The 144,179-nt window shown below is 44.5% G+C and overlaps 2 protein-coding genes across 9 annotated transcripts; one reads left to right on the top strand and one right to left on the bottom strand.

Moving 5' to 3' along the window:
- Positions 1-8,301: 8,301 nt before the first annotated feature.
- On the bottom strand, positions 8,302-30,543 carry LOC101788196 (uncharacterized). The gene is made up of 5 exons (XM_063258674.1): positions 30,325-30,543; positions 30,009-30,130; positions 28,020-29,783; positions 16,437-16,681; positions 8,302-14,345 (listed from the first exon to the last, which is right to left on the bottom strand). Exons 1-3 carry the CDS (start codon positions 30,541-30,543, stop codon positions 28,817-28,819), a joined length of 1,308 nt encoding a protein of 435 aa, XP_063114744.1. The 3' UTR covers positions 8,302-14,345; positions 16,437-16,681; positions 28,020-28,816.
- Basp1 (brain abundant membrane attached signal protein 1) lies at positions 28,214-79,745 on the top strand. Of its 8 annotated transcripts, none has more exons than XM_063258001.1 (2): positions 28,214-28,354; positions 78,139-79,745. In XM_063258001.1, the coding sequence occupies exon 2, from the start codon at positions 78,148-78,150 to the stop codon at positions 78,802-78,804; it is 657 nt and encodes a 218-aa protein (XP_063114071.1). In that variant the 5' UTR covers positions 28,214-28,354; positions 78,139-78,147; the 3' UTR covers positions 78,805-79,745. The 8 variants fall into 8 exon arrangements, with proteins under 8 accessions (XP_063114071.1, XP_063114069.1, XP_063114070.1 ...); XM_063257999.1 differs by lacking the exon at positions 28,214-28,354 and adding an exon at positions 29,269-29,440; XM_063258000.1 differs by lacking the exon at positions 28,214-28,354 and adding an exon at positions 29,668-29,817.
- The last annotated feature ends 64,434 nt before the right edge of the window (positions 79,746-144,179 follow it).

Consider the following 144,179-nt stretch of genomic DNA (forward strand, 5'->3'; position numbering starts at 1 on the left):
CCCAACAATAAGACTCTCATCTTTCTCTTTCTGTTGGTGCACCTCTTTTCTGAAAATGTGCTCATGGCAGAGTTGCTCCTCACCTACTCCTGGGGATGAAGCCTGAGTCCAGCTCTGTCCCGTAGAACATTATTCTCCAAGGACAGAAACTCTGCACCCGTGGGGACCGCCAGCCCCCTCAGCTGTGACACCTTTGAAATGAGGCTTATGCCACTGAGCAACTGAATTGAAAATTTTGTGTCACTTTGACTAACTGCTTCATGAGCCTGATAGCAGCCATAGGAGCCCAGAGACCCTAGACTGTGACACTCCTGTTCCCTTTCGCCCAGGATTGGTATGAACATCACCGGTGGCCTATTCCTGACCCGCAGCCTCCAACAGAAAAGGACAAAGATCAGGGAAGAATGTTTTGATCTGCTCACATAAAGAAATACCTAGAAGCTTGCATCATTCTGATCTCTCGCCCCATCTCTTTCTCTAGGCTCCTTCCTACCCTCCTTGTTTGTCATGGGCCATGTGGAAGTGTGTTGCCTTATGACAATGAGCAGATGATGTAAATAAACTAAGATCATCAGAACTAACACTGTCTAGTGCTTGCTGATGTAAGGCTCAGGCTAAGCAGTTCACATGTATTATTTAACTCAGTGCCACCAACAACACAGGGGAGGAGATACTGGTGTTATCTCCATTTTGCAGAGGGGAAAACTGAGGCTCAGAGAGGCTTGGTAAACTACATGAAGTTCCCAAACCAAGAAGCACCGAAGCAGAACTCAGGGTGAGATACAAGAGATGGGTCCCTTGCTGCTCTCTGGAACAGAGAGGATTAGAGAGAAGCCACACAATCCACCTGTGGCTAGACTTCTTGTTATCTGAGATAAATTTGGGCCTTGTGTTTAAAGCCTGATGAGACTGGGTCCCCTGTATCAGTGCCCTCACACACCCTCAGCGACACCAGAGTCTTCCCGTGTGTCTCATTCACTGAGTACCCGATTAAACCCTTCCTTTGTGCGGTGGCTGATTCACAGCACACACGGCCTGGGAGATCATCTCCGTGTCAGCAGATGAAGGGTCCACCTAAGGCTGGGGGTCATGGGTGTTAGCACCAGGAGCAGACACCCTGGGGATTCCACTGGTCCCCACCGAAGTGTGTACTTGCAGCCAGGCTCAGCCTCGCACCATCTGCCTGCCTACTCAGAAAAGGAAAGTCTACCCTAAGGCACCATGGGAAGGAGAAGCTCAAGGGTATATAGATGCTTTAATCATACCTCTCAGAGGCTGCAGTGTCCAGACTGCATGTCTCAGCCCCTGTTACTCACTACGGTCTCACCGCGTAGTCAGCGTCTGAATTTCCCCACTACCCTGAACCCTCTTCTGTGACTAAGACTCCAGGATGATTTGAAGTTGTGTTCCACTGAGAAGCTGGATGTGTGGCTCCCTGGGCTTGCAAAGATTCAGAGCAGATGAATGTCCAGTCCTTTCAGTGACAGGCAGACGCGGGCTTGTGGCTAATGCTGAGACCACTGCTCCACGAAGGTGCGGAGCTGAAGACGGCTGTGGGAAACCCCTCCATCCATGAGGCTGTCCTTCCTCCTCCTCTGTCCTTCCTTCCTGGCCCTACTATTTCCTTGTGATTACATCCAAGGACCAAGTACAGCAATAAGTGGGGCGATCTGAGAGGAAATAAGAGGCAGAGTCCAGTCTCATTCCTTTTGTCTTCAGTTCTCCCTCTGCTCATTTGGCAGGGAATTATTAAGCACCTACTGCATACTAAGTCCTGGAAGCACCATGGCAGAAGCCTTCTTCTTGGAAGAAAATGCAAACTTCTTCAAGTGTCCTCCAGACTCCTAAGTCTTAATCTTATTTCAGGATCTGTTGTCTCCAGACACCCAGCATTCCCTGCATTTCATGGCTCTGAGATGAACCGGCGCTGCTGACCCTTGTTGTCTAGTGCTTTCCCCTGGGATGTGGGTACCTGCACACCCAGGCCTTGAACCCGCATCTGCTGACTCACTTGTTCTCAGACACCTTGAGCCAGCCTGGCCTGGTCAAGGCCAAACAATGCAGGCTGTGTGCCGCACGCAGCAGGCTCTCTGGGATCCTGGCACTGGGAGCCCCCTGTAGCAAGAAAAGGGGGACCCCAGGCAGTTGCCTGCATGATCCTGCTGGCTTGTCTTTGAAGTAAAGAACCCAGAGATCAAAGGAAATATTTGGTTGAACTCAGCTATCTGTCCTTGATCTGCTAGAAACTAATTTAATTAGCAACACAAACATAGCAAAGACCTCACTTTCTCAGCTTGGTTTAACTGATTTCTTTGATTTCTAAATGACTGGGAGTCACATGGGGGAAATGTCTCTAAAATATTCATGTAAGATGTCAACGAGGCAATACTTCTGTCTCACATGAATTTTCTGGGGTAACCAATCCAAATTTTATATTCCGCATGTTTCGGAGAATAATAAGCTATGGTGGGAAATATTTCTGACTAACCTGCCTGGTTGTTTCCAGAGAGGCAAACTTCCCAGATTCCTTGAGGTTTGAAATCACAGCCTTTTTGGAAAGAGAGTGCCAGGATATGCTCCTCAAGTCAGTCCTTGCAAGTATCGTGACATAGGTGTTCTCCTTTCTGGTTCAAAGACAAAGCAAGTGTCATTCCATAGTCACAGAGCTCAGCAGAGCCATGCAGGGAGACTTGAAGCTCTATGGTGTGGTAGCAGCTCACTGCCTGTCTTGGTAGCTGAGACAGTCAGAAATCAGCTACTGTTTCCTGTGCACTCGTGGGGCAGAGACAACATCCACGCTGCTAACTCTCCTAAGAGGGGTCTCTTCCCTGGCAGCTTTGCAGAATGGTCAAGAAATAGAAGTTTGTGCCAGGCAATGCAGACCCCCTGTGGGGTCCTGGTGGAGCCATCATGGTGCGCTGTCTGGCCCACCTTCGAGGCGAGGTGAGGAACAGGTTGCTAACAGGGGCCTGGGTGTTCACACTCAGAGAGAGCTGAGCGTGTATGTGACCGCTGCTTTCCGTGCTCACTTCTGTGACCCTGCGGGTGCCTCTGCCCTGCGCCTCTGCTCTAGGGAGTCTACGTGGAAGTCGAAACGCTCCCGGCCAAGACTGTGGCCCCGACCAACGTCTTGCCAGACCTCTGTTTGCTCTGAGTGAACGTGGGCAGCGTGTGGGGAGGTCTCTTGGGTTCACCAGATTCCGAAATGCAAGGCTGCAAGCGATTCTGCTGATAGATGACAGGTACGCTTGGACCTCGAGCTAAAACTGAAACTCCTGTCTATGGCCCATGATTGCCCTTTTTATCTTTGCCTGCTGATAGAAAACAAAACTTTGACAAAACCGTTATTAGCGACATGAGGGTGAGGGAGGGATGTCACAGGTTACCTGTTGAGAGGCTCAAAACAGATGGTCCAGTGTTTCCTCCCCATTTGAGAACAGAGGTGCCTTCGGTTCCTGCAGAACCCGGCCCCCTGGTGTACCCCAACACCACCCGGTGGTGTCTTTCTCTGGAAGCATCCGAAATACAGAACTCATAACCCGGTGGGCTCTTCTGCTACCCTCCCCACTAGCCCTCCACCACCAGCGTTTCTTTAGCTGGGAAACTTGTAAGCCGCTTACTGGAATTTGTTACACGTGGTTAAAATCCCCAGCAGTGTAAAATATGAGCCTGGCATAAGCGATCAGTGTTGTTTTAGAATCACATCCGAAATAGTGCAAGTGGCAATGAGATGGTTCCTTGTGGGGCATTTCCTAATGATTTCTCTGAAATCTTCATTGAAATTCAGAACCCAGGAGGAGTTGGGCCAAACCAATCCTGTGTAATTTTTACTAGAACTGTTGCAGTGTGCGTTCAGAAGGGGAAGTAACTGTGTGACGTGAGGGGCGACGTGCTCCAGATCTTGTGCAATGCGTTTTAATTTTCTTTTCTTTCTCCTCCCTCTCCCCATCAGGCACTGAACATAGTGACCAGAATGAGCTGTCATCGCCGTGGGGTGCAGCCAGGTGCGGGCAGCTGCAGAATCACTGTTCTTTCCTCCTATGATCTGGTGCACGTTTGAAACTCTGTGTAATAAAAACCAAGAAGGAAGCCGTGGCCGAGGGAAACCATCGCGGCTCTGGTGCTGGGCTGTTCTTAGCTTCCAAGGGCCTCCCGGAACCTGAACAGAAGCTACAGTTGCATTTAGTTCAAGCTCATTTTCCTGGGAGACTTTTTAAAGAAGGGTTTTCCTGGAACCCTAAAAACACCCTCAGAACAGTTTTGACACGATTTGGCCGAGTGAGGACCGGAGCCAGCAGTGCAAGAGGGAGGGGCGGATGCATGCAGGCAGTTAGCAGCCGGGTGAGCCAGCTTCTAAACAGAAGTCTGAGCGAAGAGAGCGTCACCGGATGAGAGAGAGGTGGAAGGCAGTGATGCTGACATGACTCACGTGGCCAACCCCACAGTTTCCGCTGTACCTCGGGGCCCTGCGAGGTTTTGGCTTTTAAACACTCTAGGGGCTTGCTCTTTGGGGAATTCTTGTCTCACCAAACAAGCAGAACATACAGGCACGCTTGGTGCAAACTGTCCTGTTTCAGATTTTCTGGGGAAAGAGGAATGTCTGTCAGCCGATTACTTACCTCTCTGTGTCTGGCCAGGGTAAGCCTCCTAGCCCAGCTAATGCTCCCCGGAGGTCTGCAGCCCGGGCTGTCACAGAGGCCAGCAGCCTCCTTCCTGCTCCACCCCATCGGTGGTCCCAAGGACTTCTCTTCACCCAGGGCCAGGGCTCCAGGGCCCTGGAAGTGCAGAGGACAGGGAAGCCAGGGGACGCTAGAGGGACCCTGACGCTGGTGAGTCCCACACAGGCTGTCCCCCGCGTTCTCCAGCCTGTGTCTGTGGCTCTGGTCCCGGTGACCTCTCTGCTACTCTCTGGCCACCTCTGCTCTGAGGGTCTTTCCTGGAATTCACATCTCTCCTTGGTCCTCATGACTTCCCAGAGGGCTGTCCGGGTCCTGCTCCTTGGTGGAGAAGCCCTCCACGGTCCTCAGACTTCAAAGTTTGCCTACCTTCTTGGCATCCCATTGCCTCTGGACCACCCCCTATCTGCATTTCACTCAAGGGACTGTATCGCTCAGGCTGGGGTATTATTTTTTCTTCTTTGGAATCTGTTTCTGCTCAGTCTAGCCCTTGGTATTTTGTGATTGCCCATTGCGTCCCGTGTCCTTGATGTCTTCTAGGTGATTTTCAGTGCCTGCTCCCTCCCATTCATGTGAGACACGTGTGAGCACGTGTGTGTGTTTGTGTCTGTGTGCAGGTGTGGGGGCGCACACGCACAGTAAGTACTCCTTACTTGGTGGCTGATGGTGGCTGCCATCACCGATGACTTGGGCTATGTCTCTGGCTTCAGCCACATTTCTTAGTGTTTCAGGCTTGTCCCCTCCTTTTTGAATGGTGGGTAGCAGACTGTCCTGTGGCACAGGGTGGCTGTGAGAATCACAGGCAAAGGTCCACGTGGAGCGCTTTGCACCTGCCCTGCCTCACTCTGTTTATATTTGGTCTGCTGGGTTTCTGCTCCCTAAGTCCCCACCACTTGGGGGAAGTCCCACGTTCTTTGGAGCTATGGAGTCACTTCTGGCAGGGGTTCCTGGCCCTTTCCCTCTGGGATGCCATCTCCACTGCCTGCCACCCCTCTTTCCAACAACCCTGCTCGCTCTGGCCCCCACCCCATGTTCCTCTCCTGGCCTGACTGTTTCCTTCTGGCTGTTGTGTTTTGACCTTTTGTCATGCCAGCCTGGAGTCTGTGCCTCCCTGTCGGGTGGTTTGGGTTCACTGAGGCCCTCCGGCCACGTGCCTCACCTGCTTGTGAATATATGCTCATAACCCCCCATATCGTAAGGATTTGCACGGGGCCAAATCACTCTCTGCAGCCCCCACAAGCCAGGAAGTCTGAGGAGACTCGGACCCCATCATCCACATCTCATCTGGAGACCTGGCCAAGGGCTGAAGATGCCCTTGATCCCAGGAGGCAAGTTGCCAGGACACTGGCCTGGTGGGGAGTGTCGATGACACTTTTACATGGAAATGACTCAGCGGTAAACGGAAGAGGCCACAAGGTGTCTCCAGCACTGGAGCTGAGTGCTGCGCCTGGGTAAGGATGGGGACAGGACCTGTGACGTGAGGACAAACTCAGCTTTTTTTTTTTTTTTACTTCCATGATTTCCTTTTAATTTCCTTCAATAGTTGTGGAAATTTTAGTCTGTTCGAGCCCTGCTGAAGCACAGTGAAGGGAACCGGTTCCTTTCCCTCGGCGGTTGGTGTAGGGGATTTTCTCCTGGTTTTGTCCAGATCTCTGCCACAGTGCTGGGGTGTTCACAATGAACGTGGCCCATGGGGGTGGCTCAAGACAGCAAGCCGGTGACCTCCTTGCCTCAGGGACATTAGTACCAGGCCGGGATGCTGGAGGAGACTTAGCTCTTCCTCGGCTGATTGGCTGGTTGTTCCCATAATTCTAAAAGGTGGATCAACTCTTCTCCAGAATGCAATGAGAGGGCGGGAGGCGGGGAGGAAGAGATTCTTGCAGGTGCAGGAGAATCAGTGCTTGGACTCCCGAATCTGAGGTTTTATGAATTCTCAGAATATCAGAGACGTTGCTACCCGAAATGCAGCCAGTGTTGCTCAGGGTCGGGTGTGCCCTGGAGAGAGGCCCTGCAGGGAGGTGAATCGCCCTCCCGCAGCACCGTAGAGCTGCATCCTCCAGGTGGAGGGAACACGCGGACAGGCCAGGCAGATGGCCCAGCCACTTGCTCCTGCTCGGTCAGCCTGAGCACCACCTCCTTGGACTGCATAATGGGAGCTGTGGTAACACTGGGTCTCCGGGTATCCAACCAGAGAAAGCAGTACAGTGTAGACGTGGAGCCTTGGGGACCTTTCAGTTCCACTAAATCTCATGGGGTCACCATCATCTTCGCTTCTGTCGTGAACCAAAGTGTCCATTGGGCTGTGCGTGGCTGGCCCCAGTGTCCCGAAGACAACCACTCACGGGGCATCACTTGGGAGGGTTAACTTCTCTCTTCAGGTGGGTGATTCAGAATAGGATATAGATAGCTGTGTGACACTTAGAGGGGACACAGTCCAGGAAAGCACTTGGGGAATCTGTGTCTCGTGCTCCTGGGCATTTGTGCGATTAGGACTGGATCTGACGCTCTGCTCTGGATTCCCAGAAGCTTGCATGAATGACTTTCTTATCTTTTCCTTTAAACTACCGTGAAGAATAAGAGAACGTCTGCAGGGAATACTTTGAGACCTGGGGTGTAGCTTAGCGGCAGGAGCTCTGGCTTAGCTTGTGTGAGGCTTGGGGTTTGATCCCCAGCGACAATCCCAGACTGGAGGCAGATCAGTGTGTTAAAGACGCGGGGTGGAGATGTGTGGGGGAAGATGACAATGTCTTCAAGACATGCATGCTTAGAAACAAGAATCGTGTTTTATATTAAAAATAGGAATATTAGGATTGGGAAGATTGGGGGTCGAACCTCGCTGTGTTCCATTCCCAGATTTCTGCATTTTCTGAACTGGCTGTTTGTGTCTGCTTCCAGGGCTTAAATCAGCAGAAATTAATTTCCCCAAGCTGGGATGCAGGCAGGGCTGGTTCTTCTGGGGACCTGGTGTCCGCGCGCCCCTCCCGGCTGCTGCTGGCTGGTGCCCGTCCTGGGGTTCCTCGGCATCCACCTCCACGACGGGTGCTGCCCAGGTTTCCTGGGACAGTCCCCTTGGATTAGGGCCCACCCTGATGACCTCCTTCCCGCCATTACTTCTGCCAAGCCTCTCTTTCCACATAAAGTCACACTTAGAGGTGGGGGTGGGGTGGGGTTGTCTTCGACCCAGACCAAGGTTAATCGAGATCTTCACCAGGCTAGATGCCTGGGTGCGGGCACCTTCTCTCCGGCCAGTAACCTGGCAGCTGAAGCACAGGCTGGGCGCAGGAGGTGGGGATCTGGAGCTGGAAGCCGGCGCCCTTACTGTGCCTGGCTGCCTGCCTTCTCCTGGGCTTCCGATGTTCTTCAACTCACAGGCTAAGAAATTCACTTTTCCCTTAATTAGTAAACCAAATGCTTTTTTTGAAAGTTAGTTGCACGGAGCTGGATGGCACAGGCCTCTAATCCCAGCACTGTGGGAGGCTGAGGCAGGAGGACCTCAAGTTGGAGTTCGGCCTGGGAAACACAGAGACTTAGGGAACTCTTTATTCAAAATAAAAAAAGAAGAGCTAGGGATGTAGCTCCTTGCGAAGGGCCTGGAGGCGGGACACACACAAAAAGAACCAATAGCTACTTTTTAAAAATTTAAGTTATTTTTTTTTTGTTTGTTTTTTAGCGGTACTGGGGTTTGAAATCACGAACTCACACGTCACAAACTCACAGGCGTCTCCAGCCCAGAGAACTAGTTGCTTTTCAATAGCATCAGTTTCTTCTTCTTGTCCTGCTATGGGCTTGGTCACACGAGGGGGGAGGGCTGGGGGTAGTGAGGCACTTGACCACTTGACCTCTCCAGCACTGCGGGTCCCTGGTCCCCGCTGAGACCTCCCTCCGCAGGAGTCGCTCTGACATCAGCTGTCCCTGCGGGGGTGGGGGTGGGGATCTCAGCCCTATCGCCTCGGGTGTCTGAGTCAGCTACTTTGCAGCTACTGCCAGAAAAAATCGATTAGCATCAGTTTTATTTTTAGCAAAGACAGCCTCATGCACTGTTCGCCTAATCCGATCCGCCGAAAAACAGCGTGGCTTTCCTTTTGTAATTCGCTTTTGGCTCTTCTCCTAAAAAGACCCTGCTTCAGTCAAATGAGGGGGCGGCCCGCACCCTGTGTGCCTTGGCTGCAGTGCCCCCTAGTGGACATTAGAAGCGACGCTCGGTTCTCATCCTTGATCAATTTTCTCAAAAATGTAAATAATGCATTTTAACAAACTCACTGTTTTTTCCCCGCTGGATTCCATTTATTTATTTTAAACTAAGGCTCACGTCAATGCATGGCCAAGTTGCATAACTGTAAAATCTTCTACCCCAGGAAAATCTTGACCCCAGGAAATTTTCTAACTGGCGGCTTCCTTTTCCTCAATCCGGGGGAGACAGGAGATGCGCTAAAACCGGCCCAAGAGGAAATCTCCGCAAGGGCCTGGACACTGTGGCTGCTAGCATGAGATAACTCCGATGCCGAAAATACCATGACAGCGTAGCTTAAAACTAATATTATTAGGATAAAAAAAATAATATTATTAGGATAAAAGGCACAGAGGACATAAAACCAGCCAGTACTCGCTGAGGAGTGGGCACATGGACTCCCCAGGACGGGTGTGTCTGATATGTGTCATACACATGCTAATTAAAATTTAAACTTAAAGCAAGATAGGGATAGGAATTAGTTCAGTAAAGGCATGACAGGCCTTCTGGGAGAAGAGAGTGACCCGGGAAGGATCACTTCTCCATGCTTTGCACTCTGGCTCCCCCTCTGTCTCAGTGTGCCCAAATGGCTCAGCCCCCCTCTTCCCTGCCTATGCCAGCCGTCACACAAACCGGGGGTGCAGCTAGGTTTGGGGTGCAGGTCCTGGCCCCTCCTTGGTCCTGAAGCTCTGCCCAGCAAGTCTTGGGATCTGAGCAAGCTTTATCTTCCCTGAAAAACAGCTTCACCAGGTTTTCACAGCTCCTTAAAACTCTGCAAAGCCATCAACAGGGCTCCCAGGCCTGGAGAGTTTGCAAAGGAGTGAAAAAGTAAAGACAGCTTCCAGTGGACAACTGAGAAATGCAGTTATTTAAAAACGTTCCCAAGGAATGGTATTGAAGCTAAATTAATAAAAATGACCATTATATATCTCTGTTGGTTTTTAAAAGAAAGAAAAATTGGATGCAAAGGATGGCACACATTTGAGAAGGTAAATTTTTTCAAAGGAAAATTTTTTGGTGTTAAATATATATATATACATGTATATAAACATGATTATAGATGTGTGTATATACAAACACACTGACAAATGAGTATGCCTATTTCATTGGATTTTACCAAAGAATTTGAAAGAATTTGACACAACCCGGGCACTAGTGGATGGGCAACAAGGAAGGGCCTGAGTATTTTGCTTCCAAAATTTTGCTCTCCCTGGCAGAATGTGGGGATGGCATTCACTAAAATATTTCTTTGAAACAAGAACTATGGATCACTGTGTGTACGAGATGATAACCCAGAGACTTGGCTCTCCCTAATCCTAACCCTAATGCTAACCCTGACCCTAACCCTAACCCTAACTTTAACCCTAGCCCTAACCCTGCTGGCCTCATCTGGTGGCCAGAGTCTGTGAGGTTAGGCCTTGGAGACCTGGGGAGCTGCAGGACCTGGAGGGTCAGCTCGGTTAATCTTCCTGTGAATCACCCCAGACTGAGGGTTTGTGTCCTCACGTCCAGGACCTCCAGAAGGCGTCCATGGCTTCCCAGATAGTCATGTTTCGGGGTGCAGGAATGCTGCCTCTCAAGACTCGCTAAATTTCTTCACATGACCGGGCTTTGAATGAGCCTCAGAGAGGCAGAGGCCATTCAGGGATTGGTAATGTTGTATGGACTTCACTTTGTAAGAGCCACATAGCCCAGCCCGTGGCCTTCAACAGTGGCCCGCAGTCCCCTTAGCTCTAGCAATGTGAAAAATGTCACACTCAGCCCCGCCTGCGGTCAGTGCCAATGTCTTAGCCCTGCACCACCGCCTGGGGCTGAGAATCTCACTTCTGCCTTTCTTGAGCGCTGTGCCTGGGGGGCTCGGCCCCCCTTCTTCCTTTCCAGTGCTTACTCAGATCCACACTCGGCAAGACCTTAAGGGCGTTACTTTCCAGCTATTTAATTGATGTTTTTCCAAAGCTAATTCCCTTTTCATATGTGTGTCCCTCACTGGCCACAATATTCTAATATTTACAATAGTTTAATACCCCATCGATGTTGAATGTTTCCAGCATTTCCAGGCTTTTCTTCTGTGCCTTTTTTTTTTTTTTTTTTTTTTTTTTTTGCCTTTTTCGTTTTTATCGGTACCAGGGATCGAACTCACGACTGCCTGCTTGCAAGGCAGGCGCTTATGCCGCTGAGCTAAACCCCCAGCCCCTCTTCTGTGCCTTTTAAAAACCTACCATTGCAGTCTCTTGCGTGTGTACGTATGTGCGTGTGTGTGTTCACGTGTTTGCTGTCTTTCAGTTTTCTCATTTGGCCCCTTTCACTTTTGCATTAGCTGTGTGTTTACGCTACGGTGCTGTTTCCTGGTTGTGGGAATGGCTCTGAAACTGGCTCTCCATGTCATGTCTACGTACTGAGCCTGGGACATCAGGGTGTTGCCTTGTTGCTGTTATAATTAATAAAGGAATGTAAGATGAGGAAATTACTCTGGTCATCATGACGAATGTCCACACAGAAGACAGACAGGGAAGAGACACCCCAAGGAGGCGATGCAGGGGGAGGCTGGGGTGGCAGGAGGTGGCCACAACCACGAAGCAGTTACTAGGGCTGCTGACAGCTACCAGGGCTCCCAAGAGGCGAGGAGGGCTTCTTCCCTAGCCCTCCGCTGACCCCTGGAGTTCTGATTTCCAGGCTCCAGAAGCCGGAGAGAGTAATTTCTGTTGTTCTAAGCCATCAGGTTTGTGATGATTCCTCATGGCGGCTCCAGAAAACTAGCAGTCGCCAGCACTCGGAGCTGTGTCCTGCGCATTTCCCACCGGGGTGAGTCAGTGGGTCATCCGCCTCGGTCACTTTGTGCATTCTATTCACTGTGCTGCAGTCGACGGTTTCTGAGTTGTGTCCAGAACTGGAGACTTGTGTGCCTCCGTCAGGCAACAGAAAACTTGCTGGTTTATTTCCAACTCACATATTTTGGAGCAAAAGTCCAGAAGCTGTATAGATGGAAAGTTTGAAATCACAGAAGGAAATATGCGTGGCGTGAAGGTATTTACAATTACACTGCTCTTCCTTTTCTAGCAGTTAGTGTTTGGCTCGGAGATGGATTGCTGGGTTGGAATCCAGCTTTGCCAGTCGATGGTGGAAAAGTTATGCATCTTCCTGTGACACTGATTTCTGCATCTGTCAAATAGGAACAATATGTGGGCCAACTCACAGGGATTTTCAGTGAGTTTTAAGTGAGATAATATTGGTAACATTCTTAGAATGACCCTGGGATGGAATGAGCACCATAGAAATGTCAGCTGTCAGCTAGGCTGGTGGTGCATGCCTGTAATACCAGCACTCTGGGAGGCTGAGGCAGGAGGATCTCAAGCTTGACTCAAGCTTGACTCAATTCAGCAAGACTCTATCTCAAAACATAAAATTGTTGGAGATGTAGCTTAGTTTGAGGGGTCTGGGTTCAGTCCCCAGTGATTGAGGAGGGGAAGGAAGAAATGCTATCATTTTTGTATTTGTGCCTTAAACATGTAATTAATGTGAACACCCCATAAAAATGGAAAAGCATGGGTTTTGGTATTCTTTTGGGCTAAGAGCATGGAGACAGTGCTCCTAAGTATATGCACTATGATCCTGAAAGTGGAGCGTTCAGTACAATTCTATTTTGAGTCATGTGGGAATGTACAAGGTGTAACAGGCACACAAAGCTGGTCTTAATTACTGTGCAGCTGATGGCTTAGTGAGCTGTCTAATGAGTGACAAATTGTCCTCCCTTATTAAAGCAGCTGCCCCCTCTTATGCCTTGAACATTTGCAGTAATTCTCAAATTTGCTCCATTGTTTTGATTCAAAGGTTAATTGATTAATCTCACGTATCTCATTGGTGCCCCGTGCTAGCACTGTGGTAAATATTCACGGAATTCCTCGTTCCGTAACTAAGTCATTTCCCTCCAGCAGAACCCGCAGCCCAGCATTCTGCAGCCTCCAAAGCTTGTTACATTGGCAAGACCTCCTTTGATTCTACCTATAGTCAGTGAAACAAAAAATTAGAACGCTCTGCAAGGCATGGCCAAAAGCTATTCTGCTAATCAAACACACAACAGAAAGTTGTAACATTTGTTCTCTGAAATGATCATTCCTGCTGTTTTCCAAGTGACTGTAAATTGTGTTTTCCAAGGTGTCATAAAATCCTTTGGTTCAGGTTTTGTTGACAATGTGCTGTAGTTTGGATGTGGAGTATCCCCCAGGGTCCTGTGTGTGAAAGGCTTGCTCAGCAACCGGTAGGACTCTTGGGGAGCGAAGTGTCCAGGGCCACGGGGAAGAGATGCTGTCACAGGGGCGTGTCCTTGAAGGGGACTTTGGGACCCTGCTCCTTTCTCTGTTCTACTCCCATAGGTCAGGTGTGGTCACCACGCCGTGCTTTACGGCAGGCCCGTGGTAACCAGGCCAAGTGACAATGGACTGAAGCCTCAGAAACCGTGAGACAGCATGAATCTTTCCTGGTTCTTGAGTTCATTATCTCAGGCACTTTGTCACAGCAATGGAAACTGACATGCAGGGCGTCCTTCGTCGCATGGGCTGCGTTCTCTCATCTGCAGCTGTCTGGCCTGTGACCTTGATGTTCCACAGGGGCTCCCCATGACCCCTTTAGGTCGGGTTCCATGTCTCCTCTTTTAATCTTGACTCTCATAAAAGACTGCTTAACAAAAGTCTGAAAATGTCTACTCTGTGCTTTTCTCTGATGCATAGGTCAACTGGGTGTGAAACACTAGACTGAGAATAATCTTTCTTCGATAACTGGGAAGCCTGACGTTTGTATTTCTAGTTTTGCTGTGTGGATTCCTGCCCCCATCTGTTCATTTCCTCCTCAGACGTCTGCAGCGTCTTCTCTGTATCTCTGAACTCTGACATTTCTGTGCTTTCTCGTGATGTTTTCATTCACTGTGCTTTTTTAGTTTGGAGACTTACGGTCCGCAGTTCTGGAGAAAATTCTCTACCGTCTCTGATAATTCTTTCCCTTTTATTCTTTCTGGAATTTCAGAACTGTTGAGAACTCTCCTGGTTTGAGAGCCTTTTCGTTTTTCTTCTGTTTTCTATTTTTTGAAATTTTTGTTTCACTTTCTAGGATGTCGTGCGTGTTATGTTCTAATCTTCCACTGAAATCTACAGATTGCTGATACAGTTGAATCCCTAAGAAATCTCTCTTGCTCTGTGCTGCTTGCTTTAGATCTCCTTGGTCTTATCCTATGAGCATATTCTCTTTTCCAGTAGCTCTGAGGATGTTCATTTCATGCTGACATCATTAGTTTCTGCACCATCTCTTTCTCCCAATGTCTTTCTCATCAGTCTCCTCTAGGTCTTGTTGCAAGTTTACTTAAATACCATCGGATGCCTGGTTTGTAAGCATAATTCATTCTGGAAACATGCTTGTAATCCAAAAGCACTTGTGTACCAAAGCAAATTTTCCTGTAAGAAATAATGGAAACTCAGACAATTTGTTCCACAACCCAAAAATATTCACATAAAAATCATTACAGTACTGTAATATAGTACAAAGTCATAATAAAAATATAAAATATAATGAAAAATAAACAGATTAATCTGTATTTTTTTTTTGTCTTTTTCCTTTTTATCGGTACCGGGGATCGAACTCAGGACTGCCTGCTTACAAGGCAGGCACCTATGCCGCTGAGCTAAATCCCCAGCCCCTGTACTTACTTTTGAAAACTTGCATGGATGGTAAGAGGGAGCCAAGAGAGAGGAGGGCTGTTGTGTGGGCTGAATTTCATCACCACTAATGGAATCACTGCTATCTATTGGATCCTTGCACTCTATTTCTTTTTGTGCAAATCTGACAAGGAACCTGTCCAGTGACACTTGTTTTTGCCTCCTTTTGAGGATTTCATGGAAATGGGACATCACCTTGTCATTAAGCAGAATAATCAGCTATGTCACTATAGCCTTATTCAGGTGGCACTTTTCTATAACATTTTACATATATTGCAACATTTTCTATAACACTTTGCAAGGGATTTCTCCACATTTTCTCCTCCTCCTCTGCAGACAAGATCCCCTCCATAACCTCTTGCTGTTGGGGGTTGATGGATGGCCCACAATCCTGAACTGAGAGAAAAGCACCGTTGGTTCAGTGGTGCTTGGGTGACATTTGTCATCATCTGCGACCTATATTGGGAGACCCTGCTCATTTTCTTTTTTCTTTTTTTTTTTTAAATTTTTATTTAAGGAGAAAAGAAAAGAAAGAAAAAAAAAAACAGTGAAGGGTTACCAGTTATACAGATTTACAGAATAAAAAAATGCGCAGTAGGAAATCACTAGTTAATGGATTACATATTGCCATCTTAGAAATAATTGTTCAAGTCACAAAATTAAAGCTTGTAGAGTGGACATTCCAACAATGATACTGCAAACAGTTCTGTTCAATGATCCAATAAAACTCTGTGATATCATTTTCTATCTTATACATTTAAATATACATGCAGTTATATAGTTTAGAGCACTTTCTTTTCCTCTCAACCCTGCTCATTTTCAAGGTAACGTGTACTAGAAATGCTTGCTTGCCTTGTGGAACACTAGCAGAACAAGTTCCTCTCAACCTAAGGTTTCACCATACCTGAGAATTCGTGGCTGTTCTTTTGTAATGAAGACTAAGATACTTACAAGCGACCTGCAAGCTTTATGAGCTTGTGGACAGAGCTGTGAAGAAATGGCTTTCACAGCAGGTGCCAAACAGATTCTGTCCAGTGGGCTATCCGGCCTTTCCTTAAGGAATCAAGTCTCCAGAGAAGCTCTAGAGTTCTGCTGGGGTAATCTGGTTGCAGTCTTGTGGAGTCATGTTGTGGGAGACAGAATAAACATTCTTCTCTACCAACTAATTTCGGGTAGTTCCTCTGTTTCTACTTCTGTGCCTTGCCTTCTCTCCGCCGTGCTGGGCACTAATGATCAGACTGTCTTATGTAGGGGTCACTCCTCTGGACATGCTTCCCATCGAGGGTCAGAGCCAGGGAGTGAGGGCGGGAACCTCTATGGCATGATTCTGGGGAATGCCTGCGACTTTTGGGTCCTATCTGCTTCCGTGTCCTGGGCCTTAGAAGGTCCTGTAGGCGAATGGGCTCTCATATCCTCCTGTGAAAGGATGACAGTGTGGAACCATTTTGTTTTCTCTTTAAAGGGGCCAGTTGGAAATATTACAATGAATGGCTCGACTGGGTGGAAAAACTGGGTTGAGGGAATGAGCAGGAGCTGTAGGTGAGAGCATGCATCTGATGTGAGGTTCCTTGGTAACAGCAAACACTCAGAACTATACCAAAAACACTAAGTCGGCATCACAGTGAATTTGCGTTATTGGGATATTCTTGCACAGATGTCAGGGAGCTTTAAAAGATAATGCTAATTTGGTATCTGATAAGCCTGGCTTTGTTATTCTGCCCTGGTGTGGGGAGTACAGTGTGCATTTTCTTCGGTTAGATGCTGAGAACTCACTGTCATTAGTGGAGGAAGAAAATCATCAGTGGAATTAAATTAAGTGAATTAGGATACCTTGGGTTAAGTAATTGCTTGTGGGCTATATTTGGCAGTCAGTATTTCCTGAATAATGGAGGCCACAGAGGCACCATGGTGGCATCAGGACATTAGCACTAATTGTCCAATAAATATTCCTAAGCAAGTGCATCCTGTGGCTGGCACTGCATCTTCCGCAGTTTCCATTGCTGACTGCAAAGCGGGTGTCTGAGCTTCTTTGTTGCATCTTAGTCTCATTGTCCGCCTCTGAGTGATGCCCGCACCTGGGAGAGGAAGTCACACATTACCTAAAGGTGCTTTTGTCATGAGCGTGGCGAGGAGGAGAATGAATTAGTGGATGAATAATGACGAAGGACATTAACAGCTTTGCATGTCTGTATTGCCTGAGATGCAACACAGGTGGGGCTGAGTATTTTATAGCGATTACCTGTCTCATTCTCACAGCTCCTGTGGGAGACAGTGCATCGGTGGTCATCTTAGACTACAAGTGATGCTACAGTAAAAAGTAGTGCCCGATCTCAGACAGCAATTTATGTTTATTTCTCACCCATACCACAGGCCGTTGTGAGGCCACAGCACTGGGGACCCCGGAGGGGCCCAGTGGATGCTGGTGGTGAGCAGGGTTTTAAAGTACTCACAAGTGACACAGGTGATGCTTCTCTAGGAGTCAATGGCAAAAGCTAGTCACACCGTCACGCCTGACCTCCATGAGGACAGGGAGGATTTATCTGCTGACATGAGCAGCATCTCAAGTCCCAAGGCCATGTCTGCTCTCAGGATGTGGGCTGGCTCCAAGGCAGGGTGGTACATAGCAGAAGGGCAACCATTCATGGTGGCAGCAGCCAGCCAAAGCAGCAGGAGGACACAGAGAGACACGAGCCTCCTTCTGTCCCTTACACTGCCTGCCTCCAGGCTGCCCTGCCCTGGGGTGGGGGTGACACTTGGCCCTTCACCCCAGTGTCCCACACTCCAGATTCAGCTACTTTGGAAAAGCCCTACAAGCACACTTCCCGTTCCAAAATCTGGGTTTTAGGCAACTTAGCTTCAGAGAGGGCCCCGTTTCACCTGGGGAATTCATAGTGCCTTTACATTCATCATGCGACTTTGAAATTTGCCAAATCCGAGACATAGCTTAGAGGCAGGAAGCATTGTTATTTAAAGAAGAATTAATTCTTAAGAGGAAATGATTCCATAGTTCTTGGGTACCTAGTCAATTTTTGTATATTTCCTTTTCACAGCTTCAAAAAGCCTCTGAAAAAACAACTGGGTGCATGCACATTCTAATACTATAATTTGCTTTCCAGTTTATTAGAATTCTCATGAAAAAGGCAACACTTTGCTGGTCTTGGCGTTTATCACGATGCAGAAATCAGCAGGTCAGGTTGACGCTGATTTCTTGCAAGCGTCTGCCACCTTGTGGCTATTTGGAAAACCAGACTGGCAAAATTTCAGGTCAATGCACTTCCTCCAATAAATACCTAATGCAGTGGTGGCGGATCTTTTAGCTTTTCGTGTTAACAGCCATATTTCCACCACCACTGACCCACTGTGTGCCAGAGTGCTTGTAGGATTGCCCTTACAAGTAGCGAGGGAAATGGACAAATTTACGCATGCAATTTAACAGCTAGAAATATGGCCCACTTCATCAGCTGTTAGCTACCGTTTTGCGTGTGTCTGTCTCCCTTAAAGGTCTTCCTGCTGCAGGGAGGTGAAATGTCCCAGCAGAGCCTCTCCTGCCTTGATGACTGTGGAATTCTCAGCACTCAGCAGCAGCTCCTGGCTTTCAGCAGTTGCTTCACACAGAGCTTGGCCACGCCCCCCACCCTGGTCCCTGAGTATCCAGTGCTTGAAACAGAGAAATAAAAAGGGCACAGATAGGAGACGTGTGCTTAGCCCTTGGGAAGATTCTGCAACCCAAATGTGACTTAAAGCCCTCATTTGTAAACTGAGAGAATTGAGACAATGCAGAGATGACAATTACCTCTCAGCTTTGGGGAGACTGAATTGGTGTCTCTGAGGTACAGCGCTCCAAATTTTGGCTGCAGAAAGAATAATGTGATTGGCTGTCTGACTGACTGATATGGAGCGATTATCAGTGCCCACCTTGAATGTAACTCCACTTTCCTGGACAGCATGGCTCCTTCTAGATCTTTAAAATATTGCTGTTTTGCTGGAGTTTTAGATTTGAAATGTGACTGAAAGCTTTGAAGCATTCTTACCATTTATTGAGAGACAAAGAACTAAACCCAGACTCAAAGTTATAAATTACCCCTTCCAGGAATTAACCCAAGTTAAATCATCTGTTTATTGAACCAGTATTCATCTGATAGCCTGTAACATGAGAGAAAATTATTCTGTTGCATAACATTTAAAAGTGCCAAGTTCCCTGCAGTGTCTGGTATTTATTAGGCTTCATGTCTTATTTCCCTAAAGATGTTCTGTCTCTCTGCCTCTTCTAATTGAAGGACTCGAACGGCTTCCTTTCTTTCCATTCTGATGCTCCTCAAGGAGATAATTCCAGCCTAGATGAGCAGATGCTTTCCGCTGTATTTTGGTTACTGGGTAATATGAATTCATGAAATTAGAAGAAAATAAACCTCAGAGGGGGACTGCAAGCCCAATTCTAATGGATATTTGATTAAGTTAAAAATGTTATCACCTTATGTGTCACGGTTATGAGTCAAAAAATGTGGTTAAAAAATTGAATGGACTTGACAGCGTGAAAGAATGTGTTTCTATTAGTAAAAAGAAAATGATTTGAGGATATAGAAATAGTCCCAGAAATTCTGTATGGAACATGAGAAAAAGATGAGAGAACTCTTTGTTTTCATTTATTTGAAATAATTTCTTTTTTCTTTTTTGGAGGGGAGGTATCAAGGGTAAAACTCACAACCTTGCACTTGCCAAGCAGGCACATGTTACTGTTATTATTTTTCTACTGTTATTTTTAAGAATTCAGCATCATTTCAATCCTTTTTTCTCTTTTGCCTTTGTGTGTGTGTGTGTGTGTGTGTGTGTTTTTCATTTTTATCAGTACCGGGGATCGAACTCACGACTGCCTGCTTGCAAGGCAGGCGCTTATGCCGCTGAGCTAAGTCCCCAGCCCCCATCTTTTGCCTTTTTTAAAAAAATAAACAAACAAGAAGTTTGAGGTTTTGAAAGGAAGCCCAAACTCACTCTGTTATATGGCTGATTATGACAGCTTAGGGGCGATTCCACCTGTCTGTCTGTCTGCCTATCTGTCTGTCTGTCTGTCTGTCCATCTATGACATGGGGTCTCCCTGTGTGGCTCACGCTCACCTCAGCCTCTCGGTCCTCCTGCCTAAGCCACTGAGTGCTGGGGTTGCAGGCGTGTGCTACCCAGCCTGCTTTAGGGTGACTTTTGCAGGAGGAAATTATGAATGATCTAGAGCAGGATTGGGGAAATTCAGCCTCGTCTCAGATTGGCCTGTTTTGTAAATAAAAACACAGCAAGTCCATCTGTGTACACATCATCTCAGCTACTTTCCTTCTGTGGTTGCAGAACTGGGTAGTGCGGCAGGAGTTTCACGGCCTTCGAAGCCTAAGGCATTCGCTCTTTTGAGCTTTATGAAAAATTCTGCTGCCTTTTGTTCTAGATCATAAGCTTCCCCATTAAGTTGTGTATTTCTGAATCCAGGGAGTCTACACTTAAAAGTTAGTTTTTAATTGCTCTTTTGAGATTATTGGTTAACAGCGGTTTGATGAAGTAAGTGTCCAACACAAGGTTACTCAGCGTAAAGCTTTATGCCACTCATGACATGTGTCCTTCAGGGCTACACTATTTTTCGCAGCCCTCAGGGGAATGTCTGTGTCCTTTGCTCCCCTCCCAGACTGGGCTCTGCAGTGTTCCTTCCCGAGAAGGGAGCTCTGCATGGCATGGAGCTTGCCATCTTGTGGCCTTGATCTCCTCTTCAGGTTGAGTTTGTCTAGCTCAAACATCTTTTTGGCCCAACTTGCCTCTCTATGCTGAATGCTTCTGGCCTCTGGGGCATCTGCTCCGCAGCTGGCAGGCTTTTGTGCACATTTTAAATGCTTACAAACCAAGATGTGGGATGTTCATTGCTAGACTTCCATGATGTTCTTACATGCAGAAATGGGAGAGAGATCCTCTTCTATGGCACCAAAATATAAGCTGTGATCAAAGAAGGACAGGAGAAGAAGAAATAAGAGGAGGAGGAGAAGGAGGAGGAGAAGGAGGAAGAGGAGGAGAAGGAGAGGGAGAACGAGAAAAGGAATGCAACCCTTAAAATATAAATATTTCTTATTGGGTTTCTGCCAACACAATACTTAAGTCAATTTTGCTCTCCGGTGTTTGTTTAGAGTTCATGCCAAATGTCTGGCATTTAATAAGAAGAATCTGTGGGAGAGGTTAGCCAAGAACTCTGTGATATCCAGCTCCATCTGCATGAGTCTGGGGTCCCAGCTGCAGAGCTCTGCTGTACAGAGGAGAGCCAGCACCAAGAGGATGTACATTTCACAAAGACCAAAGGCCTTGCTCCTCCACGGGGATTCCAACAACATCCCAGGTGCAGCTCTTCCTTTTCCATGGAGAATTTCACATAAATCCTAGCACATGGAAAAACTGGCTCTCTATCATCATGCACTAAGCTAAAGTCAAAATGGATCAAAGATCTAAATATTAAAACAGAAACGCTACATTTGCTGGAAGAGAAAATAGGTAGAAACCTTGAAGACGTAGCTGTAGGCGAAGACTTCATGAACAAAATCCAGCCTGCACGAGAAATACTTCAAAGAATCAGCAACTGGAGTCTCGATTTATTCAAAAGCTCTTGCTCAGCAGGGAAATTACCAACAGAGTGAAAAGACAATCCACAGAGTGGAAAAAAATCTTAGGCAGTTGTTCCTCAGAGGACTTCTATCTAGAACACATAAAAACTGAAAAAAATCAGAACACCCAAATTCAAAGACCTAGTAAAAAAAATGAGCATCGGAGATGAATGCACAGTTCCCAGATGAAAAACACAAATGGCAAATAAATATATGAAACAATGTTCACCATCACTGGTCATTCGAGCAACACAAATTAAGACAACACTGAGATTCCATCTCACTTCAGAAAGAATGGCTGTCATCAAGAAATCATCAAATAACAAATGCTGGCAGGGCTGCAGGGAAAAAGGAACACTGCTCCACTGTTGGTGGGAGTGTAGACTGGTGCAACCACTGTGGAAATCAATGTGGAGATTCCTCAAAAAACCGGGATTAGAGGTCCCATTTGACCCAGCTATTCTCCTTCTGGGTATCTTCCTAGAAGAATTAAAAACATCATACCACAGCGATATATGTGCACCCATGTTTATAGCAGCACAATTTATAGTAGCTAAATCTTGGAAACAATTCAAATGCCCATCAACTGAGGATTGGATAAAGAAGATGTGGTCTTTTTAAACAATGGAGTACTACTCAGCTATAAAGAAGGATAAACTTGAGACTTTTATCAGTGAATGGATGCAGCTAGATACTATAGTCATAAGTGAAATAAACAGATTCACACATGCAAACATTTTGTCTCCCTGGTGTGAGAAACTGAAAGAGTAAATAACGTATAAAATGTGCAATATATATTGTGAAATGGGAAGAAATTGTACAAAAGGAAAAAAGGAACTGGATCAGGTGAAGGAGGAAAGGACAGTAAGAAAAAGGGGAAATATGGGGGTCAGTTATGCTATCAGTGTCTCTTTGTTCATTAAAAAGGAAGGTTTGCGCTAATATCAATTAGAGAAATTTTTATTCCCATATTTTATACCATGAGTAACTACTTTAAAGTTACCAGCATGCAATGTATTAACTCTTGTTCTTCTCCTATTATTTGGTCATGAAATTTTGTTTGTTTTCCATGAAAAAAAAAACCAGCACAGAGCTTTCTGACTGGGTAATATTTTTACCTTTTCAGAAAAATGGTTTTGCAGAATTATAAAATGATGACTTCTGCAGTTTGGAGGTTAATAAAATAAATGGCTTCAGGAGAAAACGTGTCCATCTCAGGTGAAACTCTTTTTTTTTTTTTAACTTTTTATCGGTACCAGGGACCGAACTCACGACCGCCTGCTTGCAAGGCAGGTGCTTATGCCGCTGAGCTAAATCCCCAGCCCCTCAGGTGAAACTCTTGATTAAAAATTATCCTTCATAAAATTCATTATCCCTTCGTAAAGGGACGCGTGACAACAGAGGTGATTGATGTCTCCCATCTGACACTGGGGACATTTTCTTCTGTTGAACAGTCCATCAGGTTTTGTCATTTTGGTTGCCAGGAAGATGAGATCTACATTTCTGTGCATACATAGTGTCACAATCACCGTCCACCTACGCCTTCCGTGTTCCCCAGCGCAGGCCTAGGTTTTGTTATATTCTTTCCCATAGTGTTGCTACAAAGTGAATTTCTCCAGGACACATTTTCTGAGTGTGTTTTATGAATTGTCTAAAGGCTTAAAATACATTTTTTAAAATATAAGGCTCAGAACACCACCAGGAAGTTAGTAATGTTCTTATTCTCCAGAAAAAAGCTGGAGGTTGAGAGTCATGAATGAGTTTGTTCAAACGTCTAAACTGGGGATGGAAAGGGAGGACTTTAACCTGTGAGTATCTAACAGCCAGGCCTGTCTGTCCAATCACAGTGATGTCTGATCATCTTTCCTCTCAAGTTCTGATGGAGTACAGTAGGTGACAGAGCAAAGGCCTCAACAACTGAATCAATTTTCCCATTAAAAATGATGTAAAGTTTGGGCAGTCAGAAACCTTTACCATAGAATTGGTTGTCAGCCTTGGCATGCGACACTTACACTGTGAAACACATGAAACCCATACGGCAACCCAACACTGGAAAAATAAAGCCTGATTTTATTGGTAATTAAATGCATGCATTTTAAAATCATTTCGTGCCTATGAAATGTTGTAAAATGCATTGGCGTCCAAGCTCTGGAAAACAAGTTTCCTTAGATTCTTTTGATCTCATTGAATGTGTTTAATCTTACTGAAGGACAAAAGCCATAAAAACCAGCATAACATTGATTTAGGGATGCTCTATCTAGAAACTTAAACAGAAATATTTCAAAAGGTGAAGAACACTTTCATGTGTTTAAAGCTTTCCCAGCAGTTATTAGGAACAGAAAAAAGGAAAGATAATGGATCTTGACTAGAATGTGAAATCCCTAACTGCTTTGATTTAGCAGCAATGCTGTATCATTCAGTTAGACTGAGAGAGACACAGAAAACAGGCTTATGTAGAAAGCAGAGCTCCGTGTGGAGCACGCGTGTGCGTGTATTGTGTGTCTGTGTTATGGGTGCGTCAATCTGAGAAGTAAGTTTATATGTGGATGGAAGGGCCAGCTATAGCTTAAAGCCTGCATGTTCCTGTACCCACTATTCATTGGCCAATCACCTCAAAATCAAGAAAGTGGGAGGGGGGAGCCTTTTGCTCTGGATGTGAGCTGGAGTGTGAATATTTATTCACCAGAGGACTTTGTAACATGGCATTAAAAAGTTGAGCCACCTTCCACCTGACCTCTGAAATGACTTCTTCTGGGAGACCCATTCTGGGGTCAAATGCCATAGAATTTACCCCATGTGTTTATCACCTAAATGGCACAATACCATTGCACTATGTGTCTGGGAAAGTGTTCTTGACAGCTTTTCTTGTGTTTGATTTAAATAAAACTAGTACCTTAATCACAATGAACCTGAGTTTCTTTTTTCACCCAAGACTTCCGGGAGTCCTGATCTTTCAGCAGGGCTACTGGGACTTTTGGCTGGTCAAGTACCCTGGCAGTCCCCCGGGAGCCCACCCTTCTCATTGGCTCCCGTGGTACTGTCTCCCCCCCCCCCACTTCCGGCAGGTTGGGTGGTTGGTTGTCTCACTAGCCTCCAGTGTCTGTGCCAGCTTAAGCCTCAATCATCCTCAGTCTGGCTCTCTTAGTTCTTAGCACGTTGCTTTTTTTGTTTGGGGAGAAGTCATTCTTCCTGACACCGAATTAAGCTGAGCTGGGCAGGAGATTATGCACTGGAGAAGTAAAAGTTACAGCCCCTGCTTGAGGACCCTCGGGGGTCTATCAGGAGAGCACAGTTTGGTAGATGCTGGAAATCAATATTTCCACTTGGAGATGCAAGCAAAGTAGTATTCTTTTACTTATTTATAACAAAATGTGCAATTTTTTGCATTTTGTTCATCAGTTTATTTTCACGCTTGCCAATTTATTTGGGGCGCCATTTCTTACAGGAGTTACAGTAAAACTATTTACATTATCACAACCGTGGTAGTGGCTGATCAGAGGGCAGAAGCAGGTGGTACTCAGGAGAAGGAGCCGGACTTAACTCTCCATATTTACCATGGGAACTTTGCTGGATCATTTGTTCAGGGCTGGAGCTATGTGAAGAATTGTTCTACAATATTCTCTCTGCCAGGGTAAATGAATGATTCTCTGAAGTCTTAAGAGGTGTTAGATAGGGGGTGGTAGTCACACGATGAAGGATTATCCCAAACCTGAGGCCCCTGAACTCACATCCCTTGCCTAGTGTGGGTGGGAACAAGTAGGTCCTGTCTAAAAAGACCCCGGTCTGGTTAGTGAGGCAACGGTTTCACCACGGTCTTATGTCTTTTCTCAACAGAAATGCTGGTGAACAGAGGCTGAAGGGAGGGAGAAGGGAGCTGAGAATGAGGCTTGTCCAGGTAGACTGTAAGACTGTCTTTATCCGCCTTTTATCTCGGGCAAATTCTCAAGTGCAAGCCAAGCCTGGCTGGTCCCTTCTGCTTCAAGACCAGGGCTTTGAAGTAAACAAGTGTGCACTCAGGTTTCCCAGCTACCTTTTTTTTTTTTTTTTTTTTTTTTACAGCACAGAAAGAGGAAGGGCAAATGGGGAACCAAGGTTAAGCCGTTTTCTTTCAGTTACTCAGCGTGTAGTGACAGGGATGGAATTCAGGACTCCCCAATGTTAATCTCTGGCCTTGCTCTAGGAGCAAGAGGCTGTCACTCTTCTCTGTGTTATGGTGGAGGGAGGGGCTGGGGAGGGCGCAGCAGGTCCCGTTAGCAGGGAAACCCCCAGAAACGCTGCAACTTCAGGTCCTCTGCTGCCCTGCTGAAGACACTGCATCACAGCAAGGAGCAGCTCCCCCTGCACTGAGTTTTCCCAGAGGAACAGACAGTGTGCAGGTTCTCTAGAGAGCAGAAAAAGTCCCTGTGGGAGACACTGGTTTGAACAAAGGAAGCCCTTGAAGGGAGAGTTTAATAAGGAAGTAGAGTCTGGGGTGAGAAGGGAGAAATTGGGGTAAATATACAGATTTAGTATTTTCCTGTGATAAAAACCATTACCATGCCTAAAGGGGGAAACGCAGCATGTTCTCACATGTAGTACTGACCGTCTAGACTCCTGCTTACTATTTGTAGATAAGATTTGGTAACCGAATTGTAGCCAAGTGATCCTCTGTCCCAAGCTCAGCAGCACAGCTGAATTCTCTACATGGTCTTAGAGGGTTTGGGCTAATTTAGTGACTCTGAATGGGAATAATCCATCAGGATGCTAAGCAAAGGTGGCTGGAGTATTTATTGTCATCATGTTTTTCTAAACTCATTTTGTTCTACATATTTTATTTGAAATCTTAACCTTCTTACTATGTAGGAGGAAAGGATGGGAGACAAAGATGCTAGACTTTGGTGGGGACCAAAGTTAGGGATGGAGTCACACTGAGGTTCAGAGCTGAAATAAGATCTACGGAAATAATCTACTTTGTGACTCAGTTGACACCACAGATGTGATTTGAAAAGCTGAATGCCTGCTGAAGTTTTTGTAACTCACTAATTTAGGTGACAATGAGTCCATTATATTGCAAGCAATTCTTTGGGAAATCCTTTAGTAAAAAGCAGTAATCATGGAATAATTACTTTGTATAAATATGTTCAGTGACGTGTGCCATGTGATACTGCAGCAAGTTATGTAGGGGATTAGAAATGGCAGCGAGATTCCGTTTGTAACCCAGGAAGGCTAACTCTGTTTATTGAAAACAGTCATTATGTTCCTGTTGTATTGTATGATAAGCCTGCACCCGGGTATTACCTTCTTTTGATATTCTTTGTTTGCAATCTTTCAAACAAAAAATAAGATACAAATTAATGTTCAGTACCAGCATTGCTTGGAGAGTAAAGCTGTTTTTTTTTTTCATGAATGTAATGGTAAAAGTTAATTCAAGTTGACCATAAATTATACCCTTAACATGTGCTCCGAGATTCATTAGTTTATAATCTACACAGCTATGTGATGTCCACAACTGGTAGGTAATGCTAACAGCTTTTTAAAACCAAGCACAAATGCTTATTCATTCATCCCCTAAACTGGAGCGTTAAAGAAATGTTCAAGAGAGCACACCCTAAAATGTAACATGTTAGAGGAACAATTAAAAATGAGGCCTCAAATATCATCAAGTTGGAGTGCATGCAGTAACAGAATTGCACTTAAGTATAACATTTTGGCTACCATTTGCTGCAGATCTACAAATTCTCCAAAATTTTCTATTCTTAAAATTAAGAGCACTATTGGTCAGTTGCATCTCTCTTTCATTGAATAAGTCATCTCATTTTTTAAAAAAAGGCTTTTAAGAGGACAACTAAATCTAGTGGAAGATAAGACTGAAGAGACCCACAGTTCTCCTCACTGGTGTAGGCTTTTGGCTCTGGTTTCCATGGTAACCTGAGATCTGTATTCCAATCACACCTTTGAAAGGCTTGTTTTTTTCTCTCCATCATGAAATTTAGCCAGAAGCACTGCTGGTACTGAACATTAATTTTTATCTTGTCTTACTTTTTGCTTGAAAAATTGGAAACAGAACATTGAAAGAATATAATACCCACGTTTATCATGCAAATACAATAGCAACATATATTTACTAATTTTAAAATGATCATCCAGACTAAAAAAAAAAAAAAAAAAACCACCCGAATGCTCACTCAATAGCCTTTCTAACAAACTCAATAAGTATCTTGAATATAAAAGAGTAGATTTGATTCTAACTCAATTAGGTTTGCTCATAAATGTTTAAAATTTTACAGTTAATGGTTTTCAACTTGGAGTGATTTTTCCCTCTTGAGGACGTGTGATGTAGCAACATCTGGAGACATTTTCGGTTGTCACAACCGATGGTGGTGTCAGAATTATCCTGCCCCACATAGAAGGCTGAGAGAGCCTACACGGATGATGCATTGGCATAAGAGACCTATGCGAAGGTTCAAATGAATGAATAACATGTTTTGGAGACAATCTTATTATTCGCTTCCTTGTTCCTGTATGGTGCTTCTTTCTTATTGAATTTAAATAGCAAAAGGAGAGCGAGAGGAGACAACAAAACATCCTGTCTTTTTCCTTACCGTCTCTTGGTGACGGTGTATTTCCAGCCTGCACGCATTGATCTAATTTGGTTTGACCTCATATGCTGTACATACGCGTTCGGTCAAGTATTTCCACTGTAACACTGCCGCTCCCCTGTTGGGTTTACCCATCAGCCAAGTTGTGAAATGGTTATTTTCCTGCGAGGGAGAATGTACTTACCTTTCTCCCATGGGATCGGGTTACACTTACCTCGGGCATCTGTCCGCCTAAGCATTGTTACATTGTGTCGCCCTGATGCTGGATGCCAAGCCTGTCTGGAATTCACTCTCAGGTCAGGAGGGCAGCTTCCACCTTAGCTAGATTTTTCCTCGCGGGGATGGAACAGGCGAGAAGGACTAGTCAGCAATCCAAACGCAGCCAGAGGGCGCCAGCATGCCGCAAATAAAAGTTCCAAAGATTCAGCAGGGCTTTGCGGGAAGGAAAAATTGGCTTTTGTCTCGTGAAAGAGCTATCTTTAAACGATGTGACGCTGTTATTATTATTTTTTATTAAATTTTTTTTTTGCATTTCCCTCTTGCCAACAGGTAAGCAGGGCGAACACGTCTCCCAGCCCTGGTGGCGGTTTTCTGTCCCGGTGGGACGGACACACAGAGCCTCCGCGGGACGCCCGGGCCATGCGCGCCTGGCCCCGGTTTTGGCTCCGCGGCGGCCCGGTCTTCCGAGATCCGCCGGCCTTCAGGAAAGCTCGGACAGCCGAGGTCGACGGCCCCTCTCCGCGGGCGCTTCTCCTCCTCCGTCCTCTCCCGAGTCCCGCGAGCATCCCCGGGGGCGACGCCGTGCGCCCCGTCGGCCGGAGCCGCCTGTCGCCGGGGCGCCCTCAACCCTCCGGGTCTGTCCGGTGGGCAGAGGGGAGCCTCTGGGTCACCCCAACCTCACTCCCGCCACGGCCGTCCGAGCCGGCGGGACCGGGGTGCGGAGCAGGGAGGCTGCGGCGGGGGCGCCGTTCAGCAGCAGCCCCCGAGGTCTGAGGCACAGCCGAGTGCTTCTCACCCAACCATCGCAAATAGACGGGAGAGCGGGAGAGAGGGAGGAAAAGAGGGCGAGGCGGGAGGGGTGTGGGAAACGTAGATGGGGCTGGAGGGGAGGGGAGGGACCAGAATGGGGGGCAGCGGGTGGGGAGCTGCGCACCGAGCGAGATCGGAGCGAGCTGGGGAAGCGGGAATAGCGGGGAGCTGTGGGGGAGGGGACCCCGATGGGGGGCGCGGAGAGCTGGGGAGGTGCGGGGGAGGGTGGAGGAGGGGAGGGGAGGGGGGAGGCGGGCGCAGTGGAGGAGAGGGGAGGGAGCGCAGGGCAGGGCAGGGGAGGGGAGGGGAGAGCGCCGGGCGGGCGGGGTCCGCGCCGGGCGGGGCGGGCGCTCGCGCCGGGGGAGGGCGCTGGGCAGGAAGGGGAGGGGGAGCGCGCGAGAAATGCAGAGGCTGCAGCGGCGGCGGCAGTAGCGACAGCGGCGACGGCGGCGGCGGCAGCGCTCCAACTCGCTCCTCGCTGCGGGCTCCGCCGTCGAGCCGAGAGCGCCTCCGCCCGCGCCCAGGTACCCGGCCGGACGACGCCAGCGACCCGGGCCCCTCGGCGACACCGCGCTTACGCAGGGGCGGCACAGGCACCCGGAGCCGGTAAGGAGGCGCGCCCGGGCCCTGCTGCGGCCGCCGGGCCTCGGGGGCCTGGGGGTCCCCGCCCCGCCCGGAGCCCCGGGTCCCCCGGAGCCGCGCGCTGGAGGAGTCGGAGGCGGGCGTGGGTCTCTGGGGGTGTGGGGCTCCGCGCACCGCGGGATGCGGGGTGCCGGGGCTTCGCCCGCCTCGGAGGGGGCGGCTTCGGCCGCGTGCGGGGTGGGCGGGGCGAGGCGGCGAGGTGCTGCGGGAGGTTTGGGCGGGAGGGGCACGTATCGAACGCAAAACCCTATTTTCAGTGCACTGAGCCCCAAGGCAGGGCTCTGCGTGCTGACCCGGGCGTTTCTGTCTTCGGCACCGTTAGCAGGAGGAAGAAAGTGTCTGTGCGGTTCGAGGGGCGCTGGAGCCGCGATGGGGGTGGGGTGGGGTGGGGTGGGGTGGGGCGGGCGTCGCGAGGAGATGAGGAGGGACCCGGGCAGGGCCGGGGGCGTGGGGGGAGGGACGTGGGTGTGCGGATGGGTTTTCCTGGCGCGTGGGACTCGGAGTCCAGGTTCGGGGTGGCCCCGGGACACGCGGTCCGCGCTCCGGGATGCTGGAGAAGCGCGTTCCGAGCAGACGCGAGCCCAGCGTGGACGTGGCCGCGTCCCTCCCGTGGGTGTCCTGGGGCGCTGCGTTTTGCAAGCCCTCCCCAGCGGGCTGGGGGTGGGAGCCGAATCTGACAGCGGGTTCGGCTCCGCTTCCAGCCGGATTCCGGGTTCTCCTGCCCGGCCCCCACCCCCACCCCCAGCCTGGAGTCGGGTTCCCGCTCCCTTCAGCAGTAAAATTAAAAAAAAAAAAAATTGCAGAAGAAACCTCTGATCGGATCGCGCACACAATGCGTGACCGCCAACCGCATTCTTTTCATGAATATTCATCGAGCGCTTGGCCGGGTTCCTCATCTGCTGCCCCAGCGGCGCTTCCGCCTGGAGAGGAGCTCGGCCGGCTGCCTGTGCCGGGGCGCGGCGCGGCGCGCGTGGATGCGCGCTGAGCACCAAGCCGGTCAGTGGCACACCTCTGTCCCCGTGGAGGCCACGGCACTGGCGTGGCGGGTTGGAAACGGACACTGGCATCCAGGTGGTCTTTTCCTCTAGGGGTGTGGATCAGCCCCCCCCCCCTTCCCCGGGGATTACGGCCAGGGCTAGCAGACCTCCGGTACTGCGGGCAAAATGATGAATCGGGACTGTAATTACCTATTCCTTTGTCTTGGCCTCGCGCATGCGCCGCAGAGCAGGGTGTGGAGAGCCCGGCAGCCGATCTGATCTACCCATCATCCACCCACCTACTCCCCTCCGAAGCCGAGGAACAAAGGCGTTTGCCCTAAATGTTTCGGGAAGCCCACTACTCCCGGGATGATGGCTCTCTGAATTGGCATCAGTTAACCATTGAGCTGACAGGTTTTTGTGGCTGGCCACTTGACCAAGGGACATGGGTGGAAAACCAGCTGCGGGTGTTGCCCCGAGTGACCCCACCCAGAAAGATTTTTTTAAGACGTCTCGGGATGCCGAGGAACAAGATGGCTCACAAAACCAGAGCGAGAAAATGGTTACCTCGCCAGGCTCCTGCCTTATTGCTTCATTGAGAATCCCCAAAAGGGAAGGCCCAGAAGAGGTGGAAGAAGCCAGGGAGGGTGCTGGGGTTAAGTTCTCTAGGTCCAAGATGCCACCCCACCTTTCCTACCGTAGCTGGCAGAAGCCATGATAGACCTCTGATGGCTGATTGTCTTTTAAATGATGTATTTTCCTGGACGATGGTCCTGTAGATTTCTTTAGGGGCTAGTTTGTTTATCGCAACCCAAAGAAGGACTCTTATTATAGCACATTGGAGCTTAGTATTATATTTCTGCAATTTTAGGTTATATTTAGAAAGATTTTGTGGTGAGGTGTTCTCAGTACATCTTGGTAGAATAACACGTGGCAGCAAAGGGAAACCATTTCTTTTGTCTCTTGATAAGAACTTGGTACTAATCATGTTAATAAGCAGAGCCTGCGTTTGCGAGGATGGCTACCTGGTTGTCTTCCAGTTAGCAGGGCATCCACCCTCTCTGCTCCGTAGTGTTGATTGGTTTAGTACGGTTTAGAGAGCTACCGTACAGGGTCTTTCTCCCTTTCTTTAAGGTAGTGTCTTTTTTGGGTGGGAGTGCATTGGAAAATAGACTAAATTGAGTAGATAATACCAGTATGCTCTGAATTCAGTAAGCTTCAGATACTTAAACAAGATCATTGCAAAATCGAATTTTAAAATTTATCCTTTATCTTATTCCTTTACCCAAGCTTTAGCAGGAGGAGAAAGGGCCCTAGTTGAGTGCAGTCGAGTTCAGTAGAATGACTGCATGGATGGGAGCATTTCTATTCTTTACCCTGTGCCCGGAGTGTCCTTGTAGGTTGTGGAGAGCAGGGAGGGGGCGCTTTTTCCCACCAGGCCTCATGGCCTAACTGAAATATTCAGTGCAGAGGCCTTAGGCACAGACGCTCCCCATCCTTGGAGTCTGCTGTACCCTGCCTGGAATAAGTGGAACAAACCATATGGTGCTTTAAGATGTGATAAGTTGGTATCTTTAGATTCTTTTCTTTTATTTTTTTAATTTCACATTAAGAACCATTGCAAGTCATTTTGATTCTGTGTTTAAAATAGGTGGAACATGATACCAGAGGAAAACTTAACATTTGTAGATTTGATCACTGTAAAATAGATGTCTGTGCTGTTCATGGTAGTTTTATATAAAATTGCAGAACCATCCAAAATCTTTTTAAAGAGCAATTAAAGTGTCATGTAGATACAATAGATACACATTTCTGTATATATAAATGCCATAAAATCTTAATAAGATACACTACTAAATTGATATGGAATGTTATTTTATAGTGGTTTCATACTTGTCTTTGGAAAATAATCAGTTTCTGTCTTTCTAAATATGTTCAAAAGGGGTAAATGGAAAGACCACTGATACATTCATTTGCAGTTTCTCCTAGTGGATTCCTAAAATAGATGGATTGGACTGAGCATTATAAGCTGAGATGCTTATTTAGAAGCTTTGAAACTCAATCTTAAGCCTTACTGAACTTTTAAAAGCTGAAATGAACAGTGCCTATTAAAGGACATACCCGTTTTCCTGCGTTATTTTTGTAATTTTTGTTCTCCCAAAACGTCAAAAAAAACCCCAAACCCTGTGGATTAATCAAAAGCATGGACCTCTGGTGTCTGATTCTTTTGGAGGAAGCACCTTGGTTTGCACAGGTCTTTATTCCTCTGAAGCGTGTCCCTTGCTGGAGATTGAACCCAGGGCCTGACACATCCTAGGCAAGTGCTCCATCACTGAGCTACACCCCCCCTTAAGCAGTTTTGTTTTTTCTTTTTACCCCTTTCCTGTCCTGCGTTAAGTAGTTTTTTATCTGCTCGATTCAAACCTGCTTTATCTTCCCAATGATCAGATAACTTAGCTGGATAATTAAAATCCTCAGGTGCAGAAGCTTTGCCCTTTGTCAGGTTTTCTCAACCCCATCATTTCTGGTTTGCCTCTTAAAATGTTACACAAACACAAGCTGTATTCTCTGAAATAACCATGGATGAAGTTGCAAACAGAAGTGTTCAAAAGATGCCTTAGAAATATACATGGAGAAGGTGCTTCCAGAGAACAGTGGAAAGAACATGGCTTGGAGAATCTCTAAATATTAGGAAGTCTACATGCAGCAGACTACATCAAACCTTGCTGAATTTTTCCTCGGTTGTAAAATTCATTCTTATTTTGGGTCTTTACAAAGGACATACCTGTCTATGAAGGAAGAAGCAGAATGGCTGGGTTTCAGAGGCTCAGCCCATTCGGGACCTGACATCATTAGCTTCTGTGCACCAGGCTGATGCAAGAAGACTTGAGGATTTCTGGGGTATCTGATTGGCAGTAGGAGCTGCCAGCTCCAGAGGTGCCCAGATGTGGTGATTCCTCACTTCCGCCTGCAAGGCGCCATGTGATTGGTCTGGGAGTGGGTCACGTGGTGTCAGGATGGCTGCACTCTGATTTTTCTCAGGGCTGCTTATGTAGTGCAAAGAGCTGGCCTTTGAGAGAATGGAGCAGCAGTCCTCACACCGCCGCATTCCCCAGCCTGCGCTCGAGGGCTGTGGTACATGCTGTTCCTCCACAACTAGGAAGGCAGACCTCTGGGTAACCATTATAGGAGAAGAAGGTGTGGGGACCTTCTCTTGAGGAAAGGCCATCATACAGAAACTTTCACCATTTCACGGTTAAATTTTAATTCTGGTTAGTACAGCATTCTCCTCTTCCCTCTGGGCCTTGGAAAGGGGATAAAATGGGAGCGAGGAACGGGGAAAAGCTTATACCTCCATTTTTCTGCACCCTAAGGATGTAAATGCAAATCCTTGGAATCTGGGAAGTAGAGACATTTGACCAGCAAGGATCTTGGTGCAGAAAGCTACACTCAGCAGACTGGGGAGTGCATTCCTGAAAGCTGCAGAGATTTAGAAATAAAAACCATCTGTAGGTACCACAGGCCCTGGCATGACACATACTTCAAGCTGATGTGGGGAATGGTGTTCATGGGAGAGGAAAAGTTGTGCACAGGATTCTCCCCTTATTACGTATACATTTTAGCCTTTCCATGTTCAGCAATTCACTTTGGATAGGGAAGGCTGGGCTTCATTGGCTTGCTCTTTAAACTCGTCTGTGAAATGCACATTTCAGCTGTGGTCTGCGCATGTGTGAGAGTATGGCCTTTAGAAACTGTAAAATGCTTAGTGTGGGGTACGGCCACAGATGGACTTCGGAACCAGACTGACCAGGCTGGTGTCTTGTCCCAGCTGTTTCTTGCCGTGTGACCTTTCTCAGGTGACTTAGCTTTTCTGTGCTCCAGTTTCTCATCTTTAAAATGAGAATGAAAATGTAAGGGTTAAGTGAAATTTTCAGGCACGTGGGAAAACGCTTCATCCGTATTCTGTGCATCTTTTAACCCAAGGGGAATACCATTCACCCCCTGTGTCTGCAATTGTTCACCCGCTTGTGTGAAAGCGATCATTCTCATGAGACAGGCTGATGTTGGTCCCTGGATGGCAGTAGCTAGCTGATGTAGTTTACAGACCCCTCCAGCCTGCCTCTGAGAGCCTGAGCACAGCAGTGGGACACCTGTACTAGTTTGAAGAGTCCACACCTGTGCAAGGCTGATGTAATCCCAGCCTCCATATTGAATTGGTATTTTTTAACAATGGAAAATTAGAAAAATGAAAGTTTCCGAAATTTCCAAGACCTTTGGAGGAAGGCTGTTTCGTTATTTTGACACCTGAACTCAACCAGATTAGCAGGATGATCTTGATCCCTAAAATACTTCTCTTTGTTGTGTCCTGAATCGAGACTCATTAATTAGCATGCATGAAGTCTCTTAATCATCTGTACTAAGATCGATAAGCCACCTTCAATGCTTACACGTCTGTGTTACGTGTTACCCGCTGACGGTCCGCTTAGCTCTGGCCCCACCCACTCCGACACAGTCAGTCACATGGCGCCTCAGTTTCAGGCCATCGACCCTTGCAGTTTTGCAGTAAAACTGAAGCTGGTTACTCAGGAAGGTAAAGACGTCACCTGTGGAAGGAGTTATGCCCATGGGGACCTTAGGCACAGGGTTTCTTAAAAACCAAATGGAAGTTCTTTGGAATTTCTAGCATATGGAGATGGATCAATCTGGGACTTGGTTTTAACATTTCAGGCATTTAATGCAAGAGTGTGCCTAGATGGTTTGTTTCTATCCTTCTGGACGCTTGTGTTTGCTCTAGAGCAAAGGTAAAATCATTCTCACTTTAGGGAAGTTACTTTTCAATAGTTTCTCTAGGGAGATTTTTGAGAGCTGTGGCTGCAGGAGAGATTATATTTGCCTTATGTATCATGTTTACTATAAGGAAAGAGGCTTTAGACATAGGAATTGTACTATATCCTTATAAAAGCTTTCTTTGATCAAAAATATTTTTAATTTGGGGAATTAAGAGATGAGAATGGATGTTTGTTGACCAATTACTGCATGATGACAATGCAGTAGCTCAAATCTAATCTCCAGCGACAAGTTGTAAGCAGCATTTTACCTGTGAATATTTAGAAAGTAATGTACCTGGGTTCCTAAAACTAATAGAAATGTAGGCGTTTGATGCTGTCTGACAGCCTTCAGCCCAGATCCATTCACACATGCTACATCATATCCCATAATCCTTGACCATTTTATCATATGTACTAGGGGCTCTTGGGGATAAAATAAGCAATGCTTTAAGGTACTAACCCTGACACCTTCATTTATTTAAAGACACTGGTGCTAGCTTCTTTAATGAAAAAATGACTTACCATGGAAAAGGATCTGCTGTACAATATAAAATATTCAAGTGTTAAATTCATTATATACATAGGCATTAGAGATACTTTCTGTCAAAGTGAACATGGACTAGGATCCTTAATTCAGATTTTTTTCTATGGTGATAATGGTGGTGGTGATGATGGTTGTTAACTGCAAGTGAATGTGTGTGTGATTGTTTCTTTCTCTCAACCACGTTATGCTTTGAAAAGTACAAATAAATTCCTTCTGTGCGTTTCTGCTTTTGAAATGTGATTCGATTCAGATACTAGTATACCTGTTTCAGCCACATAATTGGGGTTGCCTGGTTAGAAATAAGCCGAGTCCTAATTTTTTAAAACCCATTTCCTTCTGCATCTGTGCAGGATTCCTGTACAGAAAGTTGCTGGCTGCTTTAACTGCCATTTTAATCTCAGCATTGTACATTTTCATGCATCGGAACCAGAGGTTTAAAAGCTCAGGAGTAAAATACTGGCTCTCAAATGCGAAAGGATCTTAGCGAAGTCTGGCTGGCCCAAGGTCCCTGAGCTGGTTAATGGCCAAGGGGAAACTCAGGTCATTTTCCCAGTAAACCCCCATCCTTGCCGTGTCCCAGCCGTGGCCTGGTGAGCAGAGAGACAGGCACAGAATAGCTAAGTGAGTCACACTGGAATTCACTGCCTGAAGCTTCAGAAATAAAGTTCTACCACTGTTTCACCTTGTTGCTATTTTTTTTTCTTTTTCCTTTTTATCGGTACTGGGTATCGAACTCACGACTGCCTGCTTGCAAGGCAGGCGCTTATGCCGCTGAGCTAAATCCCCAGCCCCTTTCAATTTTTTTTTTAATCTAGTCTTGATCTTATACCTTTCTCCATGTCTTCTATTTATTTGTTTATTTATTTGTTGTCCTGGGGGTTGAACCCTGTGAGCTGTATCACAGTCTTTTTTTCTGTTTAAAAAATTATATTAGTGTATGTTTGTGGTACATCCTGATTTTTTTTTAAAATTTTGAGACAGGGTCACCCAAACTCTATCACATTGCCCAGAGGAGGCTGGAACTTGCCTCAGCCTTCCAGAGTGCTGGGAATACAGACCTGTGCCACGTCGCCCAGCTTCTCTGACTTGTCCCTCGGGTACCTTTCCGGTTGCTGCCTGATACTGCTTGGCCCAGGAGTCCTCAGTCTCTTTCACTTTGCCCATCCTTGCTTTTTACCGTAAGTGCAGGTGATTTCCTTCTTATCCCACAGAATATTTACATGCATTAAAAGAACTTCACAAAACTAAACTTCAGTGTTTTGCTTTGTTTTCTTTCTAAAGTGAATGGTGGGGGCTGCGGATGGAGGGCACACATCTGAAAAGAAAACATACCACTTCTAGATGGATTTGGGGATTGTAGAGCGAGTGGACAGGCTGGCCTCCTGCTGCAGAAACTCTCCAAAACCTCGTGCAGTCCAGTGTGCGTGGCTGGGGACAGGTGGCGTGTCAGTGCCACTTACCAGTGTTATCTGGCTTATTGTCTCGGGAGCTGCAGAAACAGGAGGTTTAATCTTTTTTCTCTGTAAAATTACCACACTATTTGGTCTGGTTTAAAAGAGGCCTAAGCTTTTGAAGTAGTCCTTAAAATATAGAACTTAAGTACTTAAGTTGCCACAGGTTTATAGAGCTTAGTATTGAAGTGATGAAAACATATTAGCAAGATAAACCTTGCATGTGTATTGGCACTTAGATAGACTGTGATGCATTTAGTTTTGAATGAGACACTTTTAATGCTGCGTTTAAAATGGTCTATTTAGTTTCAGTAAGTGGAATTTTGAGGGACTTACTCTTTTCCAGAAAAACCTGCAATTAATAAGTGGCTTCAAAATTTTTAATCATATTGCTTAAAATCTTTACTGTAAAGACTCTGAAATGGATATTTCCTAACATAAGCACAAAATAAAGTTTCACCTGGTGCAACTTTGTTAATGGCAAGTTTCCTGGATTGCTTGGCAAAGTGATTTTGAGATTTACATCATTTTTCTGTTGACACTTTATTCAAACAGCATTACCACACAGACTAATAGAGCCAAGTTAAATAGTGACAATATGTAATAGGGGAAATAGTATATCTAAAAGGAAAACAACAGTAACCATTGCCCAAGGGTGCAAAGGTTTCTCTTTCTGTGTATCTTTTGTGGTGCTGAGGATCAAAACTAGACTATGCTGGGCTGCCCAGGCAGGAGTCAAATTGTGAGCCTCCTGCTTCAGCCTCCCAAGTGCCAGGGTTATAGGCATCCTCTGTTGTTTCCAGCTTTCCTATTTGTCTAGGACAGAGAGGAGGAAGTTCTGGAGTTGTTTTGCTATCTTACCTCTCTGCCTTGCTTCAGAGGCTGCAAGGGTTTAGGGAATATTTGTCATTTTTAGCTTTTACAAGTATTCTTCATTGTTTCAATGGGGAAACAGTTTCTGTTTGCTTTAGGCTCATCAGAGGTGCTTAGAGCAAAAGAAGATATAGAGAAATCGGTGATTGACAGGTGGGCGGGCCTGAGATGGTACCCTTCTTTTTGGGGCAGTTCGTGGAAACAGTGGAGTGAAGTGAGGTGATCACTTGGGTGTTTATGAAACACATTAATGTGATCCAATCAGGTGTCCTGGAGTCCTCTCTTAATGAGTCATCTTCCTGTGGAAAAAAGAAGGCATCTCAACGAGCACCTCTCCCGTGGCTTTTCATAGGGCCCAGTCTCAGGTGAATAGGGTGGACTCCGCCCTCTGGACAGGCTGGGTATTGTGGCAGTGGGCTTTCCGCAGTAGCCCCGGTGATCTTTTGTTAGAGATCTCAAGTTCTGATTTCTCAGGACTCAGCCAGCTGGCCTTCAGAAACCTATTTGAGAGTTGTGAGTGTTTGGTTTTCGTACACATAGTGACAAGAGTTTGTGCCAGTCTTCACCAGGAGGTTGCTAAGATGAGATTGGTTATGTTTTCCCAGGTATGTGTGTCTTTTTCTGACTCACAAGTGTTTGTTAACTATTTTATTTCTTCCAGTGCAGTGGTTGATGCATGACAGGCCCATGGAGGGTTTGGTTTTGCTTTCATTGGTGGAAGCCATAGCAGACAGGTATGTCTTGCCCCCATCTGCCTTCTATTCTAACTGGTTTTGTTTCTGCCATCAGGCAGCTTAGCTTTGATTTCATGTGTACTGAAGTCCTGAGTGGATAGGGACGGGGTCCATTGTAGGAGAACTCAACTGACCACTATGCAGAGAAAAGTACCTGCCTCCTGGAAGGCTAACAAATGATCCCAGGAAGGTAAGAGTTTCAGTTTTAAATGGAATGAACTCAATGGGAAAAGAGTTCTATTAATTTCTCTAAGATGTATTGACTGACTGTAACTCTGAAAGCAGAGAGGATAACAAACAGATAATTGAACAGAGAAGTGAACATAAATGTCAAGAACTTTCACCTCTTCCCAGCTTACTCCAAAACCATGTTAATTACCCTAGCTTTAAAAGAGTCACCTCTTGTGCTTTAAATTTTAATGCTGTGTTTAATGCAATGCAGTCTTGAACCATAGCCTGTGCATTCCCATGTTCCCTGAATGAAATGGTGGGTGGAACGGGGGTCAGCTGGCAGAAGAGGACACATGTACTCACGCTACCCCTTTAATTTGTGCTTTCTGGAGCTGTGACTTGGTGGGTCTCACTTCTGTATTGATCCCATTGGAGAGGCACGCTACAGAAGGAGGAGCCTTTATCATTTATGTAGTGGAGACGCCAGGAATTTCAGTTAAAGGGCAGCGAAGTTTACCATGATGCAACATGAAAAGAAAAGTGAACACTGTTGCTGAGGCAGGTGAAGTAAACCAAAGCCAACTTTGAGTTGAGTGTGATTCCTGCTAGACAAGGAATAGGAGAGGTATTTTTTTTTTTTTTTAAGACAAAGCAAAAACCTTTGGGGCATTAAGACAGTTGTTATTATTGACAGTTGTTATTATTAGCAGCACACATGTGGCAAACCAGCAAGCCCTGACATGTTAGCAGCTGTTTGCATAATTTATCTGGTAGAGGGACGGTCCAACAGAGAGCAAATTCTTTAGGATACAAATGTGCGCAGCCGTCAGCGTGAGGCTTCCTTGCCTGGCACGCATTTCCACAAAATCCGATTTGGATAACGCACTGGACCAGTCCTTCCCGAGCTGCAAGTTCTAGTCTTGAGAAAGGAAGAGCGGCTGTGAGCAGTAGTGTGTCTTGTTAAATGCTGATGTTGGTAAAACAGAAAGGAGGAAATGGCTACAGGAGAGGGAAGTTCGAGCTGGGTAATTTTGCGCCGTGTTCCTGGATGGGCAGAGGGGAAAAGCCCTTTCTTTCCACTCGTAGGAGCGGCTGGATTCCCCGCATGAGGACAGGGTTGCTGGTAAGTACAGTGTAGGCAACACAGTGCTCAGGGTGGTGGCAGGCTGGCTTCTCACAGGTCTCTCTCCTTGGTTGCAGGTGGCCGCCTTCCCGCTGGGTCCTCCTGGGCCTTCCTTGGTATCTTTGTGTGTCCCAAGCTCTTCCCTTCTTATAAGGACCCCAGTCAGATTGGTTTAGGGCCATCTTACCCATCCTAACTTAATCACCTCATTAAAGGCTTTATCACCAAATACATTCTGGGGTACTGGAGCTTGGGGTTTGACATATGAATGTGAGGGGGACACACATGAGCCTCTGGGGATCATGGTTCACGCTAGGGAAGAGGGTTTGCAGGGGTAGCGGAAGCTTTCACCTCATGAAGAAGGGCGTGAAGGTGAGGGTGAGCATCTGTGGGTTCAGTTTACCCCTCAGGACCCCAGGTGAGGAAAGCGTAGGGGCTCCCCTCTGACACGGGGTTGCAGAGGAGTTAATTCCCCAAAGATCACCTCACCTCTGGTTTGGGATTCGGAGTCAGGCTTCTGTGTCTCCACTGTCTCAGGGACAGCTCAGGGTGTGCACGGGTCTTATTCCCTGTGCTGGACTCTGGAGAAAGAGGGGTACATGAATGCGTGGAAGGCACCTCAGAATCCCAGGCAGCCTCCACCTATCACTGAGCATGGACCCAGGGTGGAACCTGGTTTTCCTTCTAAAAGAGTATTATGTTGATTTCCTTCTACTTGAGAAAATATCATGAGAGCCTGAAGAAAAGAGAATCGTTTAGTGCATGAGATGGAAAGATGCAGCCATCCTCTGTTTTGTAGAATTGTTTGGGTTGGTTCCTTTCTAATTTAGGGGACAGTCCTTTTCAAACCTTTAACAACAGAGGCAAAGACGCGGGTCCTTCATTTTTTAGACAGAGCTGATCAGCTGTACTGGCTAGCTTAAAACCTTCCTCCAGGGCCAGCGCTTTTTGGAATACATTCCCTAGAGTGAATTGTAGCATGGAATGAGTTTTATTAGATAGAGACTTGGAGATGAAGACATTCTCAGATAGGGAGGGCCTTTAACACGCAGGTGTGTGGGTGGAGTGGTTAGCATTGGTTGGATGGAAGATTTACAGTACAGTGGGGAAAATCAGTGTAGGAATCTTGTGAAATCTATGATGACTACAAAAGTCATACTGAATTTTAGGGCCTTTCCAGGCAAAAAAACAAATAGTGATACTCAACAGGGTTCTTTTGAGGGAGATTCTTGACAGATGCAGAAGTGGGCGTGTCCACTCCTGACACTTTCAAGGGGTTCTTTTTTTTATTATGGTTTTGGGGGCTGTCCTCTTAAGTAGTTCAATAGCTGCTTCCTTTGCAAAGTTCAGGTCGTGTCATGTGCTGTTCACTGTGGTGATGCAAGGGTGACCACCCTCATCCACAGTGACATGGGATATGATGATTTAATTTTACCATGTCACATAAAGAAACTCCTGGCCCTAACATAATTGGGAGTTGAAGTTCTTTTGAAAACACCTCTCATAAGAATTCCCACTGGTAAATTGTCTTCTGCGTGAAACCTGTGATGTGAGTTGTTTTAGATGTTTTAAAGTTCTTAGGCTGCTCCTTGAGATGTCTGTTCTTAAGCCCTTGTCTGTGGTCATCTGTCCATGCCACTTCCCTGCCTCTACCATCTGCCATTCAGGCCAGAAAGGTGGTGTTTGTGTGATGTCCTCCAAGCCCCAGTTGGGAACCCGAGCTTCGTCATCACTCACATGTTGCACCGTTGCCTTTACCCTGAACCCGCTTGGAGCGTGTCACCTTCTCTAGGGCACCACCTTCTTAGGGGTCTCCTTTTAAATCCCTGTATGGCTCTCCTCCACTTAAGACTTCTTGTCAGAGGCCACTGTTACAAAATTCAAAATCCATACCTGGCCTATAAGGTCCTAAATATTCATCTTCTGTTTCTTCTTTGGCTACTTTTTTTTTTAAATGCCCCCACATGGCTGGGCATCTGTCCCCGGGCATTTCTGTCCCTGCCCTCGCAAAAACTGATGTGATTATTTAATGTCCACCCCACCAAATTAAAGCACTCAAAGTCAGGGAGATGTCAGTGTGTCTGATCCCTAACAGCGCCCTGTCAGACCCTCCGATACAGATACATTCCAAGCACTCCGAATTTACCTATTCAGTGCACCTTGTATTTGGGTGGGGCGCCCATGTCCTCTGAGAGTCGCCTTTGGCAGCTGAGATGACTTCCATTCAGGGACACTAAATTTCACCTCATCAGTGTGCTTACATGAAGATGAATAGCTGATGAACTCCAATTAGTGTAATTATTCTGTTTCCAGGCAGTAACCTCAGTAGTAATTGTCCTAAAGCCCTGAGACATTACAAGTAATTAGTGCTGATGGCTCATGCATCGGAGCTTTCTCCCAAGGTAGAGTCTCAAATGAGGAATAGAATTGTGTATGTGTGGGAAACAAATAATATTACATGTGGGAACTTTTCAAAAACACAACACAGTGAGCGAAATCTGGGACAGACTATGTTCACCGTTCCTTGTTTGTTCTTCCATATCGTTGAATGTCATTGGTGTGCTTTGGATCAATCATTATCGAGCAACTTAACCAATGCATATTAATAGCAGCTTTTGTGGAGTTGGCCATGGAGGGTGCCTCGATGAGCGTGTGATTTTCGATCTTCACAATGAGTTGGTTGTAAACTTAGAAGCGCTGTGATGGATGGACTGAGCCTGGGTTCTGTGCTCTGAGGAAGTCTTCAGTCTCCGAGTTCCTCAAGGCCGTGACCTTGCTTCATTCACCTGTGGATGTCAGTTTCTAGCCCTGGATCTGTAGTCCAGTGATGGGCCAGGGGTACTTTTCATGGCTCTGTGATCTTGTTATATCTATGCGGCCAGTTTCTGACTGGTCTCCTTGACTTTGCTTTCATATCCAGGAATGAGGTTGTAATGACCCTCTAAGAAACTCCAGTGGCTTTTTATTTGCATTTTTGGAGGGGGAGAAGCATAGTTTGGACAACCTTTGGCTCACACTCTTCCTGAGTGTCATTGGCCTTGGTTTTAAGTAAGATTTTTTTTTAGAGGTGAATACTTTCGTGTCCATCGTGAGATCTTTTATTAAATCAATGTCTAGTTTGGTTAAGCTGATTCTTACTGATGGAATGCTAATTAAATAAAAGCAGAGCTTTTAATAAAAATGATAGGTCATTGATTTTTAAAGTAACTTGTAGTTGAGAGATAATAATTTAAGAAATAATAATTTAAGAAATAATAATTCAGTAAGCATGTGAACTCCTGCAGTGTAATTTTCTCATCCCAAAACATTTTTATCTTTTGATACTTTATTTGCAGAACTCCTATTTTGATAAGCACTTCTTTGTATTGAAAGTAATCGTAGTGACGCTGACTGTGGGGTCCTAGTGCCTGCCCATAAGAGGGGAGGTGGGAGACCAAGTCAGTCTCATACTGGCTACGTAATCTTTATACCATCAATACTGCTGCTGTCACCGTGAAGTCAACGCTTTGTCTTAAAAGTTGTCTCATTTTAAATGACTCCGATTCATGAATTACCCCCACGCTGTCCCCTTTGGAAGAAAATGTTCTATCTCCTCCTACCTCGGGCACAGTAGATAGATCTGAGGAGCCGGCCACAGGGCAAGGGAGTGCCCAGCCTGGTCATCCAGCCCACAGGGTCAGGTCACTGTGACTGAAACTGAACAGTAGAATAAACATAGAATTAGCAGTAATAGAACAGGTAGGTTTTTTGTTTAAATTCATTTCTTATCCTAAGCACTGTTCAGAGCCCCTAAATTACCCTTCTGCCTCTCACTTCTCACGTATCACACTTCATGTGTTGCTTAAGCCTTGGCTCAGGTCACAGAGTCCGTACCTGGAACATGTAATTAGCTGGAATGATGTGGTATCGTCTGACACAAAGGTGTGTCTTGGTGACCAATACGTTTTTTGGTGTTTTATTTGTAAGAAAATGATGTTATCTTTTCTTTACCCTTATTTATTTGTTTATTCCTCGTGTAACTTACTAACGATGGTAGTGATGCCATTTGGGCTTTAAAATTGGGGAATGCAGGCTGAAAAGCTGTGGCAGCTGCAGTAATGAAGCCCAGAACATGACCGGTGTGGATGTGTAAATGTCCCTGTCCCCCTCCTCCAGGAGACATTTGGAATGGGTCTTGGTCTTCTGCTCTCTTGCCTGTATTCATCCTGCTTCTTTGACTGTGATTATTCTGTTTCTGCTCTTTAATTACATTATGGGGTTGGATTGACATGGTGTACACTTAAGCATTTAGAGACAGAAGTACAATACATATATGATATAGATTTTTAAAACTAATTAAAAGTTGCAAGTATTGCTTTTATGATGAATTCAGTCTCTGTTGAAAGACAAGTGGCATTTGTAAGGATATTTTTTAGACTAAGCTTTTAAAAATTGTTTCAGATGGTTCTAGAATTGTTTAAGTGTGCATTGAAAATGTGTTTTCCTGCATATGAAAGCGCAACTAACAGGAGCTTTTTGTGCCCTCTTGAAAGTAACCTGGGAAAAATATAACCCACATTAAAATACTGCAGAATTAATATTTATTTATTGGTGTAAGTGGGAGACCAAAGGACCTATTATCTTCCTTTAAGGAGCTTAAAGTTGGTGGAAGGCAAAATAGTAAAAGCAGTAATTACAGTGAGCTAAGTATTGGTTTGTTGCTACATGGGAGAGAGACACTAACCTGCAGATTGTCATTAAATGGACTTCTCGGATCAATCATTGCTTCTGTTTCCCCCCTTTCTACTCTTTAGACCTCTTTCACTTGAGTAAGCCATGTGAGATACCCCAAATTCAACCCACTATTATTTAAAGAGTTTTATGTAAACATCACCTTAAAGAATATGGGAGAATTCAGGATTGATTGCATTGAGTTCAAAAGTCCTAATTACTAGATAGGAAAGATAAATTTAAGTTTGTGTCCAACCCCAAATACTTCGGGATTAGAATGTGAACAAAACAATCAGTCCATACCCAGTAAGAATATGCTTTTTATGTGCACAGTGTCCTCTTTGACCTCCTGGGAAAGTGTACTCGGTGGCCCCCTTGGCCTCCACTTGATGAGATGGGTACTTGGCTGGAGAAACAGAATTGCATGGTTTCTGAATCCACCTCCCAAGAGAAGCTCACAGTAGTTGGCCAGAAGTTTCAGATCGTTACTGTAGGGAAATTATTCCTTGGATCCAAAGAATGAATGGTATTTGTCCATTGCTCTAGAGAAAGATAGAATCTCCAGGAAGACAGGATGGGTGCTCACCGAAATGACTGAGTTGTATGTAATGCGCGATGAAGATGTTTCTGTGCAGAGAAAGCAAACCTGCCTTGAGATGTCAGTTCTGGGGCTTCTTTGTGGGCTAGATGTACTTGCAGTGTTGAGACTGACAGATTATTTTTCCATAGAATTACCTTTTTCTACACAGCTTGACACATGTCGGTATCATTTTTGCCCTACAGTGCTGGTTTCTCTTGACTTCTAAATTAAACATAGCTTATGCAAGAAGACCATGTTCTTCTTTCTTTTGAAGTCAACAAATGTAGGATGAAGTTACTAACCAGTCTCTTACTGCTGTGCCAGCTTCACTGTCCAGCTTGATTTCCGGTTCCTGATTTGTGTCATGGATGGTTGATTTTCAGCCTCCTGGAGAAATGGCTTGAGTCTTGAATCCTACCTGCCCAATTTTTTTTTTTTTTTTGCTAGAACATCAGACAGTGCTGGGTCCAGAGTTAAACTGCTCAATGTGAATAATGTGTTAATCTTTGAAACTCTACTTCCAGGAGAAAAAAAGCAGAAATTATTTTATTTTTACATGCATATAAAATTGTGTGTGTCTGTATATATGTGTGTGTGTGTGTGTGTGTGTGTGTGTGTGTGTGTGTATTTTTTAACACTTGATGATAGCTTGGGTTGGGGCTGGGGATTTAGCTCAGCGGCATAAGCACCTGCCTTGCAAGCAGGCAGTCGTGAGTTCCATCCCTGGTACCGATAAAAAGGAAAAAAAAAAAAAAAAGATAGCTTGGGTTAATCATCCAAAGCCAATTGGTTGATAAATGGCCATGCATGTGTCCATTCTCTGCTTTTTAACTAGCTGTATTTAAATGGCTACTGAGTGCTTTCTGAGAGCATGTTCTGAAAGCTGAATTTTCATGTCAATGGCTAAAAAACACGACATATCTTAATAATAGGAATGCAAGATTTATCTCAAGACCCTGATGTCTGAGAGTTGAGTGGTTCAATCTTTAAAATATTCCTAATGAGTTATTTTCATGCGAACAAACCACTATTATGTTACTAGATTTGGGGTCCTGTGAACTCTTCAGGGATTCTTTCCTGTGTGAGGATGTCTTGAAAAAAGAGTTGGGCAAGATGTGGAAAACAGTTAGCAAAGATCTATTTTTATTGAGGTGGGAAAAGGTCATGCTATACAGTGACACGAGGCCTGTGAGCAGATAGATTCACAGCGACCCTGAGGTTACTGGAAGGGTCTTTTTCTCTCTTTTTCCTAGACTGCTTTTCTTCCATTGGTGAACAGAGCATTTGGGGTGTCCTATCAGAAGTTCACTTGGGCTGATGTCATGTCTAAAATGTCTTATCAAAGGCCTGCTTAGTTTTGTGCTAGGTGTAAATGAATTGAAGATGGCACTTTCTGATTGGTCACTGGTGCAAAATTTTGGCTGTGTGTTCTGTATGTGTGTCCTGGGTCTCCGTGATCGACCTGCCCAGCCTCTCCACTGTGTGTATCAGAAAATCTGCTGATGCCTGTGTCATTCCCTGGAGCCTCCCAAAGTGGAGGTGCTCTGTGTGCCTGAGAGCTTGCCCCTGGTGCCTCCTGGTCCACTGAGCAGTAAGCAACCAAGAATTCTTTGTAGAGGTGTCCTGAGGAAAGCTGACAAGGCTGCCCAGGAGGGGCCCCCAAAGGAATCTCTGGGCCCATCTGGAATGTGTTCTAAATTAGGGCACAGACTGAGGGATGATTCCTAACCTTAGGGACCTGGGTGATTTTCCTTTTGAAGGAAGGCGGCCTGACTCTGATGAGCTTGTCAAAATGTGGCTGTGGGCGGTGGAAATGAGGTGCTTCGAGCCAGGTGCAGTGACCTGGCCCAACCTCAGTGGCAGCCCTGGACGGGGCTCCCCATGTCCCCAAACCCATAGGGGACAGCACGTGAGAAAAGGCTGTTTCCGTACAGAGGAGCTCATTTGGGGGGACACGGGGTAGGGTTCCTGACCTCCCCTGACCTGGGTTACATTCTCTGGATGGAGCTAAGCAGTTGCTGCTGCTCCTGGTTCTTGATATATTGTGTAACTAAAATTATTTTTTAATACGTATTGTCTGGGCGCCTTTCGTTTTTTCTCTATAATAGCTGCTCCCCCTTTTTAGGACAGTTTGGCACTTTTTCTCAAATATCTCTCAAGTTCTCTTAGATTCTCCCCTTCACCTTCTTCTCTAGGATAAGTAGTCACTGTTTTCCACCAACTCGATCTGTGTAGCTGGTGATCACAGCCTTTTATTTAGCCAAAATAAAACTTCAAACAAAAAGAAGAAGCTTGAACCTCCCTCTTCTTCCTTTCAACTAACACCTACCGATGTTTATCTTGGATGTAATTTGATGTTTATTTGGTGGAACGTGTAGTTAAGTGTTAATGGAGACGCACGCCAAGCTCACAGGCGGTGTGGACAAAGAAGAGGTGGTCGGAGGTGAGCATGAACTCCGGTGTGTTCCCAGTGGAGCCCCAAGAGCCTGTCTTGCCCCAGGTCCATGGCCAGGTCCAGTCTGAACCTGGCCTGTCTTTTCCTCTTCATCTCCTGCCACTTCTTTTTTGACTGTGTCGTCTGTTTTTCCGGCCCCGTGAACTGTTCGTAATTTCCGATACATATCTAATGGGTGGCCCAAATTATATAACTATTTACATATGACTCATTATGAATTGCTTTTAGATACTGATACGACTTCATGAGTGCTCTACAGATACGTGGAAATTTCTTTTTGAGTGTCTGTGGCCCAACACCTGTTTTCTCTTCAACTTTGCTTGTTCTTAGTCCTGGGTACTACTTTTCCCACTCAAGTGAGGACTGCTGAGCTCTCCCATGAATAGGTAGAAAGGGGAAGGGGCTTAGAGCTCCCTCGTCTTAGCTACTTCAGCTTAGTTCATCCACTGTGTGAATGAGATGGAGAAATACTCACTCACAACTTTTGCCCTGACCTCAATAATCAGTCAATTCGTGGCTATTGCATCCTGGGTTTAGCCCTTTGTGGGAGAAGGTGTGAAAAGTCCCCCATTCACTAGGGCAAATTATTTTTGAGGTCACCACACTCAGTGTTCAGATAAAGTAGATCACTGTTAATACACACAAAAGAAGGCCATGTATTTGGTGATAGTCATGGGCCTCTTACAGGGGCTGGGTGACAGTGTCCTGAAGGATGGATGGGTTCAGATGACCTAGGTCATTGACCTTGTGACCCAACTTTGGTTCATTGTCTCCTGGAGCTCTGCAGAGGGATCCTACTCAGGACCCAGTTAGGAATTTTATGTGGGGCATGTTTGCATGTGAGGGTGGTCTTTCATACGCAGAAACACAAGCTTAAATTAGGAAAGTGAAGCTTTTCTAGTCTGGATGCCCCTCCAAATCTGTTAATCTGTGCTCCTTGAGACCCTCTTTCATGTAAGGGTAATGACCACAGGGGAAATTCATCTCAGTAGTGTGTGGCATTTGCTTTTTCTTCGTTAATTAATACTTCTGTGCTGGGGACTGTTTATGGAGACATCCAGCAAAAGGCCCCTGCACTGTGGTTGAGATGTGCCCCTCTGAGGTTCATGTGCTGGACCCTAATACCCAATGTGACAGTGCCCAAAGGTGGGGCCTTTTGGGAGGTGACCAAGAGGTGAGCATTCTGCCTCCATTAATAAGGCGACGGTTCTTAGAAGTTGCTGGAGCATCCCAGTTTCCTTTCATCTTTGATCTTGGGCTTCTATCCTCTATAAGGGTGAGATGTAAATTATTGATATAACAATAATAAAAGTATTACCCAAAGCATGCATAAAATCTAAAGTATCTTGTTATAGTGGGAGGAATAGACTTAAGATAACCTACTGAACAAAAAGACTAGATGGTCATGATTTGAATTCTAAGGTGATAACATAAGCCCATCATTACAGGGAAGGTGAAACTAGGCAGAGATTTATTTTCTAAATTAACCAAAACACTTTATAATCCCTTTGGGTGAAAACATTGCCACATAAAATTTTTAGTCTATCGGAAACAGGCTTGCTTAGTTAGTATTTACTCGGCAGAAAGCAAGGAGTGATTGACCTAAGCTGCGTGAAGACTGGCACTCCAGAATACACCTGGACACAGCAATTTACTGGCCACCCATTGTACCAATGAGGAAGTGGTGGTGCAGGGAAATAGTAACAGGTCAGTGTGACCCAGGACGTCTTAGTGCACATCTGCGTTTCTCACTTGGAAACTTAATTGTCTTCACCAGTTTGGAGCAACCTTTTTTGACCTTTTAAAAGTATGTGGCAGGGTGGCTGTATTGCTGGACATGAAGGGACCCTTGTGCAGGGATGGAATGGGACCTGTGTGCCCAGCCTCGGACTGCGCTGGGCCAGAGTCCGGCCTGAGGACTGAGTCACAGAAGTACACCAGCGTCTCCTATCAGCAGCTGGAGAGTTTGAGAACCAGGCTGCAAAACTAGAACGTGAGCTGAGCAGGAGGACCTGGAGTTTGAGGCCAGCCTGTAGTGAGCAATTTTCTCAAAAAACCAAAAGTCCCAAGTCCTCAAAAAGCAAGCAAACAGACAAACAAACAAACACAAACAAAAACTAGTATATGAAACTCACATGAACTCAAGATAACTGGCATGGCACTGTGCCCCAAGTCTGAAATACCCCTGGGCCTGAGGCAGGAAGACTGAAAGTTAAGCCCTACCTGGGCAACTTAGCAATTTAGAGACCCTGGCTTAAAGTAAAAACTGAAAACACCCGCAGAGGATGTAGCTCAGATGAAAGGCCCTGGGTTCTATCTCTAGTACCATAAAAAATAAAACACAAAGCTTTAGGTTTTGTGAGACTTAAGCTTTTCCAAAAAATTAAATCAAGAGAGACTCTGAAAGGAGATATTGAACCATCCTGTGTCTCCCAAATGCCAGGTGTGGTGCATTTTAAGTGTCAGTGGCTGTCTCTAAAAGAAAACACTTGTTTCGCTCACCCCAATTCTGCAGAGTTTTTGGTTGACCAAGGAAGGAATAAAATTTCATTACGCCACACCTTACACCAAGGAGGAGTTCTTTGCTGCACCCTTCGTAGCTCTGGTGATTTCTGTGAACCATGTCAATTGCGTAACACCTTTCATCAGCGACTCAGTTGTTAATAAAAAGGCGAGGAGTGGTAGACAGTTCTGAATCTACTCATCGGCTGTGGTGAGAATGGTCCCGTGGTTTTTGTGTTTCTCTTTGGAGACTTTAGTTTTTAGATCAGTTTTATGTTCACAGGAAAATGGTTCTGAAGGTAAAGCGATTTCCTCGAGGCTGTGTCCTCCCTCCCCACTGACTGTTCTGTGCCCGCATCAGCCTGCCCTGCCCCACGGTGCGTTGGTTATGAACGCTGAGCCGGAGTCCACCCAGCATGATCACCCAGAGCCTGTGGTTTATCATAGTTCACTATTGCTGCTGTGTGTTCCATGGATGTGAACACATTTCTGGTGATGTGTGTCTGTACCCACTATTAGAATATCACAACTTTGTCATAAATGTTCAAGCCAGAAGTTCTTACTTCGTTTATAAGAGGTTAAATGACTGTAAGTGCAACCACAAAAATGGCTAATGTTACATCTAAAAGTCTAACCTGGTTAATCATAGCTTTCTGGAGTGGGAGATAAGTCTATAAAAATAATCAGCTCGGTTTTGTAAAGTAAGCGTTATTTTTTTCCCTTCTGACATGGTTTTCTGGGAGAAGAGGGGCATATCTTTTAATGGTAACCACGTCCTTGAAATGTTTGGTATAAGCCCTCCTAATCTTGTAAATCAGTACCTTTCTTAAAAGCTGTCTATCAAAGTGGTTTGTGTGTGTAAAGTGAAAGGAATGTTCTGGAATGTTCATAGGCTCTGGCCTCCACCAGGCTCAAGTGACAGGCGATGAAAGCACATCATGATAAACCCACCTGGATTTAAATCCTTGTTTCATCCTTTATTTACATCTTATCTTGGCTTGGGCTGGTTCCTCCCACCTCCTTGGCTTAATTACCTGCATCTACTTGGTAGAGCTGCCGTGTCTACCTCCTGCTCTTGTAAAGATAAGCCAGGCTTCCAGTGACTCCTCCCAAGAGGCAGCTGCTTCTGCCATTCCTCTCCCTTCTCTAGTGTAATCCTGGTTTCTTTTAAAGCACTTGCAATGCATTGCAGTTACTTGTTTTTGAATAGCCCTTATGTGTTGGTGCACCATGCGTGACCATAGGGTGCTGTGGTTGGTCACTCTGTCTTTGTGTGTGACCCCAGCTATCTCCCTCATCAGTCTGCAGTGTGCGCCTTGTGTCTCAGGGTGCCTGTGCCTCCAATTTCCTGCATCTTGGTCCTCTGTGAGCACTCATCCGCTGCCACCAGGACATGGTATACTGTCACTCTTGCCAAAATCTCTTTGGGCCCAATTTTTCAAATGCAATAAGTTCTAGAACTGTATGGAATGTGGTCAAGTTAGTTCTTTGCAAATATATCCTGATGCTCTTGACCTAACATTTTAGGTTGTCAAATATCGGAAGATAACTTTCAAGTTGGTGGGAATCCTGTACGTCAAACTTTCCTGATACACATTTTCTTGGTGATATATACATTATGTATTCCCAGAGTCTGGAGCATAGAAGAATTAGGTGAAAGATTGGTCTGATCTTTTGTATTATTTTTGGATAAATAAGTAGTACCATGCCAGTATAAATAAATGTGTTCTTGTGAGTGATCTATGTTAGTTTTGGATTGGGTTTTGGATAGTGTCACTTAGTTTGATTTTTCTCGTGTGTACAGGTAAGAACTATATTGAGCTTGAACCATGAATACAACATGTGTATAAGCCAGTTCACTATAGTGAATGTATTTATCTTGTACTGTAGACGTACTAATAAAAATAATAGTAGTAAGACATAACAATGTTATTTCATACCAAAGAGACACATGCTGGCTTAAAAATCCATGGTTTCTAGGTAGTAACTCTGGATTTGGGGTCTGATGTTGGACATTGGGTCTGGAGAAATCTAGGGAGTCATCTCGGATAAATGAATTCATGACAGAAAGCCCTCTGAGTTATCCACAAACATACATTAGTATTAGATACACTAGCAGGATGTCAACCCACACTGTAACATAACCAAGACTTGACAGAAGTAGACATTAGACACATATTTGAGTTATATATATATATATTGAATATTCTAATCCTCATAGATTTTTAAAAGTTACCTAACTATCTGCTTTCAAGTAAGACTCCATCAAATATGTAATACTAAAAATTATTTTTGCTTGCTACTATTTTGAAGATCCAGTTTATGTTGTCATTACCTATATTATCTCAGTAAAGCTGAGTTCACTACCACTGTTTAGTTCAATACTATTTTCTTATTGTTAATAGACATTTTCTAAATGCTAAATCTGAAATGCCAAAGCTATGATAATATTTGCATTCAGGAGACCGAATCTATAAATACCTCTGTTTCCAGAATTAATTGTATTTTTATCAACATCGCTTCAATAACTTAATTTATGAGATTCTGAGATTAATGTGTTTCATAATTTTATAGAGTTTTAGAAATTAAGAAATTCTGCACAGGGTGTTACATGTTTTCCCCTCCAGGCAGAGAATATTCTTGGTCTTTACTACTGGCCCCCCTTTTTCAAAAGACAAAAGAATGCAGATAAAAATTGGTGGGGAGAGGAAGATAAAATAAGAAAGGGATAAGGTAGGGGAGTAGAAAAAGCTGAGATGGAAGAGACTGAGGCCAGAGTAACCAAGGTGTTACATCCAAGCAGCAGGATTTGGAACTGTATCTGTAGGAGCCTGAGATGCTTGTCAGCTTTCATGGGGCGTCAGCTTTCATGGGGTCAGAAGGTGAAACTGGGGGACAGTTGTGAATTACTAATAAGTTGACTAATATCAATGAAATGTATGGGTAGAAAAAAAATCAAGGACAATGAAACAAGAGGGTATGTTCTAGAATTTTCTAGAAGAATTGGGAAATGTTTCTTGGTAGAGTCCCATCATACACAGAGGTATTTGGAGGAGATCTTATTACTGGGAACAACAGCCACAGTGTGTCCACCACTTTTAGGGGTGACTTGCTTCTTTGGAGGACGATTGACATGGTCTGGGAAGAACGGATACTTCTTGTAAAAGACCTTTGGAAGGGTGGAGATGCTGGATCACAGTTCTGAGCCCCCTGGAAACTGAGGCTGAAAGATGCCTGTGGGAAGCCCGGGTGGGGTATGAGTGCCCAGGAGCAGTAGAGCCGAGGTCCTCGAGGTCAGCTCCATCCAGGTCCTGTCCTTATTAGTAGAAGGAGAAGAAGGGTAGAAACTGACCTGTGTAAATGCTAGTGGACGTGAGAAGGGGAATTTTAGATTTAATGGGTTCCTCATTATTATTTAAATCCCTAAATTTGAATTTATGTGAATTCAACTTGTTATCAGAGACATTCTGCCCTGCTTCTGGGCAGCTAGCATCTCTGTGACTAGATACAGTCTTAGAAGGTTGCACATAATTTTGAAAAGTCTGGAGTGTCCTTATTTTCTCATTGCTGGTTCCCCAGTTAGCTTTTCAAACCTTTCTATAAGAGATCTTTTTAAAAAGCACTGTCCATTGGTTTCCTTTTAGGCTCAGAGGACCTGGACTCTTTGGCTATGGCCATCGGGACTCATCTTTGATCAGTTATCTTTTATCACTTTATAAAAGTGTTTGGATTTCTGCGTGTTGGAGTTTTAGTTAAAGTACTGAACACACAGTTACCAGAAAGTGAAAAAGAGACCTACAGGCTTTAGAGGGATCCTGACTTCCTGTGCGTTGACAATCATGTTGTTACTTTGTTGTTGTTTGGCTCAGAGGATTAAAAGCTATAAATACTATTGAGTCTTCATTCAACTACAGAGGCATAGGCTGAGTATTGGTCCACCTAATGAATGTATTTTCTGTGTACATTCAGGCCTTGGGACTGTTCAGAGTTGTAACGCTCACCACAAATGCCCCTTCTTCAAAAGATTATGCTGATGAGGAAACAACTTTGATGTGGCCTGTGAAGTTCCAGGCGGGCTCACAAGCTTGCTTTTCATGGCGCAACTCCTCAGTGAGGTTTACAAAACTACGTCTCAGCTTGAGACAGTGGTGGCCGTTGAGTGAGGCTGATTGGTGCCCTTAGTGCTTCGTGTCTAAGTTCATCTCCCACACTTAACTAAAAAACATGAGTAGACTTCCCGGTATGCAAATTGAGGGTAGATATATTCCAGAGAATTTGGGGAATACCCCATGTGTGCGATGTCCGTCCAGCAGTGCTCCCTCTCTTGGTGAGGGCATCCGAGATACCATGAATCTTTACACCCCACATGGCCTTGAAGTTGTCCTAGGTCTCTTGGCCCAGGTCATCCACTTCTCTATATTGTTCTTGATTTGTCTGTTACTTGTCTCTTGCTGCTGAGACAAAATACCTGACTCTCAAGTAAAAGGAGGAAAGGTTATTTAGCTCACAATTTGTAGAGGTTTCAGTCCATAGTCAGGTGGCTCCAAAGCACAGTGGCAGAGGGGCAACAGTTCATGGTGGTGGAAGACAGCAGAAGCAACGAGAGAGAGAGAGAGAGAGAGAGAGAGAGAGAGAGACAGAAGAGGCAAACCACTTTCTGTCCCTTATATTGTATGTAGGCTACCTGCCATAGGACAGGTGTAGCACTCATAACCATAATCCCAGCATTGGACTGTGAATCAATCAGGAGCTCTAAAGATTCAGCCACCTATGAAAAACCTGCTCTCATGACTGTATGAGGCTTTGGGGGAACATCTGGACACAAACCACAACATTGTTTCTTATGGTCATTGTAGTTAAACCACTTGACTATTCCAGACCTAAGTTAGTGGCCAGGTAACTTCACACGAGCCAATATTCCAGTAAGTGAATCGATGCTCGTCTGTGGTCCTATTGTCAGAATTCCTCTATCTGCGGGTGATGCCATAATCCTTTTGGCTCACACTTACATTTATCCCTGTGCCTGTAAACTGTTGCAACTAAAGGACCCAGCTCATATCCAGTGTCTTATCTGAAGCATCTTTTTCATGAGCTCAGTCTGATCATTTGATGTGAAAACATAATGTCATAGTTGCTTTGAAAAGAGATTTTCCCACCATCCTATGGTACATGCACTGCTTAATGCTTTTGTAAATTAAAGTTCCTTGATTGTTCCTACATACATGATGCTAGCTCCATAGAGGACTATAATTCTGCTCTATATAGTTCTGCTCTTCTGCACCAGTTGAAGGCTGCTGTAGCAAAGCCATTAAAAAACCCCTTTCAGCTTGAGTTGGACACTACTCTGAGGTGTTTAATAAACATTCCCATAAGATACTGTAATCCAGTGTCTGATCTGTGATTAATGTATTCATTACATTTGCTTGAGTAGTAATAAAACCAGGTTCAGATCTGGCAGCATTCTTTTGAGCTCAGAACAGCAGCTAGGGTGTCCCTCTGCAGAACGTGACCTGTTGCCATCCTGCAGTGCACCACCGTGCCCTAAACCAGCAGGTGTCTGTGTGCATGTGTGAAAGAAGATGGCACAGAGTGGCCCTTTACTCTGTAACCGCTTGAGAAAACCACATACCACATTGCAGCTGTGCTATTCGATAGCTCAAAGCACATCGACCTGCAAATGCGACTGTCATAGGGCTCCTCGCTTTCCTTTCTCCCTGCTGTGCCACTGTCCCAAGGGCTCCAGCATCTCTCAATAATAGACTGTGCTCCATATTAAAATTAGCACATACTCACATCCCAAATTAAGTGCAATTTGCTTAATTATGAGTGTGTCCAGTTGCAGGAGCTAATTGGCACAACTCCTACCGTCAGCAAATGCCGATTAATTAAGATCTGGAGGTCCTCTTGGTGTGTTGGCGGCACTATATTTTTTGAAGTGTCAGAATTGTACACATCGGAGGGCCCCTGTGGGCTCAGACGCTTCAGCCTGTGCCCGCAGGGTCCGTGCAGAGCCGGGCCTGTCATACGGATTCCTCTCTTGGCAGGTCTGACTATGTAGGGGGCAGTGAATGTCCATCTGCCTGCACCCTCACTTTTTCTGCTACTTTTGCACAGGACGAAATGCAGTGAGAGGTGAGAGGCCACTGCCCTTCTTCGCGTGCCTGGAGCTCCTCTTCGAGTGTCAGGGCTCCTCTTCACTTGGGCTGCGGCACTCGGGACCTGTGGTGCGACACTGCCTTTTGGGCTGTGGGCCAGAAGAGCCCGGGTGGAGGAGTTAGCTAATGAGGAACTGGAAGAGACCAGTGTGCTTCTTACTTCAGAGACACCTTTTGTGTTACATTCAATCTGAATAAAGTCTAAACAGAATTTTTAAAAAATTGGGGGTGGTGCTTAGGGTTCAACCTAGGACTTCACACGTGCTAGACAAATGCTCTGCCACTGAGAGCACCCTCCACTCTTAAAATTTTTTGAGCCAGTCTCACTGTGTACCCCAGGCTGACAATCCTCTTGCCTCAGCCCCTCAAGTGGCTGGGATGACAGCTATGTACTACCTCACCCAGCTTCAATGCAAAGGGCTTATGTGTAGGTAGTAATATTAAGTGGGATTAAAAGAAAGTATGGCAGCATGCCAGTGTACTTTTCTATTTTCTCACACGCTGCAGCTGCATTCTAAACAGATTTCAAGTAACAAAAATTACATAAGCAGTAGCGGACAGTGGCCCACCTGGTGCAAGCTGGCCCAGCATCGGCCCCAGGCTCTGGCTGGGTCGGGGTGGGTGGTGGTTGTAGCCTAGCCTCCAGGATTCGAATCCTGGAAATCAGGAGGTTGTGTAGGTGAGGAGTATCGAGGCACTGCCTTGGAGCAATGTAGCCTTTGAGGCTCCTGAGCTGAGTGGGTTTAGAGTGGGCAGCCCAGGGAAGACTGAGGGGCCTGGAGAGTGGCGATCAAGGGCGCTCGGCCTCCTGGAGGACTCTGGAAACTGCGGTGGAAGGGTCTGAAGGACAGCAAGAGGTTTGAATGGGTGTGGGGCTCGGAGGAGCCTTGGAGGAGACCATGACAGAGGCCAGGAGGCCGGCCTGGGTTGCAGAGAGGCCTCAGGTCTCGGGGAGCTGCAGGGAGACGCTGATGGGAGTGGGGTGAACACATGGTAAAAAGCAGCTGGCTATGATTTTGCTTCACCACTGGAAAGGGGACCAAAGATGGGGGGGGGATAAAAAAGGACAAAGGCACTTTGTGTACCTGTCCCAGCCTCCCAGGGAATGTGATTGCTGTGCCCTGCACACAGGTAATAAACAGCAACTTCCTAAGGGCCAGACTCAGTGTGATTGGAAGGGCAGCTCAAGACCCCGCTCAGAAGGACCCCAGAGCCTTTAGTTTTTAGAAATCCTCCCTCTGTACCGGTGTTCACATCCCTCTTTTCTGCTTGTGAGAAGTCAGGCTCACAGGGTAGGGGATTCCCTCTGTGGGAAAGGGAAGCAGAAAGGGAAGGACTCTCCCTGGGAAGTCTGCCTGGTTTCTGACTTAGGGTCTTCTTGGACTTGTGTTGTAGCGCAGTGGCTTCTGGGGAATCTATGTGACCTGTCCTTTTTGATCTGTTGAGGTCTGTTTCTGTTTTCATTTTGTTTGTTGAGGTAGAGCCTCACTGTGTAATCCAGGCTGACCTCTGATTTGCTATGATCCCCTGCCTCAGCCTGGAGGTACCACGCCCAGTTTAGAGCTGGGTTTCTGTTGTAACGGAATCCTCGATGGGCTTAATCACAGCATCGCAATAAATGAGTAGAGATTTTTTTTTGAAGTCTTTTGTTTTCCAGTCTTATTACATTCCCACGTGACTTTCTTTTTCACTGCATACTAATGGTTGCAAGCTAGAATACGCAGAATGAATCTCGGCTGCATCCTCCAGACCTCTCATCTGACAGCAGGAAACCGGCCCCTGGGCTGAGATGTTCATCCAGGACCCGGGTGCAGTGCAGGGAGCCTGTTCTCCCTGGGCCAGAGCGAGGATTTCACGCTTTGCCAGCCCGGCAGCTCCTGACTTAACTCTGCTCTCGGAGGGCGCAACAGGTACAAAACATATAACTGCAAAGCTCAGTAAGACTTTAAGTTTTTTCATTTTCTTCATGTACTAAAATTTAATATTTTAAATAATACACATTTCTGGACATTATTTTATTTTTGTATTTTAAAACAAAAAAATGAAAATGATACAGAATTTCAAAACTGAATAATAGGAGATGAACAGTGGTTAATACATTGCATATTGTTGCCTTAACTTTTCCCTTCTTTCTTCTCTCCTTTTCACATCCTAGTTATTCTTTCCTTTTGAGCAGTTTCTTCCCGTTTCATTTTCAAAATATCTGTTGTACATTTTAAATCTTATTTATTCTTTCAGTTTTTTATACTAGGGAGACAAAATGTTTGAACATGTGAGTCTGATTTATTTGACTTATTGAGTATGGTCTCAAGTTGATCCATTTACCTATAAAAACCTTGAGTTTGTCCTTCTTTGTAGCTGAGTAGTACTCCGTAACATAAAAATGCCACCTTTTTTTATCCATTCTGCAGTTAATGAGAATTTGAGTCGTTGCCAAGATCTGGCTATTTACAAATTGTGCTATAAACATGGGTGCACATATGTCCCTGTGATACGATGTGTTTGATTCTTCTGGAAGGATACCCAGAAGCGGAATAGCTGGATTGAAGGGACCTGCAATCCTAGTTTTTTGAGGAATCTTCAGACTGATTTATTGAGTGCAGAGTAAGACTTTAAAGACAAACAGGCTGCCCAATCTGCTGACCCCTGCCTCGAAGGAAGGATTAAATTCTAGACTTTCCAGTTATAGCCCAGCAAGTAAAATCATCAGACAAAACTGAAAACAATCAGTTGTCATTCTTTTTCATTTCCAGTATTCAAATACTTATTTTTTTAAAAAAGAAAAACATGTCTATAGTGATCGCTCTTAAGTGTAATGATGGTTTTAGAACAGATGTGGAGTGTGAGACTTGATTCCCTGTATTTTATTTTTTATGTGTAACTTTGATGAAATTCTGAGCAATCAAGGTCCTCTTGGTCTCACCATAATCCCTGTCTTTCAAAACTACCCCCTAAGTCACTGAGACCTTAATCACATTGAGAAGTTGAGTCCTTTGGGTCCCCTCTGTGCCCATCTGGATTCTGTGGGTGTGGCCTGGCATCAGGGGTTAAGGAAAGGCTTGGATCCACAAATTAGTCACAGATTTACATACATTTTGTTCACCACTCATGAGAAGGCCATTAACACAAGCAGCAGGCTTCATGCGACATACAAATCCCTCAACATTATTTACTCTATCTGGTGTTTATTCAGAAGTTGAGTGTGGCTATTTTAGAAAGTATTGTGAGATTTTCATGTCAGTGATTTAAGATAATGTGTTCTAATTGCAAACCCTCATTTGGATTTTATTTTAGAGTTTTTAGCAATTTGAACTAGACTGCATCTTGAAGAGAAAATAGATTTTTTTCTCATAAAAGACAACACTAGGAGGATTTTAACATCTTGTATGCAAATGAGAGCTGATTATAATAAATGAGAGAAATTAGTTTTTAAAAGAATTGCAAGCAAGTCATCTATTCTTTCTAGCAGTTAACGTGCATTTATTTGTAACTACAAAGGCTTATTTCTGCCAAAATAATCATAATGCATCATTCGTGTTGATTTGCAGAGTGCGTTTCCTTCCCAGGCAAGCTGTGTGGAGAGAGGGCTGTGGTCCAGCGGCATGGGGCTGCCCAGGACTGTTCATGTGTTTGGTCTTTGAATTTCTTCCTGGCTGCAGGAAGCAAAATATTGCTCTTGCTTCTGATTTCCCGATGTTAGAGTGATGTGAGAGCTGGGAAGACTTCACTAGGGAATCCCCAGAATCTGTAATAATCAACCATGACTGTCAAGTTTCATTAATTCCAAGTAAAGAGAGAGAATTTTATCTGAGAGAATGGTTCAGATTTTTGTAGACTCTTTGGAAGCACAGTTAACATGCAGTGCATCCTCAGTGTGTGAGGAAGTACTCCCTAGACTGCATTTATTTCTCAGGTTTCTTTGGACCGAGGTGCAAGTTGCATGTTTCAGACCCACAAAGTGTGAATCGCATGATCTAGAACGCTGGAAAGTTTCCGTGTAATGTGCTTTGTCCTGATCCTAAGACATTTTAGGTTTAAATGCGGAAAAGGTTTCCCCTCTCCAATATAAAAATGGAAAGGGGAGACCTTAAAATGCCCTGTGGGTTGGGTATCTCTACTTGGGATGTTACCCATGGGATGGGATGGCCTGTTGCAGTGGGCACCGGAGGAAGTAGCAGTGTTGTGATTACCGAGCCTTATCTCTGTGGGTGTTTGCTCTTTTCTGTGTGGCCTTAGGTAACGGCCACTCATCTTCTGTTCCTTCTTTGGCTTCATTTCTTCCCCCCACGTCTTGTGGCAGTTTGTTGTAACCAGCCATGTTTCATTTATTGTTTTGAGACTCATTGTTCAAGCGTGTTTTGACTCTGCGATTTTTTTGTATTGGTGTTGACTCTATTGCGTTTCCACGCAGGCAGTTTTAGAGATGAAGTTAAGGGAGAAGTTCTGTGCATAGAGACAGAAGGATGGATGGGTTCAGATCACAGGAGTCGGGGGGGTGTGTTCTCACAAATTCTTTTCTCTTTGGTTCAGTTTCATCTATTTTAGGTCCTTCTGTCTCGTGTTAATGACATAGTACAATAATCTACCCACTTAATACTATAATAAGTGCAGTGGGGTTTCCCCGTTAAAAGAGACTCGTGAGTCACAGCTTACTATTACCCTCCGTGCTTTTTTAACGTCTGAGAGTTGTACGGAGCCTGGAGCACTGGTACCAGTCTGAGGCTGTTCTGTGTTTCAAGATCTTTTACCGTCTTTGGATGGCCAGTGTCAGCCAGGAAATCCTGCAGGTTGTAAGCCGGTCCTCCTGATCGTGTTACAGGCAAGGAGGCCACAGGGGCAGGGCTGGACTCTCAAAATCTTCACTGAGCTGAGTTTTGCTAGATAACCTGGGTACATATTTGCTTGTTAAACATACCCTGAACATTTCACTATGCATTTTAACTTGATGAAAGGTTTGCCTTTGACTTTCTTATTAATACAAATGACTGTCTTCAGATGCATTTGTTGCAACTTCAGGATTTCTCAAGTCTCATGTGGTCACTGGGACATTCTGTTTAGCAACGTCCTACACAGCAGAGTAGGTTTGGAGAAGCGAGGAAGCCGGTGTTTTAGACGGCCATGTGTAGGGTGAGACCTATTGTCTCCCCAGCAAGGGACTTTGTGCCTGGTTGAATGCATCTGGAGGTGTCCTGTTAACTGGATCTGAGGTTTCACTTGTGCCTTGCCTGTTACCTGTCTTCTTCTTACCCTTCCTCCTGCACGCTGCTTCTTAACAGCACCCGCCTCTGTCTGTCTGTCAGGGCACCAGCACTTTGAAGAGCGCCCAGAAAGCATCCCTGAGCAAGATCTGGGCCCTGGCCTACATCTTTTCTGTTCCACATCTAGCGAAATGAGCCTTCTATTGTGGCTGACTTGGTAGAATTGATTAAGCGGCACTGCCAGATTTCGCTCTGCAAGGAAGCATTTGTTCTGTTACCTTGGACTCTTCTTAGGGGCATAGATTTTCTATGCTCAGGGAAGCAAAGCTCTGTGGGAGGTCAGCGTTGACCTTGTTTCCCATTGAGGGCCCCACACCTAGCACAGTGTGTATGGATTTCTGAAATAAATAGCTTTGAGGGCTTCGTAGAATTGAATTAAATATATACAGCGTGCACACTGATGTAAAGATTAATCTTTAAATAAAATTCTAGTCCTTTGTATTGCCAGTGAAATAGTCAGCCCTGGGGAATTCAGGGTGGCCGTTTGACATAAGCAGTTTGGTGGTGGTGGTGAGACTCAGGCCCAAGTAAAGCAGATATTGTTTAAAGATTCAGGTTCAGAAAATCATGTGTAGTGAACAGTGTTAGGTGCTTTTCTGTGGAAAGAGACTTAAATCTTGGCGGAACTCACTGCAGAGTTAACCTGGGCCTGACTGCAAGTTCCACACGAAGGGTGGTACCATGCATAATCTCGACATGGCAATGCATAGTAAGTCCCCAGGACTGAGAGCAGTCCTGAATTCAGGCAGCTCCTTTTCGTGATGTGTCTTCTCCAAGCCTGTAGGGATGAGGGCAGTGATGGCAAACTTCTGAACCGACTTTTAGGCTAAGGTTGAGGAAGATGTATCTGTTCATGAGTTCCTTTGAGTTAGAACATACGATTTTACTGTGTGGGTGAAACATCAAATATTCCTACAGAAAACATTTACTGATTGGTGAACTGTGCAAAAGAGAACTGGAACGCGGCCTTTTGCTATCACCTCTCAGTCTACCGTAAAGGAAGTAAGATGGGAATAGTATTTCGAAAAAGACTGTCTCCTGAAGGTTGCCCCAGATGGAGTCCTTCTTGGGGTGGGAAACACAGGTAAGAAGGAGTCTGCTTTCTGAATGCTCCCTGGTAGCGTTTTTCTGGGTGTGCTGGATGTGGTCACTTGGAAGGCGTGGTTTGCACTGCTGTCTTCCCCCACACGAGCATTTGTCATCCTGCAAGTTAGAAGTGTGCACATGGGCTTAGGATCCTAGAACCCTAGATTAAAGCCAGGGAGTCTCAGGGAAGATTTTTATTATAATTGAGTCAGTACACATTCGTCTCCAGTTGTACGTACAGTAATCCGTTCCACCTCTCTTTGCCTAGTTTGAAAAGCAGAGTTCTGCTCTTTCTGTTACACATGGACAGAGCTGAGAAATGGTTTTAGGTGAAAGAAGGTAAATGAAGATTGACTGAAGGCCTACTGTGTGGGTGTCACAGCTGCCCTGTGCCCTTGACTGTGAGTATTTCGTGTAATGCAGCTGACAGCTTTCTGTCTCACTTTTCTTTTGCAGGTTAGGCTGGGGGTCCTGAGCCGACTTACCTGTCCTAGGTCATGTAGCTGAATGTGATCTGCTCACCCCGAACCCCATGCACCTTATTTCACAAAGCCTACTTCCTGGCATCGCACCAAAATTTCATTTGAACAGAGAAGGTGAAACCTGTTTTCTGAAATGCGAACCCTAATTATATAAAAGGGGTGCTTCTGAAAACAGCATTGTCTCACACATGGGCCCCAGACCCATGACAGCAGGGGGAGCTTCACGTTAGGTGAGAAGGGGCGCACAGAGACAAAGCACTATGTCTGCCTCACTGTGACACAGTTGATGCTTGGCAGGGATAGCCAGGGCCTGGCATAGGCAGGCGCTTCTCTTCTGCTTTCTGAGCTGTGTCTTGGTTCTGAAATTTTGCTCTCCAGCATGCATCTCTGTGTCCCATCCCCTCTGCCCACACCATGTCCCACCCCTTCGGGCTACACCATGGCACTGACGAGAGGGTTGGCAAGAACGTGGCGGAGAGTGGGCAGGCGAGGTGGGGCAGTGCGGGGGAGAATAAGCTCCCATCGTTCTAATCTGCCTGGCACTCTGGTAGCAAAGAGAACTCGTGTGCTGTTGACACAGTAGTCACCGTGGTCTTTGGCATTTTCATATTCTGGGTTTTATAGATGATGCAAAAGTCACCAAGAACAACATTTTTTGAGTTTTTAGTGTGTGCTAGATCTGAGGCCGAGGAAGACAGTCTTCCCTAGGATCTGTGTTGGGAAGAAATAGCCACATTGTGTTTTTAAATCTCACATTGCTCACATCCTGGGTGTTTATCCACAGCTCACTGCCTCCCGGAGGGCTTAGTGGCTCGAATTTGAAGAAGGCTAAAGTGTGGAGGAGAAGGGTGGGGTTCTGGTTGGGACCCCGGGGAGCCCTATTTGAATGTTGAGGGGGAGCCAGGTGACTGTGGACATTACACGCTACAGTGTCACCCAGCGCATCTTTGTCTCAGCGGAGGACAGAGCACATACTGTTTGCTTGTGCATTTAAGACACCCTTATGAATTCAAAGAAACGTCTGAAAAGCAAGCAGTAGCTGTAAGACTGGGGAGCCTACATTGACTGATGATGCCAGGGAAAATCTATTAAAATATCAATATATGACAAGCATAGATGGTCATAAAAAGTGCAAATCAGCTCTTTATAATTGGCTCTAGAAATTGCTGGAAAGAAGTTGCAGCTATTTGTCCCCCCAACCCTCATCTCCTTAAGCACCCACCTGGCTTTGTTGAGTGGGTACAGTTGATCGAGATTGTCATGGCTCCAAGCCCGTCTACTTCTGTCTGGTCCATTAACAAGCTGCCAAAATATCCCAGTGGCTATAAGTTTTTTCCTCATACTTTTGAATTGTTTTGAGAGTCCTAAATTAGTTGCGGTGATAAGACATGTTAGTTTCCTGGTTCTTTAGAGGAGAAAAATGGCTCAGAAATGATCTCAACAGCTTGCATTTCCTGACTCACTTTATTGAGTGAAACGAGCAGGTAATTCATATCGAGTCAGACCTTAGGATGCTGGACCAGAGCTTTTGAAAGGACCACCCGCTAAGTGCAAATAAATAACCATGTGAATACCCAGTAGACGCTAAAAGCATAGTAAGCTATTGATGGGGGTGAATAATACATGATTTCTGGTAGTGCTTGCTGCATGTGGCAGGATATATTAAAAGGGGAAAAAACCTCTGAATAAAGGCCACATTTAGTCGGCCTTTGCATTTGAAGCAAGCCTGTCCTCTTGCCACTTTGAAAGCATCATCCTCATCCTCAGTTCGGGATTTAATGGTTCAAACTTGTAGAATCAATTAGAAGGTACATTTTGAATAGTTCATCTTTATAGTGTGCACATTGTAATTTAAAAATATTGCACAATATTGTCACAGCAGTGTTCTAAATTCTAGCCTTTAGTTATGTGACAGGTCACGGTAGCAGTATTTGCTACCACAGATGTTGTTGGACTTCATCATGTCTCGTTTAATAGAACGAAAGTTTCAGTTATTATTTAGCATGTTTGTGTTTTTTTTAACCATTAAGTGTAAGATGAGTTCACATAGCTCAGTTTAGAGGTGGCGTGCTATTGATTCTTTTGTCGATTAAGTTTATCACTTGAAAATTGGATGTTTCTGCGTGAAGTGAGTTTATAATATTTATCAAGTTTCCATTGCACATTAACAACAATAAAGCAAAATCTTTGTCCCGAAGCTATCAGATTTGTCTGACTAAATATTGAAGAAAAGCTGTAAGTTAGTAGTCAAATAAGATTCGGTCTATTTTACTGCCAAAACGTGCAACCGTGTAACAGACGACAGATCGTGATGATACAGAGAAATGAACCAAGATGAATGTTTTTGTATGAAGACCAAGACCACTGTGCTTGATAAAGGAGAATAAGAATTCTTAAGAATTAAGGCCTTTTTCTGTATTTACACTGAAAGTGTGTCTGGATGCCGAGTGGGGGTTCTGATCATCCATCTGCAGAGCCCATAAAGCCTGTTCTAACGCAGTCAGATTATTTACTGTTTCAGCCCTCTAGGTGTTGCACAATGGGGCCTCCAGGTTTAGTGGTCACTGGGCCAGGCCTGTGGCCTTCTAGTTGGTGAAATGGCTGTCTCTTTGCTCCCAGGACTTAAGAAATCCTAAGTGTTGTAATACCAAAGAACCAAGATAAATGACTGAACAAATAAAGATAAAATGCTGGAAAATACATGAATTTTTCTAAGACTTACAAGGTTTCATCTTTTACCATCAGGCCTCTTACTAAGTAATCTTCCTTTCTTTTCACTTTGTCTCTTCCCTATCTGAACTGCAAGTGTCCCTCCAAAACGAACCTCATTTTGCCCTGCATTTCTGAGAGTTCCAGAGGGAAACGAAGAAGTCTTCCTGTACTGCAGATTCATACTGACCATTCCCTCCCTGGCCCCCTCCTAAGAGGCAGAGAGCTTCGTGTCTTCACATTCCTAGCTGAGTCACCACAGGAGGAACAGGTGACAGCTCACCACCAGCTCACACTGACCATCTCATTGTCATCTTTGTTAACTTTTCCCCAGCAGCGAATGACTTCTCAATGCTTCTTTCTGAAATTACTTCTTCTTGGTGTCTGAGCTATCATCCCCCCTCCCCAACTTTGAGGAACTGCTTTTCTGCATTCTGCCATCTAAATCTAGATACTTTCCTTATTAGGCAATTTTACAAATTTCTGTTCCATCATCCTTCACGCACCTACCTCCTAAATAGGAAAGGGATTTCTGGTGACCTTGACCTGACACTTCCTGTTGCTGCCTCTGACGTAGACACTTTGTGTACTTCCTCATCTTCTTTTTGAAATCTTATCTGTCCCCACGGCAGCTTGTCACAGTGGTCAGGAGACCTCACTGCAGGGCTACAGTGCCACGGTCCACGTCGCCTCTCAGTTAGAAGCTGGGTGAGTTACTCACATTTTAGGGTTCTGTGGGAGATGGTGATGATTCCTTCCTTGTGGTACAGTCAGTGGGTTGACATATGTGGAGATTAAATATTAAGGCAATCTTGGGCAGCATGAGTTCTACATGTACAAGTATGTTTGATATTTTTATTTCTCAACAAACCTTTCTTCATCTCTTCTGGTGAAACTTTTCACCCTCTTGACATTTCTTTCATTTGTATTTCTATGTCTCTTGTATATTATTCCTTCTGCTCATCCAGAGTAGAATTGTTCCCTTACCTGTGTCCCCTGACTTTCCTTGTAGTTAGTAAATATTTCAAGAAAAGATCTTCACCGTGAGGAGCCTCAGGCAAGAGGATCACAAGTTAGAGTCCCTTCTGGACAACTTTGTGAAGTCTTGTTTCAAAATTTTTAAAAAAGTGTGAATAATTTTAAAAAGGGCTAGGGATGCAGCTCAGGGTGAAGATCTTGAGTGCAATTGCAGTAAAAACAAACTCCCCTAGTAAGATTAAGTCTTGTTTTTCTTGAATAAGTTTTGATAATCTGAAGCTCTTATGACTCTGCATGTTGGGTTGCTGTTAGAGATTCAAAAAGATACTGTGAAGGTGCTTCTGTTGGACTTGTGGGGGAAGAAGAATAGAAAGATCTCTTGTAGTTAATCTTCTTTTGTGTTGTCTTTGTGGATGTAAGTCATCCTAATCACCTCTGGGAAAATTGGGTTGTTTTAGAAGCTTTAGCTCATAGGCACATCAGTGTGTGTGTGTGTGTGTGTGTGTGTGTGCATGCTTTTTTATAAAAATACTGTAGTACATTTTTACAATGCTAAACATTTTTGTTGTGACAAGGGAATGAATTGTCCAGAAATGTTTTCTCTCATTATACTTACTCATTATAATTTTCACTCATTATATTTAAAAGATTTGCGAACTCTGTCCCCAGGTACTGAAGAAACCTGGCAGCAGCTCAGTGTGACGGAGTCTGTGCTGGTGGGGATACCAGAAATACACTTACTGAATTGCCTTTGTTTCACTTTCCTCTTTTAGACTAAAAGGTGATCATTTAAGAGAAAAGAGCCAGTCATTTGTCAAAGTAGAAGCTGTTGGATATGATCACATATCTTAGATTTCTCTCCTGTATTTATTCTTACTTAAATCATATTTTGCTTATGTTGTGCTTTGTTTTGTTCTTTATCAGTTCTTTCCTTAAAGTAAAAGCAAAACAAAACAAACCAGTTTCCCCCTGTGTCTCATCCCAGCCTGTTTCAACTAGATTTGACCAAAAACCTGAGTTCTTTTAGCCAGTTTAATTATAAAGCCACCTGATCTGGTGTGAAATTTGTCTGTGGATGCAAATCATGAGCCAACTGTAAGTTTATGCTACAGTAAAAAAGAATCAGTAATAGATTGATGGCCTGTTCAACTTTTTCTTTTTTATTAGTTCCTGTTTGCAAAACATATGATTATGTTCCTTGTGAAAGTTTAGTTCTTGCACAGAATATATCTTAATTCTTTCATTCCTTTTTCTCGCCTTCTCTGTATCTTGCTTCTCTTCCCTTCTTTTGCAGAGGATCTATCTTATGCTTCTCTTCTAGGGAAACTCAAAACACAAATGAAGAGAAAGGTGAGGTTGTTCAGCTTTTGCAGGCTTAAGTTAAAATAATGATTTCTTGTCCAAGGACACATGGATAGTATGTTGTAGGCACGTAAGAAAATTTACAAAGAAAGGTTGGTTTATTCCCAGATTTCTTCTAAGGAAGAAATATTGTAACGTGGACACAGAGCTGGACAGAGCTGAATTTTTGTCCTGATTGCACAATGAAGCTGCAGTTAAACCAGAAATAATGCCCCAATCTGAGACACACGATTGTGTATTCGTGTCGAGTTTTGCTGTAGACTTGGAGTCATCATCTTCATTATAATCTGTTTGCAATCATCCTTAGAGCGCTGCTCTGCTGATTCTAAATGAAATGGCTCATCAATCCAAATTCGCATTTTCAAAAGCAAACTCAACAGTGGATGGGACCTTTGTGTCTGAGACATGCTTAGAAGTTATTAGTATAGACAAAGAAGACGTAAATAGTGACAGCCTGTAAAGCTGTAAATATAGAACTTTGGATCCTGTGAATAAATTTGATATCTTTTTTTGATTTATGTAGCAGTTCATATATGCCAGAGATACTCATTAAGCGTTGTTCATGAATGGAGCAGTATTAATACAAAATATGCCACTGTGAAATGGAATGGTTAGTAATTGTGGGAAAAATATAGTGCATGTAATCCTCATAGTTTTGGTTTTTAGTTAATGTCTTGGAACTGAGTCGTTATGCATTTTCTGAGGCGGGGCAGTGCTGTAATTGGGGTTCCTTTTCTTCACCCAAATACTTGGTTAATGCTCCATAATGGATGCAACCAACCTCTTGCTGAAATGCAAAGCCTTCATTTACAAATACTGATGATCTGTAGACCAAACATGTATAGTGCAGTGCATGGGCTGAGACAAACATTCACATTTAATGTTGTGATTCTGTTGCTACCAAAATGAAGAAGGGTTCCTGAGAGCTTCAAACAGGACCTGGTGTCTAGAGCGCTCTTCCAGGAGGCCGGGGGAATGTCATCCTTCAGACCTGCCTCCAAGAATGGTGATCTGAAAGGCGGGGTGATGATCCTTTGTTTCTCTTACTCAGGGACTCTGGAGCCAGTATTCTCCTTCACCTACATCCAGTCAGACCATTTAATGCATGTTTTATTTATTTAAAGGATGAAAGAAGGGAAACAGTAACCGATAGCTCCTAACCCTCAGATTTCACTGGGAAGCTGTCAGCATGTCCTCCATGTGGCTCAGAGGTTGGCTAGACGCTCTCCTGTTCTGTTGTGCTACAGTTTGTCACATTTTATAACACTGCTGTTGTCTTGATCCAAACCAAAGGGGTATCCAGTTGGTGGGGTTGATCTGTGTGTTTTCCCTTGGTAAAGTCTGTAGGATCTGATGAACCCCAATCACTGCGTGCAGAAGTGTGCTCTGTTAAGGACCCAGTTAGTGAATTCCTTTACTGCTGAGAACTGGGTCAGATCACTGGCTCCTGTCACCACTGCCGCTGTCCAAAGTGGGCTCTCTGATAGCACCGAGAACAAGGGAGATTTTTTTTGGGAGGGGGGCCTCTCGATTCTTGATGCCATTGCCAGTGCTTTGGTGCAGAATGGGGTGAAGGTTGACATCCTGTACTGCTGGGTGCTCTATTCTGTGCGCCTCTGAAGATGCTCAGCTGGAGAACCTTCAGGCAAGGAATATGTGAGTCTGGTTTGCATAAGTTAGAACAGTGCAGGCGAAGTGGAGATGGTTTTTCAAAGGCAGTCTGAGGAGTGGACTGTGAAATGCAGCATGAGAAGCATTCCCCTGCCCTCTCTTGAGCTCAGTCTCTTCTACTCCACCTCAGGGCAGTGAGCCTGTGGTCTTTGTGTGTCCTGTTGCTATCCCCAGAGCAAGGCCGTTGGTATGAGAAGCTTGCAACTGACCTGAGATTCTCCAAATTTTAAAAATTCCAAACGAAATTTCAGACAGAGGCTGAGGCTGGAAGATTGTAAGTCTGAGCCCTATGAGGGCAATTAGGCAAGGCTGTGTTTGAAAAAAAGTGTGTGTGGGTGTGGGTGTGTGTGGTGGTGGGGGCACTGGTGATAAACCAAGATTCAATTCCCAGTACCACGGGAAAAAACTGCACTGTAGAAATGGTCATAGGTCCTGGTTTTGTGTAGCTTTTTTATTTCAATAAATGGAAAAAATGAGTTATCCTTTCATTTAGGAAAACAAAGCAATAAATAAAAATTTAATCATATTAGAACATGTTAGGGAAGCCACGAAAAGGTGTGGAATTTATTCATAAACAAATTAAAATCTTCTTCCTTAGAGTAAGTGCTCCAAATTCATGGGCTTAATTAAAAACAAAACAGAAACCTGGTTCCCCCCAGAGGAAGTGATGTCATTGATGGGTGAGAACCGAGCTTATGTGACCCTTGAGATTTGAGGAAGGAGGAAAGAGAGAGTGAATCAACAGCCGACACGGTCAATTTTGGCAAAATTTAGCTACTTTGCAGCACTGTGCTCTCTTTACCTCCATTTTGTCTGAGGAATTTAATCCACTTTCTTCATCAAATTGGATACTTTTTCCCCTGAGAAGTTCAACTCTTTTTTGGTTTTGTTTTACAAGCTCTTGGGAATAAAGAAGTGTGTGGCTAGGGACTTGAGAATCTAAGCTTTATTGAGGAAGAGAAAGACTGTCATCTGTAACTTAGATGCAATCACTGGCCTGTATCTAGTCCAGGAGAACAAGTTCTGGGCAGGCAGTGTGTCCACGCATGGCTAGGCTTCCAGTACGTGTCCTCGGACACAGCTCACTCTTACTGTAAGAACAGAGAAGCTCAGCATTTACACCGAATGCATGCTCCTGAAAGATTTGCAGCCGCCGTCTACAGTTACCAACTAATCCGAAAAAGAGGTCCTGGAGACAGTGTGGGTAGAAAAACTATTCCTACATTTGCACAGGTTTACTTATGTTTTACAAGTGGATGTTATATTCAGGAAGTAGATTACTTAATTTGTCTTAGATTACTGCAAACAGGATTTGTATATTTAAATGATTCTTGTATGCTACAGAGCTAGGAAGGAGCTTGGGCTTAGCTTTCCAGGCTTGGTAATTCCTTTATCGTGCTTTGTTTCTATTTTAAGTTAGAAGCCACTGCTTTTTTCCTGTTTAAAAGAATGTTAGATGTGTGTGTTGTTCTAGAAATGTGGACAAACGACTCTTACCGCTTACTTTTTTTCAGTGTTTCATTGTTTGAGGAAGCATCTGCACTCAGAGATCTTGGGCGGGGGCAAATCCACAGAAGGTTGGTAGATGGCACCAAAAGTAGGCAAAGGGACAGCAACTCAGGTTACTGCCAGGTAGCTGTGTTTGGCACTGGGAAGCAAATGGAATTTGGTTTTGACAGTTACGACTTCCTCCGAGATGTCTTCATGGTGTGGCATCCATCCTGACTCACTGATTACTCTGGCTGACGCAGCCATTGGAAGGCATCTTCTAAATGTAATCAGCAATGCAAATTACCTTCTTCAGAAAATATTTGGTGTTATCCTACACAATTTCACCTCTCATTTTTTTGAAGTTATTTTCATTTTAGTTTTTTGAGGAAAGGCCTGGCTTTGTAATCCAGGTTGACCTAGAAGTCTCCCATCCCCTGAGACCACCATCACGCCAAGTTTCCAATAGGTTAAAGTTGGTACAGACACACACAGTGGTAAACCAGCTGGCTGCCAGTTTACTCTTCAGTGTATTCAATGGGGTTTTTATAAACGTGTGGAATTTAATGATAATACTGCATTATTTAAGTTTTTCCGAGGTCTCATCTTCTCATCTGTCCTTGTAGCTTAATTTTCTCATATTGAAAGACTGCATTTTAATTTGGTCAGCTGGACTGACAGATTGGTTTGATTTAAGGAAGGGAATCATCAGAGCGTCTGCTGGGAATGTTCTGGATGGGTCGATCAGGCCAGCAGCTAAATCACGCTGTAGTAGGAGAACGGTGGTCACTTTATGCAATTCCATGATCACTAAAGCGATTAGTGGCCGGGTGTGTCCTGTGGATTTTATATACAAAATAAATGCAATGTAGCCGATGTGATGCGCCACAGGTTTCCTAGAGAGAGGAATACTTAGATCATTTTGATTAAAGAGCATATTGATATTGATTCCAATGTTACATTTCAAATGATTTCTTACCTTTAGTTCCCAAAGGTTATATAAATTCTAAAATAGAAACAGTCATACAAACACAAGTATTTAGATTTTACATAACTACAGAATTGTTACATTGAAGCTCTCAATAGTAAGAAACATTTTAAAGGAGGTTTTCTGTAATGTCAATGTGTTAAGACCACATTTTTTCCCTCTTTAACATTGAACATTAGATTATAAATAAGATTTTTATCTCTAAGAAAAGATTTAAAAGATATGCCTGTCAGCTTCATGACCCAAGAATCCTTCTAGGGCTGGCTTTGGAGAAAGAACTAGAACCTAATTTTTAGGCTGCTGCTTACTTTCTGCAGTTGTTCTGAGCTCACCTTGCCTGGTCTAGTGACCTAGGAAGATGCTTTTTGGGTGTGTGTCTTCCTCTGCGTGAGGAAATTAGAGAAGCCTGCCTTGTATGTTCCACAGATGTTCATAAAAATGCACACAAGTTTATTATAGAAAGCAACTGATTGCCAATAAGTAAGGAAATGTTTGTGTCCACAGTGAGGGTTTAATCTGCGCTGATGACAGTCCTGTGTGTTGGGGGTGTGGACAGTAGGTGGGTGTTACGTGGTTGCAGACTGAGTTCCCTGAGAGGTGCAGGCAAACAAGGGAATGGAGTGATGGACAGTGACCACTGTGGGCTCCCCGGCCCTTCCAAGCCCCCTTCTCATTTTGTTTTCATGATGTTGCCTACCAGGGTGCGCTGAGGAGCCAACACCTGGTGGAATAGCATTTGCTTCTCTGTTCACCGAAGTGCACTTGAATATGTTTCTTCTGGAGCTCTCTTCGATAGCCAAGTGGGGTTAATAGAAGACAGGCTGGGTTTTTTACCTTTCACTTAGCAAATTTGAGGCACTCAATGAGTCTTAACTAATAATTAAAATTCTTCTTGCATTCTGGTGACCAGACGGAGTTTCTTATTTCCTTGACTTCAGGTCATGAAAGCAGGTGGGGGTCTTGTGGGAGCTGGGGTGATATTTCTTCTCTGATCACGCCAGGGTTGGTTCACACTGGGAAGAAGGGCTTGGAGGTAATTCCTTGGTAAGATGGACTGCTTATTGGTTAAAAGGATTCACAACCTCTGGAGCGTCTGAAATGTCAGAAGTGTTCAGATCGAAGATTTTGATGTTATTGTGCTGAAGCATTTGCTTGGTGAACACAGACCAAGCCTCTTTATGGCAAGGTTTTATGAAGCACTTGTTTCTGGAAGCTTCTTTGAATCACAGTGCTTCTCATGGCTGACTGTTCTAGAACCTGTATGTGTAGAACCTGTGTCCTGCCAGGACCGACATTGCTCGCAGTTGTGTGAAATGGGAAAGTCACCCTGACGCCTCACTTCACGTTCTTGTGACATTGGCCTTTGTTATGTTTATAGGAAATGGTGGGGAGCAGATTCAAGGCAGGCGCTGAGGTGGGATTCATGTTACTATCTCCGGAGTCCGCCATGACCTGGGTCCAAAGTCCCTGGTACATAATGCTTGTCCAACATTTACCAGATGTAACCCAGTGAAATTATTCTGTTATTTGTTTTTCTTTTCTAGCAGAAAATGCACCCCTGCCCCACTGGTATGCTTCAGTTGGTCAGTTGCCCAGGTGATAGTCCCTGTCCTGTTCCAGTTCCTGTTGCTCCTGTCTCTTAGAAACGGCTGGCCACTGTGACACATAGCTGGTCGCCGTGATGCACATTGTATAAACCAGTCCCCACTGACAAACCATTCTATCTCTGGACTTCCTGCTTGCTTATCCCATATAAGCCCTAGACCACCAGAGATCAGGGCCTGATATTCTAGAAAGATTCTGCCCATTGAAATAAATAAATCTGCCTCCAGATGCTGGGTATTGTTTTTGTGTTTCTGCTTGCTGTTGCAGTTTGAGATGTCAGTTTGAAATCATAAGTCTATAGTTTTGGGCATCGTAATACTGTGTGTGTGCGCATACATTTTTAGAGACACCTGAATTGGCTTTTCTTGGAGCTATCTTATCTACTCCAGAGTGTTTGTATGTGAGGTCATAGAACCCAGGTCCAGCATTTGGCCTCTGGCCTTTCTCTGCCCTGCTCTGCCCTACAAATGCAAAGGCTATCTCGCCCTTTTGGGTAGTCAGAGTCGTCAGTCATTTCTAGCATGCATTACTTACTGAGTCACTGAGATAGATATCTTTTTCAAAAAATTTAGAAGGTTCAACTTTGTAGACCAAATGTTCTCTTTCAAAAGCAGAGTAGAAATGAGTGGAATCTTTATAAACTCTATGCTTTTTGGTGTCTCATTTCTTAAGGCGCTGATAGGAAGCTACTCAGGCTAATAGGAAGATGAAAAATTTAGGGGCAGAGATTACCTGAAATACTAGATTTTTTTCCTTATCCTCTCAACATCTTGAGTTCCGAGCTACTCCAGGCAGTCAGCACCTTGTGATCCAGGGCACGTAACTTTCTGGGCTGACGGTTTTTTAGTGGAGCTCCTTTTGACTGCCTAGATGGGGTCTTCTTGGTAGAACAGGTTTTGTGAGACTTGACCTGTTGCTTGCTTTGCAGCTGTGTGAATTCAGCTCGGTAGAATTTCCTGATGGCTGAAAGAAGGCTGTGAGTGGCTTACCCTGCATGGTGCCGCCAAGGTTAAGTAATTTATGGAATATGTTTAGAATTAGGGTTGGGCTTGACCCCTGGGAGATATTATGGTTTAACCTATAACTTTAAGAATTTTATTGTACTGGTTTGCAGTACCTCATGATTGCAGTCACCACGGGGAGCCGGTACGTGCACATAACACACCTTGGTCTGATTTGCCCCTGGGTGTAGGCAGGTTCTACACCTACAACCAGAGGGTCTGCTTTCCTGGGGTGCCAGTGCATCCTGCCAGCTCCCTCGATCCTGCACCAGAGCTCACACAGTTAGCTAAAAGCAGGAGGCGGTGTTTGCTCTGTGTATGAGAAACAAACCGGGTTGAGACCCATTCCTGACTTACTCCTTGACTGTGTATGTTCACTTCCTACCCAGAAAAGAATCACAGCTGGGTTTAAAACAAAGAATAGAATGTGGCTGTCACTGAGTTTCAGAAAACCAATTTTAGTAACTCAGATTTCAGGTTTGTAAACCAGCGGGTCTTGAAATCTCTGGGGATTGCTATATCGAATTTCACACTGTGGGTGTCAGGCGGTGGCACCCCTCTGCCAAGCTCACTGTGTGTGCTGCCTTCACGCTCTGCCTTCCGGGCTGAAATTTCCTGGCTTGGGGCATGGGTTTCTCTACAGAACTGGGAGAAGATCCTGACTACAGGTCTATCAGGTTCCCTATTTCTTTACTCAGCCTAATGCACCAAAATGTACCTTAAACTCTCAGAGCTGACATTACATTTCATAGAAACAGTTTGTGCATACTGGCTGATTAAAAACTCAGCAGCTGATTCATCACTAATGTGTAAATTATCAATGGCTGTTTATTTATTGCTTTTTTATTTTAAAGAGGCTAAAACAGAATAAAGCCAATTAAAACAAACCAGTGCGAAAGATACAGGACTTCAGAACATTATAAAATCAACAATAGTTACCATAATGCCTTTTGATGTCTTCAGAATAGCTGCAGATAACAATAAAAATCAAACAGAACAGAACAGAATAGAAACAATAAAAACAAAACAATGAATGCAATAAAGACTTCAAAACAAGCCAATAATAGTAAATCCAAAATTGCTACCATAATATATCTTGCTGTCTTTGAAAGAGCTGCTCATACCATTGGATTTGACGTAATCAAAACAAAAGAGAATAAAACCCAACCCAACCAAACAATGGGAATGATACAGGCCCTCAAAGCAAGACCATAGGGAATCAACAATGGCTACAACCCTCAAAAGGAGATCCCCCGCCGCCCAGCTGCCGCAAGCCACACTGTGTACCACTGTCTTCGGAACTCATGATTAGGTCATTGGTCCTAGGCCTGCAGGGTTAGTGAAACACCAAACACCACAGGCATCCAATTGCATCTCACCTCCCTAGCTGTCATCACAGCCTGTGCTTCTCTGGTCGCTTACAGCGGAGGGTGGTGGTGGTGGTTGGTTGATATTCCTTGGGGCTCGGTTCTGGCTGTTCCAGTCCAGCAGCCTGCTTTTGTTGAAAGCATTTTGCTATACATAATTTGCCACTACTTCTGAGGGGAGAAATCAAGTTGAATAGGCCCGCTGTCTAAAGTGGAGTATGACCAAAAGACAGTTGTGTTTTTGAAGACTTGTAAGGGAAATCTTTCTCGGGTAACTTTAAGACCTTCCTTGAAAACAGGAACAGTGCTTTCAGTTGTCTTTCAGTGTATTGTTTTTTTAATTCTTCCAGCTGCTAAAGCTATGCCGTTTGGGAAATTAACTCAGAGTGGCGAGATACAATGCTTTCTACCCAACACTTAATTTTTAAATAAGATTTGTTTATTTTTAAATAAATGTGGGCTGTTTCACTCTCAGGGATCATGATCCTAAGGAGGGTAATTAATCAACAGCATATTTTCTGTCCAAAATGGTTGATTTTTGGAGGGAACAAAAAAGAGCTGATTGACGAGGGCTCTACGGTTCCACCAGGAAGTGGCCTGATTTGGGCCGGAACCAGCTGGCTCTCCTGGACTTTGCATCCTCCACTGGGGACCAGCAAGGCACTGTCCCTCTGCTGAGCTTTTCTTACTTGAGGGGACCCACTGGGATTGTGGAGGATGACTTTGACTGTGCTTTGTCGATGAAAAGCCACCGAGTTTGGCTTTACAATGGGGCCTTGTGTGAGCCGGAGATACTTGCAAAGTAGTCAGTCCCCATCAGCCGTGCTGGCCCGCTAGATACCGAGCAGTCAGAGCTGCTCGTGGCCGGTAATGAGATGGAGCAAACCCGAGTCGGTGCACCTGTGGTCCCAGCCATGATAAATGTGCTTTGCACAGGGTCAGAGCTTGAGAGTGTGGTGTGCAAACTTGTGATTTGTGCTCTGTGGTTTCTCCAGAATGAAGTTCTAAAATTGCGAAGCTTTTCCCTAGCTGCCCTGTAAGAGGAGGGTGGCTGTCACTGCAGGGTGTGCAGAAGTGTCCAGTACTTGGTGTTCCCATCGGACCTGGGGAGGTGGGGAAGAAACAGGTGCTGGACCACCTTTGTGCCCTGGGCCCGCGGCTCTAAATCGTGATCTTGGCTTCTTAGTCCCTCAGTGTGCTGCCCCGGGAAGTTTTACGGCTGAGTTATTTTTATTTATCGTTTTATGTTTTTCTTTCTTCTTTTTTCCTGTGTATTGGGGATTGAGCCCAGGGTCTTGCGTTGAACCACACTAACCCCCTCTTTTGAAATTAATTAAATTTTGAGACAGGGTCTCCCCAAGTTGCCCAGGCAAGCCTCAGATATGCCCTCCACCTGCCTGGGCCTTCCGAGGGACTGGGATTTCAGGCCTGGGCACGCTGCCTAGCTCCTGGTTGGGTGTCTGGTGGTGGCAGAGTGGCTGCACACGCGTGTGCCCGCGGCTCTGCCCCTGCCTGCGGTGACCTGCAGTAACCCGCCTGGTCTTGTCTTGTGCTCACTTGCAGAACGCCACGATGGGAGGCAAGCTTAGCAAGAAGAAGAAGGGCTACAATGTGAACGACGACAAAGCCAAGGACAAGGACAAGAAGGCCGAGGGCGCGGGCGCCGAGGAGGAGGGGACCCCGAAGGAGAGCGCGCCCCCCGCGGCGGCAGCCGATGGCACAGAGTCCCAGGAGCCCGAGAAGCCCGACAAGGACAAGGATAAGGACGCCGAGAAGGACGCCGAGGGCAAGGCCGAGGCCAAGGAGGGCGACCAGGCAGCAGCTGCGCCCAAGGAGGAGGCGCCTAAGGCGGAGCCCGAGAAGAGCAGCGAGGGCGCAGCCGAGGGGCAAGCGGAGCCTGGGGCCGCGGCGGCCGAGCAGGAGCCCGCGGAGCCCGGGCCCGCTGCGGGCGGCGAGGCCCCCAAGGCGGCCGAGGCAGGCGCCTCCGAGAGCCAAGAGGAAGGGGAACCCAAAAAGACTGAGGCTCCCGCCGCCGCCCAGGAGACGAAAAGTGACGGGGCCCCGGCTTCAGACTCAAAACCCAGCAACGCCGAGGCCGCCCCCTCCTCCAAGGAGCCCCCCGCAGCCACGGAAGCGCCCAGTTCCACAGCCAAGGCCCCCGCGGAGGAGCCCAAGGCCGCCGAGGTCCCCGCAGCCAAGCCCGACCAAACCGTAGCGGCCAAGGAGTAGCTGGACAGCCTGGGGACGCACCACCGAGAAACAATCTCTCTCTCTCTCTCTCTCTCTCTCTCTCTCTCTCCCCCCTTCCCCCCTCCTCTCTCTCTCTCTCTCTCTCTCTCTCTCTCTCTCTCTCTCTCTCTCTCTCTCTCTCCTATACTAACTGGTTTCCAATTGGAAGTAAGGATGTGTATTGCCCAAGGGGGAATAAAAAAGGATGCTAACCCATCTAGGGAGGGAGGGAGGGGGTGGGGAGAATCCAAATAGTATTTTTGTGGGGAAATATCTAATATACCTTCAGTCACCTTGACCACCACGTCCCGGATTGGAAAGATCAGTGTCCACGCACCGAGTCCGCTCTGCTCCGCTGCACCCCAGGCCCGGCCGGCCGTGCCCCCTTTCCTGGCCCAGGAAGGGAGGCAGGGAGGCGGGAGGGAGGGATGGGTTCTACCCGCAGGGCTTGTGCTGAGGCCGTCGAGAAGCTTCACGAAAGCAGTATTTTCTGTGTCCTCCTTTTTAATTTACAGCCTTTCTTATTTTGATATTTTTTTAATGTCGTGGATGAATGCCAACTTTCAGAGGAGCCCACTTAGCCTGTCCACATGTATTCGATGCCAGCCCCCCGCCATTGTTCCTCTCCAGATATTTTTGGGAGTAAACAAGCATTCTCTCATCGTACTTAGCCTACCTAGATTTCTCATGACGAGTTAATGCATGTCTGTGGTTGGGTGCACCTGTAGTTCTGTTTATTGGTCAGTGGAAATGAAAAAAAAATAAGTCTGCGTTCACTGCAGTTCACTTTCTCTTCATTCTGTGTCATAGACACCAACTCACCACTCATTGGAAAATGAAAAAAATAAAAATACAAAAAAAATGTACAATGGATGCATTGAAATTATATGTAATTGTATAAATGGTGCAACAGTAATAAAGTTAAAACAATTAAAAAGAAAGAGGACGCTGGGTTTTCTTTTCTAGTGCCCTTTGTCACCCATCCCTAACCTTAGAGACCAGAGCGCTGAATGGCTCTTTGTCTTTCCTAATCTGTTTGGAGGCGGGTACCAGGCAGGAGCCTCAAATTTGCGAAGCGATGCCTTTCTGCCAGGATTCTCTGAGCAGCCTACAGTCCGAGATGCTGCCCGCAGGAAACAACTGGAGAGGGAGAAATGGTGAACCCGGGTATTAGGCAAGTAGACCTTTGGGGTTCGCTTCATGTTCCTGGTCACTTTTTGGTAGGGCTCTTGTTTCTATAGTGAAATAAATTTGGACTTTGAATGCTTGAAAGCACAGCACACAAGAACTATAAACACATTAGCCACCAAGCAACCGATTTAGGTAAGAAAAATAGCAAGGGAATGTCCACTTGCTCACCAGCGTGTCCAAAAATATGTACAAGCGCTTGGAGGAGGGGCTCAGGTGGCGGAGAGGAAGAGTCAATAAACCGTGGAGGACTTTTGTATAGTGCTAAGTCTTGTTCCTGAAATTTAAATATTTAAATTTAAAAATTGAAATTTATTTTAACTGACAATTACTACTTTTCATTGCTACGCTTCTTTTTTTGCAGAAAAATGTGCTTAGCAGAAGTGATACCGTAACTCCACCATCTTTTTAGTTAAAAAATAAAATGTTCATTAGGTTCATTGGGGATTAGAACATAAAAATCAGCCCCCTAGGTTAGCGCTTATTACTATAAATCGCCAACTAGGAACAAAGTAAGGGGTTTTTTATCACTATACATAGAGTTACGGGGTAAGCTGCCGGTGATTGTTCAGCCAATCAAAGAGTATCAGAAAGGAGGTGGCCACAGTACTTAAACTGGAGCCCTAACTAAAGCCGCTGATCCTCCCTCTGAGGAAGAAGGTTGGGGAGGCAGTGGGACCCGCGTCCTGAGCAGGACGTGCTGCAGGCCTGTGGGCCTGGGCTACCAGGCACCGTGTTAATTTTGGATTAACCTAGACTGTTTCGCTTCCTGGATGGTTTAAAATGAGGGAGGGCACCGCAGGGGCTGTGCAAGCAGGCAGGTGAGCAGTGTCTGGAAACTTGTACCTACTGGCTCCCTAACTCAGCACGGCTGCTCTGAAAAGAATGAAGATTCCCAGGTCTGACATGCTGGGGATGGGTATGTGTATGTGCTTGCGCATACGTGCATGTGCGCGTGTGTGCATGTGTGCGTGTGCATGCACTGCCAGAAAGAAACAAAGAGGCATTGAAATGGATGTGTCCACGATTACCAGTTTCATCCCTCCACTTAGAAGGTCCTGTCCTTTAGCTGACACTGCCTTTGCTTGGAGATGAGCCCACTGGCCTGAGAACTGGGCTATGCCATGCATACTGGGGTGGCCTCGACTCTCAAGAAGGCCACCCATCCTCAACCCCTCTGGGCCATGGAGGCCGAAGCCAAATAGGTACAAGGCAAGAACGCTGTTCCCTGTTCCTACAGCGCCTCTGCCTTCTCAGTGGGACAAAAACCAAGTCTAGTGGACAGTAAGGACCCGGTTGTCCACTGTTGGCAGCTGCTACAGTTGGGTGAGTTGTTAGGTGCAGGCAAAGCCCAGAACTGCGGTGCTACACAGGGTTCTGCATGCATAAAGCACCCTGAAATTGAATTCTCACCAAATGAAACTTTATGGCACAGTGCAACAGGATTGTTACTGACACATAGACGCTAACAGGGTTTATTGTCCTTGCTGCCTCTTGAGACACCGATCTTACATTGTCCTTTTACAAAAAGAAAACTTGGACATGCACTGAATTTCAGCCCTTTCATTCATGGAAGAAAAACATCTAGAATGCTTGTATTCTGGTGTTGGCCGACCTCTTATGCTTGAGTAGTGCTAGGCTCCATGCTTCTGATTTCTGTTCTGCAGAGGAATTATTCTGAGCTGTCTTTTCAGTAATTTGCACTATTTAAAACCCAGATGCTCCAGGGGTGATCTTAAAAATAAACCAAACAGCGTCTCGCCCAGTAGCTGGGGGATTTATGATGATACGAGCTTTTACATGCATCTTTATGAAAGAAGGCAAGATTTGCTTGAGTTGTAGCTGACACTGTTTTATTCTGGCCGGCAGTTTATATTTCACACGTTTAACTCTTGGATAGCTCTGGCTAGGATGTCAGAGTATTTTTTTTTATTTATTTTTTACGCCACCCACTAATGGAAAAGTAAGAATAAAAAGGCAACGTAAGGTGATTTTCTCCGAAGGTATTCCAGGTTTTTGCTTTTTAAAATAAGCTCTTCTTTACCATAAAACTATGTCTTTCGCTTTTTAATGACAGAGATTTTTCTAGTATGTAAACTCTCAAAGTCCGGGAGCTGCAATGTTTTAATCTGTTTGTCCCAAGGTTTTTTTCAGTCTTCATTTTATAAACAAGGAATTTTTATTCTGAAGTTGAAGGCTGCTCTTCACACACCTATTCTTGGGGCTGGTGATTTAGCTCAGTGGCATAAGCACCTGCCTGGCAAGCGTGTGGTCATGAGTTCAATCCCTGGTACTGATTAAAAAAAAAAAGAATGTATTAGCACATACATGTTCTTAGTGGAATGTCTATTTGAAAATAATTGTGTTCTTCAAAGAAAAATCCTAGTAAAGTTGCACACATTAATTAACAGAAAAAAGTCAAATTAAAAAGTGTATGTTTTTATCTCCAAACCTGTGGCCTTCCTCTTTTCCTATTGTGTGAATATCACATTTGTTGCCTATTTTGTTTTCTTTGAAGGTAATCTTAGATTGCCAAAAAAATTCACTTTTAATATTCTTATAGGAAAATGTCAAATGACAAAAAAGGTGACAAGCACGGATTTGGAATCACTTAGACAACGTTCGTATTTGCTTTTTTTTTTTTTTTACATGATTTTTGCTTATATTGCCCAGGATTAAGAGACTAAGAGAAAGTAGTTCTCAATGAACATTCCTTTTTGGGAGGATTCCCATCGAGTGTGTGTGTGTGTGTGTGTGTGTGTGTACCAGGGATCAAACTGACAACCTCATGCTTACCAGGTAGGTACTTGTGCCGCTGAGCTAAATCCCTGGTCCTGGAGAATTCCCATTTTAAGTATCATTTTTATACATATTTCCCTCATCTTTAAGCAGAGTTTCAGATGATGACATTGTTAATCCAAAGCCTTCCCTGGACTCCTGGGGATAGAAATGTATATTAAAGCTTAAAAGAAAATTATTTTCTAAAATTTATATAGATATTTAAAAAAATCTGAAAGACCAAGTTTTGAAGGCTAGAAGGAAATGATCATGATTGGCATTTTCGCTGCCTTTTGGCTTTTCAAGCAGAAAATATGTGTGCAGAGGTACCAAAGCATGTTGACGGGCAGTACCGCTAAATCCTCGGTGTCAATGGAATTACAGTCTTGAAGAACCCAACAAGCAGAAAGGCAGGCACAGCACTCAAGCTCAAAGAAGAAAAGCATCTGTTTTACCTTGGGGAAAATACAGAGTTCACTGATAACACACTTTGATTAACAAAAAGGACCTTCAACAAAAGAAAAGGAAAAAATAAATCCTTCAACCTTTCCTCTAAAAAGAAAGCAACCCTTTTAATGCAAAAAAAGACTACATTTCAGGACTTTGCTGACAGAAATGGTTTTAGTTTTGCCAAGAAAAGGGGATGACACGTCCATGACACTGGCCTCTGGCACAGGTCTGAGGCCCCAGACCTGACAGGTGAGCCCCATGAATGAAGGACCCCACGGTCCGTCCGTGGTGGAGGTGAATGATTTCTGTCCTGTTCTGCTGCACAGCCAGCCAAGAATAGCGCTCACGCTGGGGCGGAACCACCCACCGAGGGCCCAAGTCTGACTAGTATGCAAATTACCCAGCGGGGAGTTTGCTTTTGCTTTAAATTTAATTTTTTTAAAACTGTGAATAATAGAGACTATATTTTTCTTGCTATTTGGTGCCTTCACTTTCAGATAGAAAATCTCAGGAGCTGAAACTGGCTTGCTGTTCAGAGCAAATGCTACCATTTTGAAGCAACACACACACACACACACACACACACTCACATTCACACACCCAACTCAGAAATGACATAAAAGTCGAACTGTACAGTAAATATCAAAAAAAAGTTGCTTATGTTTCTGATGCCAGTCAGCGCTTTATGATCTGCTTTTTGTCTTTTATTTCTTTCTTTTCTCACAGGGCTCCCCTCACATTTTATCTTTCCCATCAAGGCCCCTACTTCTGCATTTTGTTTTCGCTCTGCTGATTATTTTCCATTCTTTCTGCCTCCTGCCTTCCCCCAACTCCAGCCTGAGGCAGATGCTCACATTGGGCCAGAAGCACCTTCAATGAATAGTTCTTAATACTTCTGAAGTGTCCTGTTCCTTTTGACTTTGCATGAAAAGAGTGCAAGCTCAGATCTAAGATAATGTGCGGTAGTCTTTGACACAGTGCGTCTGTTCAAAGAGAGTCTAGAAGGTTCTATGGGAGCTCTATTTCAGAAGGCCGGGTCATGATTTCTCAGATAATCTGGCTACATAAGAATTTTCTTGGATGTTGAGATAAAGAGTTCCAGCTCCCAGGCTGTGGTCCTAATTTGGTAATGCTTCTGGAAGGTGGGGGCAGAGGGTGTCTGAAGCCCCTTTGGGAATCAGTCAGCGTGTGTAAATCTCCCGAGTTGGTAACTGAAGAGGCTTGGATTAGAATCTGGATTTGGTTGACTGTTCTATGATTTTAAGTAAATTACTTGATGTTTCTGAGGCTCTGTTACTTGATTAGGCAAAAACCTGGGATTGTAACAGCAGACTTGTTGGGGGTATTTCCCATGAGACCCGGAAGTAACTGGCTCATGGGTTCCACACCTGTAGATTCAATCAGCCTTGGACTGAAAATATTAAAAAAAAATTTCACTTGTACTGAACAGGTACAGACTTTTCTCATCACTAGTGACTAAACAAAGTAATATGACAACCATTTACATAGCTATTACATTCTATTACATTTTGTAAGTAATGCAAAGATGACTTAAAGTATAGTATACATAGGTTATGTGTGAATACTAGGCTATTTCACATGAGGCTTCAGTCACCATGGATTTTGGCATTTCATGGGGGTTTTGGCATCATAAAACAGTGCACCCAATGATTCATAGCTATTCCAAAGCAGCCGTCAGTTCCTTAAAAAAGCTCTGGTCCTGTTCCTTCAACTGTGAATGAAAATGTAATGAAAAACATTTCTAATGTCTTCTTGAAAATACAGTGATAAAGACCATGCAATCGAAATCTGAACTGCCTTTTGGGGTGCAGCCTTATTTGTAGGGAAAAATATATACGCAATATATAGAAAATGTTCTTTTGTAGGAGAAGCCAAAGGCCAAGATGGCTTTCCTGAGGGTATTCCAATTAGGTTATAGAGATGCCTAAGATGTGAACCAATAACTTATTGTAGTACAGAATTAGAGGACTTGGAATCTTGTTTTTATTAGGTAGTTAGCTTGGTGACCTGGGGGAAGGCTGTGATTTCTCAGTGTATTTATCTGAGAACCGACTGATTGGAGGATAGGACATTGTGTTTATCACACTGTTTAGTACTTTAGTGTTCACTATGTGGACACACCACTTTGACACGCATTTCCTGCTGGAAAAAATAGTCAAGGCTGAGGTAATTTTATCTTTTGCCTTAATGTCATTTTTTCGAGCGATTTCTCTTAAAAGCAAAACCCCAGCTCTCTAGGTTAACTCGAGCATGGTCTTTATTCATCCTGTATGTATGACGTTTTTGTGTATGTCAGGCCTCCGAGTACATTCATTCACTCATTCATTCGTTAAATATTTATTAAGCAGCTACTCCCTGCCAGTCTTTATATAGCCACAATGGTAGGAATACAATGAGCATAAAAACAGAACCTGAACCTGAACCCAAGCCTAACCCTGCCCCTTACCTCAGGACTCCAAAACACACCTTGCCTCTTGTCTCCACTGAGATGGCTCAAAGTCACCTCCAAGCTGACATGTCCAGAGGTGAGCTTCTGACCCCCAAAACCTGCTCCTTCAGCCTTCTCTTTAAATAATGGCGACCACATCCCCTAGATACTCAAACCAAGCGGTGATTCCACTGCTCCCTGTTCTGTGCTGCATGGCTCAGCTCCCAGGAAACCCCGTTTACTTTATATATCCATGAAACACAGGATACAAACATGCTTGCACCTGACTGTGGCCACCAGGAGTCTCTCATCTTGATTACCCAGGAGTCTGCTTCCCAGCTTCCCTGCTCCCACCCCGCCCCTGACACTCTTCTCAAAAGAGCCGCCTCAGTGACCTTGTGGTGTAGTCAGGGTGTGCAAGGAAAATGATTACACACAGCACAACAATTTATAGTATTATTTATAGGGTCACCCAAGGAGTCCCATGAAGGAAGTGCAGGAAACCTGTCCACATACTAAAGACCTAGTGAATTGAGCTGAGGTCCTGGATCCCACAGCAGTGTCCTGTATGAGTCCAGGTGAAGACTCAGAGCCCAAGACAATGCTCCCCTCTGAGTCCAACTGGATGCCTGGAGCCCACAACAGTGACTCACGCAAGTCTATTTCATGGATCTCTTCCGGGAAGGCCCAAAGGTTGGCAGTAGAAACTAGAAAGTTTGTGCCAGTGGTGTGAGGAATCTGCACTAGAGCCAGGAAGTGATGCTCAGAATAAGAACCAGGGCTCCCCTGAAAAGTACCCCAGCCATCCTCAGGACCAGTGAGGTCCCGAGCTCCTCTGGTGATGAGAACAGCCGAGTTCATATCAGGGGAGCCAGCAGGACAAACTCCTCTAGGAGAACCAACGGCTCCAAACAATGACATTTAGGAGAACCCACAATGTTAAACTCTTCCTCTCCAGTTCTCCGTTTTATTGGCAACAGTATTAAGGTGGGTCATCCACACTCAGTACCGTGCTGATTGGGATTACAAGTTGACTACCAGTTATCAATCTACCACGCTTTGTTTAAACCTAACGGAGATCACATTGCTGCTCTGCTGAAAAGCTTCAGCCGGCTCCCTGCATCCCTCAGGAAGACCTCGGGTCTTCACTAGATCAGACCTGGCAGAGGGAGCCTTGGTGTCCAGGGCTGGCCATGAAGTTTGCAAGGACATCGTAGAACACTTCTGTGAATTTCATAACCCGTGGGCTCTTCAGAGTGTGGGGTTGGGTGTGACCGTCTCAGTCACCTGTCCAGGAAGCTGGTCCTGCTCATGCCTTCTCTACGGGGCCCCCCTCCCCCCCAGCTAGCCATTCCTTGGACATGAAGTCTGCAGATTCCTGTTGCCTTTAGGTCTTCACAGCTCCAGTTTTTCTGCCTGGAGCATTTTCAGATTCCTCCATCTCCTTCATGACTTGGCTCCAACGCTACATTGATATGAGGTCTGCATTCCTGACTGCCCTTGGCATTTGAGATGAACACACATTCCTCAGATGAAGATATACAAATAAATAAATTTATTGGCAAATAAATACATAAAGAAATGTTCACCATCACTGGTCATTTGAGAAATGCAAAACAGCATTGAGATTTCATCTCACTCTGAAAGAATAGCTGCCATCAAGAAGTCAACGGATAACAAGTGTGGGGGAGACTGTGGGAAAAGGAACACTCCCACTGTTGGTGGGAGTGCAGACTGGTGCAACCACTGTGGAAATCAATATGGAGTATTCTCAGAAGACTAGGATTGGAAGTTCCATTCAATTCAGCTATTCCCCTCCTGGGTATTTTCCCAGAAGAACTTAAAAGGTCATATCACAGTGATATATATGCACCCATGTTCATAAGCAGCACAATTTGTAATAGCTAAATCTTTGAAACAACCAAAATGCCCATCAACCACAGAGTGGATGAAAAAGATGTGGTATGTTTATACAATGGAATACTTCTCAGCTATAAAAAAAGGATGATCTTGAGGCCTTCACAGGCAAATGGAGACAACTTGAGGCTATCCTCATTAGTGAAATAAATAAGAATCATATTTATAAATATAACATTGTGACTCTAGTGTAAAAAGTATTAAGAAATGTAGAAGTAATAAAACCCAAAATGTGTGATTGCTGTTGTAAAAACAAGAGGGAAATAAAGTGCGCTAAAGGATATACCTGCATGTATGTTGGAGTGTGTAGGATTGACAACCATATTACTAAGTTTTTTTTGATAGTTGAACAGAACTGTTTGCAGTCTCGCTGTTTTAATGTCCACTTTGTATGTTTTACTTTTGTAACTTGAACAACTATTTCGAGGAGGACAATATGTAACTTATCAACTAGTGATTTCTTACTGTTTATTTTTTTCTAAATTATGCATTTTTTCTAACCTGTTTTGTTTTTTCTTTAAATAAAAAATTAAACACTCACTGTATTTTGTGAATACAGTGAATATACACCTTGCTTTTCTTCTTCATGTTCCTTCCCTGATTATTTCCCCCATACTCATAATCATCAAGTTATGGTTTCTTTTCTTAATTATTTTGTTTATTCTACGTTTTAATAAATTCTATGAGATGAAAGTTTTTGTGTTCAATCCTAAGTGTAAGTACCCAGGACAGTGCAGCCAATCAATCATCATTGCAAGAATGAATAAATCAATGGTGGGGGCTGGGGGTTTAGCTCAGCGGCATAAGCGCCTGCCTTGCAAGCAGGCAGTTGTGAATTTAATTCCCGGTACCGATAAAAAGGAAAAAGACAAAAATAAATAAATAAATAAAAAATAAATAAATGGTGGAAGATACAAAAATTAAACAATCAGCTGACAGTGTCTATAACTAAATCTGAATTACGTCTTTGAAGGAAAGTAATCCAGTTCTAAAAGACTGTGATTTTGACCCAAACTAGGTTGAGGGGAAGGAAAAGTGTTCACGCAGAGGAACAGAAGCAACAAGGGGCCTGTGTGCTGAGGCAACCAGGAGAGGGAAGAAGGGTGTGGGAGTAGAAATTCACAGAGAACACATGAAGCAGGAGAAAGCAGGGGTGAACACACTGCCTGAGTTTGTCCCAGCAGCCTTTGCAGCCTGCTACACTCGCTGGTCTTCATCCTGAGGATGCTTTGAAACCACTGGAGGGGAATAAACTGAGGGCTCCTGGAAAGGGGAGAAAAGATCATCCCAGGTGCAGAGCAGAGCACATCTGGGTGGGGGTGAGTTGTGACAAAGACGTTCTTTGCAGTCGAAGGCTGGTGGTTGAAGGCTGCTTGAAGACCCCGGAGAAAGCTCGGCTAATGAAGGTGCATTTGCACGATAAAACCACAGCATTGATTATTAAAGGTTTTTAGTGACCACCAGGATCCAGAGCCCAGGGAGAGGATGGCGTTGGGTACCACAGGAAGGCCGTGGGCAAGGAGCTGACGTGGGGGGCAGTGTGGTTCGGAGGGCCCTGGCCCTCCTGTGTGCAGGGTAAGGCAGAACCCCTCTCCATCACAGCCAGCTGCCGAGCTGGTGTCTGGAGAGAAATGGAGGAGAAAAGGATCTGAATGGTGACGCCAGGCTACGGTAAGGTGTGGTGAGATGGTAACACTCTTGGGCCCTTTGGGGGAGCCATGAGCAGGGCGATACCAACCTGTCGATGTCGCTCCTGGCCGGCAGGAAGGACACACGACAAAGTCTGGCAGTGGACAACCTTTTCTTTTATTTTCCTTCTCCGTACAGCCTGCCCTGGGATCGCTCCCAGCCGAAGCCTCCTTTGGTCCGCTCCCCGCGGCTCCTTTTGGGCTTCTACTTTCGGGCTTCTTCTTCCCCCCCAGGGGTGGCACCAGTATATATACGGATACAGTGTCCAATCATGTTAAAGTGAGCAAGGCAAGCTGATTGGCTAACATCATCAGTTGCCAGGCAGACTATATTGTTGAGCGGGTTGCTTACGCGGTAAGCAGGAAACTAACGTGCTCGATGGGAGGGGTAATCTACCTCAGGCTTTACTCTTTACTACAGGCCGCACGTCCGCCAAGTGAGGCGACCGGGCTCGGGGCTGCGGCTCCCAACATCTCCCCCTTTTTTATTTTTTTTTATAAATGTGCGCATCGTAGCCCTTCCTGGACTGGGTGCAGAGGCTTATGCCCTATGCGTAGGCCCACCGTAGGTCCTTGGCTTAGACCCTGGTCGGCCGTCCCATGGTCTGCCAAGGCCCTGAGGCCCTCGTCCTTTTTCTAGGGCCAGGCACAAACTGGACGGAACCTGGATGCACACAAGCTTGCACTCATTTCCTCTCCGTAAAGAAATCCCCTCGGAGAGAAATTTAGACCTGGGCAGCATCTAACAGTCCAGCGGCTTACGTGCAGGATGGGGTAGGGCCTGGCTTAGGTTGAGTCGCACCGGGGGAGTACGCTCTTACCCGTCATTGACTCTCCTACCCAGCTATGTCATAATTTTTTAGAGGAGGAGTGTGGGAAGCTCACCACCCCTAGACTCGGTCGTAGGCTAGGCGAGCGAGTCATGCATATGCCTGAGGATCTTCTTGTCCATTTCGGGCTACCGCTATTTTTATTCATCTTGTTGGTTGGTCTGTGATGGATCTCCGGTAGGGCAGGTCTGATCTTCAGTCGAGGGCTTTGTCGCCCGTGTCAGTCTCTCCGGTACCCACAGTGGTTCTCGTCCCGATTCCTGTGGGAAAACACAAACCGCGCCTCGGTTCCAGCTGATCACTGGATCCGGGCCCATCCATTGTCCTGTCAGGACATCTTTCCACTTCACCCACCCTTTATGGTTGGGGGAAGGGTTGCAGTGCTCCACAGCTGGGGAGCAATTATCATTATTTAAATTTAAAAAATTGTGTGTGAATAGTGCCATGGATAATCGTGCCTTTGGGGCCAGGCCTTGGCCTACTCCCCCTTTTTGTTTTTGTAAAATTTCTTTGAGGCTTCTATGAGCCCTCTCAATGATTCCTTGACCTTGGGGATTGTATGGGATACCATGTTTTAATTGAACCTCCATCATTTTGCAGAACTCATTGAAGGCTTTGCCTATATAGGCTGGTCCATTATCAGTTTTTAATATTTTTGGTTTGCCCCATGCGGCCCAAGCCGCCAGGCAATGATTGATCACATTAGACACTTTTTCACCTGTTTCTGCTGTTGCGAATATGACGTGAGAACAGGTGTCTGTGGAAACATGAACATATTTAAGAGTCCCAAACTCCTGTATATGTGTGATGTCCATCTGCCAAACATCACCAGGGATCAATCCTCGAGGGTTTACTCCCATCGGTATGGCAGGTTTGTATGTGGCACAGGAGCCACATAGTCGCACGATATCTCGTGCATCTGCTCTGGAAACATGGAAATGGTTTGCTAGTGTCCTGGCATTGACATGAAACTTATCATGGAAGGCACGGGCTCGCTCGATTGGTGTTAGTAAGGTAAAAATCCATAACGGGCGAGTGGCAGTATCAGCAGCCGCATTCCCCTGTGCCATGGGACCCGGCAGGGATGTATGTGCTCTTATGTGGGTGGTGAAGACCTTATGGTGTCTGTTCTGAAGCAATGTCTGGATAGACAGGAACAGCCCAGCCACTGTGGAAGTGGATCTAATTAAACCGGCAGTCTCAAGCACTTGCATAGCATTGACCACATACCTAGAATCGGAGACAATATTGGGCCTTTTATCAAGTATTATATGGAGTCCCTCGAAGACTTCCCCTGAGGAACCGAAACCTTGACTTTCTCTAATTTTCTGCTTTGAGGGGAATCTCTTGTGGAGACTGGGGAACAGCAAGAGCTGTGCTATCTTGTCTCCTTTATTGATTACCATAGTACCCACAAGAGATTGAACCATAATTTTAATGTGTCCTGTGTAGTCTGAGTCTATGACCCCCGGGACTACTATGAGACCCCGAAGGGCCGTGGAGGATCTCCCGATCACCAGACCCACGGAATTTTCGGGTAACGGTCCCTTAAAGGTGGTTTTAACCACTTGAACACCCATATCAGGCACTAATATAAGTCTGGAGGCGACACTGAGGTCCACACCTGCTGACCCAGGGGTGGCCCTTGTTGAAGGCTGCCATCCTGAGCTGTCCTGTCTCTGGGGCGGGGGCCCGCCTGTGAAGGGGGCCCCCTCTGGCCATTTTTTGGCCCTCTAGCATCTCGTCCACAAATACGGTTGCCCTGAGCATCAAAGACCGACCTACACTCCTCAGCTTTGTGTGATCCCCTCTTGCATCGCCCACAAACATATGGTTCTTCATTCCTAGGGCGAGGCCTAGCATCTGTATTGTTTGGGCAATGACGTTTAATGTGTCCTGGCTCCCCGCAGGCAAAACACCCTTTAGCCTTATATTCCCCTTCTAACCCGCGAGGTCCCCTCTGCTGTACAGCCGCGGCCAGGAGAGCAGCCACTCCCGAGTTGGAGAGCGGCCCCCCTATCTCTCTACATATCCTAATCCAGGCGTTGAGGTCCTTGTTCTTATGAGGAGCTATCGCTGCCTTGCACTCCTTTGTACATTGCTCAAAAATCAGCTGCCTTACCAGCGGTCGAGCCACTCCCGGATCAGAAAATATCTTATCGGCAGCATCTTGCATTCGGGCCACAAAGTCAACAAATGGCTCTGTGGTACCCTGAATTATTTTTGAAAGACACAAGGAGGCTGTTCCGGCACCACTTACCTGCTTCCAGGCGCGGAGCCCTATGGCATTGATTTGTTCATAGACAGCGCCGGGGAACTGAGTCTGATCATCAGCGTGCCGACCTTCTCCCATAAGCATTTCCTTGTTCCACCCCCGGTTTCCCCGACTGGCGTTTCTCTCAGCCTGCTCTGCAGAGAACTCTGCGTACCAGGCTCGCCAATCCAGGTAACTACCCGAGGGCAGACACGCCTTTGCCAGCTGAATCCAGTCCGCGGGGGTGAGGGGCCCAGAAGACAGGTTCTCCAGCATGGCAATGGTGTAAGGCGCAGTCGGCCCAAAGGTTGTAACTGCATTTTTAAGTTCTCTAATCTGCTTTATCTCAAAAGGCTCCCATGCATTACGTCCCTGGCCCATAGCTACTTGTACAGGAAATATCCCGTAGGGGCCACTATCTATCCCAGGTGGTGGATGTACCTCATGAGACAAACATCCCCCCTGCCAAAGCCGCCTGTAAAAATACCGACCCGCTGGCGGCGGAGCATAAGACGGCGGCCGTGATTGGGCGGAAAATGGGGGCCCGTGCATCACTTCCTGTTCTGGCGAAGAGGAAGGGAGCTCCCGGGCGGCCGCCTCGTGGCGAGGGATCCCTTCCGGGAACAGCCCCCAAGGTGGGGCGGAAGGCTTCGCCTCCCTCTCGCGCCGGGGAGCGCTCAGGAGCTCTCTACTCCTCCGCAGACCAAGTTGAGCGGAGCGCAATTCACGGCGCAACGCTGGGAAAGAACCCTGCGACTCCTTATCGAGCGACTTAGGCTCCTGACAGCTGGTCTCTTTGGCCTCCTTGCCATTCAACTTTCCCTCGTCCTCGGAGTCAGACGACTCCGAGGCTAGAGCCCCGTCCTTCTCCTTAGCATCTTTGTTCCCCTTGACGGGCCCCTCTCGGGAGCTCCCCGACTGGGCCTGCTCAAATACCCTGCGTACTTTTGTAAGCTCTTGAGAGCTTTCTCCACAACCACCCTCGCTCTTAGTGTTGCTACCTAGCATGTTTCCCATCTTTTAATATGTTACTCACCGCGTGAGGCCCAAGGAATCCGCCACTTACTCGTGAGCCTGAGGGGAGTCTAAAAGCCCTGTAGGTGCGCGCCACCCAGAGCCCAGGCTTATCCCCAACTCACCTGTCTCGCAGCTCTGTACTGGAGCGTTGTCCGCTGTCACGTCTCGGGGGTGATCAGTCCCCGTGCGGGCCACCAAATGTCGATGTCGCTCCTGGCCGGCAGGAAGGACACACGACAAAGTCTGGCAGTGGACAACCTTTTCTTTTATTTTCCTTCTCCGTACAGCCTGCCCTGGGATCGCTCCCAGCCGAAGCCTCCTTTGGTCCGCTCCCCGCGGCTCCTTTTGGGCTTCTACTTTCGGGCTTCTTCTTCCCCCCCAGGGGTGGCACCAGTATATATACGGATACAGTGTCCAATCATGTTAAAGTGAGCAAGGCAAGCTGATTGGCTAACATCATCAGTTGCCAGGCAGACTATATTGTTGAGCGGGTTGCTTATGCGGTAAGCAGGAAACTAACGTGCTCGATGGGAGGGGTAATCTACCTCAGGCTTTACTCTTTACTACAGGCCTCACGTCCGCCAAGTGAGGCGACCGGGCTCGGGGCTGCGGCTCCCAACACCAACCGTCCCTTCCCCTGCTACAGCATCCTTCATCATTTGAGTGAAGACAGATAAAAGCAGGATAAGAAGGCTTCTGGGATGGGCTCTCTCTCTCTCTCTCTCTCTCTCTCTCTCTCTCTCTGTCTGTAACTCAGAAGGGCAAGCAAATTTAGGGAACTAGGAGTGTCATGCGGTGCCGTATGTGTGCTGCTGCATGCGACCATGGACTGGTGAGAGGATAAAGAAAGAAATGGAGGATGATGAGACCTGGCTTGGGAGAAGGGGAGGAGATGGAAGGATGAAGGGTCCTGGTGAGCTGGGCTGGGACCACGGCAGTAGGAGCTGAGTAAAACACGCTGGTGAAACAGAGCAGGACACAGAATTGGAAGCTTTGGGAGTGGGAAAGGTTTGGATGGTGACAGTTTCTCTGATGATCGAGGAAAATGGTGGCCGAGGTGGGTATAAGTGAGAAACAAAAAAATCAAGATAATGAGGCCAGGACGTGGGAAGAACTGTCCAGGTGGAAGGCAGTGCCACCCCAACGCTGGTGAGCAAGACTGGAAGGAAGAAGGATGTGACCAGGGGCGCGTGATGCTAAGCAAAGGGTGACGGTCTGACCAAAACACAGAAACCTCACTCCAGCCTCCGTAACGGGGCTGCTAGGAAAGTGACATCATTTTCATACCTTAGACTGTGATTTTATTCGGTTCCTTGAGTCAGTCTTCAGTTTATGCAAGAGTGAGACAGAGTCTTGTGTGGTTTTTGAGGGCTTAGAAGGTCAGGATTCTAGAGAGGACACACAGTATCTGAGAACAAGCTGTCAAATGCAGAAGTCGTAGGTAGCCCACTGAGCGCCCCGCCTGCTGTAGACGGGGTCAGAGGGCAGAGATCTCTGTGACTTAGCAGGCAGGGTGCCCCCTTCTGCGTGCGCTGAACTAGGATGCTCAAAGCTGCCAACTTCCGCCCAGCATAGACTCCGCCTTGAGAGGCTCCTTCCTCCCCCAGGGCTTTTCCTGGGCACGAATCAGCCCTCCTGCTGCTCACATGTCTCAGTCCAGCTATGTTACTCACAACAGGTTTGCTGGACAAGGGACATTTTCATCTCTCTGAGGTGGCAGAGGCAGACAAAGGAGCTAGGGACTCTGTGCTTCAACCAATTAGTATCTGAATTGAGAGGTAAGCTGCAGTAACTATGATAGAGTGTCTTTGGCGTCAGAACTGAATGGAATTTTCCAAAGACTCTTACCATTATTAAGTACCCTGAAAAGGGAAGTGGACGGGTATATAGCTCGGAGTATTCCTCAAACTTAAAATACATGTCGGTCAGCTGGAGCTCTTGTTAACTTGTGGATTCTTACTCAGTAGGTCTAGATGGAGAGGTTCCGTATTTCTAAAAACTTTTCAAATAGGAAAAATTAAAACCACTGATTTTCACAATTACACCTGAAATCAAGCGAAGCTCAGTAAATGGACAGACAGAGTGTGACCGAGAGAGTCAGATTTGGCTGGGCTGCGACTCACAGTGCAGACTTCGAATCTTTAAAGCCTGCTGTCTATGAGGACTCTGCCGATCAGGCTTGGTTGAGTCCCAGAACCTATAAGGCAACTTGTGATCCAAATGCCTGACTTGCTGTCTCGTTCTGCACAGAACCGCCTCATCCTGATGTAGGCTTGCATGGCTGAACCATGCAGACCTTCGAGGGGTCTCCACCTATTAGTGCAGGATCAGGACAGGGAGCAGAGAGCAAAATCCTGCATTAAAATACAAAAAGAAGTGGTTGTACAGGGAAGGTATAATTAATCACCTTCCTAAAACTGAAATATCAAAAACTGGCTTAAGAGAGTTGTTCTGGAAAATACATCAACTTACACACAGCTTACAGGAGGCAAAAACTAAGAATTAGACACATGAAAGAACTTTTTCAGATGCATCTTATTATGATGCAACTTTCAGATCAAATCATATTTCTGTCTTGCTTCAGCAACTGCTCATCCGCTCTGGTGCTCTGGTCACCTGTGCTCCACCACGAAGCTCATGGTTGTGCCATCAAAGAAGGATGGGATCACGAGGCATGGCCCTGAAATAGGAGGGATTGAGACACTGGAGAGACGGTAGCTGCACTTAGAATTACACTGTTAGCCTGAAAAGGTGTGAGTATGTTTTTCTCTTCAGAATCAAACCTTTGTCATGAGTGCGTAGTTTTATCTTCAACGATTTCCTTTGGTTGTGGCTCCCCTCTCTCAGGACCTCTGGGGAATGGAGTGCACCCCCTGGGGAGAGTTGGGTGTGGGCCGGTTCAGGGTGGCCCATCCTGACCTGCGACACCCCAGCAGCAGTGACCTAGAATGGCCCCTTTCCAGGCAGCCCTGTGGATGTGAGCTGTCGGAGCCCGGGTGTGTGTTGGACCTGGGGATGCCCTGCTTGTCACCCTCCTGACGGCTGTCGGAGAGAGTGTTCCCTTGCATCCTGGAGAGTGGTTGAACAGACGTATGTTTAACCTGTTGTGATCAATAATTTTGTCACTATATATTCAGCCAACATTGTCAAAATATTCTTTATTGCTTTCAAAAGGAGTAGCCTTTTAAAATTTGAACATTTTTCTAAGATTTGTTCATGGAATCTCTCTGTTTAAAGCATTGAAATAATTTGTGACAAGCATTGTTTTGATTTTAGTGATCGTCCATGCTTAGTTTCCGCTTAAAATTTCTCCTCGAAGCCATTAAAAAAAACCCCAAAACAACAACAACAACAACAACAACAACAAAAACTTTTTCAAGAAGTGTTCCTATTGCTGGCTCTTGCTCCCCCCATGAATAACAAGGTCTTAGGGGACCTCAGATAATTAGGGTTATTCTATACAAGTGTATGTTACTTATTTCTGAATATGCATATTATAGGTATGTGCCTAATTTCTTCCAGAGTGGCCTTTGAAAATTATCTTAGGCTTTGTATTTTTTTGTGTGTGCATGCATTTGGATGACAACTAGGCTTAAATGACACCGTGTGCTTATTGCTTGGACTAAAAAATTAACTTCCAGCTTTTGTACCTTCCAAGACTTGTAGAGTTACTGTTGTCTCGATCCCAAGGGATGGCTCAGTCCCCTTTCCCCCATTCACATAGGCCTGAAACGGAAATCAGCTTAAAGCAAGCCTGCATAAATTTGACCAGCACCTGAGGGAGAACCTCTGGAACGGTGGGGTGTGCATAAGTCTTCCTCCCTGAGAGATCTTCTCGAAGAGGAGAGATTCTAGTACAATCCCTGCCCTCAAAGTAGAAGCAGACTCAAAGCATAACCACTGATTTTGAAAGTTGGACTCCTGCACCTCAGAGGGTCATTCTATAAAGGAATGAGAAGATGGCATTCTCTTCTCTGACATGATCCGACACTGCCATGTTCGCATCCCATGAATCCTACCCTCTCTCCTCTGGGAAGACTTCATTCCCACAGGAAGAGTCATCTAAGTCTTCAAAGTGGTCCATTCTAATCCCAGAGTTTGACCTTATGAGTGACATGCTGTCATTGGTTCTGAGATCTAGTTCATCCTTCCACCCAAATTTAGGACAAGAGGGTTGTAAGTATAGCCCAGAATTTATAGCCCCCTAAATTGGGCTCCTCCAGTCCGTGTGTAGATCTGAGTTTTCACCAGATTGGAATCCTGCTCCCGAGCCCATTGCCAGCAGCCAGCTCAGGGTCCCCAGGCTCTCTGCAGAAGCCGCCGCAGAATCTGAGTCTTACCTGCTCCTGCATACCTTCCCATCCGCACGGATGATCCTGCCATTGCATTCCATCTTACATAGCTTAACGCTGGGACTGCTTGCCTAGACTGGTCAAAATTTGTCAAGTGCTTTGAATGTTACCTTTGCTGCCAGATTTGGTTCTATCCCTGATCTGGAAGAGGTCAGGGCGTTGAAGATTCCCTTCTCGGGGCTGGCCTATCTTGGGGCCCACCTCTTCTTTATTCCCTTGAATAACTGCCAGGGGAAAAGGAGAATACTGGGCATGAACATTCTTGGTGCAGGCAGCAGGCACAGTGGATAAGGTGGTAAGCCCGCTTCCTGATTTAATCACCCCCTGGATTTTCCCATTTAATGTCCAACTTATTTCTGCACACATATTTGTGCTCACGGTGGCTGGCCTTTCCAAGTCCGAATTCCAGCATAAGAAATATGATACCAAGTTACTATCTTGAGGAATTAGTCTTTCAGTCTTCATAAATTATATTCACTGTTCTAAATGGTAAAAAATCATGATTTAAAACAAAGGGCTATTATGCATGTTACAGATATGGCTGGAGTTCCCTGCCCTGTTTGTTCAGCTAATCATCTTTGAAAGGGCAGCATTCCTAGAGAAGTACTAATATGGTTTGGGAGGAGTCTGTATTTACAGATCATGAGCTAACAAACGTAAGGGTGTGGTCATATTTATTTGAGATAGAAACGGAAAAGAGAAGAAGAAATGGGACAGCGATGCTGCAAATTCAGACATGGATTTTAAAATATTTAAAATATTTTTAAATCCACATGTGGAAAAACAAGTAACAATTAATCAATTATCTGTAGATGTGTGATTGCATGTGGATGGATGTGCTCCTAAGTTAGAAGATACTGAACTCACTGGAGGAGTGGAAAATTAACACGAAACTCAGCCACGACCTCCAAGTGTTGACTGACATCAGTGCAATACAGGAAAGAGCCATGTCTCGTCTGTCACTCTGACTTGACCTGTGCAGCAAGTGGTGTCAGAGAAGTGTTATTTCTACCTTAACGGTAATTTGTGGAAGAATCAGTTTATATTTTTCTAGAAAATCAGAGGGAACTTAGAACGAAAGTTCTAAGTATTCTTCGTATTCTTTTTTTCCAGCCTTTCAGGAATATATTGTTTATGTTAACTACATAAATAAATATTTAATATATTTGTTATCTGGGATGACTTATAAATTGGGAATGTATCCTTTGTAAGTAGATATTCAGAGTTAAAATAAAAACAGTTATGAAGTGAAGCATTTCGGTAGCCAGTTTGGTTTTTGTTTTAAAGAAATTTATCCTTATGTCACCTGTGAAGTATAGTAACTGTGTTTTGTAAAGATCAAATAGTACTCATTGTGGGCACATTAAAATAGTGATATCCCTGTTATCTGGGGGCTGGAGGTAGGGATAGGGATCAGGCTTAGAAACTCCTAAAATATGACTCATAAGTAAGCCAAAGAAAATAGAAGAAATTTAAGACAACTCTTGTCATAGAGATTAGGCAATGCTCTTTAAGAATTCTGTTTTTTGTGTAGACAGTTGTCTGTAAATAGCTGATTATGTGGTACAGTAGTCTGTTCTCATCCATGGGGAACAATTCCAGACCCCTACTGGGAACCTGAAACCACACACCCTGTATATGTTTATGTTTTCACACACACACACACACACTCCACCATGAGAAAGTTTAATTTATAAATCAGGTACTGTAAAAGCTATAAGAATAACTAATAACTAATAGTGGAATGAGACATTTATGACAGCATACTGTAAGAAAATAGCTAGCATTACACTTTGGTGCCACAAAGTCATTATAAAGTAAAAGAATAGTTACTTGAATACAAGTACTGAACTATCACAGCAGTTGAGCTAATAATCAAAATGGCTATAAGTAACTAACGGGTAGATAGTGTATGCAGGATGGATACACTAGACAAAGAGATGATCCTTCCTATATGGGCAAGTGTTCTCTAAAGGAACAGAGTACACACACACACACACACACACACACACACACACGTATATAAAATTATGCAAGGAATTATTAGCTAGGCTTACACCATCAGAGGCAAGATGGTCCACAATGGCTGTCTGCATGTTAGTAAGCCAGGGATACACTAGTGGTGTAGTCCAAAAGCTGGAAGCTGCAGAAAAAGAGAGATCAAAGACGCACCACTGGTTGAGACTGCAGGCCTGGAAACTCCTTGGAGAGCTGCTGTTCTGAACCTGCACTGATGCCTGTAGAAGCCACAGTCTGAGATCCAGAGGGGACAGCAGCCTCCAAAACCTGCGCTCACTCAAGCAGACCAGGCTTTCCTTTTAAAACATTTTTTGTATTAAAATTTTTTTTACTAGTACATGTTTGCAACACATAATGATTACGTTCCTTGTGAGGATTCGGTGCACGTACACAACACATTATAATTCTTCTCTCATTCTTTTCTCTTTCCTCTCCGTCTCTTCCCTTTTATAAAAGATCTGTCTCCTGTTTCCCATCATGTTTTATTTTACTCTATAATTTATGGTGTGGGTTTGTCATGTAAAGGAAATCACGTGGTATATGAGCAGAGTGAAGTCTTTCCAGTTTTTCTCCTTCTTTGCCTCTCAGCTCCTCCAAGCCCATGCGGCAATGCCAGTCATGACCATCAGGCTGGCTCCTCCCTCAGTCTGCTGGCCCACCTGGCCATCATCTCTGGAAACACCCAGGAGGGCGCTTCTCTAAGACGGGAGGTATTCCTTAATCCAATTGCACTGGCACATCACGATTAGGGGCACACCATCCCTGACAGGAGGGAGCAGGAGGGTGGGAGATTCTGTCATTCCACCCAGAACAACATACAAGTGAGAGCTGACCAGTGATTTGCGTCTAGAAGTTTCTATTGCACATTTTCAGATTGCATTCAGATAACTTAAACCACAGAAAGCAAAACTTAGGGCAGGGGGGACCACTGTCATGGTTGTCTGTGGAAAGAGGAGAGGGGCTGCAAGCGCGGCCACATGTCATGGGATCTCCTGAAAGATGCTGGCTTTGCGGTGCACGGTCAGCGTCTGAGATGCGGGAAGGCGGCTGAGCCTGAAAGGACAACTTGTCCACGCTCTGTCACCCATGGGTCAGTTTCCTGTCCCTTCACCCTCCTGACCCTCATGGCTCCTGTTGGCTATGCTAAGCAGCAAGGCCTTCCCTCCTCCTTTGGTCTTTATGTCCTCAGGTCTACGGCACAGCCCTGGGCAGTTCTGACACTAAGCAGGACATTGTGGTGTCATGCAGAGTCCTCCCTGCTCCTCCATACCTGTGCTTTCCACAGGGACTGCACGCAGAATTGTCACCTGTGCTTTGGCACCTGTGGTCACTTGCCCTCCCTCCATCTCTCACCTTTCTGGGCTGCCCCACTGCTGCAGCCTGTAGCCCAGGGGTTGCAACCCAGGAGACCACCAGAGCCCAGTAGGTGGCACGGTGTGCTGGTGAACTGCTACTCTGTCTACCAGTGGTGGCTGTCAGGGAACACAGCCTAGAGTTGCCAGGCATTTTTCTCACCTGGTTTGGATTTTTATGTAAAACTCCCGAGTCCTTTTTTATCAGTTAATATAATACTTAAAATATATGGGTCCAACATAACACTTGGTGGGGCAAGCCTGGATCACAGACCTATACCTGTCACCTCAGCCTTATCTATCTTCAAAAAATTTGCTCTGCCTCTGTGTCTCCTGTTGCTGTTGTTGGTCAGTGACCAATCAAGTACGTCTAAGGGACAAAGATGTGTACTAAGACAGAGCTTGAAGCTGGATTGTGATATTAGTTTTGTGTCACAGCAAATGTGATATGCAAGTAATAGTATGTTATAGTAATTTAGCTCTGGAAAGCAATATATTTCTCAAAAGGAGGTTATATATTCCTTAGTTATAAATAGAAGATTAAGGGGAAGAAAGCTCATACACAATTTATTCCTAAATACTCAAGTGTGTAACAACATAAAATAAAGCTAGTTAATAGTCTATAGGGGTTATAAATCTCTAGGTTATTACGATGTAGCCTGAAGTCAATTTGGAATGGTAGGGATCGAGTGCTGATTGGGTAAAATGCAAATATACAGCACAGCGAGCATGGATCTTAACCAAATCATTGAAATAAGGAAGCCAGCATGGATTTTATGGATCACAAAAAATGTGTTTTTGTTCTATCAACAGCTTCTTTTAAAAACTCTTAGATTTATTTTTACTCTTAGTAGTTCATATTTGCAGTACATAATATTTACATTCCTTTGCAGAGTTCAGCCGTGTAGATAACACAACTTCCTTCCTTGTTCATCCTATTTCCTTGCCCCCTCCCTTTCTCTCCCTCTCCAGATCGCCTTCTCATTCGAGAAGATCTATCTCCCAACTTCCTGTCATCTATCTTTTGTTTTTCTCTTTATTTATACTTTGAGCTTGTCATGTAAGAGAAGGCGTGCAATATAGTGCTTGTGTGTCTGATTTATTTTACTTAACATTGTTTATGTGTGTTGCGTGTGACATGCATGATGTGGTGTATCAAAAGTTTCCATTAGTAAACATAAGTTTTTCGTTCTTTCTTGAGTGCCTTGGCTTCAGTGAGAGAGTTCTTGGCTTTAATAAACACTGGAAGAGTCATATAGTCTTTTTTGCCACTAAAATTCCTTTTATCCCTGATGTATGTCTTGAGAATCCCAAATTTAGCTTTGAGTAATAAGATTCTCAGGCTAGTATCGTTTTGGGATCTCTTACCAGGTTTTAGCTGGTTTTGTGGCCAGTCTAGGTAAACTATGCATTCCGGGAGAGGGTGGGGGAGATTCAAACGTTTCATTCCCTAGATGTCAACCCCTGGGACCCGATGTTGTCACCACTTCTGTGACCCTGAGGCTTCTCTCCTCCTCCTCCTCTATGAACCGCACTTCCTGGCACCTAGCCAGCGTCATTCCCAGCGAGCCCTTGCTCACACTGACCGACTGCCATGACTTCTCCTTGGCCCCTTCTCAGCCTTGGATCTTCTGTTCCTCTGCAGCCTTGCAGCTCTGGGTGTTTCAAAGGGCTTGTCGTGGTTCTCAGGCAGATTTGCAGCTGAGAAGTGGGTGGGCAGCCTGAGCCACTGCCACCAGCTCACTCTTGGAGTGGCCACTCTGTGAGGCGGACTGAGCCCATGCTCTGGCTCCTGCCTTGTGGCTTCTGCTGAAGCCCGTGGTCTTCTGGCTGCTCTCAGCTTGGTCTTACAGCCCTCAACTGTTTGCAGCTCGAATCTCTGACTGAAAAGTCCTCTGCGGTTGATGTTAGGTACCTCCCTGGAGTGAGCTGCTCCTGGAGGATCACACTCTCTTGGGGGTCCTCCCATGTGAAAGTTATGAATACAGGGCCTCTTATTCTGGAGATGGCTCAGCTGCTTGCAAAGAACTGCCTTACGAACAATGCTGAGTGATTTTCACAGCCCAAAGGCCTTGCTGGGCTGGAGGGTGGGCAGAAGAGCTGCAAGGGTTGTCTCTTTTCCCTTAGCAGTGGCCTTCTCTCTTGGCTCCCCGGGGTAGACACTCGGCAAGTTATTCACCATCATGCTGGTTGCACTGTATCAGGGTGTATCAAACCATCTCGTGCTGTTAGGAGCTACACGGCATAATCGATTCAACCAGTCTTTCTTTGAAGAGCTTCCAAATGGCTCATCATTAATGCTGTTATAGTGACTAGCCCTGTATACGTATAGCTTCGTCTGATGCCAGTCAGTCTTTCTCAGAGACTTTAAATGGGAACAAGTCCCGAAAATAAATCAACAACAATGCTGAGGTATCTGTGGTTGAAAGACTACAAGATCAGGAATCAGGAGACCTGGGTTCAAATCTTGGCTCTACTTTTTGGTGAGATTTGAACTCAACAACTTTCTGATGCTCAGTTTCCTCATTAGTCACATGGAAACCTGCCTTGCCTTATTAGTTAGGGTTCTATAAGTCATAGATATCATGATCCATGAAGATCACTTCTTTCTTCCCTCCTGTCCTTCCTGCCCTCTCTTTCTTCCTGCCTTTCTCTTCTCCTCCCCCTCCAGTGTTTCCTTACATACTGTGCTTTGGGAAAATTTAGTCCCTCACTTTCCGGAAACATACAGAGAAGCCCTCCTGCCGCTTCCCTTCCTGGACCTCTGCTACGCGATGGGTCTGTGTTCTTTCTCCCTGTCTCTTCCCCATTCTCAGTAGCTTCAGAGGGACCAGGCTGACTTGAGATTCATCCAATACCCTAATCTTGAGGATGGTTGAAGGATGAGTTGGTTTTTGGAAGCATTTTTGTAGACAACAACCTTAGCCTGAGAATTCTTAACCTGAGAATAATAAATTCCTCTGAGAGCCTCTTGTGCCCATGAAGACAATGTGATTATTTTTATATCAAGGGAATGAGTTGGATTTCCATTGAGAAAGCGTAGTTCCATTGAAAAACCACTAGGAGGTAATGACTCAGTATTTGCATATTGTCGCCATAGGCCTTGAGAAGGGCTTGTGGTCTTTCTAAACCACAGCGGCCAACATCTATCTGACCTTCACCATCCCGCTTACCCTCAGCAAAAGGCCCGCAGCCTCGGTTCCTCCTGCAAAAGCGTCTCATCCTGGAGGTAAGGACATGTTGGGATGGCATCTCACTCCTTTCTTTCATGATAAATCTCTAGGAGATGACCCAATTTAGAGCAGTTCTAGAAGTTCTTGTAGGGGTAGGGACTGTGCTAGCTGGTGCAATTAGGGTAAACTAGATTCTAGGGTAAACTAGAGTCGCTTCTTCCTCGTAGCAATTTATTGCTCAGTGGAAAAAGAAAGAGAGTGTATATGACTTCAAACAAGTGAAAATAACTCCTTCTTAAAAATGGTTCTTTTTTTGGAGCAGTCTATTTAGTATTTGCAAATTAGGAATTAATTTACTGTTACTCTTGGCCATACTGAAAACTCTTTGTGCCTTGAATTTTCATGTTCTAGGAAGTGGAATTTGTTGACCCTGTTTGCTCAGCGACTAACAGGAGTTGAGCACCTGCCCCTTGCCCTATTTACTCAGCATCACTGCATTAAAGACCAGGAACCAGAGATGCAAATCTCCATCCTTAAAGACCCGGAGAATTACAATATGACAGACGGTGCATTGCAAACTCTATGTTTTTCAACGTGGTGTGGCTGAGTTAGGTCAGCAAGACCAACAAATGTGGGAAATCTTGTTCTTTTAGAAAAATATTGCAAAAAATGGTATTTGTTTTGCTTGGAGTGTAACCTCAGCTAGGAAGATAACTCAGTTGAGTCATTAAACTCTGAGGCATTGAAAGCTAATTGTTTCTGTGCCACTTTTTTGTTTTAACATTTAAGGAGAGACTTTTCTGGAAGATTCCATCTTTCTGTAAAATGATCAGTTAGAAAGGCAAATCCCTACAGGGACCAGGAGTGGAGCTTGAGTTACTTTCTGCAAGTGAAGGAGTCTAAGGACAAATCCATTACCAAGGATCTGGTTTATTATCATGAAAGAAAATGTTTTGCTTGTTTGAGGAAAGGAACAAATCTTTCTTAGAGCTGTCACTTCGGTGAGGAGATTGAAATAGCATTTGTAGGAATGACAAATTGCAGTTATTCTAGTTATGATTCTCTTACCAATAGAAAATATTTATTATGACAAATGATAATAAGTGGAGTAATAAATGAAGGAGCCCTTAGTGGAAACTTTTAAAAGGGACATAATTGATGTGACAAATCTAAATATGGTCGCAATTAAGCAGTGACTTGTACAACTCATAACTATTTTGTCTGAAGTGATAAAGATTAGATAAGCATAAGTTCAGGATCAGTCTTGCAGGGAAAAAAAACCTCCTTATATCTGGAAAATAGAATATCATTAGAAGTACTCTCTGGGAGGCCACAAAAGCATGGCAACATTAAGCCTATCTCAAAGTCTCCTAATTGTGAGTTCCTCCCAAATCTGAGTCTTTCAAATGATCCCCAAGTAACTCTAGGAGCAGTATGTGGCTCTAGATAAAAATGGAGTTTTTATTGTCACAATTCCTTTAAAGAGTGTTGACTTTGGGTGGCACACAAGCTGGATCAGAGCTGCCCTGCCTGGTATGCTTTGGGCAATGATGTCAGCAGTAGTGTGTTCAATAAATAAATTAGAGATTCCTTTAATGCCAAGTTACACAATCAGAAACACAGCAATCTTCTTTTCATTTGCGTTTTACAACAGGGTTTGTGTCATTTCAGGGCAAACCCAGAGCAAGTCCACAGTAATCTGGGACCCAACGATTGCTTTTTTGTGGGGCAAGACAAATGTTGCTAACACTAAAGGAAACTTCTGCCAATTTCCCAACCACTGGCAAGTGTATACATTAGTGTATTCTGGAAGCCCATGAAACCTTGATTCTCCACAAAGCTGCCATTCCCACTTATTACTGTGTTCCAAAGCAGAACAATAGTCTCTGAACTTTGCTATTTAGCCATAAATTAGTTGCTATTACTGATAATAACAACTAGCACTTATTGAAGCCTGCTTATGTATCCAGCATTCATTTAGGGGCTTAAGTGTATTTGTTATCTCTGCAGAGTCATTTTAAATACTTTTCAGGATTTTGAATATAACTTATAAACACGAATGGATTAAGAAAGGTTATTAGAAAGAATAAACTTGAAAAGGAATACTCAAACCAATACTTGCACACAAAATTTCACGGGAAGCATGGCAAAGTAGGAACATGTCAGTGTTCATTAGTGGATGAATTGTGGCAAAATGTAGGAGACTATACCATGGACCGTGTGTCACTCAGCCATCAAGGGGATGAAATCCTGACACCTGCTCCAATGTGGATGAACTTTGAAGATGTTAAGTTAAAAAAGCCCAACACGAAAAGCCTCATTTTGTACAATTCCATTTATGTAAAATTAATTCGAGACAAACCATTACACAGGGGCAAAGCAGATGGTTGCCAAAGCTGTAGGACGGAGAGATGGAGAGTGACCCTGACTGGGCATGGGGTTTTCTTCCAGGGAGATCAAAATGGTCAGAGCTAAGATCACACAATTGTGAATGTACCAAGCACCAGACTTGTATATTTTGAAGTGCTTATTTCTATGGGATGTGGATTTCACTGCAATAATCACAAAGAAAACCCGAGAATAAAATCACAGTAGCCTAACTGTCCCTACCCCTGACACCTACACCTTTTGATTAACAAATTGAAGCACACTTCAGCGGTTCAGTGTAAATGTAAGTCTCACTTCTGGCCTGGTTCGAAGATTCTTCCCACTCATCCACAGTGCTTTGTCCTCAATTTTCATCCCCTTAACCTAAACCAATTTTCTTGATACCATTTTTCACAGACTGAGCCATCTATCATCCGTCTACTGTCCACCTGTTTTTCTGTTTCTGCTCTAAATTGAGTATAATTTCTTTGAGAACAGAAGTTTGTTGTTTTTCACTGTTGTCCTTCAAATAGTGCATCACACAAGCAGGTGCTCAGTACCCACTTGGGAATGAATATATGGATGAATATCAGTGTTGAGTCCTGATTTGCTTCCGTGTTAGGCATCCAGGGTACTCTACTAGAGTTCTCCTGAGAAATAGAATAAAAAAATCAGTAATAAATAAGTAAATTTATGCTTTGTACATTTCTGGCTCACACAGCCATGAAGTTAGAGAACAGCCACCTTCTGCTCTGTGTGCTGGAGTCTCAGAGAGCTGGGGTGGAGGTCGAAGGTGAGAACCAGGAGCACCAGTGAAATCATTGCCCACGTTTTAGCTTGGGTCTAGATGTCCCCCCAAGCCCATGCAGTCACAAGTGGGGCTTTTCAGAGGTGGCTGGATCTAAGGATGTGATGCTGGGATTGATATCTGGTGCAATGCTAGAATTAAGAGTGTGAGTGCTACCTGTCCTAAGGATGGACACTGGATAAAATATGAGACAGAAAGAGGGCTTTTGTTCTGACCTTGCTCCCTTCTGCTTGCCATGAACTGTTTCTCCTCTGTGTTGCCCCTCTGCCATGCTGCCCTGCCCTGGAGCCAACCAACTATGGACTGATACCTCTACACACTGTGAGCTAAATAAACCTTTTCCTCTTTAACTTTGTGTGTTGGGTATTTTTATCTCAGCAACAAGAAAACTAAGACACCCCAACTCAAGCCGATGGGACAACAAGGAATTCAGTCCTCCGTCAGGTGTTATTCTGCTCAGTCCTCAGAGTGTTGGCTGGTCTCTCTCTAGTTTGGGAAGATAGTTTGGAAAGATCCGTTTGCAAAGGTCCATATGGTTTTTCTTCCTGGCAATTTAAATGATCATTTCTTTTGGAAACATCTTTACAGTTGTACCTAGAAGGTATGCTTTCTAGGTGTCTGATGGTCCAGTCAAGTTGACATACAAAACAAACCATCACAGGAACTATAAAAGGAGACATCTTCTAGAGAACAAGATACATTTTATGTATCTTTCATTTCAAAAATCTAAACTGAAGTCCAGAATGCTGTTCTTCAGATATGTCTAGATCTAAACCAAAGAAAGTTGATTTGGCTTGATGATGCAAGTAAACAAAAAGTTAAATGATAATGTGGGGGTAAAATTCAGTGTTACAGCAGAAGAAAGGAACACCTGAAAGTCATTAGATTTTACCTCGAGTTCTGGCTTTTGTCATCTTCTGGGTCTCAGTATTCTTATCTGTGAATGTGGATGAGGTCAGGTGGCCTCTGAACCATTCTGAACTTCAGTCTTTGTGCACGTGTGTGTGGTAAAGGCAACAACGGTGTGCTTTCAAGCACAGGGGAAATGCCCCAAGGTCGGGCCCTACTCCTCCCCAGTCCTGACATGTGGCGGGCCAGAAGAATAAGGAAACTGAAAAAAAATCTCTTCTAAATACCAAACTTTGCTGCTTTAGTATCGCTTTGTGAACTGTGGTTAACAATATGTTCTAGAATATATTCTAAACCTTTTGAGACTGCAAACCTTTTTTTTTGTTTGTTTGGTATTGGGGATCGAACTCAGGATGGTGCTTTGCCAGCAAACTTTTTTTTTTTTTTTAGAAAGATTGAGTTCATGAAGATTTATTTATTGATACAAACTTCTCAAGAAATCTAACATTATGTTAAAAAATTCTAAAGGCCAGTTAAGAGATTAAATGGCTCATTTGACCTACTTTGGAGAAAGGTCCATTTGCAGTGACTTCACTGCTGGAGTTCTAGAGATCTCTACAGATTTCTCTTATGAAGTCGTCACTAATAGTTTTCTGAATTTTGGCAGTATCTGTTAAAATCAAAATGGATGAAATATGTAAGTGTTAAAATACACATAATCTACTGTAAGATAAAATACATAAATACTTCAAGACACAGGTGTAGACAAGGACTTTCTGGACAGAACCCTAGTGGTACAATAGATAATACTGAGAATCAACAAATGGGGTCTTGTGGCAATTTAAAGACTGAACAGCAAAACTAGCAACAACAGAGAGAAGAGACACCTACTGGATGGGAAAATGTTTTTGGCAGCTATGCCATGGACAGAGACCAACATCTAGAATACATAAAGAATTATGAAAAACAAGAACCCCAAAATAAAAGGCTCAGTTAAAAAGTGGGGAACTGAAATGACTGGACACATCCCCAAAAGTGCAAGTAGCTAAAAATATAAGAAAAATTTCACACCATTAGAAAGATGCTAATTAAAACTACAATGAAATATCATCTTACCGCAGAAAGAATGGTTATAATAAAAGATCTAATAATAACAAACCTTATTTAGAAAGGGAGTTTTTGATGATGTTAGGAAAAAGAACTCTGTGCATTGTTGGTAGGATTGTAAACTAGTGTGACCAGTGTGGAAAACAGTGTGGAGATCCCTCAAAAAGCTAAAACTAGAGGTTCATTTCACTCAGCTATCTTCTTGGTATCTTCCAAACAGTTAAAATCATCATATTTCAGGGATACATGCATGTGAATTTTTATGCAGCACAATTTATAGTAGTAGCTAGATCTGGAAAATGGTATACATAACCACCAACAGACGAATGGCCAAGGACAATGTGGTAGTATTTATAGACAGTGGAGTGTACTACACTGCCATGAAGGTAAGCCTGAGGACCCATCGGTAAATGGATGCAACTTGAGAACATAATGTTAATTGAAATAAGGCAGACATACAAGCTCAGATACTGCACGGCGTCTTTTATATAAGAGAAACCATGTATGTTTCATATACACAGGATGTGGGGAGAAGTTAAAATACTTTCCAAACTACAAGTTTCAATATTTAAGAAAAATTTCAATATATATGCTAATTGTTTCATTTATACTGCTAGTTTACCTTAGTTCATTGAAAACAGTTTTATGGGGGGCTGGGGATTTAGCTCAGTGGCATAAGTACCTGCCTTGCAAGCAGGCAGTCGTGAGTTCGATCCCCGGTACCGATAAAAAGGAAAAAAAAAAAAAAAAAGACAAAAAAACCAAAACAAAACCGTTTTATGTTTCTCTTCCTTCCTTCCTTCCTTCTTTCCTTCCTTCCTTCCTTCCTTCCTTCCTTCCTTCCTTCCTTCCTTCCTCTCTCTCTCTTCTTTCTTGTGGATACTGGGGATAGAACTTATGACTTGCAAGGCAGGTGCTTGTGCCCCTGATCTAAACCCTGGCCCCTGTTTATTTCTTTTTTGTAAGAATCATTTTGCTTTATGCCCTGTACCCTGAGCCACTACTTTGAAAATAATGATACACAGTGTCATAGCTCTTGCTATTCTGTTATGATTTGATTACAAAATTTTGTTTTATTTTTTTCCTGAAACAAAAAAACTATCCTGTGTCTAATGATGTGCAAAGCATTTGCAGGCACTAAATAAATCTTCAGATGGAACAGAAGTCCCAGTGAGAATTCTGCTCTTTCCTGCGTTGGCTGGTTGGACCAGAACAACAACAGTAGCAGCATCCTCACAAAGATCAAGGCCCAGCGGGCTCCTTGAAGAAGCTGGTGGGTTTGGAGACCCTTGATCTATTTGCTCAAGTCTTTGAACTTGTCAGCGGGGGCGTGGCTGCTCTCCCTTGCTGCTGTATTAGTCCAGGACCAGAGAAGGATGCTGCAGCAGACAGAGCAAAACACAGTAATCCTGCAAAGGGAAAATGAACGGGCACAGCTCTCTGAGGACATTTGTGAAGTGTAGGAGAAAATTCACTTGATGACTTCCCCCCTCCTAGATTATGAGAGAGAAACAATCTTGCCAAACCAAAACAATTTAAATGCAATTCAGTAAACATTCATTGAGTACATTCTTTGGGACACATTGTATTTTTGAGTTAAAACAAAAATTGGGTTGAATTTCCAAAATGTGTAAAAGGTCATTGGGTAAATGTGACAGGGAAATGAACAATATTCCCCTCTTAGTTCATTTTCTCCTTTGGGAACATTATCTGCCTGATTTGTATATAAAATATGATTTTCTTTACTCTCTGTATTCTTTTGAAATGCACGATTATTTGTCACCATTTTTCTTAAGTGTTGTTTCACACTATTTTGAATTATACTAGCTCTGTATATACAATACTATTTATAATCTTATGTAAAAATAGCATTTCCTCCTTTTTCCTTCTCTTTTCAAGGCTAGAATTTATTTGCCATCCCTCTCTTCACCAATCTTTATGGACTCTCTGGCTAAATATTTTGTTGGGTTCTTCACTTTGATCAAATAAACAGCACGAAAGCCAAAACTAGGCTATAATCCTTGCAACTATTGTTCCATTGTGCAAATCAGTTCAATTCTCAGGGCATCAATTTCCTTTTTTATAAAATTTGTGGGCAACACACTGTGGAAAAATTACTTGGATTCATTGCCAGAACTGTTGCTTGAGTTGCAATTTCAAAAAAGCATTATGACAGGATGGCAGAGATGGCTGATAAGCCTATTTTAACTAGCATGAGCTGAATATTTATTCTGTTCCTTAGACATGCAGTAATAGCTGAAAGACTGTAGAAAGGATCTTGGATTAATGATAAGCTGAGATAGACAAACGTAAAACATGTAACTGGGAAATATTTTTATAGATTATCAAGTAATAAAGGCTTTAGCGATGCTGGCTTTCTGGGTTGAATGTTCCCTAATGATAGGTTGATAAATTAAATAATATGGAAAATTTTAGGTCATCTGTTGGGAGATTATCAGAGGAAGCCTGCCGTGGAAGACAGATCAATTTACTTTTGTAAGGAAAGGCTTGGTGTTCAGTGTATCATCATCTATGTGACAACTGAAATGAAGCCCAAACCCTGCAACAGTATCCTGAGGCAATAGATAGTGTCACCTAAAACACACCAATCAAATGTGCAGTTTCAGAATGCAAGAAAAAAGATGAATGAAAAAAATTTAACACCCTGAAACAAAAAACCACCAAACATCACCTTCCCTGAAGCCATGTTTGTTCTGACCCTGTTTGTTTGAGATGCTGCTAAGGGGACAGGCAAACCTTTCCTCTGGTGTCCACCGCAGCCGAGTGGAGAGGAAAGATTAAGAGCCATGTGGTGACAGGAGACCCTGGGAGCTGACACTGCCTTGTGAGAGCAGAACACAGATGGTGAAGAGCAATCAGAACTGGGGCCAGCACCTTCAGAAAGTGTCACATTACCTCTGTGTGAAACCAGTTTCCAGAGAACTTTAAGTCAGCTCACGTGGAAAACCTGGTCACTTACCCAGTCTGTACCCACAGTGTTTGCACCAATCTCCTGGAAGAGATGAATTATTTTCAGCTCCTAGTAGATGAAATATTTAAACTCTAAATTCTACAATTCCATGGGCTAACTGACCTGACTTGGAGGAAAATGAGTGACTTCAAACCATTATTTCCCTAAACACCTAGTTGGAAGGGAAGTTAATTTACCTGAACTGGAATTTTAGTATTCTGAGATTGACACTGGGTGCCCCATCCTGTGATAAGATTGACAAATTGCCCATGCGTGTCTTGCAAAATGAACCTTGAATAAGTGTTTTTCATGCTTCTGTGTCAAAGTGGATCAACTCTTCAAGAAGAGTTATTTATTTATGTTTATACAAGGCAAGCTATTTTTAATGAAATCTGTCCTGGGGATAAAGGCATAGCTCTATCTGGCCCAAGCGATATGAGATAGTCAACATTGCAAAGTTGATTTTCTTAATGTTCAAGAATTTCGATACATGACTACTGCTGTATAGAAGACAGCAGACTGCTAGAAATTGCCATAATATACCTTGGCATTTTGGGTTTAATGGTATTTTAGAACACTGAGCTGTTTTTGCTTTTCTAAAAGCTCCCATTTTCTACGGGAGCTGATCGGGTAATAACCATGTAAATGAAACTCCCTTATCAGTTTATAAAACATCTCCACTAGGAAACAGAATGAACAGGAAACCAAGGGAAGAAAAGGCCAAAAAATGATAGCTTGTTAAACCATTTTGTAGCCAATTCTTCCTTGCAATGAATTTATAATTTCATTGTCACCAGGGATGAGAACATTTTTTATAAAAAATTAAATATGGATATATATTATGTGAGTCAAAGACAAGTAATATACTTTTAGGAAAAGTTAATGGTGTAGTTTGGTTTAGTTTTACATGCAATAGCGTGGTGTAAAACAACTTATTTTATTAGTTTTATTTTTTCATTCGTACACTTGCAGTGCATGGGGACCTGCTCCTCATGGGAGTTGGTGCACACATGGGGCACAGCTCTGCTCAATTTTCCATCCTTCTTTTCTCCCTCCTCTCTCTCCTGGTTAGGCACTCACCACGGCACTGTGACCACCAGGCACCAGCCGTGGTCAAAACCAGGGAGCAAGAAAGAGTGGGGATCTGGAGCATGAGTTTGATCCTTGGCTGGGCTTCTTCTGTGCCTTGATTTTGTTATGTGAGAAACAGGGATTGGAAGACCTGCCTCAGTTGAAGCGAAGGTCTCTGGAATTTAAACAGTGATGCGGGTGGAGAAATGAGGACTTCAGGCAGGAGGAAGACATTGAAGAGTGGTCGGATGGTGCAGTGTAAATCTCACTGCTGTTAATAATTAGATTTTAGGGTTTAGAAGGAGAAGGGTGGAAAGGCAAAAGGTAGCTGCCGTGGGCTGTATGGTTTGCACCCCCAAAAGTCAAAGGTTGAAGTTGTGTCCTCCAATCTGAAGATAATGCCTGGAGAGGTAATTAGATGAGGTTGTGAGACTAGGGTCTTCACTACAGGATCAGGGCTCAGAGGAAGAGACAGCAGAGAGCTTGATTCTCACCAACACCTAGGAAAGGTCATGAGAGTCCCCAGGAAGGAGGTAAAAACCTGAGTTAGGAAATGGCCTTCACCAGATGGACCATGCTGGCCTTCTGACCTCAGATTTGTAACCTCTAGAACTGTGAGGAATTAAATTTCTGTTGTGTAAGTCATCCCACTTACGATAATTAATTAATTAATTTAGTATTGGGAATCGAACTCAGGACCTTGCACTTGCCAGGTAGGTGCCGTGCTGCTGAGCTGTATCCCCAGCCACACTTAAGGTACTTTATAAGGCAACCTGAGCAGACTAAAAGAAGGAAGGTTATGGGCTTAGGATTTTGGGATGGGCTGGAGTTATGAACTTCTCTAACAAAAAAAGACTGGATGCTAGTGTTCCCAAGCTCTTTTTTTAATGCTAGATTATGGTACTCAGGACCACATTTGCAGTTCAGATTATAGTTTACAGAGGATTGTTCCCTCAAGTTTCTTTTTGTAGTCTCTGAGGTGCACAATGAATAAGAAAAAAACCATCTGTGTTCTTGGAAGGCTTTGTCTTTATATTGCTTCTTATTTCAACCCATTCGTGTTATTATATATGCATCTATTCATTCAAGACTACTTAAGTACTTTCACAGCCACAAGTAACCTAGAAGGGCAAGTCTACCAGAGTATTTGCAGATTCTTAGCACAAACCTTAAAATCCAATAGAGCTTGGAGTGAAGTTTTACAAGACCTCTCACTGAAAAAATTATCAACCCAGATTTCACAGCCAGCAAAATTAAACTTCAGAACTGGCAAAAGAAGATCTTCCACAACAAAGGAGTGTGCAACCACGAAACCATCATCGCAGGAAGTACTTAAGGGAATCCCAGCCAGCACTAAAGAGCACAAAAAAGTATACATATATCTGAGAGAGTATTTAAATGAAAGGAAAAAAAAATAAAGGAATCTATACTGGAAAAATGCAATGGCAGGATTCAATAATAGCTCTCAATGTCAGGGGATTCAACTCCCCAATCAAAAGACACAGACTGGAAGATTGGATCAAAACCCAAAATGAAACCGTGTATTGCCTACAGGAGACAGGCCTGTAGCAAGTGCAGAGATTGAACATGAAAGGCAGGAAACAATAATGCATTCAGCCAGAGTCCCCAAACAAGCCAGTCTCTCTTACTTCCAGATACAGCAGACTTCAAAACAAAACTGATCCACACAGACAAAGAGTGCCTCTACATTCTAGTAAGAGGTAACCACTGTAAATACCTATGCACTGAACCTAAGTGCACCCAACTCCATGGAACAAGAACTATGGATATGAAAGGACAGGCAACATCAATACCATCACAGTGGCAGATTTTAGTACCCCACTTTACAGTTAGAGAGGCTAAGCAAACACAAAATTCAAGAAACGCCAGGGCCGGACCAAGCTATTGAGCAAAAAGACTTAGCAGGCATCCACAGAGACTTTCATCCAACAGCAGAATACATATTTGTCTCAGCAGCACCTGAAGGTTTTTCAAAAATAGACTGTAAGCCATATGGCACGCTTGAATAAATATGAAAAATAGAAATAACCCCGTGCATACTATTGGATCACAGTGAAACGAAGCTAGAAATCAACAGTGAAAGAAGTCACAGAAGCTATGCAAAAAAATGAGGGATAAATAGTACGTGCCTGAATAATCAGTGAATCACAGAAGACATCGGGGAAGAAATGCAAAAATTCTTAGAATCAAGTGACAACAGAAGTGCGACAGAACAAAACCTATGGCACACTAGAAAAGCAGCTCTACACTTGATCTTGGCTAAAGGGCTGAAAAGCAACTGGTTCCCTTTAGAGTCATAGCTGTGCATGTATACAGAAAAAGAATAAAGCAGTCCTGAATAAATAACCCCACGATGCCTCTCAAGGGCCGAGAGAAACAAGGACAATCCAAATCTGAAATGAACAGCCGGAAGGAAGGAGAGGTTAGAGCCGTTACTAATGGAGGCAAAGGATCCAGGAATCAAGCAGTTGGTTCTTTGAGAGGGTGGGAAGGAGATCTGAGGACTGGGAAATAAGAAAGATCAAGAGGGAGCAGGCATAGGCACCAGCTCCCATTCAGTGAATGTATTTACTCCACTTTGCAAATGCACACTAGGAAGAAAAACTGTGTGCAGGGAGCCGGGGGCAGAAAATACTTCTCCACTCTCTTTTAAATACAAAGAGCGGCACTTCCGGTGTTCAGCACTTGGGATACAGACAAACTCCCCCGTTTTCATTGCCCTAATGGGGTTTACAGTCCAACAAGATAGGTGTGATGGTGGTGGCAAAGATAATTAATAATGAACATAATAACAGGTTTATTATATAACGTGCCAGAGGTGATAATTGCTGAGCAATAAATGCGGAGAACTGGGGGTAGACGTGGGCGGTGAGCATGCATTCCAGGGTTAATAGTGTTTGGGGTAATGGGCCTCATGGAGAAGAATCATTTGAGCAAAGATTTGAAGGAGGTGAAGCCAGCCAGTCTGCTGATACCTGTGGCTAGAACTTCCCAGCAGAGGCAGGTGTAAATGTATTGATTACTGAAACCCTATTATGTTCATTTCATTATTGTCTGTGTCTTAATTTCTTTGCAAAATTTGTATAGGCTTTACCCAAGTGACATAAAGATGACCACTGCTGTCCTGTCCTCTCTAACACGGGATCTTTTTTTAAAAAATCTCATCTCCTTTTTGTCATTTTTTCACTATAGCATGGTTGCCTATGTGTGGTCTTGACAGCAACAATATCCCTGGAAGCTGTGAGAAATACAGACAGGTAAACTCAGCCCAGTTCTGCAGGGTCAGAGACTCTGACCCCAGCATTCTGGTGCGTGCCCAGGTTTGAGAACCAGTGCTCTAAATCACTAGTTTGCTACCCTGACCCACTGACCAGGTTTGGCTTGTCTGATACTGACCAGTTAATGAGCAAGGAGTGCTTTTTTCGTATTTAAAAATTTTTCTTAAGAAGGCGAGTACTATTTTGTGAGATGCGGAGATCATCAAACATTTCAGTTTCAGAGTCTGCCTGTACATACAGCTCTGCTGGAACACAGTCATGCCTACACCTGTACACCCAGACATGCAGTTTAGGGCAGCTTTCACCCCTGCGTAGAGCGGAAGCCACAGACCCATCATCTAAACATTCACTCCCAGCGCCTAAACTATTTGCTATCTGTTTCTTTACACAGTGTAGTGACCCTGCTCTAAATCTTGTATTCAGCCAGCTTCCTCCTTGATCTCTGCCCTACTCCTGTCTGTCTTATGTCATTCTGTGCCGCAGAGAGTGTCCTAACTGCTGAGGGAACTCAGTGTCACAGAGGTCAGTAGCCCTTGCTTTAGCATAATTTTGTGCAGGGAAGCAAAAACAACCTGCATTTCCATATACGACACAGATTTACATGTATCTGCTCAGACAGAACGTTCCCCCTGCTTAGTTTGCATGCAAATTTTAGTATCAGAGTTTGAGCCATGTATTTCCTTAGCATTTGATTATAGATCTGTTTTTTGACGAAAAGGCTGTGGGGTAGAAAATGGGCTGGTTGCTTTTACTTCTGTCCGGAATGCCTTGGTATTCACATGGGAGATTATTGTGAATTATTGAAATGAATATTTGTGGTTTAGAACCTTGGCAGTTGGCATTTCTAGATGAGATTCTGTGTCTGCCACGGTCAAGCTCTCACTTCCTGAAAACGATCCTGTCCTAAGATTGCGTGGGTTAGAGACACAGACATGCACTGCAAACTGAAGCCAGGGAAACGAATGCACTTGTACTGCCTCTGATGAAACAAAATGCTTCTATTCTTTTCCTCTGCCCTGCAACTCTCAGCTGCTTTCTGAGGCAGAATGCTCATTTGCCTAATGCTAGCGTAATAACCACTGGACCCCTGATCTGTGTTCAAAACACTCTTTGAAATCATTTAATAGTGTGCCTCAGAGGCAGCTGACGATTCATAGACCACTTAAGGGAACCACTTTTAAGACGGAGAGGAATATTTCATTTTGGTTTTAATTTCACATTAATGTATTTATGTGAGAATGACACAGTTTTATCTTACCTTAGCCTGGTGAGATGTCACTGAATTCTGAATTCCTCCCAAGAAACCAGCCTTGGAGTGTTGGTGTGATCTGCTGTCTGTGTCACTGGGTTGTCTGATGCCAACAGAGCCTGCTGGGCTTTGAGTGTGTGTGTGTGTGCATGCACACATATACGTCTTCCTTGTGAAAGCCTGGCTTGAATTCTAGAGTCAGCAATAAACTGTGTGAGAGGAAAAACATTGTGACAATTTCCAATGGCCACAAGCACAAAAGAAAACTTGCCTTTCTGTAGAACTGGTTGATTGTTACTAAGAGTTTCACGTCCAACACTCAGGGCCCCAGGAGAGGAGGGTTCCGGAAGTGACCCTGGGGAAGGGAGCAAACTGCATTTTCCTAGCAGCAGCCTGGGAAGGGAAGGAGGCGGGCAGAGAGAAGACATGAGAGGGTGATCCTCAGGACAGGGAAGGCGGTCTTCGCTCTTTTTTCTTTTTTCTTTTTTGTAAAACATTTCAAAGATAAAGAAAAATGTAAAGACAAGTTCTGTGAGCTGTACATTCTGTTAGCCTACCCAGCTAGATTTAACAAATTGTCAACTCCCAAGCTCTGCCTCTTCCTGGCTATCTCTTCATCCATCTCATCCCATCCATCCATCCATTCATCGTCCCGGTTTTCTCCTTTTTGAGTCTTTGGAGGATCAGTTTCAGGGCCTGGGGATTTAGCTCAGTGGCATAAGTGCCTGTCTTATAAGTGTGTGGTCGTGAGTTCGGGCCCCGGTACTAAAAGAAAAAGACAAAAAAAAAAAAAAAAAAAAAAGGAAAATCAGTTTTAAACATTGAGCCTTGATTCATAAATACTTTAGCATTATGTCTCTTCAAAATAAAGATGTTTCTACTCCATATGATTATTTTGCACAAAATAATTAGTGATAATTTCTGAATGTTATCAAATATTTGTGTTTATTCAATTTTAGTTTTAGTATTATACATTTCACTTTGTTTTCTTTTTAAAATTTACCTCTTTCCTACTCATTTTTAAAAAGCTTCTGTTGAAGAAGTCCTTCAAAAACTGTTAAACACCGTCGTTACGTTACACAGCCGTCTGGTAATTGCAGGATCTATAGTCTCATGTCTCTTGTAGCTATGTATTTGGCTGGCTGATTGTCATGGAAGTGCATGTTTTTTTGTGCGTTTCCTGAAATCCGAATGAGAGCTGCTCATTTTCTTTGAACGTTTATTAGTGTGAGTTATTTGAGGTTGGGTCTGAACTTGATATTCTCCAGAGAGGACTTGCTCTTGTTTCTGATCGCAACAAAACGGAGAAGAGTTTAACCCAGAGCTTTCCTGGGGTGTTTTAGGTAACACAGGCAGGGTAAATCTGTGCTGAAAACTTACACAAGGGCTGCAGTTTTTGGTTCATCCATTTTCAGCTTCAAAAATGATACATAGTTAGTGCTCTGGTTTGGTTCTGCTCTCTTTTCTTGAATGATATATTCTTGGCTTCTCTTTGAAATCTCAACTTTAGGTAAAAGATCAGGTGCCTGTTAGAGTTCTAACAAGAAAAGGCTTTATTCTACTTCTGAAGTGCAGTGTAAATCCGCAGACCTCAGCCAGTTTGGATTGGTTCAGAGTTTCTAGAGGAACGCCTACAGGAGTTGATTTTTTTGGGAGGGCAGCCTATATAATATGTTAACCATATTGCTAGAAAGAAGTTTCTAATAAAATTTTCACTACGGTAAGGAGGAATATTCTTCAAAGAAGATGGATGCTCTCCTGTAGGGAAAGACAGTTGCGTGGCTTGAGCTTGATTTCCTGTCACAAAATAACCTAGGATAATGATGAGGTGAAGACTTACAAGATTTCTGCTTTATTGGTATCAAAAATGTTAGACAGATGTTTGCTATATCTCTCCAGCTAACAAATGTCCCGTTCTCTTGCAACAAGTAATATATTGTCCAAAATGTATTCTAATATACTCTTCACCCATTCTAAATTGTGCCCTGCTTGGTAACTAATAATTAGTAATTAAAAATAGAAATGGCTCTGTTTGGATCTGGAGCAGGAGAACGCAGATTTTAGACCCACTGAGGTCTGCAGGGGTCCATAAGGGAAGTGACGATGAGTTTGCTTGTGACTTTCAGGGTGCACTGTGGGAAGCCAAATGTGTGGCGTCCCATTACCCAGATGAAGGAAGCCACAGTTCTCAACCAGACCGAGTGACCACTATAGCCCACCAACCTGGAAATGCGGGGCTGCTAACAAGGCAGAGGAACAAAGCAGACGGATAATGTCACCTTGAGTGTCCGAATTTAGTTTCTAACCAGGTCATATAGGAAGCATTCTTTTTTTTTTTTTTTTTTTTTTTTTTGAAAAAAGCCTTATTGTCTCAGCTTGCTTCACTGGTGAAATCTGAACATTTGAATTTTTTTGTACTCAAGTAAGAAAAAGCACATTAGGAGATTTGCAAGTGTGTCCCCTCCTGATTGGTTCCACAGTGACAACTGCACCTTGTGGAGAGCACCGTAGCCTTCCCTGGTTCTTTCTCAGAGATGCAGAGATGCCTATTTCCGCTACAGATGTCATTCCCCGAATATTTATCTGTCAGGCTCCTTGGCTTTTCCCGAGTGACTGGGGACAATTGAAAATTACCACAAGCTCATGTTCGGTCACTGCATGGATTTTTAAATTCTTTTCTGAGTCTTTCCTCAGAATTGCTCAAATATGAATCACAAGGAAGCTCTGTTTTTCAAAGTCACATGATTTTGATTACTTAAAAACCCACACAATGAAAGCTGAGTACACATCTATCACCCCTGCACTCTGGGAGGCCGAGGCAGGAAGACTTCAGGTCTGAGCCTATCCTGTGCCACTTCGTGATTAGCATGACCTTTTAAACAAAACAAAACAAAACAACCAATGTGGCAGGACAGAACAGATCAGGTGGCCACTGCCTGGACTGGCATGGTCCGAGCAAAGCACCCCGATGTCACTGCTGCTTAGGTAAATCTGTGTCCACCCGCTGCAGTGGACTTGCCGCTTGGCCTTGTGTTGAAGAATTGCACACTGTTGCTCCTCCATCAGTAGTCTCTGAGGCCTTCGGTCTCTTCCTTCTTTTTCTTTTCTTTTTTTTTTTTTACTGGTACCGGGGATCGAACTCACGACCACGTGCATGCAAGGCAGGCGCTTATGCCGCTGAGCTAAATCCCCAGCCCCTCTTCCTTCTATTTTCACTGACACCGTGTTGGGAAGGGGCCTCCCTCTGTGTCTCCGCACTGGCTGTGTGCCCTGTGACAGTTCTGCGCGGTCAGGTCAGAGGCTGCCTGCCACGTCCCCTGCACCTGTGCATGCTGTGGGGTACACTTGGTGAAACATCTCCTAAGCCCACCTAGCTCAGATCGCCCAGGCCTCACACATGCTGCCTGTTCCTAGTGTGACCTCAAAATCCAAACCCTGTCACCTTGTGACTAAACTCCCCATCCAACTTTATCTCTTACAACTTGCTGATAAGAACCCTCTTGTTTTGTTCCTATTAATTTATTATTTGTTCTAATTTATTATTATTATAATAATTTATTTATTATTATATATTATTTATAATAATTTATCAGATATCAGACTGAGGGAAACCATTATGTTAATAACATGAGACCTCCAGCAAAAGGCTCAGGTTGGACCCTGATGGATGTGGCAAACTTATTTCCAATTTTCAAGCCAGTTACAGCTCCCCACGAACCTGGGGCAGCCCTTCTTCTAATTAGCTTTGTGGTCACAGTAGGGGGTTACCTACGGTTAGGACTGAATCCATGCCACTCGGAAGCGGATCCTATTATTGCGGAGGGAGTTTCATCTTTATATGAACTATTTTCCCAATGTTTCCCCTCTGTCTTGCACTTTGGAGCTGTCCTTTTTTGAGGTTATTATTAAGAGCATCTGCAGTCCTGTGCTGCCAGATGCTTGCCACCCTTAGAGCAGCTGGGTTTATTCTGACCTGTGTCCAGGCCTCTGCAGGCAAACACAATGCCATACGGAACATGATTTTCAATTTGGTGACTGTCTGAGGGCTCTTGTGGCTTGGGTGGTCTTGTCCATAATGGAATCCGCAGTTAACTCTAGCAGCTTGCTACATGCACATATTTATTATTCTGGAATTTGCTTTGCTCATTAATTATAACTCATATGTTCTTTTTTTTTTCTTAAAAACTTGGCAGTCAAATCAAGACTTTTATACTCAAATGTTGCCTCGTTACATGCTTGACATTTTTAAAACTTACTTTTCAGGTACTTTTTATCTTGTTTATATTAATATACTGGGTTGTATTATTACCTATAAAGAAATAGATGCAATTTACATTTCATGAAATTTGTTCAAGCATATAATTAAATGATTTTTAATATATTTCCGATGATAAGATCATCAACTTAATCTGATTTTAGAACACTTTTCTTGCCCCCTAAAAGATCTTGTGTGTCCATGTGTGGTCACTCTCTCTAACCCCCAGCCTCAGGCAGTCAGTGATGTGTTATCTTTTCAGATTTGCTTCTTCTGGGCTTAGGCAAGCTGGAATGGCAGGAATCCTTATTTCACTTGGGAGCTGAGGTTCCTGCAGGATGTTGTGTGCATTAACACTTCATTCACGCATTGTCCCGAACAGCACTCCATGGTGTGGGTAGACCACTTGGTTTCCATGCTTCAGGGGATGTCAGTTATGGTGCTGTGTGAGTAGTGGCCTTTATGATTAATGCTGCCATTCACAATCACATGGACGTGCGCTTCTAATTCTTTTGGAGAAATTCTTAAGAGGACAGATGTTGGGTCATACAGTAACCTAGTCAACCTTTTCAAAGAAGCAGCCAGACCATTTTTCCAAATGGCTGCATCCTTCACATCCCATCATTAGCACGTGAGCATTCCAGTTTCTCCACATCCTTCTCTTCAGTGTTTGTTGCTAGAACCTTTTAAGTGGGTGTGGAGGGCATTTTAGCGTGGTTTGTGTTTGCTTTTCCCTAGTGACTCATGCTGTTGAAGCTCTTTTCAGTATATACTTTCACCTGCGAAGTGTCTATCCAAACCTTTTGTTAATTACCTTTTCGCACAAGGTAAACTTGTGAACCTCTGGGAGGCACAGGGATGCTCGTATTCTTTTGAATATCGTGATAGGTTTGTTCCTGCAGTAATAACTCAAGTGCCAAAAGAATGGTGCTGAACCCATAGTTTATTAAAGACAGAAAAGTTTGGTGTTGTTTTCTCATCCATTTACAAACTCAACTCCCCACAGAAGCTATTCTAGTGAGATGAATGTGCAGTTTGGGTCAATTTAAGAGCACATTTCGCATTGATTTTATGTTTTATTTTGTGAAACTGGGGATTGAGCCTAGGACCTTCACACTGAGCTCTGCCTCCAGTCTTTTAATTTTTAAAAGTTTTATTTTGAGATCGGATGTTGCTAAGTCACTAGGTGGCCTAGTCTGGGTTAGAACTTGCAGTCTCAGCCTCCCAGAGTGCCCAGATTCCAGGCATGTGCCACCCTGCCTGGCTTTCATGTTTTGTTGTCATTTCATCTTGTGATCGGTTTCTCAGCTGTTTCAGGGCAGAAGCTACATAGATCATATCCACAGGCATCTGCTCAGTGTCCCGAGCTCCTGCTTTCAGAGGGAAGACCCACCAGAGGTTGCACGGTAGCATCTTGGAAAGCAATGTGATAGTGAAGGGTCACTAAGTCTGGCTAGAAATGGTGTAAGAAAATCTCACTAACCTACATACGAGGTCGATGTTTGCTCATATTTTCCTCTGAATTTAATGCTTGGGAAATATTCATAACTGTTTTTTGGATTAGATTTTAATGAATATGCTCAGTGTGACAATACAACGGCACCTCAGTTCATGAAACTTAATTCTTTCCATGATTCTGGTCACAGAATTTGTTCCATATTCTGGTTGCAGCCAAAACACAAGCATATAATACCTGGACCTTGGAGATGAGAAAATAGCCAATGAAACGTCAAGCTGTCCAGTTGCCCAGTATGGTGTCAGACAGGTCTTTCCACTCTGGTTTATTGCTGTTTGCAAATTCATTCCTTCAACAGAGTCCCCAGGAAGTATTAAATACCTGCCAGCAGATTAATGTCTGGGATATACAGTGATGATTACCTTGTTAATTCCCGAAATTCAATCCTTGCTTAAGGAAAGTCAGAGAGGAGAGTGGTGGAGGTCTGTATACACCAAAAATAGGACTTTCTTTCTTGTTCTAGAGGGCTTAAGTCATTTCCAGACCAGGAGGCTCCTATACATTGGCCTCACTTTCATATGAAAAAGAAGTCTACGCCTGAGGGTAAACTTTTACCGGAACTTTTTGAAGCCTGACTTTGGATGAGCTCTGACATACGCATCGTACCATGGTGAGCTCATCTGGCACCCCATGCCAAGGCTTGAGTGCCCCAGGTAATGAAAGCCAATGAGTACAGTGCTTCGGTTACCCTTTCGTGGCCTCTTCCCTGGGCGGGATCAGAGCATGTTTACAGAGCTTGCCAGGTGAATCTTCCAGATTTTAGGGTGCATAAAATTTTGCAGACAGTGCTGCTGTACCAGATCACCTCCTGAGGGGTTGGCAACACCCCCAAGGAGAGGTAAGCTGAGGGGGTCCTGCACTCGTGCTAGGATTTCCTCAGTCTTGGGAGTTTTGAAATTCAAAGAAAGGGAGAAAAAGAAGTTCTGATTACTAACTGGCATGGGATTAATTTAATAATATTTTAACACCACATGTATATAGCACAGTTGGGGAGTGAGAGCCTTCCTATGAAATGAATTAAGCATGCGTAACTGCCTTTACATGCTGCATCTCTTCCTTATTAACATTTTATGAAGACCACAAGCTAATGTGGCAGTGACAACCTCGAGATTGAACTCAGGGCCTCAGACACACTGGGCAAGAGCCTTACCGCTGGGCTCCATCCCCAGCCTGAGGTGCGGCTGGAAGAACCCTGACCATGCTGTTATTTAAGGTCTAGATGTGCAGAGACTGCTGATTCTCTGATTCACTGATTCTCTTCAAAATGGCCCAGACTGGAGCCTGTCTACTCGTCTCCTTCCTTCCCTCTTTCCCCTCCATTCCTTCCTTTTTCATGTCCTTCTTTCTCAGATTACCAAGTCTTTAGAGCTGGGCCTTTCTTTTGCTGTCAGGTGATGATCTCTTAACTCTTTCTGTGGCCATTCTTCTCCCTTTTGGTGACCTGTGACTCCAGACCTTATCATGGGCTAGATGAATGGATCATTAACTTGTTAGAGCTTATATAACTTTGGAGACACAGAGATACTCTCTTATGACTTAAATATGAGATATTCAGTGAATGAAATGTGTTATGTCTGATTTGGCTAGATTTAGAAATTCTAGAGGTTTTCTTTCTTTTTTTTTTTTGGGAGGGTTGCAGGTAATTGAAGATACAAGATGAATACACTACAGAAATAATGTGTTCTTACGTCCTAGTTGAATACTCAAAGCAAGTAATGCAATTCAAGAAGCAATCTATACTTTTAGTTCTCAGGCTGTGAGGATAATTGTGATGAGAGAGAGACAGCGAGACAGACAGAGAGAGAGAGAGAGAGAGAGAGAGAGAGAGATAAAGGGACTCATTATAGTAACAGGGCTCAATCTTATCAATTCTGGAAAAAATGAATTACATTGAATGCATTAGTATGTCACTGCTACAACAAATTACCACAACTATAACAAATTACCACCAAAGCAGTAGCATTTATTATCTTACAGTTCTAGAGATTAAAAGTCCCAAATGGCTCTCACTGAGCTAAAGTGGAAGAGTCAGCAGGACCAGCTCTCGGAGGCTCCGGGAAACTTCTGTCGCCGGGCTGGGCTTCCAGCTTTGCCAGGCTCTTGCATCCCTTGGCTTGTGGCAGCTTCATCCACCTTCAAAGTGAGCGGTGCAGCACGGCAGCATCTTCACATCCCTCAGCCCAACCTTTGCATCCATCATCTCATCTCCACTCTTCCCAGCTCTTGCCTTCTTGGCTCCCTGTTGTAAGATTCTTGGGATAATATTCAGCCCAATCATACAATCCAAGATAACCTACCTATCTCAAAATCTTTTTTTAAAGTCATAGCTTCCAAATCCCCTTTGCCCTGTAAGATAACAGACTCGGGTTCTAGGACTAAGCCCTGGGCCCTTTGATGTAAGTGTGTGATGGGGCATTTTTCAGTCTCTAACACTAACGCAACTCACAATACACTGATTTAAGAGCATGTTGGTGTGGGGGGATAATTGCAATGGTTACATACATAAGAGGTTGTCTTCCACCAGGGAAGTAGTTATTGTGAAGAAACCGAATAATAAGTGGTTGCTTGGTGAACACACAACTGCATAAATGCATACGGCAGAGAAACTAGTAGCTTGACAAATTGTGTTTTGTAACTTGCAAATATTTCTACTCAGATGAGCTGTTAGAACTTTTCTGAGCAGTTCTTGTGCTTGATACCCTGACAAATTCAGACCCTTGATTCTCTCCTCTAATTGCTGCGGAAACCATGACCCATGGTTTTAGTAGTATTTCCCTGGGCACAGATAATGTGATACATCTGCGTTAAAGTTAAATTTCCTCTAGATCTTAGTAGCAGTAGAAGTCCATTAGTCAGAATCCACATTCTGGGGTGAATAGATGGCACCTGAAATATCACAATGAGGAATATTTCTTCCCTTGCTTACCGTTACCGAACACTTGAAATCTATAAGAAGAGACCTACTAATTAACAACAGAAATGTAGAGAGTAATTTTTCAGTGACGAAGTGAGAGGTTTTCAAGTTCAGTGATTGCGTAGACACACTGGATGGGTTTCACTGTCTTTACTACAGGACTGAAGAACCCCCGAGGACTGATTCAGTCACGATAAGGCCTGATAAGTCATGATGAAACCGCGAGGTCTAGAATCCTATTAATTCTGCATCTCTCTGCTACATAAAGGGTGCTAACACTTAACAGGACCTAGAAACCTACGCCTACAAAATATCCTTTCTTCTGCCTAAGAGTGAAAATCTGTGCATAGTGCTGGTTAGAGTGATAGAGAGGAAATGTCTAGGGCTGTGAGAGCAAGTGTGACGAGGATTTGGTGCCTGATTGCTAGCATATGTTCCACTGGCAGTGGAGAAGACACTTCCACCTCTGACTCACAAAGAACAGGATGCATTAGCAGGTAATAACCTGGCTTTAGCAGGCACCAGTGTCACCCAGGAGAGCTGGCGAAAATTCAAGTGCCCAAGTCTCCATCCTGCAGCTTCTGAGTCGGAAGGTTTGGGGAGGGAAGTGGGAATTTGCATGCCCCTCAAGGTCCCAGATGACTCTGATGGTGTTGGTTGGGGGCCGTTTTTTGAGAACCACACTGTAGGTTTTGCTGTTGCTTGAAGCAGGAAAGATTTATTGCTTGCTTGTACCATGTGTGCATCATGGGCCGGCTGGAGGCTCTGCCCTGCATCGGGCTTGATGTCGTGTTAGTACTGAGACTGACTGATCAACGGCGATCTGAAGCATTACTGCCTACAGCGCAGGGGGCTGCCAGGTGGGGGCTTAGAGATTAAGTTTCCTTGCATCTCTGTGGCCAGGACTGGTCACTGACTCACTCCACCACGTGAGTGACAAGGAGCACAGTTTGATCATATGCCCCAAAAGATGACAATCTGACTCTTCTAAATGGTACTGATGATTACTGCATTTCCCCCCACAGTTTTAACCAAAAAATTTTGGTAGTAGTGAACAGTCATGTTGATTTAAATCAGTTCAAAATGCTTGGGCATGAAATAGCCAAAATTTCCACAGCTCAGTGTACCCTGCATGATTGTTTAGAAAGGGAAGGTAAAACTGGAAATTGCATTACTTCTGTTGGTATCATCCTTACGAAGCATCTCTTAAGTTGGTTTCTCTTAGATACGTGGTTAACCTATCCTCCTCCCCTCGCACTTCCATTTAACTCTTAAGATTCTGTTGCAGATGTGATTTCTTCTAACTTTCTCCTTAAATTCTAGATATTGACCCGATTCTAAAGACTTGCTGTCCTGTCATGTCATGGCCACAGGGAGACCAAATCATGACAGATGTGGTCGTCAGCAGCCCTTACAGTGTCCCTCGCCCTCTCTCTCTCTTCCTTCCTAATGCAGCTTTGCCATCAGTGAAACCATTTAGGAAACTGGAACAACATGATGTCTATGTTAAGCACAAACTTAAAATTGTCTCTCTGAAATTATGTCTCAAGACCCCTCTCCCAGTCATCGCTTTGACTAATATTCTGTTAAACTCTGCCAGCTCACAGGTTCCTAATGCCTTGCCAGCCAGCCAGACAACAGTGGCATCCTCACCCAAGGACAGACTGGGGGAGGCCGGGCAGGGACAACAATTCTTCGGTTCAATCATTTCAGTTCACCTGGGAAATAAAACTGTCAGCACAATATCTCTGACTGCGGAGGGAGGTCGCGTGGTGTAAGATTCAAAGGAGAGCCTGAGGCTAACGCTGCTGTGTAAACTTTAATTAACTGGGGCAGTCAGGAGCAGGTGTTGTGCAGAGGATCTCTGCAGCTATTAAAGCTGGTTTTTTTTAAAATATGAATATGAGGAAACGCCTGGATACTTTATTTCATAATTAAATCTCTTATAAGTTAAGAATGTCGTAGATAGCTCCTAAAGGAGAGCTGGAGAGAGCAATTCATCTCATGCCATTTGCTTTATGGAGATCTTTCTGATGGTCACACATTTATGGCTCTTATTTGTTGTACTTTCTTATGTGGCTTTCTAGACTAAAATATATCTGTCTTTGAGGTGGATGTGATTAATGGTCACTATTGTGTTTTCTGGAATGTTTTAAGTTCTTAGAGTGCATTTAAGGTCTTAGCTCTAAGCACAAAGAACAAACATCACGATGATTTTGGAGCTTTTGCTATTTAATTCAATGATTGCAGGAAATATGCAGGAATTTGTCAACTCAGTAAATATTTGCCTTTTAAAAAATATTATAGTTATCTTGGCAATTGGTCCTAGTAAGTCAGAGTTCTTTGAATTATGTAAAATATGCATGCATATTTTAGTATTTTGATTATCATAAAGTTAAAATTTTCTGCTTACTGTTTGCTAACATTGACATTTTAATTTATTTTTTTTAACACAAACTTAAATGGGCACAGGTAGGTCCTAGCTCTTGGTGTTTGCCCTAAGATTTAGAAACAAGGTTGATAAGACCATTTTGGCTGAACCAGATTTTCAGGTAGGGTAGAATCTCCAGAACTCATAAGAAGCCTGAACTCAGCCCTGAGGGTAAGTGGGGGTTAGATGGCTCCGTGGCGTCGAGAAGTAATTTTTCTTTCAGGAGCAAGCTTCTATTTGAAAATCTGTAGGTTTCTCAAATGACGGCATGCCTGAAATATTTATTGTGTGGGAGTTGAACACTCATCAAAAAGAAGTACGCTGTCCTTACCTGTGACATGCTTGACCTTACCTTGACTGCTGTGTAAGCCAGTTATTAGCTGTAGGACCACGTTCAACTGAGTCAACACATCTTATGTTCTTTACTTGCAAAATGGAAATTATAAAAAAATCCTATCTCATAGAATGTTGAAAAGATTATGTGATTTAGTGTGGAAATAGTTTGGCTAGTGCATGTCTAAACACTAAATATTGTTCATTTTTTAAATCACTTTTCCCAGTTTTTTCCCCATAAATTAATAACAATCAAGCAAAAGTCATAGATTCTTTTCTCCCAGTTGCATGGCCTTGCTGGGCTCACAAAGAAATAAAAGGCAAAATCTTTTCTAAAAGTACCAAACCATTGATAAGATGAATCATCAGTAAATACATGATTTTGAAAATAGAAGAGAGAAGTCTCATGTTTCTAGATAAGTATTGTGAATCACACGCATCAAAGGAATACCAGACAGGGAATGGAGGGGTCTGGACAGCTTCACAGGGAAGGGAGGGATGATTCGGGGAGGGCTGAGGCAGAGGCGGGGTACAGATGGAGAGGAGGTGAAGAGGGAGTACTGGACAGGGAGACTGATGAGACTAACAGTGGGGAGGTAAGAAGGTGAAAGAGTGTGAGGAATTTGGCAACGTATTGGTGAAAGTCTTTAAAGCAACAAATGATGAATTAGAGCCATGTCAGGGGGAAGCTCATTGGCGCATATGTATATTTGTTAAAATCATCTTCTGAGGGAAGGTGAGCAAATGTGACTGCTAGCATTCAGCTGAGGGTGTATCTGAGGCTCCTCTAGGCATCGTCTGCTCATTGTGATTGTTAATGTGTCAACTTGACTGGGCTCTGGGACACCCAGATAGCTGGCTGAGTGTGTCTGTGAGGTGGTTCAGAAAAGACTGGCATCGGGCAGGGGTACTGCGGAAGGAAGGTAGTCCTCACGGTGTGGGTGGGCTCATCTGAACTGTAGACGGCACGAAGAGAACAGAAAGGTAGAGAAAGGATTGGTGAAAGAAAAACTTTAGGTGAAATAAATTGTTGGAGTTTATTTGAGTAAGGACCATCCATGCACCGGGCAGTTCTCGGAGCTGAAGAGCAACAGAGGGCCGGGCCACAGCACCCTGGTCTGACTCAGGAGCACGATGACGAACATCTATATGATTGGGTGGAGTGGAAAGACCCTGACTGGAGACTGGCAGGGAACTGCTGATTGGAAAACTCTCTGGTTTTACTTAAAAATTTAAAAAAAAATTTTGGGTTATCTCAGGTAGTTTTTTCTCCTCTGTGAAAAGTACTTGACACTCATAACTCTGAGGAGAAAGTATTTTGGCTCACAGTTTGTAGAGGCTGCAGGCATAGTCTGGGCTGGCTCTGCACAGGATGGCATGGCAGAGGTGACACAGCTCATGGCACCACTGCAGGAAGCAGAGAAGGGCGGGGAGATAGGCTTTCCCAGGCCACGCCCCCAGTGGCCACCTCCTCCTATCAGCTTCACTGGCCAACAGCACATTTACCTGTAAACTCCTCAGTGGACCAATCCACAGCTCAGCATCTTACCGTCACGACCCAATCACCTCCTCCAGGTCCCACCTATGAGCACACAAGGAGCCACCTTCCACCCTAGTGGTTCCCAGTTAACATTTTAACTTCTCACTAAGCTGGGACATTTGTCTTCGTGGACATCTGGTCTGTGGTTCTTGGGCCCTGACACTCTAGTGAGCACCTAACCCATGGGACCTCAGTTTGGAGTGGACAGATACCACGAGTTTTCCTGGGCCTCCAGATTGCAAATGGCGAGATGCGGCCCTCCTCACTCAGCCTTTGTGGTTATAGCAGTTAATCCCTTAGACGAGATTTCTTTCAGCGTATCTGCGTGTATGAACGCCATTGCTCCCAGTTCTACCTAGAAGTCTACTTAACTCAACAATGAAAAAAACATTAACCTGATCTACCCATAAGTGTAATCAAGACAGTTCAAAGTCTTGGATACATGTTGAACTCTCCATGGAGAATTTTTTCATAATTTTTCTCACTGGTTTTAAAGATGGGACTTCAAATTAAATAGATCTCATGCAGCATTTATCTGATGTCATACAGTATTTATTTGTATTAATAGATTGTTTTCTTTTAGTGCTGTGCATTTTAAGCTCATGGGACGTACTCATTGATTTGACAGAGGAAAATGTTTTATTTTAGATCAATAGATAATTGCTTTTCTCATATTAAATTTAATTATCTATTAAAATATATCTACTATTGTCACAGTTTATCCTTTGGGGGTGATGGTGCTTAAGTAATATGGAACCATTTGAAATATATATGTATATATGTAATATTTATATATTCAATCATGAACCCATCAAAATATAAAAAATGCATCATCTTTTGTGTTGATTCACTGTCTTAATAAAGCATCCAAAGTAGCATTTACGATCTGTGTCAGAGTTGATGTTTTGCAAGATTAAAATATTTTCTCCAGAAAACACACAATGAAGCTCAGATCTAAAAGACTTATCCTTGGTGACAAGTGCTTCTTCTAGGATTTTTTTAGTGACTATAATCAAGAGTGAGAAGGACAAAGGAAGCAGAAAGGAAGGAAAAGAAGGCAGAATAAATTTGGGTTGGCAGGATATTCTGGAAGTGTAGGATTTTTAAAAAAATTTTTTATTCATCGCTTAACACTATTTAAATAGTAACTTGGAAAGAATTTTAGGTAAACATCCATGTACCGTGCATCATGCCATTAACATTTCACGCCACTTGCTTCACTAAACATCTATTCGCCTTACTGTAACTGTGTAAGGATTTTAATTCTAAATGTGCAAGACAAAATTAAATCAACTTTATACATTAGAGAAGGCCTACGCTTTTTCCCCATTTCTATAGCATTTACTATTACTTCCAAGAAGACCAGTGGGACATACTGGATGAAGCAGTTCAGTTGGTCAGGAAATGCTTGTGAAAACATTTAATGATGTACCCAGGACCACTTCATGGAGCCAGGCAGGTTTAGCTGCATAGCAGTCATCTGGGGAGCTTGTTAAACTGGCATTCTTCTGACCTGACTCCCCAAAATTCTGAGTCAATAATTCTGGCATAGGAACTTGAAATCAGTATTTTTGAAAGAAGTGTTTCAAAAGGCATCAGAGGTGAGTTTGAAGGGTCATTGGATGTGGAGAGGGTTGAGCTTAATGAATGAAATAGCTGTGTGCTACGGTCTTTGGAGAAAGCAAAGTGTTTTGTGGAAAGGATAATAGCACAATGCATAACAAGCCAGCAAATTCTGTAGTTTAAATTCAAAGTGTGAGAGGCTTTTAGAGAATGGAAAAAATGATTTAGGCTAGAGAGCTGGTGTGTTTCCTGGGTGATCAGAGCTAGGAGAACACATGATCTTTGAAGATATCAAGACAGAGAGGAGAGATGATCCGCATGAGGAACACACCAAAAAGAAAGGACCCAGGAACTGATGAGACCTCGGTGTCTGTGATGAGCGATGGGGAGATGTAAGTTTTAGAGGGTGTTGGCTCTCCTGTCCTTGGGACAAAATGCCTGATGCCCAAAACTCACAGGAGGAGAGGGTGATTTTGGCTCACGGTTCCAGTCCATAGGCGGCTGGTTCCAGATCAGTGATGTCACAGCAGAAGGACGAGATGGAGGTAAGATGCCCAGCTTGTGGCATCGGGAAGAGAGGACAGTAAGAGCCACAGAAAGGGGCTAGGGTTCTGATGTGGCCCCCAGGTCATGCGCTCACGACTCACTTCTTCAGCTCAGCCTCACCTCTAGTAGCTCATTCACAATCCAACCACCTCTCTAGGAGTCTCTTAACCATTCAGGTTATTGATCAAGATTACGTGTGTCAGATGCTAGATCAGTAGCTAATGTAAAATGATGTTTGAGAGGAGCCTTGAAAGTCCCCAGTCCCTCTTCTGGCAGTAAGTGACACACTGGTTGTATTTCGTAGCTTCTTGCTGTGGTTTCTGGTAGACGCAGAGTCCCATGTGCTCGATACAAAGTTCAGTGGTGTTCAGAGCAAACTGTTGTCATCTGAAGGTGAAGTGTCCTTCTGAGTGTCATACACTGCTGGACTTAGATACTCGCCAGCATGAGCTGCTGGGACCTCTGAGGCCCTTTCCTCACTTTGACATGTATTTCTGGTTTCAAAAGCCTGTTTTCCTTATAGCAAAAATGACATTTGTATTTCTTGCCTTTGCACTTGTCGGGAAGATCACTGGCTCTCGTCAACTCCAATTCTTTTGCTCATCACAAAATATGATCAGCATGTTGTTTTGTTTGCTTTGCTTTTTGCTCCCATCATCAACTATGTCAGCCAATGCCACGGGGCGCCCGAATGCTGCACTCACATGTTTGGACCCCTCGGGAACCTTGATTTATTTTGGAAACCAGAGGCACTGTCATCTTATTGGTGACTCGCAATGACATGTTTCTGTGGGTGGGAGATTTGACAGAGGCTTAGCCAGTGGTTCAGGCTCAAGGTTTGTATAAGGTGGGCTGGGACCACAGCCATCTCCAGCCTAGACTATGACTGAAGAATCCATGTCCCAGCTCACTCACGTGGCTGTCGGGGGGTTCCCGTTCCTCACTGCTGTTGTCTGAGAGCTCAGTACCTTGCCCCAGGGCCTTCTCCACATGGACACTCACAGTGTGGCAGGCGGCTTCCTTCCAGTCAGAGGTGTTCCATCAAGAGGGCCAGTGAGCTAGTGTGAACCCAGCATGGAAGCTTCACTCTTTCACAGCTGAGCATCAGAAATGCCACCACAGGTGGTGCATGTCGTGTGTCACAGAGGCCAACCCTGCTACGGTACAGGCAGAGACTATGAAAGATAGAATATCAGGAAGCGGAGTGTCATCAGGAATCAGCTTTGCAGACCATGCACCGCAGTGTCACCCGAGTCTGGTCATCCAGTGTCCCCCATCTCCATATTTATCTATGTGTATCCTATGTCCTTTCTGTTCGAATATGAAACAGGAGAGACTTTGAACACTTTGGCAGGAAACCATCCACACACTGATCGAGTGGCTTTCATGGCGCTAAAAGTCCCTAAAACAACAGGTTTAGAGCTGTTATCTTCAAAATCTTTGTGATAAAGCTGAGGAAAGAAGACACCTACTAGGGTATTTAGAATGCTTTTCTAATGGCAAGTATGTAAATTCAACTGGACTACAACTTTGGAAAAAGGGATCTCCTAGAAGGCTAGCAGCTAGAGGAAGGGCAAAGGTGCAGACACGGTGGGGAGACATGATCTCCCCTTTACCCTGGTTCATCCCTCATTTCTGCTACCCTCCCTGTATTGATTGGCCAATTCCCATGGCTTTGGCAGCCATTGGTCTACGTCTTGGGGCTGTATCACATAGAGGATGACACTTCTGTGTCATTAAAAAATTTAAAATCTAAAGGAAGGGCTTGGAAGTTTCCAGGTTGATTGCCAGACTGATGGAATTGGCATCGGCACTGGGGCAGACACTGGAATGGATGCTGGATTTATAAAACCAAGACTAAAAGTATGATTTCCTTGTTAAGATAAGGTGGTCAAAGGAAGGCAGGGGAGGCAGGGCCAAGAAGCTTATCTGAGGCCTGAAATAGTCCCCTACCGAGGGATGACACTGCCTGTGAACCATCGTGCATGATAGGGGAGCTCAGACTGAGTGTGGGGAGCCTGCAGGTGGCATGAGGTCAGGAATCATCTTTATTCACTTTTCAAACTTGGGTTCTTTGCTTTTCTGGTAGTTGGGTCTACCAGTTCTGTCTGGCAGCTGCTTCAGGATGCCAGTTCCTTGTGGAAATGCTACCTCCACTGTGTTAGGAGTAGCACTCAGCTCACCGCACAGCATTGGATTTCTAACAGAATAGTTTTTGACAAGATCTTCCTTTGGAAGAAAAATGTGCAAAAGCAAGAGAGATAGGAATGTCTTTGTTTTCACTGAAGTACAGTCAGAATGAATAATTAGGAAATCGATGCTGAACTCGGCAGCACTCTCTGGGCTGTTGGTGAAGAGAGAGTGGGGGCGGGGCAGGTGAGCTTGTGCTCCGGATGACAGGATGACAGGTGGAGGTTTCCAGCTTGGCTTCTGTTCCAGCTTCCATCCAGCTGGGGACAGAGGCAGGCCTCTCCCCTGGGTGAGGAGAGCTGTTTTCCCAAAATGACACTTTCAGGGGAAGTAAGTCGCTATGCAAATGATGTGATTTCAGGAAAGAAATAAGATTCTAGCTCCAAATAAAAGCCCTCAAGTCCTTGACTCCATACTGGAAACCAAATGCCTTTTACAGAGAAAAATATTTTTTTTCTTTAGTTAAAAGATGAGAAAGATAAAATATTTCTGGAGAATGCAGGGCGCTGATGTAAATTCATATTGAAATATTAATAAATCATAGGTTTTCTCTTAGAGATTTAATTGGATCAGACAGAAGTGTCTGTGTGTGTGTGTGGTGTGTGTGTGTGTGTGTGTGTGTGTGTGTGTGTAAGATTAGGGATGGGGAGCTCAACTTCTGTGTAATGTAAAACTTTGCCCAGAGCTGATTTTTTCTTAAATTTTATTTTGAAAGTGGTAAAATACAACAGAACAAGACAGAATAAAGCCAACTAAGATCGTACAGTGAAACTGGTACAGAACTTCACAGCAGGTTACCGAGATAACAGTAATAGGTATCACAGTATATTTCATTATCTTTGTAATAGTTGTTCTTTCAGTCATGTATATCAAAATAAAATGAAATACAGAACATTATAGAACTTATCAAAGCAGAATATTGAATAGAGCAGCACCATTAATCAGAATACAGCAAAGCAGTAATGAAAATATTTGCCTTCAAAGAGATGGTAGAAGGAAATCTCCTTATTTGCTATGGTCAAATTCCCAGGAGATGCTCAGATTTCTGGTTCCCATTTGCTAATGGGGGGACAGGAGAAAGGAGGTATGGGAAGTGGGATGTTTGACTCTAGGCCGTGCATCAGTAGGTTCACTATGGCTTAGCAGGGAGGCAGGCTGGTTGCTTGGTTTCCCAGCTTCGTAAGTTCCAACATGGTGTGGAGTCAGAAGACACTGGTGGTTCTACCTCTGGAGGGGCGGTAGTCTGCCACACTGCATCCACTTACCAGGGAGGGCAGCTGCTTGCTTGGTTTCCCAGCATCCTAAGTTCCAACATGGCGTGGATCTCAGGAGCTGCTTGGTGGTTCCCCCCTGGAAGGGCCCGCCCACAGCTGATTTTGACACAAAATTCATTTCCCTTTACATTACATATAATTCCTGTGTTTCAACAGGAGTAGAGTCTGCAAAATGACAATGTAGAATCAAGACATTGGACTCTCTAAGAATATTTTTCTGTGCTTTCGTATTTTAACAGTTGGTCTTGATATTGGCATTCTGTCAGCCTGGTTTCCTCAAATCCTAACTTCCTTCAATAGGAATATACAAATTAACATTTTCTCCTCTTGACGATCTTGTCCAGGAGCAGAGAAAAGTTCAACTTTTCTTTGCAGTGAGATATCCTTTACTAGGGCATTATCTGCACCAAATGACAATGTTTGGATACATTTCAAATCAGATACAACCTGGTGTTTAATTTAGGGCATTTTCAGAACCCAGCCAATTAGCCACTGTGGAATAAGATACACAGCACTGGGGTTTCCTAGAAAGGGCTCAGGTGTGGCGTTTTGGAGCTCCGTTACGAAGCATGGCAGGTTGCCTGCTTTTCAAAGGAAGGTTATTTTTGGAAACTTGTGATTCTCTTGTGAGCCTCAAACTCCTTGCTTGTAGGTGTTTCAAAGAAATCTGAGCCATGATCTGTCTATTTTTATAAAGTCACCTACTTCTTTTTTTTCTCATAGGTTGCTTGTGAAAAGGACCTAGGTGAAAGCAAGCTTAATACAACTGTCTCCTGCTCAGTTCAGCTGACTGTAAAGTGACAGTTTATTAAACTTTTATTAATACGTTGTTACTATATTCATTCATTTATTCAGTTAATGTTACAGAGGGCTTATGTTGAGCCAACTGGGAGAGTAGATATGATAGAGAAGTTTGCTCCTTTTGCAAGACCATTTATGAACACATAAGCTCAGGGCAGTGTGTACCTCACCCAGAGGGTGGGTTCTGATGGGGCTGAATCAGCACCTCAGTACTGGGGTACAAAGTCTTAGGAAGACCCAATTGCACTGTCTCTGTGGCCAGAAGAAGCTGGGCCTGTGAAGTCTGGGGGAGAAGAGTTGGTCCAAAGGCCCTGAGGTGGAAATGAGCTTGGCAAGCATGCTAGAGGACAGGGAGAACGTCTTTGTGACAAAGGACAGGGACAGAGGGACTCTGTGGCTCAGAGAAGGGGCCAAGGCCTAGACCCTGGAGGCCTTTCTAGACCAGGGGCAGGACTTCAGGTTTTATTTTAAGAAAACTATTAAAGAAAAATTTTCTTTTAATTGTAAATAAAAACTGCTGGCGAGGTTAAGCAGTGGACTGGTGTGAGCTAATTTAATTTTACTCCATGGAAAATGGATTATAGGAAACAAGAGTAGAGGCAGAGTGATCAGTTATGAGGGAATTATACCAGGCCAGGCTGGTACACAAAGCACATGGTCCAGAGGAAGTGTGTGGAGAGCACACAATCTCGTGCAGCTTTGGGTATGTGTATGAATGTGTACGTATTTTATATATAGATATACACAAATATGTACACATCTCAGGCCATTCAGGCCCTTGTAATAAAAAGCCATAATCTTGTTGGCTTATCAGGGACGGTTTACTGCTCACAGTTTGGGAAGCTGGAAATTTTAAGAACAAAATTGTTCTAATTGTTATTTCTTGTTAGCGTGTGTTTGTGGTGCTTAGGGTCGCATTTCTCCTGGGGAGATGGGGAGGCTCACAGCACACTTCAACCCTGTTTTCATCCCTTTCTCCTCCCCTTCCTCCCCCTCCCTCCATGTCTTGGTTCTCTCCCGTGTGCAAAAGACCTGTCTCTCGATTTCCAAGCTCTATCTTTTATTTTACTATCATGTATATTTTGGCTTTCTCCAACAAGAGAAATCATGAGCTATTTAAGCTCGTGTGTCTTCAGTTTTCAAATCTGGTTTACTTTCCCATACATGATGGCTCATACTTGTCCAAAGGGAAGTAGCATTTCTTTTCAGGGCTGCTTCTTTGCACAGGTTTAGAGACCACCAGCATTACCTTCTCTGGAGCCGCTTTCCAGACAAACACTTCAGAATTACATATTTAAAAGATGTGCATGTGTGCGTCTTCAAGAGCCTTTTCTAGCAGAGTGATTCTAGACTATTAGTTCCTTTTTTCCTTCCTTAAAGGAAAGTCTTTACTTGACACCACAGAAACACAGAATAATTTGAGACTAATTCATGATGAGACAAACAGCTCAACTCTCAGCAATGAGAAGCCTTGGAGCCCAGAACTGAGATTCTTATTTCTCCTCCCTATATCTGGTGGCAGCAGAGAGTAACTCAGAGATTGGTGATTCCTGCACATGGTCTATTTTTGCTTTGCCAGGTTCATTTCCTCCTCTTTCATTAGTGTGCATTGCCATACACAGTGTGTTCGTCCCATGTGTGACATCGGTGCCCAAACACAGCACATCTTAATGCCCTGCCTGCCCCTCCCCCTCTCTTCCCTCCCACCCCATCTTTTGATCACCACCCTTTTGAGAAAGATCTATCTTCCTATTTCCTATCACCTACCTTTTATTTTACTCTTTATTTATGGTTTAGGCATCTTCTCTAAGAGAAACCATGTTGCATCCAGGCTTGTGTGTCTGATTCATTTCACTTAACATTAAGGCCTCGTGGTGCAACCATTTTTCCTACAAAGAATCCAAGTTCTTCCTTTCTAATAGTGGAGTCATGCTCCATTATGTATGAGTCACACATTTTTAAAAACAGCTATGTAGTTTCCCATTGCTGCTGAGCAATGTCACCACAAATTCAGTGGCTTAACAACCACAAACGTTCCCTCTCCCAATCCTGCAGCTCCAAAGCCTAAACCAGTCTCGTTGGGCTACATGTCAAGGAGCTGGCTTGGCTTCCTCTCTCTGAGTGGACTTTGAGTCTGTTTTTTCCCGCCTTTTGCAGATTCAAGAGACTGTGGGTGTCCTTTAGTTTGTGGCCCGGCTTCTTGCTGTCACATCTCTCTGTCCTCATCTCGGCCACTGATGTCCTCCTCTCTTACTGGCCTCCCCCTCCTCCACAGAAAGACTCCCGTGCTTGCAGAAGGCCTTCTGGTGTGACTCTGGGTGATCTCCTCATCCCCAGGTTCTCAGTTGTGTTGCTGAGATCCCTTTTGCTGTGGGATTAGGACACAGGCATTTCTGGCCACTGTGTATGGCACATCCTCTCAACCCTACCTTTAGAAGCCACTTTCTCAGCCTGTGTGTGAGGGCGTGATCAGGGTGGGCGAGGGAGCCTCCCACCAGCAGATCACAAACTCAGCAATCCAGATAAACAGTATTTTTAAGTAGTGAGAGGTTAAAAGTTCAAAAGAAAGGACAAAATTTCAACTAATGGCAGAATTGACATTCTAGACTTTTCCTGGACCTTCGGCCCAGTGTGGTGCCACATGGTGACACCAAGTGAGACTATGCAAAGATAAGTGAGGTGCCTGTGGAACTCACAAGGTTCTCCAGAGGAAGCAGGGGCTCAGCCTCCGAGGATGAGCTGGGTGCATGGGGCTTTGCTTTGGGACAGTGGCCATGGCCCGTGGACCATAAGAGGGTACTTCGGGTTTATTCCCAGTCACACTGCACTATGAAGTCATTCTCTGAGCCGTCTGAAGATTCTGAGGGGCAGCTCTTACCTTTCCCTAAATCCCTTTCCTCTAAACAGCCAATTTATTCTTGCTTCCAATGTCCTAAGTAAAGTAGCTTCTCATAGTAAGTGTCCTTTGATTTGGTTGGTGTGATCAAGACAGTCACAGGCAGGTGTCCACCTATAAAGGCTGCCACAGAAGTGCCTTTAGTTAGGGAATAAAGCACCTATGCCTCAGCTAAAACCTCATTCTAATATTTTCTGGAACCTAAAAATACAATTTTTATTTTTCACTTCCTCACCTGGTATTTCCTGGTTCTGAATTAGCAGCTTGTTCAGGGCTTTCTTGGTAATAAGCAGGCAGTGACTGTTTTTGTTCATTGGATGAAAGATCAGTGCTGGATGGAGTCCCGTAGGAGGTGCTGGAAAGATCGTGCTGATATCAGCTTGGCCGGGGGCATGGTCACCCCTCTTCTGCCTCAGCGTTTTGATACGGGGATAGCATTGTGCATGGTTTCACACTCCAACATTTCCACATCACATTTTCTGGCTCATAATATAGATGGTCTTACTTTGAAAGGTCAAGAGTGATCTGGTGGTGGTTTGTTCCCAAAGTCTCAAGAGATACCCTGGTTGTGTAGCTCCCTTTACATCTTTTGAGATCCTGTCTTGTTTTTTCATCCAAATCTATTTAATTGAATTGACTATGTATTAGAATCAACTGTGCTTTAAAAATAATGCTTGCAGTCACAAGACTGATTATTGTTATCAAATCACAAATCTGCATCTGCCAGGAAACAGCAGATTATAAAGTACAGAAAAGTTGGGATTACTGCTCAAGATGGTTGAGCTGAAGTAGGCTGTCAGCTTCTCTCCTGTAAGTCTGGCCAACCTCTGCTGACATTCAGGCAGCCTGCAGAGCCCTGAAACTTGTCTCAAAAATAGCTGTCAGGCTCCTGTTGTTAGTTGACTCATCTTTGCTGGACTGAAAGCATAGTTTTCCATTTTTCATGCAAAACCAAATGTCTAGCAGCTCTTCTGTGCTAACATTTTCTCTACTTTTATTTCTCCTCAATGCCTTCAGCACTGCAATTACTAAGGCTTGAAGTGATTTATGACAGATCAGAGAAACAGGATGACATACCAATGACGGTGGCTATAGCCTTACCTGCTCACGGGTGTGGGAACAACGCTCTTATTCTTCTCAAGTGAACTAACACATTTACACACTGATGACTGACAAAAGGCCCAGACTGTCATAGGTATTGCCAGAATTAAAGGTAAAAGCTCCACGGCTTGGAGCTTGGACATAAAAGCAAACTTCAGGGTGGAAATCATGTTTAAATAGAAACTGTGGATCAAGCTAGGACAGTGTGGAATTAAGTACCAAACTGTGGGGTACCTCCTGTGCTGTATATGATGAGGGAGTCCAGCCAGAGAACAGATGAGTGGTGGTGGAGGGAACAGTTGGGGTGGCACTCTCTTGGGGGTGGTTACTGTGTTGCTTTCTTCTCTGTCAGACAAGATTTAGATCAAAGACTATGAACTAAATTTATATTTCATTGGGTATATTAATTAACGAAGGCTAGAATTGCTGTGGTAAGAAGTAGGTGGCGCTCAGTTTGTAATCATCAGGAAAAGAAACATTTCCAGCATTGAGGGTGTCATCATGAGGAATTAGACTGCAGAGGTGTTGAAATGCTTGGAGGTGCAGGAGGCGGAGTGGTGTTTTCAGAGGCCAGGCATTGCAGGAGCCTGCTGCCAGCTCTGCAGGAGTGTGTGTCCAGCTGTGTCCAGCTGTGCCCGGCTGCTGCAGCCCAGCCTGAGTCTGATGGTATCGCAGGCCCTGTAGGCGCTTGCGCCAGCAGTGCACTCTGGTTCCCCACTGTCTAATCTTACGTGACAGCCTCCCGTTGGCAGGACTGCTACTGGAATCTGCTATCTAAGGGGATGGAGGGGGAAAGATTCTCTGGATGGAGGGCTTGCAAGCTGAGAGAGGGAGGGAGCCCCGCGCATGCCTAGTGGAAGAGGGTTCTCAGCAGACAGACAGCAAAGGTAAATTTGAGACATGAGCTAGCCTGGCACGGTTGAGAACCGGGGCAGGATCCTATGAGACTGAAACGGCAAGAACTAGGGCGGTGGCAGAAGTAAGATCGGAGAGGCAAGAAGAGAACCGGCAAAATCATTTGTGTGTCTTTGTATCCCAGAGCTGGGCTTTCTCAGGGAAAACAGCACAGTTAATTCCAGTCTTCAAGCCCAACACCCACCACCCCAAACTTTCTAGGTTTGCGTTCTGTGTTTTATTTTGACATTTGCTCTCCAATATGCGTCTGTAGCTATATTTACTTCTTCTCTTTATTAAATCGAGAGGCCACTTGCTGGAATGATGTATAGATCTGTTATTCCTGAAGGCCCGTTACCTTAGCAACAGGGCAATTCTCACCCGTTTGAGCAAAAGCTTATCAATAAAGCAGTCTCGCAAGAGACTAATGTTCATGTCATTAAACGTCTGCTCTGTTTTCTCTCTGCTCCTCAACCATGGTAATTCTAGGATTGTTAATTAGGCAAATGACAGCTGATTGAATAGCGCCCCAGAAGGGGCCACTAGGAAGGCATAATAACGGACCAATCCTTAGCAGTCACAGTTGACAGCCCCAAGATACCATATTGTTTTGGTTTCCTAGTGACACCACAGCAAATCTTTGTTCCTTCCAGGCCCTAGCATGCAAGTTCTGTGTTGAACACCTGGCAGCCATGTTGCCTGGCCTGTGTCCACTCACTAACAAGCTCTGGGTAGTAAAGAGACAAAATGTGGGGGAGATCAGAGGCTAGCGAATCTTGCCAGCTGTGGTCTGTGGATGAACAGGTATGTGCCTTCCTGAGGGGTCAAAGAAAACAAAATACTTTCGGAAACACTCACCTTAAAACTTAAGGACATCACATCCCTGAAAAATATGATCTGCTTAATGGCAAAAGAGCTCTGTAAATGAAGACTTGCTGCAAGAGGTTGTATCTGTTACCCAAAATGTGTGTGTGAACATCAAGGAAGCAGCCTTGCCTTGGTCAAGGTTCACTGGAAAAATAACACACACACACACACACACACACACACACACACACACACACACACACTCCTTTTTCATTGATTGGTTGGAACTGGCTCCCACAATCCTGGAGGTCAGCCAGCCCGAGGTTGGTAGGGCAGACTGGCAGGCTAGAAATTCAGCTAAATGCTGATGCTGCAGTGTGGAATCTGCCTTCTGCAGGGCAAGAGGCCCGAAGCTCAGGCCAGATTTATGCACTGCAGTCTTGCAGGATTTTGAGGAGAAGATTGGGAAACCGCAATTTTGGCTTTTCTGATCTCGATCTGATTGGATGAGGCCCATCACATCATGATGGGTCATCTGCTGAGTTATGAGTCAGGCACATCCATGCACATTTTTCCAGCAGTATCTGGACTGATGTTGGGTCAATCCCCAGGGCACCCCTGCCTGGTCAGTTTGACGCAAAGTAATCATTGTAAAGCTCAGAACAAGAGATTTCCCTTTAAAATGAAACACTTTGGCACTTAGAAGTGTTTTTTTTGCTTTTTAAAAAATCATTATAGTGGTTAGTATATATTAATTGTACACATTAATGGGCTTCACAGTGATACTGATTCATATTTATTGAGCCCTGATGTGTCCTCCATCCCTCCTGCCCTCTCCTGCCTTGGCTGCCCCTCCTTCCTGTCCTCTTGATCCCCTTCTCTTAAAATTTCTCTACTATCAGATTATCTGTTTTAAGTTCTACATATTCAAGAAAATATGCAATACTTGTGTTTGTGTGTTTGGCTTCTTTTGCTTAAAATAATTTTTTCTAGTTCCTTCCATTTTCCTGGAAGTAACATGATTTTGTTTTTTCGTTTTTGCTGAATAATCCTTCATTGTGTATATGCGCCACATTTCCTTCATCTGTTCGTCTGTTTGTGGGCAGCTCCTTGAGCTCCATACCTT

Source organism: Cavia porcellus, unplaced genomic scaffold (genome assembly GCF_034190915.1).
Source record: "Cavia porcellus strain 051 isolate PalLab524CR breed Dunkin Hartley unplaced genomic scaffold, mCavPor4.1 scaffold_11, whole genome shotgun sequence".
NCBI lineage: Eukaryota > Metazoa > Chordata > Mammalia > Rodentia > Caviidae > Cavia > Cavia porcellus.

Bases quoted from the DNA above. Each gene is read 5' to 3' on its own strand.
- Basp1 (XM_063258001.1), top strand. From the start codon at position 78,148: ATGGGAGGCAAGCTTAGCAAGAAGAAGAAGGGCTACAATGTGAACGAC.
- LOC101788196 (XM_063258674.1), bottom strand. From the start codon at position 30,543: ATGCCAGTGTCCGTTTCCAACCCGCCACGCCAGTGCCGTGGCCTCCAC. The intron at 30,131-30,324 runs GTTGGCGGTCAC...TCCCACCCCCAG, and splicing joins ATATTCATGAAAAGAATGCG to CCCGCTGGGGAGGGCTTGCA. The intron at 29,784-30,008 runs GCGTGTCCCGGG...ACGGTGCCGAAG, and splicing joins AGCATCCCGGAGCGCGGACC to ACAGAAACGCCCGGGTCAGC.